Source organism: Polypterus senegalus, chromosome 8, assembly GCF_016835505.1.
Source record: "Polypterus senegalus isolate Bchr_013 chromosome 8, ASM1683550v1, whole genome shotgun sequence".
Taxonomy (NCBI): domain Eukaryota; kingdom Metazoa; phylum Chordata; class Cladistia; order Polypteriformes; family Polypteridae; genus Polypterus; species Polypterus senegalus.
This window is the reverse complement of record NC_053161.1, coordinates 177,777,456-177,884,351: the sequence shown is the minus strand read 5'-3', so window position 1 is coordinate 177,884,351 and position 106,896 is coordinate 177,777,456. Positions and strand designations below refer to the sequence as shown.

Sequence of the window (106,896 nt, the reverse complement as noted above, 5' to 3'; positions counted from 1 at the left end):
AAGTAAACTTTTTTCATGTTGTCATTATGGGGTGTTGTGTGTAGGGAAAAAATGAATTTAATCCATTTTGGAATAAGGCTGTAACATAACAAAATGTGGAAAAAGTGATGCGCTGTGAATACTTTCCGGATGCACTGTAAATATGTATATGGATGGCCGGGGTGCCTTAATAGTGGAAGGACTGGGGGAGTGAGCATAGCATATGCAGGGCATTACCTCCCTCAGAGTGCTAGTTGGCAGCCCCCCTGGATTGCAGCAGTGCCTTGGACTCCCACAGGGCTCCATGGAAGTTGGAGTTTGGAGCAGCCCTACTGGGTTCCATGGATGCCACCAGGGGGTGCTGCAGATACAAGCTGAACATTTGGTTGCCACACTTGGAAGTGCTGCCGGAAAATGGTCATGGAACAGCTGGATCACTTCCAGGTGCTCTATAAAAGGACCCAGTTGCTGCTAGTCTGGGATCCAGAGTCGGGAGGGGGAGAGGAGGACGAGAGAGAGAGAGAGAAGAGAAAGGACTCGGTAGTTCTTGTGCTTGTGCTGTGCTGCTGTGGAGAATGAGAGAAAGGCGCTTCCCCTGTGTATAATAAACGGGTGCTGTGTGGCAAATCTTTGTGTTCTGCGTCTGTGTCGGGCAGCTGGAGCGCCCTCTGCAGGCCACAATATGTATAGAGATAGAAAAAGTATAAAAAAAAAACTGTATTCAAGAAGAAGTATTGCTACTTAGGCAAACACTCGAGTAAAAGTAAAGGTAACTGACAAGGAAACTGCACAACTAATAGTAAAAAAAAAGCACATGTTGAAAAAAATGACTCAAGTAAAAGTACAATTTAGTGAAGCTTAGACACGTCCTCCATCATTCAGGTTTTTCCACATGCAGAAAACATAAAGTCCTGGCACATGAGATTTAAGGTGAAGTCTTTAGTCTCACTTGTTGGCCATTATATTGTTACACTGCGCTGTGCTGAGATGTATGCCTTGACACAGCCAGATAAAAATGCGCAGCCATTGTGTTATTAATTAAAAACACTAAACTGCACCCTACTTTCATGACCTACAACATACGTCAGTCGGCCATTTTCTTCAGTCATTTTCTAACCTGCTTAGTCCTGAACAGGGTCGCAGGGGTCTGCAGGAGCCTATCCCGGATAGCATATGGCGCAAGGCAGGAACAAACCGTGGAGAAAGTGCCAGTCCATCACATGGCGAACGCACACACAGGCCAACTTAGTGATGCCAATCTAAATATCTTGCATGTCTTTTGACTGTGGGAGAGAACCAGAGCACCCGGAGAAAATGCACGCAAACACTGCATGAACATGCAAACTCAACGCAAACCAACCCTCAGGTTTGCCACTGAGCCACCATACTTTAATTGTCCTTCCTTAATTTGTATTTTAAAAATCAGCAATTCATTGTACTTTGTAACAACCATGCTTTGAAAATGTAACAGGATAGCACAGTTACAAAATAATGTACTAATGTATTAATACTCACAGGTACAGGAACAAAAGGAAATGTAAGTTGTTAGTCTCCATCATTACTACTACTGCGTCACACTCCTACCTGTATGTGGAGTTCTTGTTTTCTAGGACTTGGCGTGGCTTCCATCATGATATTTACACACACACACACACACACACACATACAGTGAGGAACATACGAGAGTATTTGAACACCCTGCGATTTTGCAAGTTCTCCCACTTAGAAATCATGGAGGGGTCTGAAATTCATGTTGTAGGTGCATTCCCTCTGGGAGAAATCACTTTGTATGATTTGTACAGAATGTATTTGTATTGCACTGCTGCACATAAGTATTTGAACACCTGAGAAAAATCAGTGTTAATATTTGGTACAGAAGCCGTTGTTTGCAATTACAGAGGTCAAACGTTTCCGGTAGTTCTTGACCAGGTTTGCACACACTGCAACTGGGATTTTGGTCCACTCCTCCACACAGATCTCCTCTAGATCTGTCAGGTTCCGGGGCTCTTTCAGTTCCCTCCAAAGATTTTCGATTGGATTTAGGTCTGGAGACTGGCTAGGCCACTCCAGAACCTTGATATGCTTCTTACAGAGCCACTCCTTGGTTATCCTGGTTGTGTGCTTTGGGTCATTGTCATGTTGGAAGACCCAGCCACGACCTTCCCTCTGACTGAGGGAAGGAGGTTGTTGCTCAAAATCTAACAATACATGGCCCCATTCATCCTCTCCTTAATACAGTGCGGTCGTCCTGTCCCCTTCGCAGAAAAGCACCCCCAAAGCATGATGTTTGCACCCCCATGCTTCATAGTAGGGATGGTGTTCTTGGGATGCAACTCCTACTTCTTTTTCCTCCAAACACGGTGAGTGAAGTTTAGACCAAAAAGTTCTATTTTGGTCTCATCTGACCACATGACTTTCTCCCATGCCTCCTCTGGATCATCCAGATGGTCATTGGCAAACTTCAGACGGGCCTGGACATGTGATGACTTGAGCAGGAGAACCTTCCGTGCAATGCGTGATTTGAAGCCATGACGGCATAGTGTTCTACCGACAGTGACCTTTGAAACTGTGGTCCCAGCTCTCTTCATGTCATTGAGCAGCTCCTCCCGTGTAGTTCTGGGCTGATTCCTCACCTTTCTTATCATCTGTGATACGCCACGAGGTGAGATCTTGCATGGAGCCCCAGTCCGAGGGAGACTGACAGTCGTCTTTAGCCTCTTCTATTTTCTGACAGTTGCTCCAACAGTTGATCTCTTTTCACCACGCGGCTTGGCAATTGCCCCATAGCCCTTTCCAGCCTTGTGGAGGTCCACAATTTTGTCTCTGGTGTCTTTTGACAGCTCTGTGGTCATGCCCATGGTAGTAGTTGGAGTCTGACTGACTGTGGGGTGAACAGGAGTTTTTAAGGAGCTCAGAGAGGTGCTACTAATTAAGATTACTAAGTGGAGTAGAGGTGGACTTCTTAAAGGCAAAGCAACAGGTCTTTGAGAGCCAGAATTCTTGCTGATTGCCAGGTGTTCAAATCTTATGCGCAGCAGTGCAATATAAATAAATTCTGTACAAATCATACAATGGGATTTCCTGAATTTTTTTTTTTTACATTCTGTCTCTCACAGTGGGAATGCACCTACAATGTGAATTTCAGACCCCTCTGTGGACCTGTCCTGGACCAAAAATACCACCTATCTTACAAAAAGAGCCCAGCAGCGTCTCTACTTCCTGCGACGACTGAAGAAGGTGCACCTCCCCAAACCCATACTTACCATCTTCTACAGAGGCACCATAGACAGCGTCCTGACCAGCTGCATCACAGTCTGGTATGGAAACTGCCATGCCTCTGACCGCAAAGCCCTTCAGAGGATTGTGCGGACCGTTGAGCGCATTATTGGTAGTTCAATACCCAGTCTGCAGGAGATCTACACCTCACGCTGCCTTCATAAAGCCACTAGCATCATGGCTGATCCCCACCACCCCTCCCACCAACTGTTTACTCCTCTTCCATCTGGAAGACGACTCTGCAGCATCAGGAGCAGGTCTGCTAGATTATGCAATAGTTTCTTTCCTCAGACAGTCCGGCTCCTGAACACCATGCTGCCCTCCTCCACACTGGACTCTTTACTCCTTACCCTCTCTGGATTACATAGCACTACATAACACTGTATATTTCTTTTTATCATAGTTATATATATATATATATATATATATATATATATATATATATATATATATATATATATATATATATATATATATATTTATATATATATATATATATATATATATCTTGTGTATTGCACCTTTTGACTCTGGAGGATGATATTTCGTCCTACTGTGTACTGTTAGTATATTGTTAGGATGACAATAAAGCTCAACTTGACTTGACTTGATTTCTAAGTGGGAGAACTTGCAAAATTGCAGGGTGTTCAAATACTTATGTCCCTCACTGTATATATGTACTGAAGTGTAAAATAACCAAGCTTTTTCCTTACAGTAAGTACAATCTTCAGCTATTTTTATTTTTTTTGTGTAAATTTCATTGAAGGCTACTTTAACATTACCCACTACATTTTTAGGTACTTCCCCTTGGCAATATTTTTCGTAAAATATAAAATAAATTTTCACTGTTCTGCTGATGACACCCAGCTCTACCTTGCTAGTAAACCCACCTCTTCCTTTCCACCACCTTTACTTATTGACTGCATTGCTGAAATTTAAATCCTGGTTTACTTCGAATTTTCTTAAACAAAAACTGAGGTTCTCCTCATTGGTTCAAAATCATCACTATCCAAAGCCAATAATCTTTCTCTTATTACTGATAGCTTTGTTGTTTCCCCATCACCTCAGGTCAAGAGTCTGGGTGTCATCCTCGACAGTACTCTATCTTTCCAATCTCGCATTAATAACATCACCCTGTCTACTTACTTCCACCTACGTAATATTAATTGCATCCGCCCCTCCCTCACTCCCCATGCCACTGCCATTCTTGTTCATAGTCTTGCTAGTTCTCGGCTGGACTATTACAATTCACTCCTCTTTGGTCTCTCTAATAATTCTCTTCATAAGCTTCAGCTAGTCCAGAATTCTGAAGCTCGCATCATTACTCGAACCTCATCTGTTTACCATATTACTCCAGTCTTGCAGCAGCTCCATTGGCCCACGATTAAGTTTCGAATTGATTTTAAGATTCTGCTATTAACATTTAAGGCCATTCATAACCTTGCCCCTCCATATCTGTCTGACCTTCTTCATGTTGCCATTTCCTCCCGTAACCTTAGATCCTCTTCCTCCATCCATCTGACCGTCCCTCTCACCCGACAAACCACCATGGGGAGTGAAGCATTCAGCCATTCTGGAACTCACTACCATCTGAGCTTAGAAATATCAAATAATTTTGGCAACTTTCGATTGTAAACTTAAAACCCATCTGTTTAAAATGACTTTTTCCTCTATGATTACGGTGGCTTTGTTTGGTTTTAATTTTTATATTTTCTGTATTTTCCGATGTTTTAAGTTGTTTATAATGTCAGTCAGTCAGCCAATCATCATCCAACTCACTATATCCCAACACAGGGTCATGGGGGTCTGCTGGAGCCAATCCCAGCCAACACAGGGCACAAGGCAAGAAATAAATCCTTGTTCAGGGCGCCAGCCCACATCAGTGTTTATGATGTGTTTTTTTATTATTTATTTATTGTTTGTTCGGTGTCCTTGAGTTCTTAGAAAGGTGCCTTGTATAAATAAAATGTATTATTATTATTATTTTACTTGATTACATTTTCCAGCAAGTCCTTCTTATTTCTTGCATAGACCAAACTATTATAAATTCACTACAGAAACGTATTGCGTGTGTTGTCAACTGACATTATAGTTCAGTGGTGCTCAGAGGCTGCCAATAGAATGGTGAACATCGATCAAATATAAAAATGGCATAGAAAGCCTTTCTCTGTTCATTTGTTTCCTTGTTTCCCGCTCGCAGTTAAGACCTGGAAGCTCAATGCGCATGTTCCTCACGGTCCCATTTGGACACCTTGTTCAAGTCTGTGAAATGCAAAGGTGATGCGTATATAATGCGGCGCCTTCTCTGCTTGACGGCACTTAAAGAAATCTCTGCCTTCAACAATTTGCCTGGCCTGTACTGTGTTGTGTTGCATTTAAATTATGATACATTTCCACATGACAAAATAAGAATATTATTTCAAGCAACATTTAATTATGCATTTCGTGACATATTGCTTTTTTGTATTCTTCTTCTTCTTCTTCTTCTTCTTCTTCTTCTTCTTATTATTATTATTACTAGACATTAAGCCCATTACAATAACAGGCTCTAGAACAGTAGTGCATAAACATTAGTATGAACAGTCTATATTAAATGGCAAGGGACCTTGTATGTGGCTGTAATATGCGTCACTGTATTGTGTGCCTTTAATTTTCTCTCTCAGTAATACTGGTTTGTATTTCCGTGAAATGCCTGTAATTTTCTCTGACAGTAATACAGTGGAACATCAGTTCATGACCATAATTCGTTCCAAAACTCTGGTTGTAACCTAATTTGATCGTGAATCGAAGTAATTTCCCCCATAGGATTGTATGTAAATACAATTAATCCATTCCAGACCGTATGAACTGTATGTAAATATATATTTTTTTTAGGTTTTTAAGCACAAATATAGTTAACTATATCACTGAATGCACAGCGTAATAGTAAACTAAATGTAAAAACATTGACTAACACTAAGAAAACCTTGAACAACAGAGAAAACTAACACTGCAAGAATTTGTGCTATAGCTTTACGACCCGCTCGCTAAAAAACTCTTTTTAAATGAGTTTTAAGCACAGGGGAAAAAAATGAACATTTGAAAAATCTGTAATTTAATAAACAACCAAGAAAAGTAACATTGCAACAATGCATGTGTGTGTGTGTGTGTGTGTATCTCTCTCGCGGGCCTGCGTGCCTGCGCATGCATGTGTGTCTCGCGTGTGTGTGCGTGCCTGTGTGTGTGCGTGACTCGTGCACGCCTGTGTGTGTGTCTGTCTCTCACTCTGCACAGGGAATGCACAGGAAGAGACTGAACATGTGCTGTGTGGCCCCGCGCATGCGCACTTCACCAGAAGAGACACACACACAGACACCTGGACGCACACAAGGGTTTTATTGAAGAGGATTATTATTATATAGATAGATAGATAGATAGATAGATAGATAGATAGATAGATAGATAGATAGATAGATAGATAGATAGATAGATAGATAGATAGATAGATACTTTATTTATCCCAAGAGGAAATTCACATAATCCAGCAGCAGTATACCGATAAAGATAATATTAAATTAAATAGAATAAAAATGCAGGTATAACAAACAGACAATAATTTTGTATAATGTTAACGTTTACCAAAGGTGGAATTGAAGAGTCACATAGTTTGGAGAAGGAACGATCTCCTCAGTCTGTCAGTGGAGAAGGACGGTGACAGCAGTCTGTCACTGAAGCTGCTCCTCTGTCTGGAGATGATCCTGTTCAGTGGATGCAGTGGATTCTCCATGATTGACAGGAGTCTGCTCAGTGCCCGTCGCTCTGCCACTGATGTCAAACTGTCCAGCTCCATTACAATACAACTACAACTACAATAGAGCCTGCTATTCCTCACCAGTTTGTCCAGGCGTGAGGCGTCCCTCTTTTTTATGCTGCCTCCCCAGCACACCACTGTGTAGAAGAGGGCACTCGCCACAACCGTCTAGTAGAACATCTGCAGCATCTTATTGCAGATGTTGAAGGATGACAACCTTCTAAGAAAGTATAGTCATCTCTGTCCTCTCTTACACAGACCATCAGTATTGGCAGTCCAGTCCAATTTATCATTCAGCTGCACTCCCAGGTATTTATAGGTCTGTACCCTCTCCACACAGTCAACTCTGATGATCACAGGGTCTATGAGGGGTCTGGTCTTCCTAAAATCCACCACCAGCTCCTTGGTTTTCCTGGTGTTCAAGTGTAAGTGGTTTGAGTCGCACCATTTAACAAAGTCCTTGATTAGTTTTCTGTACTCCTCCTCCTGCCCGCTCCTGATGCAGCCCACGATAGCAGTTTCATCAGCGAACTTTTGCACGTGGCAGGACTCCGAGTCATATTGGAAGTCTGATGTATATAGATTGAACAGGACCGGAGAAAGTACAGTCCCCTGCGGCACTCCTGTGTTGCTGACCACAATGTCAGACCTGCAGTTCCCAAGAAGCACATACTGAGGTCTGTCTGTAAGATGGTTCACAATCCATGCTACCAGGTATGAATCTACTCCCATCTCTGTCAGCTTGTCCCTAAGGAGCAGAGGTTGGATGGTGTTGAAGGCGCTAGAGAAGTCCAGAAACATAATTCTTACAGCACCACTGCCTCTGTCCAAGTGGGAGAGGGATCGGTGTAGCATATAGATGATGGCATCCTCCGCTCCCACCTTCTCCTGGTATGTGAACTGCAGAAGGTCGAGGGAGTGGCAGACCTGTGGCCTCAGGTGGTGAAGCAGCAGCCGCTCTACGGTCTTCATCACATGTGACGTCAGAGCGACAGGCCGGAAGTCGTTCAGCTCACTAGGATGTGATACCTTTGGGACTGGGGTGATACAAGATATTTTCCAAAGCCTTGGGACTCTCCCCTGTTCCAGACTCAGGTTGAAGATGCGCTGTAGAGGACTCCCCAGTTCCAACGCACAGGCCTTCAGCAGTCATGGCGATACTCCATCTGGACCCGCTGCTTTGCTGGCACGGAGTCTCCTCAGCTCTTTGCTAACCTGGGCTGCTGTAATTGTGGGTGGGGATGTCTCTCCTATGCTGGTATCAGGAGAAGGATGGGTGGAGGGTGCAGTACTCTGAGGTGAGAGTGGGTTAGGGTGGTCAAACCTGTTAAAGAAGTTGTTCATTTGGTTTGCTTCCTCCAGGTCTATCTCGATGGTGGCACCCTGCTTTGAGCTGCAGCCAGTGATGATCTTCATCCCATCCCACACTTCCTTCATGCTGTTATTCTGCAACTTCTGCTTCATCTTTCTCCTGTACTGCTCCTTAACCGCCCTGAGCTGGACTCGGAGTTCCTTCTGCACGCGCTTGAGCTCATGCTGATCACCACCTTTAAAAGCCCTTTTCTTCTGGTTCAAAAGGCCCTTGATGTCACTTGTTAGCACAGCAGCGTACTGTTCTTACTGGAACTACAATGTCCATACAGAAGTTGATGTAATCAGTAGTGCAGTCATCAACCTCCTCAATGGTCTCACTATGTGATCCCTGTAGGATATCGCAGTCAGTAGTTCCAGTTTCTCAGAGCCTGCTCTGCCTCAGGGGACCACTTCCTGAATGTATTCACTGTTCTCTATGTTGAAGATGTGTCACATTGTTTTCAGTGCGTTTTGTTTAGAGAAAACTGAACATATTACATAGTGATTTATTATTTATTGTGGCTCATAACATCACAGCTTCTTGCAGGTTTAATAACAAAAATGTTACAAATAACACACCACGTAAATTAGAGAACTGACTCTACATATCCTGTCGAATTAACAATTTTAACAAAACAGTTATTGTGAAGGGTGGCACAGTGGCGCAGTGATAGCGCTGCTGCCACATAGTAAGTAGACCTGGGTTTGCTTCCCAGGCCCTCCCTGCATGGAGTTTGCATGTTCTCCCCGTGTCAGCGTTGGTTTTTTCCCACAGTCCAAAGACATGAAGGTTAGGTTCATTGGCGTTCCTAAATTGTGCCTAGCGTGTGCTTGGTCTGTGTGTGAGTGTCTGTGTGTGTGTGTGTGTGCCCTACGGTGGGCTGGCGCCCTGCCTGGAATTTGTTCCTGCCTTGCACCCTATGCTAGCTGGACCCCCGTGACCCTGTGTTAGGATATAGCAGGGTTAGGACTGACTGACTGACAATTGTTGTGAAAATCGGGTGAGAAAAAATAAAGTTACAAGTGATTTTAACATCAGAGCTCAGCAGCTTTTTTTACCTGCCTGTGAGTTTATAGGCGGATCTGACCGCTCCATTATGGCGGGCGCACAGACTTATGGCCGGTGACGGTGCGTCAGCGGGGAGTGGCTATATATGTTCACATGCGCGTATAGCGCTTTTCGTGTGACGTCATTAAAAGCGACGGACACTAAATCCCCAGTTCAATCCGTCACTGGGCAGTGAATGAGCGGAGAGGCAGTGGGCGAATTTAGAAAGAATCGTCGATATAAAGAAAGCAAGAAAGACTGACGGTAAGCGTTTGGGACGACAGTTTATTGTTGTTGTAATTTTCTTTCGCTCCACTCACACCTGAACTTTAATAAGAGGAGAGCAGCGCGTTCGTGCTTATGAACCCACCACCGGACCCCTCTCTTGTGACTTTTTATTTGCTGTTGTTTGCGGTTCACTTGTCGTTATCGAGTCCCATTTCTATTTAACGTTATCTAGACGCCTCCTATTTCTCATTCCTTTACGTGTATCCCTTCATTTATGACCCCAAACCGCCGAACTCGACTAGTCGCCTCCTCCGCACACACAGCGCCTTGATTTTTGCCTTTATTTTTTTTCCTCCATTCAGTCCGCGGTGTCCAGTTAGACCAGAGCGGAGTTGGTGACCGGGCAAAATTAAAAAAACCGTCAAGGAGTCAATCGGGCCATTCACGTCAGATTAGTAAAGAGAGAAACGAACTGGGGAAGAGTACGGAGCGGATAATACAAATAAAAAGAAGTAGAGAAAAGTGTCGTGCCGTAGTGTTGATCATCTTTAAACGGGTAGAGCTTTAAACTAAATAACCAACATGGCAGCTATTGTGTGTACAATGGTGCTTGAAAGTTCGTGAACCCTTCAGGATTTTCCATATTTCTAGCTAAATATGACTCAAAATATCAGATTTTCACACAAGTCCTAAAAAGTAGATATGGAGAACCCAGTAAACAAATGAGACAGAAGTTTCATCCAACCATTCTTTATCCAACCCGCTATATCCTAACCACAGGGTTATGGGGGTCTGCTAGTGGCAATCCCAGCCAATACAGGGTGCAAGGCAGGAAACAAACGCTGAGCAGGGCGCCAGCCCACTGCAGCAGACGTATCATACTTGGTCATTTATTTATTGAGGAAAATCACTCAGTGGGTGGGAAAAAATGTGAAGCTTACAGGTAATTTCAAGGTGAGGTGTTGTCAGTCGGTGTGAATGGACACCCTGTTTAGGGTTCTATCAAGGGCTTCCTCTTGAAACACCTCTGTGCAGTTTCAGCGTATCATGCCACATATAAAGGACATTTCAGAGGACGTCAGAAAAAGAATTGTTGATGCTCATCCTGCTGGGAAAGGCTACAAAACCGTCTCTAGAGTCTGGAATGCACCAATCCACAGTCGGACAGATTGTGTACAAATGGATGAAGTTTAAGACTGTTGTTACTCTGCCCGTGAGTGGTTGACCAACAAAGACCACTCCTAGAGCAAAGGAGCATGATTGTCCACGAGGTCACACAAGAATCCAGAGTAACTTCCAAGCAACTATAAACCTCTTTCACATGTAATGTTCATGAGTGCACCATCGGGAGAGCACTGAACAACCTTGGTGTGCATGTCAGGGTTGTGAGGAGAAAGCCACTGCTTTCCACAAAAAAACATTGGCTTCCCATCTGCAGTTTTCTGGAGAGCATGTGGACAAACCTGAAAGCCATTGCAGTAACGTTTTATGGACAGATGAGACCAAACTGAACATTTTTGGTTCAAGTAAGAAAGACAAATGCTGCATTCCAGCATGTGACCCTCATCCCATCTGTAGTGGTATCAAGCTTTGGGCATGTTTTTACTGTGTCTGGGTCAGGACAGCTTGCCATTGTGGAAGGGAACATAAATTTTAAATTATACCAGCAAATTCTAAAGGAATATGTCAGAAAATGGACTACATCTCAAGGGTAAACTGAGGAATGCAGCAACGCCAAGCATACAAGTGGTTCTACCAAAGAGTGTTTGAAGAAAAACAACTTTTGGAATGGCCAAGTCAAAGTGCTGACCTCAACCCAATAGACATGTTGTGGAAGGACCTGAAGCGTGCCATTCATTTGAGAAAACCCAGTTGAGGGCTAAAATTCCTCCGAGCCGATGTGCAGGACTAATCAAGACCTGCAGGAAACGTTTAGCTGCCGTTATTGCTGCCAAAAGGCGGTCACACCAAATCCTAAAAGCAAAGGTTCACATCCTTCTGCCACTCACAGATCTGTGACATTGGATCATTTTCCTCAAATAAATGACCAAGTATGATATCTTTGTCTTATTTGTTCAATTGTGTTCCCTTCACCTACTTTTAAGTTAAGTGTGTAAGTCTGATGATGTTCCAGGTCTCATTTATGAAGGAATATAATATAACCTGCTGTTAAGCATCACTGTATATTTATGAAGTTCTGCTGTCTAACGCAGTGGTTTCTTCAGGGCCCTCTTATCTCAAATCCCTCCTATTCGATTTAATCTCCGTGTAGGACTGGTGGCGTAACATCTGCGGGGGGTCGCTGGTTGTCTTAACTAAACTGATTATCTGCTTATGCTAATGAATGACGCGCCGGCCTAACATTCTGAAACCTGCTTTATCCAACGTAGACGGCATACACTTACATGCGTGGCTTGAATGGAAAGTTTTTAATTCTTTTAATCTTTGTCATATGGGATCAATCCTAGATTTCAGTGCTAAAGTCCAAGCCGGTCATGCCTGTTATGCATTAGAGAAGCGAGTAGAGATGTTTGCGATTAGTGTGACTGCCTCAGTGCTCCAGCAGACTGAACTTAACCCCCTGCATCTCTATGGTCTGTGCGGTGTTGTCATTCTCTCCTGGGCTGCGTTTTTCTCATTTTTTCTAAAGATGCACAGATTTCATGAACTGGCAAATAGAACTTGGCGTGCTGCTGTAGTGGACAAAAATGTGAGTGACCCTTCATTGGATCCTGCCTATACAGAGACTCTGGTTTCTTTCAGTATCCCATTTTTGCATTTGTTTTGTAGTGGAGGTGGAAGCTTAGTCCTTTATGGTGGGCTGTGTGGGTCACTCCTGTGTGCCACTTTCAGATGAACACCACTTCCAGGCCTGGCATCCCCTCCTCTGTACAGACTCCTGTCTGATTTAATTAGGATGTTCATCAGGGTCAGTTAGGGGGTTTGTTTGTCTGGCCCCTCCCCTTAGGGTTACCCACAACAGAGTGGTCAGTCAGGAGCACAAATCTCCAGACACGGGGGCTCAAAGAATAACTGAAGCACACAAGACCTCCTCCATGCTGTTGGGAGCTGCCAGTTTTTATCGGAACTTTATTATTTGGGTTAAATATCAAATTATTTATGAGCCTGTGTGCAATGTTTACTTCCAAAAGATTAAATCCGTGAATAGTAAAGCTTTGTTTTTTGAGTTGTTGAAAATGGCTGAAGTTCTGTTGTAGATACTTTAAAGTCTACTAACGTTTATTAAGGCTCACGCCGTTTAGCTGCTGTCCTTCATCACTAAGCGCCTTTGCTCATATTAGAAAAGAATTGGATTAGTGGAGTCGGAGAACATTCTGTTGGTCCTTCACCTTTAATGGTAAACTTTCCTTCATCTGCTAAGCTTGAATATAATACAGCACTAGGGGGCTCTGCCCCCTGCTCGCTTCGCTCACCCACCCCCGGGTTTTGTTTGCCGGATATACAATTAAAAAAGATTGTTAGTTTCATGGGAGTTGTTACATATGCATTATTTTCACTTTTATTTTAAAACATTTGTAAAAACAATACTTTATTTCCGGCCCTGGGCGTGGTTACATCTCTTTCTCGCAGGACGTATAGCGCTGCTCGCGCTGTGAAGGGGGTGCGGCTGAACGCACGCTAAGGAGATGACATCGGATCATCTGCTGGCTTTCTGCTGCTGGCGAGCTGCCTGTTCTGCTCAAGAGGTAACGCCTCGCTGCTATCAGTCTTCTGTGCTGTACTCCACCCTCCCTCAATTGGACCTAACAGTCACTTAAAACAAAAAAGGCTTCAAGCTGGCTGGGACGCTACAATACTTGAGAATTTTACTGCTTTAATATTCTTTACCTTTCTCTGCATGTGTATCGCACCATCGTTTGTTTGAGCCTTTCGAATTCCACTGCTTTCATAATCTATCTGCCTTTTTTTCCACTCCCAACGCTTTTGGGTCTCTTTTCTCTGCACTGCTCTTTCTTCTTTGCTTAGTCGTTGACGTTTCATCTAGAACGTATTGTCCTTATATGCTTTATATGTGCTGAGAGCACAGGATCTGTGTGTGCTACGTGCCTTTACACGACTGAGTGTTATTTGATATTGTTTACGTCTCACGGATCTTAAGTGTCTTGCGAGAACTTCCGAGAAGGTCACGTATCGTCACCCTGGTTTTCCTTTCCAGGATTTTTTTTTATAATAGAGAGATATTTAATTGATCTATCCATCTCTCTCTTATTTATATATCTATGTATGTATGTATGTAAATGTGTGTGTATGTGTGTATACAGTACACCCCCAAAATTTGCGGGCGTTATGTTCCTAGAGCACCCGCGAATGGTGAAAAACTGCGACTTTTGGATGTGGTTAAAAAATGCCTTTTAAATACCTATTTTTATGGTTTCAACCCTAAATACAGTATGCCACCAAAGCACTTTAATTTTGTTGCAAACTCATCTTAATACCTTAATACATTACCTAATAACAGAATGTAAAGGTAAACCCGTATAATGTACAATACTGTACTGCTATGTCTCCTGTGGTGCTAGAATGTAAAATACAGATGTCACCGCTATACATACTGTAATTCATGCAAGCATGTTTTCTTTGGTATGCGCTGTCATTTTCTTTGTTATAAGTAGAGTAAATACATAATAATTTAATTAAAATACAGTAAAATGTACAGGTACTCACCAGTGACGAATGGTGGTGATGATGAAGTAGTTGTGCAGTACGATGCACAGCATTTTAAAACTCCTCAGGGTGGCACCTCATCTTCAGGCGCTTCAGGAGGAGTCGTACCTTTTGGATGGGACTTCTTCTGGTGGGATTTCGTGCTGGCTTTTCTTTATAGGTTTCAGGAACATTGTGATGGGAAGTTGCTACATTGTCTCCTGTAGTGAACTTCTGGTACAATTTCCATGCTTTCTCACGGATGATGTTACCGTCCAAGAGGATGTTCTTCCTGCAGTCGGTGATCCACAATATCAAGGCAGATTCCATCCTAATGATATTTTTATTCCTTACGATCGTTACCTTTTTGGCACTATCACAGAAACTTACAGATACAGCACTCCAGATCGCTGCTTCGTTCTTCTTTATGTAGCGTGCGGTGCTTTCATTAATGCCATAGTGGCGTACTACTGCAGCATAACTTTTTAGTTCAGAGAGCAAATCCAGTAGTTCAACCTTCTCCTGGAGTTTTTTTAAACTTCTTCTGGCGCTTGGGCTCAGTACCAGAAACCTTAGAAGGTGCAGGGCGATTAGACAACATTGTGTGCGTTTAAAAATAACAAAGCAATAACAAAATGGAAAACTCGAGGACACTCAGCTGGAGACGCGTCACAAAGCAGCAGTCGATCATCAGCAAGGAAAATTTGAATAACGCTCTCGGATTGGCTACTTTCACCATCCCAAACCGCGTTTCCCTCAGCGGTTGCTTCCTGTTCTCTCTGCAGCACAGTATTGCCACGAAAAAAGCCATAAAAAATTGCGGACAATATTTCCACTTTCCACTAACAATTAATAGTTAGGTTCTAAGAAAAAAATCTGCGAATGACTGAGTCCACGAACCCGGAAACGCAACTTCGCTGGGGTTTACTGTGTGTGTTTGTTTGTTTATATATATATATATATATATATATATATAATTTACACACACTTAGTATACAGTCATATGAAAAAGTTTGGGAACCCCTCTTAATTCTTTGGATTTTTGTTTCTCATTGGCTGAGATTTCAAAGTAGCAACTTCCTTTTAATATCTGACATGCCTTATGGATTTCAGCAGTGACATTAAATTTATTCGATGAACAGAAAATATGCAATATGCATCCTAGCAAAATAAGAGAGGTGCAAAAATGTGGGCACCCAACAGAGACATGACATCAATACTTAGTTGAGCCTCCTTTTGCTCCTTTGACCCTCTCGACGCTGTCCTCCTATAGCCTGTGATGAGTGTCTGGATTCTGGATGGAGGTATTTCTGACCATTCTTCATACAAAATCTATCCAGTTCAGTTCAATTTGATGGACAGCCTGCTTCAAATCATCCCATAGATTTTCGATGATATTCATGTCAGGGGACTGTGACGGCCATTCCAGAACATTGTACTTCTCCCTCTGCAAGAATTGCTTTGTAGATTTTGAACTCTGTTTTGGGTCGTTGTCTTGTTGGAATATCCAACCCCTGCCTAACTTAAACTTTGTGACTGATTCTTGAACATTATCCTGAAGAATCTGTTGATATTGTGTTGAATTCATCCGACCCTCGACTTTAACAAGGGCCCCAGTCCATGAACTGGCCACACAGCCCCACAGCATGATGGCACCTCCACCAGATCTGACAGTAGGTAGCCGGTGTTTTTCTTGGCATGTTGTGTTCTTCTTCCGCCATGCAAAACACTTTTTGTTATGACCAAATAACTCCATTTTTGTGTCATCAGTCCAAAGCACTTTGTTCAAGCACTTTGAATCTGGCTTGTCTAAATGAGCATTGGCATACAACAAGCGACTCTGTTTGTGGCATGAGTGCAGAAAGGGCTTCTTTCTCATCACCCTGCCATACAGATGTTCTTTGTGCAAATTGCGCTGAATTGTAGAACGATGTACAGATACACCATCTGCAGCGAGATGTTCTTGCAGGTCTTTGGAGGTGATCTGTGGGTTGTCTGTACCCATTCTCACAATCCTGCGCATATGCCGCTCCTGTATTTTTCTTGGCCTGCCAGACCTGCTGTGTTGGTTTAACAGCAACTGTGCCTGTGGCCTTCCATTTCCTGATTCCATTCCTTACAGTTGAAACTGACAGTTTAAACCTCTGAGATGGCTTTTTGTAGCCTTCCCCTAAACCAGGAGATCAACAATCTTTGTGTTCTGATCTTTGGAGAGTTGATTAGAGGATCCCATGCTGTCTTTCACTCTTCAGAAGAGAGTCAAAGGGAAGGACAACTTGCAACTGACCACCTTAAATACCTTTTCTTGTGATTGGACACACCTGTCTATGAAGTTCAAGGCTTAACCAGCTAATCCAACCAATTTGGTGTTGCAAGTAATCAGCATTGAGCAGTGACAGGCATTCAATTCAGCAAAAGGGGACCCACATTTGTGCACAGCCAGTTTCTCACATTTGATTGAATTTCATACAACTGAATACTGCGTCACTAAAAATCTTTGTTCGGAAAACACCGCAGTACTCGGATGTTCCTAGGAAATGAAAAACATACCACTGGTATCTTTTTTTTTTTTTGTTTGTTCAAAGTAGAATCAATTATTATGCAGGCTGAGAGGGGATCCCAAACTTTTTCATATGACTGTATGTATAGATGTCTGTCTCTCTCTCGATAGATCGATCTCTCTCATATACCAACATTTATTTCTATTGCACGTTTTCATATAAAATAATGTAGCTCAAAGGGTTTTACAAGATGAAGGAAGAAAATATATAAAAATGAAAATTAGCCAATACTAATTAACAAAGAATAAAGTAAGGTCCGATGGCCAGGGAGGACAGAAAAACAAAAAAATACAATTTGCAGGGGTTCCGAGGCCACGAGACCACCCAGCCCCCTCTAGGCATTCTACCTCATATAAATGACCTCAATCAGTCCTCATGGTTTTCAGGCTTCACACTGTAGAACTTGATGATGATGATGATGATGGTCATGTGGACTTCTGGCCTTTAACCCATCAGTGTAGGGACATCATGGCGCTTTGATCAGGTGGTGGTGGTGGTGGTGGCGCAGATCACCACCACAGAAAACTGGAAAAAACAGCAGAAAAAGTAGGGGTGAGTACGGAATTTGGAGCCACGATAAAAATGATAATTCAATGCATATTCAGAGTATCAGGATTAAAGTGAAATGAAGCCAAGTTAAAGTAATGTGTGTTTAGCAGTTTTTTAAAGTGCTCCACCGTATCAGCCTGGCGAATTCCTATCGGCAGGCTATTTCATATTTTAGGTGCATAACGGCATCAGGCCGCCTCACCACTCCTTTTAAGTTTAGCTCTTGGGATTCTAAGCAGCCACTCATTTGAAGATCTAAGGTTACGATTTGGAGTGTAAGGTGAGAGACATTCTGAAATATAAGATGGAGCAGATTAATTTATATCTTCAGTTCCTCTCTTTTTTTTTTTTTTTCCTTTTTTTTTTTCGTGAACTGTTTGCTGTAAGTTTCACTAAGATCTTTAAAAACAAAGACACTTGGACTGTGGAGTATTTATTTATTCATTTATTTTTGAACAGTGAGTCATACTAGTGCTAGAATGCCTGTCCAGTAGCTGCCTTTGACCGGTTTTGAACCATTTGGAATCCTTTGTCAGACACAGCTACACTATAACTAATTATGATTCATTAAAAGTGCCTCATGGTGTTCTTTTACTGGGGATTTTACTAGTTTAGTTTTTCTGAAGGTTGTGCCTTTTAGCTTTGCTTTAAAATAGAGAGGGAATATTCCGAGATATGCAGTTTGTATTATTATGAAGTCCTTTTAAAAATGGCTGCAGTCGGTCTGTCCAGTGAGGCCGGACCCCCACAGTCTTAACGTTTGTGCTTAACAGCTCCGTTAAGCGCAGGCTGCTGTTTGTTCAGTAAACCTCATGTCTGATTACTCATGAGGGGACATGGGGATCCATCACAATGACATCAAACCCCTGTGTTAAGTCCTGGGTGAGCAGCCATGCAAGTTGCATATTGGCTTAAAACCCTTGAGCAGTCAAAATGTCCCCTGCTTATTTGATGTGCAAAACTCTTTGATGCTTTTTGTTGAAGTCTGTGAGGTAGGATTCCAACTGCTACTGATGTCTGACATTGCTACTTCTTCTTTCGGCTGCTCCCATTAGGGGTCGCCACAGCGGATCATCTTCTTTCCATATCTTTCTGTCCTCTCTATCTTGCTCTGTCACCCCCATCACCTCCATGTCTTTTCTCACCACATCCATAAACCTTCTCTTAGGCCTTCCTCTTCCCTGTCAGCTTTATCCTTTAACATCCTTCTCTCAGTATACCCAGCATCTCTCCTCTGCACACGTCCAAACCAATGCAATTTCGCCTCTCTGACTTTGTCTCCCAATTTGAGCCGACCCTCTAATGTCCTCATTTCTAATCCTGTCCATCCTCGTCGCACCCAATGCAAATCTTAGCATCTTTAACTTTGCCACCTCCAGCTGACATTACTATTATTTTCTTTTTGCTGCTTTGATTGTATTATCAGTTTGTAGCAAATCCTGGCTTCTGAGTGTGTGGACCACCAGGGGGCCGCACTGCCACCCAATCCCAACACAGACAGACGTGGGACACAAGTTCAGGGCCACACACTTTTCGCAGCACAAGTCCAAAACACAAAGCACACTTCCCTTCCTCCTTTTTCCTTCTCTCTTTTTCTTCATCTCCACTCCGTCTGGCAAGCTTCATTCACTTCCACCTGATTCTTGCTTCTGGAGTAGTGGCTGCCGGCTCCTTTTTTTAACGAGTCATTTCTTGATCCTCACGATCTCTGCTGCCCATCACGCTACTGTAGTCGACCACAGCACGAGGCTTCGTAACCTGCTTGTTGCCTTTTGCCTGTCCAGTGACTGGTAGCTCCATTACGTACAATGCTAAGAAGACAAACCTCTTTCTTGTCTTTCCATTTCAGCGTAATCACTTCACTCATCTGAGAGAGAGTGGGCACCATGGTGGCAGTACAAGTTCATCAGTAGACCCTTGTTGGGTGCACATGTGGTGAACGTTACCCTAATCTGGTAAGTTTCCATTGGGTCACCGTGACATAGCCTGGTAAGCCTCACTGTTTGTGCGAGGATTGAAGGAGCCCCCTAGGCATCCTTTGGGATTGGACTGGTGACATAAAACCGCTGTGTGGACGCTGTGGGTCGTCATTTGAGCCATTCCAAAGTTTGGAAGGGCATTTGAGGTATGGTGAGGATTGTGGGAAGGTGAGTTTGAGAGAACTTGCTATTTATTTGCAGAGTGTAGACAATCACAGGGTGAAGAACAGTAGTGAGTGCAAGGAGCCTGGTGCTTATGCATTTGCTGTACATGTTTCATTTTTCTTTGTCCTTTTTGCATCTTTATCCTTTTTGAACCTTTTGAATGAAGACACCTTTTTCTTTTTGGTGTCGCAGGATTTAAAAGTGGCCAACATATTTGTCCTTTGTCTGCCTCCTATTTTTTTGTAGTTTTTTGTCGTGTATGCAGGTTAGGTCGATTGCCGATTCGAAATTGTCCCTAGTGTGTGCTTGGTGTGTGTGTGTCCTGCGGTGGGTTGGCACCCTGCCCGGGATTGGTTCCTGCCTTGCACCCTGCATTGGCTGGGATTGGCTCCAGCGGACCCCCGTGACCCTGTGTTAGGATTCAACGGGTTAGAAAATGGATAGATGGATGCATTGCTGAGCATACTGGCTTGCATGACACTCTTTATTTTGCACTTTGTTTTGTAATAAGTCAGTTTGTCTGCACTTTTCTCGCATGTCTGTGTGAGATTTGCACCCTGTTAGGTTTCATTCACTTTCTGAACTGCTAGATACCCAAGGTCTCTGGTCATGCTAAGGTTAAGGAAGCATGGAGCATCACTTGGATTATATTACACACTAGCCGTCCCCACGGCTCTGCCCACATAGCGGTGAAACAGGACAAACTTTAAAAAGCAATGAACAAAAAGGTATCGCTAGCTAAGAGGAGGCAAGGTACACTCCAAAACGAAGAGGAAGACCGACTCCCCACTCCTGACGTCACGATTCCCCCTGCCCTCGGCCCGCAGCCTCTGTCTTGGATTAGCGCAAGTGTGTCGCGAACTAGGCTTCTAAGCACGATGAGAGAAGTCACAGAAGCAACCAGAATGTTCAAGCAAATTAGTGGAAAAAAAAAAACCAAAACAATCTAAATCCATGAAGTAGTTCTCTCGTTTGCTATCTAAGCGGAAGTAAGATACACCATGAGGATGGTGCGTTAGTGAGGAGGCCTGCTGCGTCTCTCTTGGATTTGCACAAATAAATCGGTACTGCAAGGTGAACTGTGATACATAGCACAATGAGAGAAGTCGCAAAATCAACCAGAATGTTCAAGCAAATTATAGAAGAAAAAAAACCGATCTAAATCCATTAAGTCGTTCTCTTGTGAAAAACAGACAGACTTATTTTATTTTTATATATTAAAAAAAATATATATAATGAGAGAGAGAGAGAGAGATTATTATCTCTTGGAGAGAACTTTCCTGTACTTGATATCTATTAGTATAAGCAAGTTAGGCCCATTGCATCACATCTCATTCTTGGTGTCTGATCTCTCTTTCTGATTCTCGTTTTTCCCTCATTTTTTTGGTCGCCTTATCATTTGTGTTCTCTGGTGCTGTCCTTTTTTTCCAATCTTCACTCCATGTTACCGTATTCTGGTTATTTTCTATTTGCACAATAATCCTTGAAAACACCAAAATGAGGGCTGTTTAACAGGGGCCCTAAAAGAAAGGATTCATGTAAAATGGACACGTTTTTGATTTCACACAGGAAGCTGTAAAGTTGGGACAAATGTTGTATATGTGTGTGTGTTTTGTTTAAAGGGCAGATTTGGTTAAATGAATGTCTCAGGAGTTTGTGACATTTGAGAGTTGAACTTACTCCTCCTTTAAATATTACTTTTTAATAATTTGAACCAGCTGATGATGCAAATCTACACTCCGTGGCCACTTTATTAGGTACGCCTGTTCAACTGCTTGTTAACACAGATCTCTAATCAGCCAATCACAGGGCAGCAACTCCATGCATTTCTGCCTGTAGACGTTGTCAAGACCACCTGCTGAAATTTAAACTGAGCATCAGAATGGGGAATAAAGGGGGCTGAAGTGACTTTGAACGTGGCCTGGTTGTTGCTGCTCTGAGTATTTCCTCCGCATAGCTGAAAACACGATTTTGGGACCCCAAAACAACTACAAGGGACCTCCCAAAAGTTTCCACACTTCTTTTATCTGTTAAGAATTTCAAAAACAAATGACGTCACTTTTCTACATAGTCCCGTTCTTTCGCGATGCAATTTTCCCAGCGTCGTACCGCCTTTTCAATGGAAATACGAGAGTACGGAAATTTTGAACGTCCCTTGTATATGAGATGGTCCTCGTGCACCTTCACTCCACTCCCAGGTTTGTTCTCCCATCTGATAATTTAGTACATAGAGTAGTAAGTTGCAGTTATCACCCTATGGCTTGACGTAAGCCTAAGAGGGTGTTGTAAAATGCAGCTGAAGTGTCTTTAGATCTTATGAAATCCTGTTGTTTTTTTTTTTTTCTTCTGCAGAGCGCTTCCATTACCTCTGTCTAGATGGATGTGAAAGAAGAGACTTGCGAGGCTGACATTAATTTCATAGAGCAGAGGATCATCAATATTAAGGAGGAGGAGGAGGACTGTGAATGGGACTTTGTCCATCCTATGCAAGAGAATCCCTGCATTAAGGATGAGGAATGTGAATGGTGGTCAATGGGCATCAAAGAAGAGGAGGAATCTGTCAGCATTGAGACTCGCATCCATAAAGATGTGGAGAGTGTCAAGGAAGAAGACGACCTTCATTATGGGTGCCAAGATGGCATGATGATTGGGATTGTCTCATCTCAAAGCAGAGGCCATTCGTCTACAGAGCCTTGTGTCAATGTGAAGTCTGAATCGTTACAGTCGGACACAAGGAGGACCGAGGACATTTTATCTGCTACACCTCTGGAAGATCAGCCACCACCACCCTTAAATACATCTGGAGAAAGTAAGTGTAAAATAAAAATGTCTACGGTTTTTTTAGGGTTGAGGTTTATGAACATGGAAAAGGGTCGTTGTGAGTGTCTAGTGAGAAGCTTAGAAATGGGGCAAGGTGGTGTGCATTTACTGTGCTTGAGAGTTCGTTTTAGTTTAATATTGTAAGGTTTAGGGTTTTGATCTTGCATTATACTCTTAATTCTGTCCTCAGTAAAGAATGTTGTACAAAAGTGTGGTTCTAAGAAAAGGATTGTGAAACCTTCTGCGGATTTCTGTATTGAAAATGCGGTCTGATCTTCAAGTGTCAAAAACGGACCTACACGAATGTCTTTCAAACAATAACAAGCAAAAAACGACTTCTTGTCAGTCCTGAACACATCGCATGAACGTTGACCGTCTGGTCTGTGACCACCGTTTTTTTTCCTAACTGATTGACCCTCCGTCACCAAACATTTCCTGCAGCTGCTGCTTTTTCTTCTTCTTCTTCTTCTCCTCCAACTTAAACAGCGCCGGAGTGTAAAACGGTTTGACCTTCACCAAACATTTCCTGAAGTTAGCCATGAATTTTAGCCTGTTCCCTTTCCGAAACCTGTTAATTTCCTTTATCTCCGGGATTTCTTTTCCCTTGATCGGCTCTCTTCATGTCTGGCCACAGCATTTTTTAGTTTTTGTTGAGCTCTGACTCAGAGTGGCCGTTCTGAAGCATTGCTTTCCTTCTGTTTAAGCCTTTTCCGTTGTTGATTTTCCTCCTGTGTTTGTCACGCTTCATCACTCAAGTCCCGTTAACCTTCCACTCTATACTGATGTTCTCCCACCAAATTTCTTGATTCCCTTGATGGGTATCCCTGAAGAAGCAAAGCAGCCCCATATCACGATGCACCCCACACCATACGGTTTTGGTACGGCCGTGCAGTGCTCCCTTTTTATTTTTAAAACCTTCAAATTCAGAGTCACACACTTCTGGCAAAGAGTTCAACTTTTGCTTCATTTGTCCACAAAACATGATCCATTGTGGAGCAACCAGGTGGTCTATTTTTGTAAGATTGTGACTGTGCAGTTTGAACACCATTCTTGTGTTGTCTTCCTAGTGACCAATGAGCACATTCTAGAGATTTCTTCAAGAGTCCCTCCTCACCTCTGCACTGGTGCTGTGATCTTGGCAGGACACCCTCTGCAGCACTGAATTTCCTCCATTTGTAGACCGTTTGTCGCTTAGTGAATTGATTAACACCCCAGCATTTTCAAAATACTTTGGTCACCATTGCTACCCTCTGAAATCTACACGGTCTGAGATCCTCGGCTTATTTCATTGTCCATATGAGCTGATCTTTCTTAAAATGAGGGGACTCGGTCAGTACCCCGATATTTTGTGGACTTCTTGTGGAGCAAGCGACACCTACTGGTTGAACTCTAGACTACAATGATCTGTTGGCCAGACGGTGACTTTATCAAAGATGTGTTCAACACTGACAATCCATCTGTTTGTTATTGTGACTTAGTTGAAGATGAGGCCACATGGTCACCACAGGAAGTCAGACAAATTAACAATTTTTAATTTATTTCTTTATACATTAAACCCCCCGAGGCGCAATTGTGTTTTCACATGATCTTTCGGGGTCACAGTGCTTCAGATTCTAATATATTCAAGTGTCCATCTTTATTAAATATGCCACTTTAGGTAATAAAATCCCAAAGTTCTTCTTAAGCTGGAGGATTTTTAAAATATGTAAAATTGCACCTGCCACGTTTAGCTGGAAGGTGGTGGCAAAGCAGACCATTAACCTGATGTCCTGTCGGTGAAGGAATCAACACCACCAAGACCAGGAGATGAGATAAAACATAAAGACTTCAATAGGTCTGCGGTGGGCGATTTGTTCCTGCCTTGCGCCCTGTGCTGGCTGCGATTGGCTCCAGCAGACCCCCGTGACCCCTGTGTTATGATATAGCTGGTTGGATGATGACTGACTTAAATAGGTCAGAGTCAGAACCAGAAGAACAAATTCAACAGGTTAGCAGAGTCCAATATGCAAACAAAGAAACTGAATTGAAGAAAAATGCTGCAGAGTCCCCGATGAGAGTTGAAATAGTTCAGGCACATGCAGCTTTGATTTGTATCCAGAAACTTTGGCATCACCATCTGGTATACATTTGGTGTGGCAACGTCAAACTTCAGAGGCCTTTACCTGCAACGGTACACCGGGAATGGCAATGCTTGTCGTCCGAAACAATATGGTGGAAAATATGAAATTAAGATTAAAATAATAATAATAATTTTGTTTCTGACTGTGTTCACCATGAAAATTTGTGCACACCTACCTAAATCTCGACATCAAGTTCAGTTCTGGAGGTCCACTGTTGACTGCAGGTGTTCATCCCACCAAACTCCAGTGAAATCCAGTGAAAAGTCAAGAGAAATGACCTCTTTTATTGGCCAACTCAAAAGATTACAATATGCAAGTTATAGAGGAATCTCGGGGCCCCTTCTTCAGGCGAGATGGAATTGATCTTGCTTGAAGCTTACACCTCGCCTGAAGAAGGGGCCGGAGTTGCCCCTATAGCTTTCATATTGTAATCTTTTGAGTTGGCCAATTAAAGAGTCATTTTGCTGGACTTTTCAAGCTCAGACTGACACATACAACCTGACTTAAAGACCCATATTGTATGTAAAAACTCATCAGAAACTTCTAAAGACATTGTTGGACCGTTATCTCATCCAAAGATCTTGACCATACATTGTTCTTCTCTCTTGTTAAATGAATCTTAGCCTGATGAGGTCTATTCATTTTTTACGTCTAAGATGTCCCACTTAAAGACTTACCAATGTTGTTACTTGTCCTAGTGCGTATTTAAACACAGGGAACTCCAGTTTCAGTATTACATCTTGCCTGACGAAGAGGCCTGAGTTGTCTCTATAGGTTGCATATTGTAATCTTTTCAGTTAGCCAATTAAAGGGGTCATTTTTCTTGACTTTTCACTGCATTTATAATGGCTAACACGGTACAACACCCTAGTACTAAATGTCTTTTATAAATGTAAAACTAATACTGATGTGTGTTTCTGAATGCAGAATAAGAGGAGAGTAAAAAAAGAGCAGCTAATGAAATGAGATGAGTTGTTACTGATTATTATCACAAATTGTGAGTCCGGTTGGAACAAAAACCTTCAGCCACAGTGGTCCCCAGGATTGAGTTTGGGAACCCCTGGTGTAGAGGATTCCATCCCAAGAATCTTTTTTTCAGAATCTCTACCCCTTCCACCCTTTCCATAGCAGTAAACTTTTATCAATCGAAAGAAAGTCAAACTTCCAGAAATGTTTAAACGCAGTGGTCAAAGAAAGACTTGATTTTATACATCTTTGGAGAAATCGGTCCAGCATCACTGTATGCTTCATTATCAAATAATGGGTAACACGCGTCTACTTGCTACACAAATCTCAAATAAGTAACCTAAAACACGGGCCAAACTACTAACTGAATCACCACTCGCAAAATAAGAGCGGGACTGTGAAGGGACACCGCCGAAAGAAAGACGTTCAGCCACTACAAGTAAATGCAAAACTAAATCCTTTTCCCTTAGAAGTGTGACTGAGGGCAAGTGAAAGAAAAAGTACCATTGTGAATGTCCCCTTGGGGATTAATAAAGTATCTCTGTCTGTCTGTCTATTGGTGCCTTTCACATCTCTGTCTGTCTCTCTCTCTCTCTCTCTCTCTGCTTTCACATCTGTCTGTCTGTCTGGTGCCTTTCACATCTCTCTCTGTCTGTCTGTCTCTGCCTTTCACATCTCTCTGTCTGTCTGTCTGTCTATTAGTGCCTTTCACATCTCTCTGTCTGTCTGTCTCTCTCTCTCTTCTTCTGTGTCTCTCTCTCTCTCTCTTCTGTCTGTCTATTGGTGCCTTTCACATCTCTCTTCTTCTGTCTGTCTGTGTCTCTCTCTCTCTCTGTCTGTCTATCTATTAGTGCCTTTCACATCTCTCTGTCTGTCTGTGTCTATTAGTGCTCTCTCTCTCTCTGTCTGTCTGTCTTTTAGTGCCTTTCACATCTCTCTCTCTCTGAGTGCCTTTCACATCTGTCTGTCTGTCTGTCTGTCTGTGTCTCTCTCTCTCTCTCTCTGTCTGTCTATTGGTGCCTTTCACATCTCTCTGTCTGTCTGTCTGTCTGTGTCTCTCTCTCTCTCTCTCTCTGTCTGTCTATTAGTGCCTTTCACATCTCTCTGTCTGTCTGTCTGTCTGTCTGTCTGTCTGTCTCTCTCTCTCTCTCTCTCTCTCTCTCTCTCTCTCTCTGTCTATTGGTGCCTTTCACATCTATCTATGGGTTCTTTGGTCTCAAAACTACCATACAACTTTCACCCAAGTAAAGGATGCCTACCTCTGCCACTAGGACCACCAAGTTCAAAATATAATGGCACTAGACGGCAAAACCATGCACAGCACAGATCCGAAGGAATTGCGTCCATAGACGCGTACCCCACGGAGGGAAAAAGTCTTTTTATTAAGCGCATCTATAGACGCTCTCCCCGATTCAGCGTCGTCTTCTGAGTGTATCTCCAGACGTGTTTCCCATCAACGAGGTTAACGGAAGACTCTAGATGTGACTGAAAGAGGCAAAGACATCAGCAGCTGTCAGTTTTATGGTGTAAAAGTGTCCAGGAAAGGCACTTTAACCTCGAAGGTTCTTTTTAATGTTGGTAGACAAGTTAATACTGGAAATGCCTAAACTGTGTTAGCCCTTGATTCACACACACGTCCTGTAGAGCTCACCTATTCAACATTCACTCCGCGCAGATGCAAAGCAAGAACATCAACGCTGGCCAAGGCCGGCTACCTCAACTTCGATAACTTAACTCTTTCAGGGCTAATTTTTCTTTTCTTCCAAGGCTGAATATTTTTCCAAAAACTAACTTTTTTTTAAAAAAGGAATACAAAGCAATGGTTAAGCACATGAACTCAACAAAAAATGCTTATTTTTGACAAATGTTACTGTCTTGCACCTTGTATGAGCCTGCATACTCTATGATTTTACATACATATCACATACATGTTACACAGCAAAGCAGCCGACTGCATGCATTGCCACGTTGAACTGCTTACAATCCGTGTTGCACTGGTGCCTCCTTTTCAGTTGTCTGTTGCTGCACACAACACACTCAGGTTTGTATTTTTTGTCCTCCTATGTTGCAGGAAAGTGGCACTGAGTCTGGCACTGTTCTTTGTGATGGCATAACCTGTCCAAAGCCACCAGGGGACAAAGCACGTTTGGACCAGTTCTCCCTGAAGTTATATCGCCAGTCTAGTCCCATCTCTATTTGTAATGCTGCCACAAAGCCCTTCATCTCGTCTTTTGTTGTGAGTTTCCACTTTGAAAAACGAAGATGCGATACAAGCGCAGCCCGCGATTCAAACAATTTCTCGGCCTACCTCTTTGTCTCGTCTGACAGTAGATGAAAAGCAGCATCAGGAGAGAGCAGCCTGAAGTAGTCCAGCGGCTGGTAATCTGTTGTATCCAACAGCAAGCCAATGCCGTCTTGTGAAGTCCGATCGCCAGTTTGGCTCCCGTGGATCAATGTCTGGGTATTCCTCCCACACGATCCTTGCTGTAGGTGCGTCGGCTGCGCTAATGCACTCAGCTGGGGCGGCATCAACTGGTGTCCTATCAACTTATGCCAGTTCCTCACTGTCTTGCTTGGTCTCCTCATCAAGTTCAACAAAGTCCCATTCAGCGATAATGCGCAAAACTTCATCAGCTGAGTATTTTCTTTTCTGCACTCGCTTTGCTCTCTCGTGAGATGTCGATGCCATCTTGCCTTTGTTTACATTTTGTAACTCACGCACACGCGAGGATTAGATGCCGAGTCAATGAGTCTTAACATTCCTCCAAGCAGAGAGGGATTTTCTGTGACGTAGCGATGAGTTTTGTCGCTATTAACAGCTGATTTTCGCCCTCTACCACTGGACGTCGACGTTTGTCGACTTGCGCCCTCAACCCCTCCTGTCCACAAAAGTCGACATCCGTCCTAAAAGAGTTAATGGGGTCTTGAAGCCACTCCTCTCACGTGGCCTTGCTGGGATTTGCTTACATGTTGATCCATCTTCAGATTGCTGTGCCTGAAAGGGCTACACGTCTGAATGCTCCAGCCAAGAGCTACTATTCTAGCTGGGTTTTTGTATCCCGGTGGCTGCATTTGAAAGAGCTTCACGGTCTAAGAGAAACCAAGAGCTAATCACTAACCCCGACAGTACAATACGTAAATGGACACCGTTCGTTTTATTAACAATCATCAGTAATTGCTGAATGTCGGTGTCTTTGGTTGTTGCAGTCTTTGGTTTGGAGGTGGAGGGCCGGTCTGTAGGTGGCAACATCTGAGTGAGTGGTCTTCTCTTTGGCGGTTGTTTCTCACTCTCTCTCCTCCAGTGCCTTTTTAGAATCCTTTAAATTTATGGGGTCTTGCTGGCAGCCCCTTTTCACAATCTGCCAAATGTAAGATATGGCATCAGTCAAAGTTTGGGTCAACTGATAAGTTCCCTGGGTTTGCCCGATTGTTGGTGGGACATAAAAGATGTTCATCTTAAAGTCCCAAGCCCCAGTTTCACATATTCGTACAAGCCTACCCACACTGGTCACTTTATCTAAGCTTCATTATATACACTCTAATAAACAGTGACACTCTTTAACAATTTATACCTCTTTTCCCAAAATTCATGTCTGTCTAGTTAGCACACTCCCCAGAATTGTATCTACTTCCAAAATTTGACGGACTTTGAGGAACTCCTTAATGAATATTGAGGTAACCAGGTCCTGTGGACCTGCCTGCCCTTTCAGTTACAGAATATGAGCTCTGAACCTGCAAATTTAAAGAGTCATTATCTAAAGAATTCTAAAATAAAAACGGACCAAAGTAAAACAAATATTACGAGTCTTATTTAGCACACTGTAACAACTCAATTTTCCAACTGCATCGCACCATCTATCTTTGATTAAAAAACACATCCAGAAAGACCGGATTACAGCAGATTGTGTAAATGGCAGAGTTAAGTACGTTTTGTTCATTTTTTCCTTAAAAATTTTCAAAGAACGTTTTTTTTTCCTTCTGTAGCGCTCTTCATTGAGTGCAGGCTGGGACATCATTAATTAGAAATTTATATATTGTGACATTTGAGTCCCTGTCTTGAACCCCAAAACACAAGGCTGAGTCTCAGTACTTTAGCAAAACCAGCTTTTTTCTGCTTGAAACGGGAACAGCATGGTTATTATTACAGCGGGATCTACTGCTCTCCTAATAGGGAGACACGGCAATCAGGGAGGGATGTGGCCAAGTAATACTGTTCCCTGCATTTATAATGATCCTTGAACATCACCCATCGACAACAGGTGCCTATAGTGCGGCCACAAGTGGCTCAGATTTGCTTCCACGGTGCTGCAGCGCTGCGAGCCTGCAGTTGCCCCGGCAAGGGATAAGCATTCTTCACAGATGTGGCAATTGCGCTTCGGGACATGTCATCCCATTGGGGTGGGGGTCTTAAAACAGTTAAACTTAACAATAAACTACTAAACAATACATTTTACATGTACATTTAGATTAAATATCAAATTATACTTTCAATACCATAAATTTCACCATTCACTTCTATTAATTCTCTAATATATAAAACAGAGTTGACGTATGTTTGTTTGTTTGTTTGTCTGCCATACAAATCTGCACCGAGTGTCCGATCGCCACCAAACTGGGCATGGAGATCCTTTATGACCAGGAGGAGGAGGTCATGGGGTATGTTTGGTTGGGAAAAATGTCCTTGGTGAAGCACAGGACACCTTTTGTCCGACACAATGTTCACCACACGTTAACGCCGGTGCCATCTAGCGGCACGTTTGGTCTCTGTGCATCCCTCTTTACCAATGTCTCTTTAAATTGCCAAGACATTGCGGAAGTGTCTCAAGTGTGAGAAAGCAGACTGCTTTCATCGCGTGAAGGGGAACTGCCGTATGGATGTAAAACGTGAATGACCCAGAAAGCGTGACTGGCTTTACGTATCACAGTAAGATTTCAGTCTTGGTCTTTCTGACTGACTGCTGCTATTTGTTTGCTTTCCGACGTATTGTAAATAACGTTCATTCATCTCACTAAATTTCCTGTTCGTTTGGATTTTGCTATGTGAATTACTAAGGCTGAAGGGTTATCACTCCAAGTTAAAAGCATCAATTTGGAAAATCCATGATTTTCACACGGACAACTGTACGTATCATGTTCTAGAGTGGCCAATACTCGTAATTAGTTCATTTTCACACCACAAGGCAAAACAAACAAAAAAAAAAAAACTGTATCCAAAGCCTCCAAAATGACCCCTTATATTACCTATTACAATAAAATGTCAATCAGAAAAATGTTTGTTCGAGTTCTATGTTTTGTTTCTTACATTTGGGAAATTCACCGATTTATAGATTCCCGGATGACTCCGGGTACTACTGCTAGTGTTATATATAATGGAATTGGTGTGTCACAAAGCTGATTTTGCCTGCTACTCTTCGTCCAGAGCAAACCCAAATAACGGCACTGATTCTCAGTTTTCTCGTCATCTTCTGATTTTTCTCCCTGACCACCTGTAGGTACGTGTGGTAGTGTGCCACTTTATTTCTCCTTTTTACTTTTGTCAGTTGAGTCTATCACATGGGATCTGTTTTAGTTTACTGTTTCAACTTCTTGGCTCCAGTGCTTGTGCTTGTGTGGTTAGTAATTAATTATGTTGAGAGTCTTTCCATGTGCAGCTTAAGCCTTGCTTAGGCTTTTAAATGTTCATCATTTTAAGCAGCATTTATTGAATCTTCTTAATGCAAATCATAGAACTGCCAATTGAAAATGACCTTTCCCTTGTTCACCTTTTGTACAGGAGACAAGCCTCACTGCTGTCCTGAATGTGGCAAACAATTCTTTCACAGGAGGAATCTAAAGAGACACATACAAATTCACACCGGAGAGAAGCCATATGGCTGTTCTGAGTGTGGTAAACAATTCTCACGAATGACCAGTCTACAGCGACACACAAAAGTTCACACAGAAGAGAAGCCGTTTTGCTGTTCTGAGTGTGGGAGACAGTTTTCAGAAAAAGCCACTCTTTCCAGCCACCAAAGGCTTCATATGGAAGAGAAGCCATATTGCTGTTTTGAATGTGGCAAACAGTTTTGTGACAAGAGTACCCTCCGGAAACATGCTAAAATTCACACTGGAGAGAAACCATATTGCTGTCTGGAATGTGGAAAAGGATTCTTACGAACCAACAGTCTTAAGGTCCACATAAGAATTCACACCGGAGAGAAGCCATATTTCTGCACGGAGTGTGGCCGACAATTCTGCGATAAGAGGAATCTTCAGAGCCACATTAGGGTGCACAGTGGAGAAAAGCCTCATTGCTGTTCTGAATGTGGCAAACAATTCTTGCGACTGTCCAATCTACAGACACACGCCCAAATTCACACTAGGGAGAGGATGTATTGCTGTTCTGAGTGTGGGAAACCGTTTAAACAAAGAAGCGCTCTCTTGAGCCACAAAAAAAATCATACGGGAGAGAAGCCATATTCCTGTTCTGAATGTGGAAGAGGATTTTCCCGTATGGTCCATCTGAAACGCCACATAAGAATTCACACTGGGGAGAAGCCATATTATTGTTCTGAATGTGGGAAAGGATTTTCTCAGATGAGCCATCTCCAAACTCACACACGAGTTCACAGTGGAGATGAATACTCCAAATGGAAAGGCAAAAAAATAACCAAGTATCAAGAATTGCAATCCGAGATGAGCCAGATGGGAAAGTAAACAAGATTGTGCCAGTGGTGTTGGGATCAAAAGGTGTTCTCAGGGGAAAAAAAAAAAAAATCCAGGCGTATCTGGATATCTTACTAATTACTGTAACTCCATGTGACCGGCAAATGAAGCATTATTAGGAACAATGCAGGAGCTATGCCAAACCCTTGCTGCAAACTTGAGGGAGCAAGAAATAAAGCAGTGCAGTCAGACTATCCTGAGTAAAGAATAAGGTTCATTCCTGTCTTGGCAGCTGCCAAGCCAATAAATTTAGTGAAATTTACCTCGAGAGAAGCCATATTGCTGTTCAGAATGTGGCATAGGATTCTCCTGAACCAACAGTGATAAGTGCCACCTCAGAATTCACTTGGGAGAAAAGCCATATTGCTGTTCAGAATGTAATCAGCAATTCACAAAAAGGAGCAGTCCTTGGAGACACAAACCAATTCATTACAGGAGAGAAACAGCATGGCTGTTCTTATTGTGGAAAACGTTTATCAGTAAATTGCCGTTGTCCGAACAACTAGAGGCTCATGTGGCAAAGAAGCCATTATTGCCATACTGAATATGGTAGAACATTATTGAAAAGGAGTAGTCCTGGTACACCCACAAATAATTCAGAACGGAGAGAATCCTTATTGCCGTTCTGTGTTTGGGAAACAATTTTCACATATGCTTTGGTCAGACTTCACAAGGGAGAAAGACGGGACAGAAGGAAAAAAAATATGAAGATCCTGCACGGAGAGGCTGCACTCATTTAAAGCTTTCATAGAAGGTGTAAGAACACAAAGTCCTAGAGAACATATAAAGGTTGAAATGGTAATATTGCATATTAACATATGAGGACATCGCCTTCAAAATAGCAAGCAATAAACTCAGAATTCTGTGAGGGGCACAAAAACTTTAAGAAGATAAACAGAAACACAAAGAAATGGCACAGAACAGGCAATTTAAGGAACATCCAAAAGGGTCCTATAGAATGTGAAGTAACTCTACCAGCAGACTTTCAGGAGCACACGCAGGTAACTCGAGTGATCAAGAGGACCGGGAGATGAGAAGATCACAGGACCCTAATGTAGTCAAGAGAGGTAAATATCGTAACCGGCAAGTCGAAATAATAATGAGAGCCAAGCTAAGCAGAGAAATGAAACAGCGTCTTGAAGTCAAACCCAAAATGAACCAGTCTGCTTGTTATATATACTTAAGCTAAGCTACTGCTAAATCATAAAAGATGCAATTCTTTATTCACTAAGGGAATAACTCAATGTGTTGATACCACCATATTTCTACCTTAGCAGTTACTACATCGTTGATGTAACAGGTCACATGACACCATTATTAAAAATAAACACTCTTTATATTAACTAAATCAAATTCTCAGCACCCCCTTCAGGCCACAGTACTTTCAGTGCCTTAAATTATTCTTTCACATCTTGGTATATTTCAGCCTTGTGCCAAAGTCATTTAAATTCATTTTTATTTAAACTCCTCAAGCAACACTCAATACCTCATAATGCCAATGTGAAAGCAGGACTTTATTTTATTTTTCCCCGTATCTGTTTAAAGTAAAGAACCATATTATCCCATTAATATTCAGACCTTTGACCCAGTTGTCGTCTTGGGTTTGACACAGTAAGTTTCACATGTCTGGATTTGAGGATTTTCTGCTGCTATTGTGTGCAGATCCGCTCAAGTTCTGTCAAGTTGGATGGAGACCCTCAGGTGACAGTTATTTTCAGGTCTCTTCAGAGATGTTCAAGTCTGGGTTCTTGTTGCGCCATTCAAGAATATTCCCAATCAGGATTGTCCCTAAGGCACCTCCTGTGTCGTCTGTCTTTGCTTTGACACTTTGGCCAGTCTGACATCTAGCGTGGGTTGTAGAAGGTTTTTCGTTAAGGATATCTCTGTACTTTACTCCATTCAGATTTCCCTTATCCCTCACTGTTCTCCCAGTCCTTGTCGCTGAAAGGAATTCTATAGTATGGTGATGGCACCACCATTCTTCACTGTTGGAATGGCATTTTACATTTGATAAATGGGGCCTTGTTTCCTCCAAATATGACCCAAATCTTGGTTTCAGCAAACCTTGTGGTGATGGCATGTATTGATATGCCATCCTGAAGGAGCTGGATTACCTGTGCCACCTGAATCAGCCACAGGTACCGCCTCATGGTGACAAGGGCACTAGCAAAACACAAAACTACAGAAGAATCAGTCAGGAAGAACAAGGAGAGAGCAACTGTCTGTGACCTCCATTCCCCTTTAGTGGGGTTGGCTTCCTGCTGCCATTCCAGGTCACCTGTTGGCACTTTCTTTTGCACCAAAGTAGGTGAAGTTGATTCACATTTGCTTATCCTTCCTAACTGGGCAGACTGATATCCCTGAAGCTTATGTGAGTTAAGTTTTGGAGCTTAAATGTTTCCTGAATTTTTTTTTTTGAGCAACATATTATCTAGTCACACATTTGCTTCTAGGGATAGTTTTCCTGGCTCTATTAACCATCTTGGTGTATATATGTAAAAGGCATTGCATTTTTTGACTTGAAAAATGTCATTTTTATTAAATCCAATCTTTCTACTGTGAAAAATGTAAAAAAGACAAAATCAGAAATATAATAATGATACAAATAATGAGAAATGGATAATAATAATTCAAATACTATATATACTGTCAAAGTCTTTTGTGTGGTACGTCTTTGAATGGGAAAACTGCTTACGTTCACGGTCATTTAGCTGACACTGTTCAGTATAAAAGTTCGTTTCAACAGCAGTTCTTTCAATCACATCGTCAAGAAATAACCAAGTAAGTGGATCTTGGCTGTCAATTTCTTCTTTCTGCTGCTCCCATTAGGGGTTGCCACAGCGGATCATCTTTTTCCATATCTTTCTGTCCTCTCCACCTTGCTCTGTTACCCCCATCACCTGCATGTCCTCTCTCACCACATCCATAAATCTTCTCTTAGGCCTTCCTCTTCCCTCGCAGCTCTATCCTTAACATCCTTCTCCCAATATACCCAGCATCTCTCCTCTGCACATGTCCAAACCAACGCAATCTCACCAACCGTCCAACCTGAGCTGACCCTCTAATGTCCTCATTTCTAATCCTGTCCCTCCTCGTCAAACCCAATGTAAATCTTAGCATCTTTAACTCTGCCACCTCCAGCTCTGTCTCCTGCTTTCTGGTCAGTGCCACCGTCTCCAACCCATATAACATAGCTGGTCTCACTACCGTCCTGTAGATCTTCCCTTTCCCTCTTGCTGATACCCGTCTGTCACAAATTACTCCTGACATTCTTTTCCACCCTGCCTGCACTCTCTTCTTCACCTCTCTTCCACAATCCCCATTACTCTGTACTGTTGATCCCAAGTATTTAAACTCATCCACCTTCACCAACTCTACTCCCTGCATCCTCACCATTCCACTGACCTCCCTCTCATTTACACAAATATATTCTGTCTTGTTCCTACTGACCTTCATTCCTCTCCTCTCTAAAGCATATCTCCACCTCTCCAGGGTCTCCTCAACTTGCTCCCTACTATCACTACAGATCACAATGTCATCAGCAAACATCACAGCCCACGGGGACTCCTGTCTAATCTCATCTGTCAACCTGTCCATCACCATTGCAAATAAGAAAGGGCTCAGAGCCGATCCGTGATGTAATCCCATCTCCACCTTGAATACAATACAATACAGTTTATTTTTGTATAGCCCAAAATCACACAGGAAGTGCCTCTTGACAGCCCCCCAGCCTTGACTCTGTAAGATGACAAGAAAAAACTCCCAAAGAAACCTTGTAGGGAAAAATGGAAGAAACCTTGGGAAAGGCAGTTCAAAGAGTGACCCCTTTCCAGGTAGGTTGGGCGTGCAGTGGGTGTCAAATGCATCCGTCTCTCCTACTGCAGACCTCACCACTGTCACACTTCCCTCGTACATATCCTGTACAACTCTTACGTACTTCTCTGCCACTCCCAACTTCCTCATACAATACCACAACTCCTCTCCTCACCCGGTCATATGCTCTCTCCAGGTCCACAAAGACACAATGCAACTCCTTCTGACCTTCTGTCTGCTTCTCCATCAACACCCTCAGAAACATTCATGTTTGTTCATTTATAATTAATTTGTATATTTATATTATTTATATGTTTATTCATGTTTATTATTTATTTAATGTTTATAAACATTAAAATAAATGTTTTTTAATGTTTATTCCAGGCTGCCTGGTCAACAGAAACACAAACGCGATCGGGCATCACTTTCGGATTCATCGGAATTGCTTTTGGTTTCACTGTCTGTTTCAGTTTCACTGCTTGAAGTCCGATTCACTATGTCATCACTTCTGATCGGAGGCTCCCCAACATCGCTGTTCATATCCCTGACAAAGCGTCTAACACCTGGGCTGCTGAAAAATGTTTCTTACAAGATGCTGTTATGAGGCTAGGAGAAATTGTATCTGCACCATTACCCGTGTAACACTCTGGTCTGACGCTTATGCAAGATGTGCGTCTACTTTACTGTACTGCCCGAGTAACGCTGTTGGCACTTTTACATTCCGGGTAAACCTGGGTCTAATGCGAGATGCGTCTTATACCATAACACGAGTGACACTCGGGGCTACGCTACGCCTGACGCTTACGTGAGACACATCTACACCATTGCCTGGGTAACGCTTGGCACCAACGCTGTTAGCACTTGTCCTGCTCGAGTAATCCTCGGCTCTAATGCTTACACTTGTCAGAGTTACCTTTAAGACTAAGCTTTTAAACTCTCTTTGCACAGCCCGAGCCACACTTGAGTCTAACACTAAGGAGGGGACAAGAAGGGGCACAATCACTAACTGTATCTTTTGTTTTGCTCACAGTTCCGAGATGATATCCAAGGATGATCCCTAACCCTGCCCACAATGCCCAGCGCGTGCGCCCTAACAGCAGACAGCGGCGGGAAGGTGGTGCCTTATTCTGACCAGACGTTCGCCAAGGACAGAAGTCCCGCATGATTTAAACCATTTGCTCCAGATGGCGAACCTTTTCATGTTGTGCTGTTGTTACCCAGCATTTTTATTGTGCCACAGTGCACTCTTTGTTTCTGCTTTCGTATTAAATATTCTATGGCTCCTTTATACCAACAGCAATACACCTCCATCATGCCTCAGCGTGATTGGGATGGCCGTGTCAGACGTTTTCTTTCTTTTTAGTAATTTTGGTGCATATTTATTTGCTTATTTATTTGAGTTTCTGGAAAAACTAAATTTCCCTGGGGGTTAAATAAAGTTCTGTCTGTCTATGTTTATAATAGATATATTTATATCTATCTCTATCTATCTCTTTCTATATATCTATATGTACAAGTACATATAATGCAAATTTGACGCAGTTTTTCCTGCTTATGTAAATGAATTTGACTGTATTGAACATCTACAGTAGGTCAGTATGTATCCAATAAGGAAAATCATTTTGATATATCAATATTTAGAGTTCACAGTAGAAAAAGTAAAAACCTAAAAATCTCAAAAAAATACTTTGGATTTGACGGAAATAGGTGACATTTTAGAAAATTAGCCAGGCCATATTTTATAGAGAGATGTTTTATTAATATTATACTGCCTTACATGATCTGCTATGCTGAAAGTGTGTTTCGTGTAAATGAAGGAGGCAGCAGAATTGATTGAAATGCCAGGCGAATAGCAACTCTGACCAATAGGGTGGAGGTATGGCGGAAAATGGGGCGGTGTCCTTGATTATTCATTTTAAATAACACATATTAGCAGTTTGTGATGATGGTGTTTATCAAACAAGTGCATAATGGGTAATAAAAGCTACTGCAGGTCATAGCAGCATGGTGTGCGAAAGACTCGCAGAGGCTGCTCTCTGGAAGCTTCTCTGCATTTCTTTAAACAGGCTTTGAGAAAGGCCGTTAGAAGATTAGATTAGATGAAAAGTGACTAAAACGTGGCTGCCCAAATTTAGTATTGCATTCTTTTCTGTTATCGGCTCCTAATAAGTAATTAATAGAAACTTGGTATGTCTATCTCCTTTTTGCCCTTTTCAAATGTAGTGTACCTGGATATATATATATTTTTTTTTTCAAGAAATCATCTCTCTCTCTCTCTCTCGGTGTGTATATATATATATATATATATATATATATATATATATATATATATATATATATATTATATTCGGAGGCTCTGCCCCCTGCTTGCTTCGCTCGCCAACCCCTGGGTTTGCTAATCTGGATATACAATTTAAAGAGGTTATTATTTTCATTTCATTCATTTTCCATTCATTTTTTTTTTTATTTCTTGATATTTGCCAGCAATAAAGCTGTGGTGAATGAGTTATCCCTCACCTGGGGCTGCTAGGGCAATGATCATTTAAAAGTGTGTACAGCAGCTGTCCTTTTATCTCACTTCTTTGTCTCACAGGACATTAAAGTGTCTCAGAGAATTTGTTCCTAACTAGGGCGTGTCGTGCAAGTAGTCTCGTGGGCCTTCAAAGCGTCTTCTGAGAAGATCATGTCTCGTCTTCCTCATCTCCCACCCAAGATTTTTTTAAATAGATATATAATGTGTATGTGTGTATTGGATGAGGATATACTTTAATAATCCCCAAGAGGAAATCATCTTTTAGCATGACCTGTGGGGGTCAGAGCTCAGGATCCGCCATCGTACAGTCCCGCTGGAGCAAATTTCAGATAAAGGACCTTGTTCAAGGGCTGAACGGAGTAGGATTCTTTCTGCTGATAAAAGGGAATTGAACCAGCAACCTTCCAGTTACCAGTGCAGATCCTTAGCCATAGAACCATAACTGTGCCCTGCATTTCTATTTGTGTGTATATAAAATAAATACACTTTGTGGTATATATATATATACTATATATGTGTCTCTCTCTCTCTCTCTCTCTCTATATATATATATATATATATACACACACACTCACTAGGGGGTTTCCCAAAGCCCACTTCACTCACTAACCCCTCCACCCGGCCTGCACTACATGCCAGCCACTTCGCATCTCTGCCACTCGCATTGTGAACATGGGGGCTGAACGCACCCCAAGGAGACACAGTCGCTCCTCCGATCCTCTTAAATGGTGATACAACCGGAAACAAATAGGTTTTTTTTTGTTTTTTTTTTACCTCCTCTTTGCTCGATCAGCTAAAGTTTGGGATGCTGTCTGCCCGCATTTGATGGATCTAAAATGAGCTTCACAAGTGCAGCCAGTGAGTGATAATGTTTGCCTGTAAAACTGGGAACACAATCTGGTCCTTTACTACTCATCACTCTCCAGAGTAGAAGCAGACTTTTTAAAATGATCTGATTGAATGACTAATTCAGTTCAGTTCTTGTTTTTGATTTCATTTTACATTGTAGTTTACAATTTTTTTTTTTTTTTTTGCTTTACAGCCTTAAATGAACACACACACAAAAATATTTCTCCCCGGCTTTACTTACTCAATGCAATCTGTAACATCCAAGTGAAAGATGTCACAGCTACAGTGCAGAAGAATTTTAAAAAATAAAAAAACAGGACCTACTGAGATGAACCCCAAAATGTCCTTTTGCTGAACCCCCTTGTGCTTTAATGACAGCCTTGAGTCTGTTGATTCTTCTCTATCAGCTTTGCACATCTCGATTGAGCCCACTCAATATTTGCCCCCCACTCTTCTTTACAGTTTAACTGTTCAAGTTCGGTCACATTGGATGGTGAGCGTTGGTGGTCTGCTATCTTCAGATCTTTACACAGATTTTCAGTGTTAGTTAGGTCTGAGCTCTGACTGGCCACACCAGGACATTCACTTTTTTCTCCTTCAGCCACTGTGTGGTCCATTTTGCTGTGTGCTTTGTGGTGTTGTCGTGTTGAAAGGTGAACATTCTGCCCATTAACTTTCTGACAGAGGGTAGCAGGTTTTTCTCCAGAATTTGAGGGTATTCTGCCCGATCCATTTTTCCTTCTACCCTAACGAGAGCCCCTGGACTCCAACAACCTGCCCCCTCCATGCTTTACTGTAGGTATGGTGTGTTGTGGATGATGAGCTGCATTGGTGGACTGTTTGGTGTTGAGGCCAAATAGTTTAATTTTGGTCTCATCTGACCATAAGACCTTCAAGGTGCATTCTGGCAAAGCTCAAACGAACCTTCATGGGGCCTTTCTTGAGAAGTGCGATTCTCCTGAACAAGCCACCATGGTGGAGCGCTTGTGAAATTGTTGTTACCTGCACACCATTAATAACCTCTCTTTGCCACCAAATCCTGCAACTCCTTCAAAATGGCCATTGGCCTCTCGGTAGCCTCTCTTACCAGTTTCCTCCTTGCTCTTCCATCCAATCTGGAGGGTCCTAGCAGTACCAAACACTCATCACTTCTTTATGATGGACTTTACTGGGCTCCTTGGGATTGATGAAGCCTTTGAGATGTTTATGTCTCCATCTCCTGCCTTATGTTGTCCTCAACTCTGTCCCCGAGATCTTTTGAAAGTGGCTGGCCACCCATAGTCAGTTGTTTGCTGTCAGTTGCTCTACCAAGTAAGGGGATGAAGGCTCCAGGAACAGCTTCACTAATCACACTCATTACAACTGAGCACAGGTGGGAGGAAGACAGTGACCGCGATGGAAACGGTGGGCACTGACACCTGATGGAGTTTAGGAGGAGGGGGGGGGGTCCTTTATTTATCTCAGGATATTTTTTATAATTCTTCTCAACTGTAGCTGTGATTTCTTTCACTTGGATGTTAGAGAGTGCATTGAGTAAGTAAAGCTGGAAAAAATATTAGTTTGTGTGTTTTCATTTAAAGCAAAAAAAGGGCAATATTTCAAAGGGGGGGGGATTCTTTTCTACATCCATTATGTGTTGATGGTTTCCTTTTAGCACTTTGTAATGTTATTCTTGATTGTGTTTTCATATTCTAATTTATAACTTTGTGTTTCATGGGTTAATTTATCGTTTAGTGTTTAATGTTCGCTAATAGTTTGTATCCTGATATTGATTTGATCCTTTTCTGTGTTTTTATTCCTTTGTGAAGTGCTTTGATAACAGGAAAGGCGCTATATAATTATTCACCATAATTAAAAGACACGCGTGCTTTTCTGTGTGTTCATCTGGTTGCCTGTTATGTGCTGTGCTACCTGTCGAACTCTGGTTGAAATCTAATTGATCGCCGTAGGCCTCCGCGTTAACATTTGAAGCACACCATGTGGTTGGTTTGTAATGCGTGTAGGAATAAAAGGCAAAGCGTTTGTCATTCCAACAGATGGCACTTCACAAACATTTTGTTAGTAATCGTACAATGCATTATAACAACTACTACAAATATTTATGTGCCATGTGTTGGAATGGCAAATGTCTCTGAGATATGCCAATTTATATATCATTTGTAAAAGCTGTGTTAATGTTTGTGATGTGCCATCTGTTGGAATGACAAGTGCAATGCATTTTATCGCTACACATGTTTGTGATGTGCCATCCATTGGCGTGACGGAGACATAGCAACTGAAACCTGCAGATCAGACAAGAAAAGAACTGCAGCTGAGAGCTCTTTGGTTTGGGTTTGCATTTTATTATTAGTTTGCACTTTCTGTTGCTAACATTACTTAGTTAAATTATGTAAATTTGATTCATACCAGAATATTTGTTTAAGATTCATTATCTGTTGTGTGTACATAAGTAATAATTTATTTTCAAGTCCTGATACAATGATGTGCTCTGTTTTATGTCCGTTGTGTTTATTTAGTTATTAGCATTATTATGTGACAAATGGTATTCTTTCACTGTGGTGGGCTGGCGCCCTGCCCGGGGTTTGTTCCTGCCTACCACCCTGTGCTGGCTGGGATTGGCTCCGGCAGACCCCCATGACCCTGTAGTTAGGATATAGCGGGTTGGACGATGACTGACTGGTTTTCTTTCATGGACATTAATACTAATGGGACTGGATGGGGGTGCATTTAAATGGCCTGCCCAAAGTTTGGAATGGACAATCATATTGGTCATTGTTATGTCATTAAAAATAATAATTATTATTATTATTAGCCATCGCTGTGTAACACTAGATAAAGTAATAACATACCAAAGAGCGCTTAAGATATTTCAAGTTTCTAGCGTTTTGGGCACAACAGTTAGTTGATGACATTTTGATCACAGCTTGGCAAATCCAAGGCATTCTGGACCTTCACTAAATGATAACATGGCCGTCACTCTTAATTCCGAGGGGTCCACTGTATTTGTCCTAAGTTTCCTCCCCCGAGCTTTGGAAGGTGGGCAACAGTTCCACATCTCCTGCCATCTCCCTTCTGTACACACTAAGCCATGAAGGTGCCCCTCTTACTACCTACGTCAGACCTGCTTGTGCTTCTTTCACTTTCCACGGTGGGAAATAAATGGTACAGAGTGGGGCTGTGGAGTTCAGGGGCTTTGCCGACTGCACCAGCATGGATACATTGGGCATACCCTTAAAAAAAAAAAGGGTTCAGACATCACAGCCATGCCAGTACTACAGTAGTCAGGCCCCCTGAGAGGGCAGCGACGGCTCAGGCCTTCATTTATGAAAGTGTGGCTCTGCCACACTCGTCTAATACTCAGCTTTTCAATAAAACAAAATTACTTATTTCAATTTTTGAGCAGGTCTTTTGTGATATTTTAATGCCTGGGTACTGACTGTGTTTCTGTTTATTTACTGGACACAAAACACAGATAAGATGTGTCCTATTTAGTTGAGTTTGAGATGAGCTGATTTGAGGCTCACTGTCTTCAATGAATAAGCCGCAGCACAGAATAAACCAGAGCAGGTCGAGAAACAGCATTGGGGTCTCTTCGGATATTTGGGCTCCTCAAAGAAAATACAAAGTCAGTATTAATTAATGAATTAAATCCTTCATTTCATAAAATGTAAAAATCACAACAGTACATCCGTCCATTATCCTAAGTACAGGGTCACAGGGGTCTGCCAGAGCCAATCCCAGCCAACACAGGGCGCAAGGCAGGAAACAAACCCCGGGCAGGGTGCCAGCCCACTGCAGGGCACACACACATTAGGGACAATTTAGGATCACCAATCCACCTAACCTGCATGTCTTTGGACTGTGGGAGGAAACCCATACAGACACGGGGAGGACCTGGGAAGCGAACTCGCAGGTCTGCTTACTGTGAGGCAACAGCGCTACCCACTGCGCCACCGTGCCGCCCTCACAACAGTGCAATATGTGCAAAATGGAGTCTTTTCCGTGTACTCGATGCTATTGCCTTTAAATGAAGGTTATTTTCCACATGGAGAAATCTGTATATTATTTCAAGCAGTTTACTTTATGTATTTTGTGACCTCCCTCTAGTTTATTATTATTATTATTATTATTTATTAATGTTGTGTACTCTTTATTAAATTTCCCTGTTCTCTATGGTGAAAGAGATATCACATTATCTGTACCATTTTTTTGAGAAAACTGAACATATTAGATATTTATTACTAAAACAGGTAATAGCAAATATTCTTTAATTATTTTATCTCTTTCGGGTGGTGCAGTGGTAGCGCTGCTGCCTCACAGTAAGCAGACCTGCGGGTTCGCTTCCCTGCGTGGAGTTTGCATGTTCTCCCCGTGTCTGCGTGGGTTTCCTCCCACAGTCCAAAGACATGCAGGTTAGGTGGATTGGCGATTCTAAGTTGTCCCTAATGTGTGGGGGTGTGTGTGTGTCCTGTGGTGGGTTGGCACCCTGCCCGGGATTTGTTCCTGCCTTGTGCCCTGTGCTGGCTGGGATTGGCTCCAGTGGACCCCCTGTGACCCTGTAGTTAGGATATAGCGGGTTGGAAAATGACTGACTGACTATATCTCTTTCCCTACATGCACTTTCAGCACCTTCCCTCGGTATCCGTGCTTGCGCATGTTCCTGTAAAGATACTTTTCAAATTAGTTTTGAGGTTTTATACCTTCCATCTTTAAAGGTGACTCTCTCAACATGCCTCCTGTAGCTTTACAAACATCTCTTCACCGACACTCATTCACTCGCGCGATTTCCTGTCATCAGGGCAGGATTAAGCATTAAGCCAAATAAGCAGGTGCTTAGGGTCTCAAGGGTTTGGCCTTACCGCATAATTTTTCAGTTGCTGGATTTTTTATGTACCAAATGGTGCAAAACTGCAAGTGGTTCAGTTGAACCGGGTTACCACAAAAAGGGGCTCTCATATTACATACATATATAATGATATAAAATAATGCTAGAGTTTAATGAATTTGAGGAGGTTGGGAGCATGCATTGATAGCGCTTTGTCACACATGAAAAACCCCCCAGGATTGGGATCCAAGTGTAGCAATTGATACCTCTGCACCACACTTTAACAGCAGTAGGTGTTTTACAGTGGCTGGAGTGCCAGTCATGCCACCAACCTGTAAGTAGGGTCACTTTCTGCCGTTTATGGGATTCCAATGGGCAAGCTTCCAATTGCCAGCACAGATCCCTAGCCTCAGAGCCACCACTGCACCCTTAATGAATTTGTTGCCCAAATATATATATATATATATATATATACTAGCAAAATACCCGCGCTTTGCAGTGGACAAGTAGTGTGTTAAAGAAATAAAGAAAAAGAAAAGGAAAAATCTTGAAAATAACGTAAAATGAACGTCAATGTAATTGTTTTGTCACTGTTATGAGTGTTTTGTCATATATATATATATATATACACACATACATACATACCTTATATATACAGTATATATATCTAACTATATATATACATATTTATATCTAATATCTATATATATATATCTATCTATATCTATATCTCTCTCTATATATACATATACATACTGTACATACATGCACACATACACACACATTATATCTATCTCTATATATATATATATATATATATATATATATATATATATATATATATATATATATATAAATACCGCTTTGCAGCAGCAAAGTACTGCCTTAAAAGTTTTATTAAGAAGTAAATTAAACCTTTTTAAACTGAGGGAGAATATGCCAATAATTATTTAAGGATCTCTTTGTATACCACATTGTGAGTTCGGCCCTCCGGTTGTAATGTGACCAAGCTGTGCACTGAGCTTACTCTTGAGCATGTAACGTACAGTTGGCCATGTGAACAGTAATCTTGTCTCAAATCTCACAGCTTGGATTGCTGCTGTCATAATCGGTTTGAGTTTCATGGTTTGTTTCAATTACGACAGTATTTGCAGGACTTGTGTTGAAGAGACATTCGGCATCTGTCAAGCGTTGTAAGCACACAACCGGTTTCATCGATAACTTCACATCCAGCTTTTGAGAGTTTAAACATTCATAAACATCAAAGTGTCCACTACTGAAATCGTCACCTGTCAATCTAAGATGTTTAAGAGGCATTGGCGGTTGTCGAAAGGTGTAAAATATTTGGCCATTTCGGTACACTTGAAAGCGACAACTGAACAATTCAGCGGCAGCCATCAACTCACATGCAGATGTATAGGTGAAGGGCTTAAGCATTTCACTCTTCTAGTGCTCCTGTGTAGTCTAATTATCTCCTGTACCGTCATCAGTCCACACCTTGAACCTGTCCCAGTCATTCAATACATAAGACACAATGTTCCTCCGGATATCAAGAGTGAGCCTGATATGGCCGTGCAATATGTAACAAAGAGAATGGAAAAGGTAGGTGCCATCTCCGGGCATGGAAACCACTCGGTAAGTGACAGTTCTTTGATCGATGGTGATCACCTCGATAGACATGTTAATGGGGTACGGTTGGAATGATAAAGGAAATGGGTACCTGAACAATGTAAAGTAAGTCTAAAATACCTACACAATAACTATAATCATAATAAACGAACAATAAAACAGTGGAGAAGCCGTGGATTAAATAAAAATGCTGTAGTTCTCAGCAGGGAGACGTGAATCTCGTGGCGAAGCAAGGAAGGGAATGTAGAGACTGGAGCGACGGACGGCCTTATATAGGCAGGCAGCCAACAGCGTGGGAGGCGTTGGGATGGGGACCCAACGCCGCACACGTGACCAAGGTGCAGGCTATGGGCGTATATATGTATGTAAGTAGGATTCAGTTAGCGTTGGGAACCCGCGTACCAAATTTCTTGAAGATGGGCCAATAAGTAACAAAGATTGTTGAAAAGTTCAATATGGCGGCTGACAGTGGCGCCATACCACCGAAATAAGTACGTACATTGGTTTTGGTTAGCGCAGGGAAGCCACCTACCACATTTCGTGAAAATGGGGCCATAAATAAGAAAGTTCAACATGGTGGACGTTGTTGACCGTTATGACCGTTACGCGTAGAATTTCGAAATGAAACCTGCTTAACTTTTGTAAGTAAGCTGTAAGGAATGAGCCTGCCAAATTTCAGCCTTCTACCTACACGGGAAGTTGGAGAATTAGTGATGAGTCAGTGAGTGAATGAGTGAGTGAGGGCTTTGCCTTTTATTAGTATATATATACTATATTATTTATTTATATATATATATATATATATATATATATATATATATATATATATATATATATATATATATGCATGCGCTTCCTCTTTCAATCACTCACCAAAGCCATGCACTTCAGTCATATTGCTATATGGGACAGGACACACACACAGTTCTTAGAGTTTAATTATGTAGTATATTTATAATTTATAGAGGCTCATGCCGTCACTGTTTATTGAATCTATTAAAAGCAAAGTTTCACAAATAATACAACAGGTAATTTGGAAAGTTGGCTAATACATGCTGATTTGTCTATCAATTATAATAAAATAAATCTTGTGAAATTGATCTCCATACAAGTCTACGAATTTTTAATCGGATCTGACCGCTCCAATATGGCGGGCACACAGACGTACTGCCGCTAACAGGAACCTCGACGGTCAATTTCGGCCGCTGTTAGTGGATCGTTATATGATAGACAACTTCAGACCGTTGATAATTGGACAGTGAATTTATGATTGATATGCGCTTTCCACCATCTGATTCGCGTATGTCGAATTTGATTGACAGTTATCCTGCCCTTAGACTTGCCCAGAATGCCTCCGGTCTGCGACACAGCCAGGCTCCGTCGTGTGACGTCATCTAATGCGACGGATACTGACGCCCGCCACTTAGCGGGGCACGAGAGTAGTGGAGAAGTGAGGCGTAAAGGCGTGCGGATAACTTAATTAAGAATCTGAACGCGAGGGTAAGTACACGGGATCTGGGGGTGACACTTTATGAATGTGTGAGTTTTCATTCGCTTCACTCATGGTTACTGCACATGACTTGAATGAGAGGCGAGTATTCTGTTCATGTCCGTTAGCCCACCGCCGGACTTCGCTCGAATGAAACCTTCTGTGGCCCCCCGAACGTCTTTGGTGTCTGCGGTTCAATTCACATCGTCCGTACACACCGCCTCATCTTCTTCATGACTTCCCGTTTACTTAATCAGCCGTGCCCTTCTCGAATCGCCGACCCCGCAGGAGTCGCCTCTTCCGCACGCACCCAGCACTTTGATTTCAGTCTTTATGCATTCACTCCGCGGTGTTCGGTTTAACTCTTTTAGGGCTGTTTTTTTTTGTTTCTTCTCTCCCAGGGCTCAATATTTCCCAAAAACTAACTTAAAAAAAAGAACACAAAACAATTGTTTAACATATCAAATCAGCAAAAATATTTACTTTTGACAAATGTTACTGTCTTGAATGTTGAATGAGCTTGCATACTCAATGATTTCACATACGTGTTATACAGCAAAGTCCTGCGCAGTCTGAGATCGCTCAAAGCAGCCAATTGCATGCATTGCCACATTGCACTCCTTACAATATGAGCTGCACTGGTGCTTCCTTTTCAATTGGCTGTTGCTGCAGTTTCTCACATATATTGTTAGTGTGTCTGTAGAGACAAGTCACCCGTTTGACATCATGCCATGCCACTGCCGCCAAGTATTCCGCCCGCATGAAAACTGTTATTGTCACCTCTTTTCATCTTCAGCCTGTGAAGGTCTGTGTTTCCTGTTCACCGTCACTGTGCCACAAGCTCCAATTCCCCTGCTCTGTAGCTCCATGAACAATTCTGGGCAGGTATTAAAATTGTCCAGATGTACACAACATGACCCAAATGTTCCTAGCCCTGAAGCAGCTCCAGCACAACCTGACTTGCCAAGGGACAGTTCTCTCTTTGAAAGAAATGCTTTCCTGTATATGTGATTACTTTCAGGTAGAAACGAGTGTTTGCTTCTGCCAGTACAAAATCCTTTATGCCATACTTTGTGGGCTTGTCTGGCATATATTTGCAGAAAAAAGGTGTCCCTTTTATCATGAATTCATGAACAGACAAATCACGGTCAGGCTGATAAAGCGGTTTCTATGTTGGTCCACAATGTCAAGCAGGGGCTGAACTTTATACATGGGGTTATAGCCTGGCTCACCCCTTGGGATTTGCTTCTGGTTATCACAGAAGTGAATAAAACTTTGCAGCAGCACGTACCTGTCATATGGCATGACCTGTCCAAAGACACCAGGGGACAAAGCACATTTGGATCAATGCTCCCTGAAGTTATAGCACCAGTCCAGTCCCATCTCAATTTGTAATGCTGCCACAGAGCCCTTCATCTCGCCTTTTGTTGTGGGTTTCCACTTTGAAAAACGAGAATGCGGTGCAAGCGCAGTTTGCGATTCAAAAAATTTCTCTGCCTACCTGTTTGTCTCGTCTGACGGTAGCTGAAAAGCGGCATCAGGAGAGAGCAGCCTGAAGTAGTCCAGCAGCTGGTAATCTGTTGTGTCCAACAGCAAGCCATGCTGTCTTGTCAAGTCCGGCAGCCAGTTTGGCTCCCACGGATCAATGTCTGGGTATTCCTTTCACATGAACCTTGCCATAGGTGCGTTGGCTGTGCGAATGCGCTCAGCTGGGGTGGCATTGGCTGGTGTCCGTTCAGCTGATGCCAGTTCCTCACTCTCTTTCTCGATCCCCTGATCACTGCCAACAGAATTAGATTCTGAATAATCGGAGTCCAACTCGGTGATAATGCGCAAAACATCATCTGCTGAATATTTTGTTTTCTGCACTTGCTTCACTCCCTCGTGAAATGTCGATGCCATCTTGCCTTTGTTTACATTTTGTAACTCTCACACACGCAAGGATTAGATGGCGAGTCAATGAGTCTCATTCCTCCAGGCAGAGAGGGAATGCCTGTGACGTAACGGTGAGTTTTGTCACCATTAACAGCTGATTGTCAACCTCTACCCCTGGATGTTCACTTTTTGTCAACATGCGCCCTCAACCCCTCCTGTCGGCAAAAGTCGACATCCGCCCTAAAAGAGTTAAAGACCAGAGCGGAGCTGGCGATCAGACGACAGTTAAAAGATCAACAAGGAGTCAGTCGGGCTTTACATTTCAGGGGTGCGTTTCCTGAAAGTTTCGTAACGCTAAATATTTCCAACTCACTTGTTATATTTAACATTGTTCTTTATTTGGACTTTGGACTGCCCTGCGATTCTGTCTTCAGACGTCTTAGGTAGATCACAAAAAACACTGATGCTCTTATTTAGACAACGAAATAACAAGAACAGCAATAATAACAGGTTGGTGTTGCGATACAATTATAACATGATACTGTGAGCTTTAGGTTATGTGAATTTCCCCTTGGGATTAATAAAGTATTTATCTTGGGATTAATAAAGTTGCTATCCTATCCATCCATCCATGAGCTCTCTGTAGTTCATAATCACTTAACTAATCAAACACACAATGTCATCAGTCACGTCCTTTAAAGTGTGAAGGTGAATCGCCCCTTAGTATCAGGAAGGACAATGGCAGTTGTTCTGAGAACTGAGCTACTCAACCAGACATCCTGCTTGGGGCAGTGCCATCCAAGAAGCCAAGTCACAAGTGCACTTTTGCTGGCTGAGGCTTAACCCCTTTGGACCATCTCAGTTATCAACAGCTATCGATATACAGTTTTTTCCAAGGGTGAAATAATAATAATCCTCCTTGTTCTGGTGCAGGCGGAATTTGCAAGGGGAACACATTGGAATTTTACCCACTATGTACCCGCTGATGCCTCTCTGTTTCTGTGCTGCCGATCTTCAGACAAGTGATGCACGTGGCCAGAGCAAGACTGATGGGTCCAAATCTGTGCATGTTTTGCACCATAAACACAGCAAAACTTGACATTGTGGGCTGAGATCCCACTACTGACACCATGTGACCATGAGCAGGTCACTTTGCCTGCCTGTGCTACCATTCAAAAAACAAAACAAATACAATCAATTCTGCGTCATGTATTGTAAGTCACCTTGGATAAAGACACCAGCCAAATAAATAAGAATTAGGAATACAATTCCTTGCATGACACTTAGATTCGTTTTCACACCATTACAGGAATACTTGGTATTGCAGGTGCAGTGGATAGACAGAACGCTCATCCCTATTCGTACTCCCAGCCTCGTAAATCTCATCCATACCTGTGGGGAAAAAAAGTCTTTTCAGCATTAAATGTCTAAGTGGACATTTTACAGACCTTCAACTTGTAGCCATGTTGACTAGGAGCACACATGATGCTTATATTTGACTAATCTCTGGAGTGTGTCAGATGGCTAGGGATGTCATGCTTGCTGCTGGCTGGTTTCTGCAATGACGTTACACACCAAAACACACACACACTGTTGCAGAGCACACTCTGGGCATTTGGAAGATTGTGTTTCCGGTGCCTGCACAAACACTCGGTGGGGGCTTCCACGATCCTTGGGAAACAACACGTCTTAATTTTTTTTCTACCAGCTGCTATATACAGTCATGTATCTTTGTCATTGGCTGAACTTCCTTTTAATATCTGACATGCTTTTTGGACACAGTAGTATTTCAGCAGTGACATTAAATTTATTGGATTAACAGAAAATATGCAATATGCCTGATAACAAAATTAGACAGGTGCATAAATGTGGGCACCTAAACAGAGATGTGACATCAATACTTAGTTGAGCCTCCTTTTGCTCCTTTGAGCCTCTAGACGCCTCCTATAACCTTTGATGAGTGTCTGGATTCTGGATGGAGGTATTTTTGACCATTCTTCATACAAAATCTCTCCAGTCCAGTTCAATTTGATGGCTGCCAAGCATGGACAGCCTGCTTCAAATCATCCCATAGATTTTCGATGATATTCAAGTCCGTGGACTGTGACGGCCACTCCAGAACATTGTGCTTCTCCCTCTGCATGAACGCCTTTGTAGATTTCCAACTGTGTTTCGGGTCATTGTCTTGTTGGAATATCCAACCCTTGTGTAACGTCCACTTTGTGACTGATGCTTGAACATTATGCTGAAGAATTTGTTGATATTGGGTTGAATTCATCTGACCCTCGACTTTAACAAGGGCCCCAGTCCCTGAACTGGCCACACAGCCCCTCAGCATGATGGGACCTCCACCAAATTTGACAGTAGGTAGCCGGTGTTTTTCTTGGAATGCGGTGTTGTTCTTCTGCCATGCAAAGCACTTTTTGTTCTGACCAAATAACTCAATTTTTGTCTCATCAGTCCAAAGCACTTTGTTCCAAAATTAATCTGGCTTGTCTAAATGAGCATTGACATACAACAAGCGACTCTGTTTGTGGCATGAGTGCAGAAAGGGCTTCTTTCTCATCACCCTGCCATACAGATGTTCTTTGTGCAAATTGCACTGAATTGTAGAACGATGTACAGATACACCATCTGCAGCGAGATGTTCTTGCAGGTCTTTGGAGGTGATCTGTGGGTTGTCTGTCACCATTCTCAAAATTCTGCTCATATACCGCTCCTGTATTTTTCTTGGCCTGCCAGACCTGCTGCGTTTAACAGCAACTGTGCCTGTGGCCTTCCATTTCCTGATCACATTCAGTTTAAACCTCTGCGATAGCTTTTTGTGTTCTTCCCCTAAACCATGAGAATGAACAATCTCTGTGTTCTGATCTTTTGAGAGTTGCTTAGAGGATCCCATGCTGTCTGTCACTCTTCAGAGGAGAGTCAAAGGGAAGGAAGCACAGCTTGCAACTGACCACCTTAAATACCTTTTCTCGTGATTGGACACACCTGTCTATGAAGTTCAAGGCTTAGTGAGCTCATCCAACCAATTTGGTGTTACAAATAATCAGCATTGAGCAGTGACAGGCATTCAAATCGGCAAAATTACATGGGGACCCACATTTGTGCACAGCCAGTCTTTCACCTCGCACCTCAGCTCAACGATTTCACTTGCATGTCCACAATCGACCAAACTGCCTGATTAACACGCAGACCAGCACGACGTCACTCGCTCAACTCCCTCGCGTTGTGTGAGCATCATGTCGATAAATGTGCACAAGAGAATCAGACCATACCCCCCAGAAGTGCAGAATCATCTGAGCTGGCATTACGTTTATAGTCTCTGGTGTCACAGAGTGAAGAGAACAGGAGATGGGCCTGCTGCTTGTGGCGCTCCAGTGTCACTCACATCCATGTCAGAGACACCGTCCTGGGGTGACTGGGAGACAGAGGACACCACAAATGTGGTCACCACAGGCTTTAAGAACTCGAGGACAGACTCCATCTGGTCCCAAGGCTTTTCCTGTGTGTGGCTTCCTAACTTGAGTCTTGTCTTGGTCATCAGTTATGGACACTCCATACTGATGGTCAGAGGTGGATTCATCGCTGTCTATTCCAGTTGACGTGGTGGGAGTTTTTGATGTAGTAGGGGTGGTGTGGGTAGACTGGTCATTGATAGAAGATGGCAGTGGGATTGACAGTCTCTTACAATTGGTTCAGGGGATTAGCTCTGCCCACATTTCCTTCTAGCACCCAAGTCCTTCACAGGCCTCTTTCATGTTATTCATTTCTTTCCTTTAGCACTCGCTGATCCTCCTTTCAGAGATCCCTTTTGAAGAAATTCAAACCTGTTCTTTCCACAGAGAGAAAAAGCTGCTGCTTAGTGTGCCATCTAGATGGAAGTGAAAAAAGAAATCTACGAGGCTGACATGAAGATCATGGAGCAAAGGGCCATAAAAGTTAAGGAGGAGGACTGTGAGTGGGAGCCCGTCCACCCGAACCAGGAGGATCTCTGCGTTAAGGTTGATGTCTGTGAAGTGGGCTCAGTGGGCATTAAAGAAGAGGCTGAAGAGAAGTCTGTCAGCATTAAAAGAGACAAACGTAAAAGAGTGGCGAGTGTCCAAGAAAACGACCTTTGCTATGGAGAAATGAGCAGGTTAGCCTCTTCTCGTTCATCGCCTTCTGTCAACGTGAAGTCTGAATCGCCACAGTCAGACACAAAGATGACTGAGGAAACGTCATCTGTTGAAGATCAGCCGCCACCTTCAGATCAGTCTGGAGAAAGTAAGTATAAAATGAAAGTAAGTGTACGTTTGAGGGTTGGGGGGTTACGGGCCTGGGAGAGGAGGAAGGACTTGGGCTTTTCATGAGAATCTTAGAAATGCAGTCACGTTGTTGTGTTTTATTGTGCACTTTAATGTAATGTGAGAGTTTGTCTCGTGTGAATGTTGTAAGGCTTAGTAGGTTTCTGTTCTTGCATTATGCAGTAGCTGGAAATTTGTGCAAACCCTTGTGATGGACAGCCAGGCATCAGCAAGCCCAAACCCCAACACAAACACACAAGCACACTCATGGGTTCAAATAAAGGTTAATTTATTAATCAGATCCTCTCACGTATGTCATCATAAGCCCAAAATACAAGTTTTCTCTCCAGAAATGTTTCTTCCTCCCGCACTGCCTTCCTCCACTCAAGCGTTGCTCCTCTACCTCCCAGCTCTGACGTGAGTGGATAAGGGAGTGTGGTCCCCTTTATGACAGACCAGGGCGTACTTCCGGTGCCAGGGTGATGTCCTGATGGAAGCTCTTCCGGGTCACACAGAAGTCCATCATAACAGGGAGCTTGTCTCCTTGCAACACCGTCTCATGGCCGCCAGTGACTCCAGCAGGTCTGCACTGCTGAACTACATCTCTCAGCATGCCTTGCTGGTTTCCTAGGGGGCACCGACATCCGGGGCTGCTGCCATCTTGTGTGCTGGGGGAATATAAAGTTTCTAGTTATGTCTTTCTTTTCTAGTGAGCTGTCCGTCCATCCCTTTTTGGTCCTCCCGTCCGGGAAAGGAACCATCCCCTCTCCTGGCCTGGGATGTCCATCCAGCCCATGTGGCATCTACACCCTCTGATTCTGTCCTCGGTAAAGAGTGCTGTGCAAAAGATGGAAGTCGAGATGTGTTTTGGACCACAGTGATTTTTCTCAGCGGTGTTCTTCCATTCTTGTGGTTTTCCTTCCTTGTAGACACATCAACGTCAAACAGCACCAACATTTATTTCTAGAGCACGTTTTCATCCAAATGATAGAACTCAAAGTGTTTTACAAGTTGAAGAAAGAAAAATATTAAAGTAAGATTAGGCAATACTAGGCCAGGAAGGCTGGAGGAAAAAAAAACAAAGTCTGCAGAGGTTCTGATGCCACGAGACCACCCAGCCAGCCCATACCCTCTTCCCCCACTGGGCATTCTACCTAACATAATGATCTCAATCAGTCCTCAGGTTTTCAGACTTCACATGGAAGAATAAGACAAACAGACTTTTTTTAAGTTCTAGAGATTTCTGCAGATCTTCAACTGCAGGGTGTCAACAAACACAAACAAACTGAAGTTCTTCTTGTCATTCCTGCACACGTTACTTAATCACTCACTCAGTCGTCCAGTCTGTCACTCCCCTGTCTTTACTAATCAGTTGACCTGCATTTGGCTCCATTGACCCTCACTAAATGTTTGCTGTATCTGCCTTGAGTCCCTTCTTTCCACACTTCTTTCAATGCAGAGATATTCCTAGGATTCCTTGCATGATCAGCTGCCATCAGGTTAGCCTGCCACATTTGCATTTTTGTTGAGCTCTGCACTCTGTTTCCTTCGGTTTAAGCCTTTCTACTGTTTTGACTTGTGGTCTTGTTTCGCCACGCAACTTCTACTAAGGTTCCACTGCCCTGACATTCTCTTGACAACATTTTGTATTCTGTCTTCTCTTGACTAATGGCAGTCTGTAAAGGCCCTGAAGATTCAAAGCAGCCACAAACCTTGGTGGACCCTCCACCCTGAGTTTTTAGTATTTCTTTGGACCTACAAATGCAGAGTTGCTGTGTTTTGTGCCAATTGAAATTTTGTCTCATTCAGCCATTCACTTGTCTACCGTGGAGCAGCCAGGTGGTCTTTTGCAGCAACATTTATTTTACAGAGCAGAGTTTACCTCGGTGTCGTTTTTCCATGAACACCATTTTTGTGGTTTCATTCCAGTGGACGGATGAACAGGAACTTTGTCAAGTTGTAAGAGATTTCTGAAGTTGCTTTACTCTTCTCCTTAGGGTCCTTTTTCTCTTATGCGCTGTAATCCCTGCAGGAAGCCCACTCCAGTACCGAATTTCCTCCCATTCGTCAACTGTTTGTCATCTGGTGAATTGATGAACACCTCACCATTTCATTGTTGTAGTCGTCCTCCAATATTTCATTGTCTCCCTATTGTAAAAGGAAATCCTGAGACTTTTTCCAAGTCCCGTGAGACGAGACATTGGCCATGAGATTTTTTCAAGTCCCACCCTCCTCTCAACCGTATTGAACCACACTCACGGCCCTCTCACCTTTCATTCGTGTCGATGCTTTTGTCAGACACAGTTCCTGCGCTCTCTAGCTCTTATAAATTTTTACAATTTCCTCATTTTAAGTTCCCAATTAAAGAAGACGTATTATGTCCAAATCTTATTGAAGAATTTCATGACAAAGGGTTATCAACAGAAGAAATGAGTACATGGGCAGTCCTATCACAGAGAAACGATGAAGTCAAACGAATTAACGCAAAAAATGTCGATTGTTTACATGGCAGATTGGTTAAATGCGTATCTATAAACTATGCTGAAACAGTTGGTGGTGATGGTGCGGAACATGAAAACATCAACTTACAATATCACAAAGAATATCTACAACCGTTAACACCGTCCAGTCTTCCACCGGCCGAATTACTGTTGAAAGAAGTATGTATCGTAATGTTATGGTGTAATTTATGTCTGAGTGATGGGCTACGCAGTGGGACAAGATTAGTTGTATTCAAAATTCAAAAAGAACAATTCTAACGTGAAATTTTAAGAGGCGACAAGAAAGGTAATGTAGTACATTTTCAGGGGATCACGAGAGACCAAAGGAGATCTTAAAAATGCCATTCGTGTTAAAATGTTTACAGTTTCCTGTTAGAATAGCTTTTGTAAAGGCAACTAACAAATCACAGAGACAAACATTCGAAAAAGTCCATTTATTTAATAGAGAAAAACAAATGATATTCACTCACGTTGTGTTGTCACAATGCAAGTCCAAACATGGAATCAGTAAATCAGTTTTATAGTAAAAGTGTAAGTTTAAAGACTATTTGCGTCTTAATTTCAAAACCAAAGGGGATGAAAACGTATAACTCAACGAATACCTCTAACGCAACATGAAACATAATTTACTTTCAAATTATTACATTTTACTATTTTTTACTATGGTTAATTACTCGCTGTAATGTAAAAAAAGTTAGTTCTATTATGCATATGTGACAATTCCAATGAAAATAACAATCTGTTTAAATTGTACATCCGCTTCCCCATACGTGAAGTGGCTAGTGCATAGTGGCCGCCCGGGGGCTGTGTCGATACGGGTTCTGCTCCGTGCTTCCATCTGCCTTTTGGGAGCTCTTGAACTGACACCGTCGGTAATGTCACCGATGAGCTGGACAGTGAGGCACAACTACGAAGCAAGGGGCTGGTGCAAAAAGTGCAAAGGGCTTTTATTAAAAATCAACAAAAACAAAGTGCAGTGCATCAAATAAAGCATTAAATAAATAATCCATAAAAACGAGTGATAGATGGAGTTTAAAATCCAATAGAAAAAAAAAATTCCTTTAAAAAAACGAGGTTAAAGTAGTGGCGGGAGGCAGTCTCTTTAAAAATCCGGTGCATCCTTCTTTAACCCGGCAACTCCCCTGCTTCTCCCTTCCGAGCCCTGTAACAGGTGTCAGGGATGCCAGGGGCCTTGACCCGGCCGGGACGCCATGAGGGACCGGATGTGGGTCTGTGCCCACCCTGGATCACGTGGGGGTCGCCTTCCTGGTTGCTTTGGGGGCCACGGGTACAGGGCATGGAAGCCCAGCCCTGTAGGGGCCCGTGGTCACTGCCAGGAGGCGCCCCAATGCCTTGGGGACCTGTTACCCCAGCACTTCCGCCACACCAGAAAGTGCTGGGGGGAAGAATTAGGACGGCGCCCGGATAGCTGCCGGGAGGACAGCCGGCACTTCCGCCACGCTGGGGCGTGGCCAGAAGAGAAATGCTGGGAACACCTGGGGCTCATCCGGGGTCTGTATAAAAGGGGCCGTCTCCCTTCATTCGAGGCTGGAGTCGGGAGGCGGAAGGACAAAGCTCAGGAGAGCTGTGGAGGCGGCCAAAGAAAAGGCATTGTGGCCAGGACTGTGTGTGATTGGGGTAATTGTGCACGTGACTGGGGTCTGAGTGACCAATGGACTGGGGTCTTTGTGACCAGTATTTGTAAATATAACTGTAAATAAACATGTGGTGGTGTTTTACCAATATGTCCGCCTGTCTGTGTCCGGGCCGGGTTCAAACAGGGTAGTTGCCTAATCAGCAAAATGCAGCTCCGTCCATTACTGGTCCGGTAGCCCTACGATCCCTGGCTACATCGGGCTCCAGCCGGACCAAGACTTGGGTTCCTTCCCCCAGCGGCCAGGGCACTCACACTGGGGCTCTACACACCCAAAGCCTCCACAACTGCCGCTGTCTTCTTGGTCTTACGCAGTGAGCCGTCCATGATTCTGGTCACTCCTGCTCCCCCATCCATTCCACCCTGAGTGTCGTCCAAACATTCCTTCAGAGCTCTCCTTCCAGCTGTCTGCCTCTGCTCAAGCAAGCCTGCTGTTGCTCGCTCGCTCACACCGGCACCCCACGTCTCCAGCCTTCTCCTCCCTTAACCTCCATTCATTTCTTTTCATTTTTTTCCCCTCCCCCCTAGCCGCCTTGCTCTTCTATTTATTACGGGGACGTGGATCAGATGTGGCAATTAGCAGCTCCTGGTACCAATTGCAGATGCGGATGACTCCTCACCTGTGCGCTTAAGTGAGGACCGTCCACATCATGAATTACGCTGGAACCACTCCAGCCACACATACCACTCCCCTCTCTAAGCCACAAGGGCGGCCATTATTTATTTTAAAAAGTGGCCTTTTTGACATGAGCTGTGGACCCGCTACACCACAGGGGCTGGCGAGCAAAGTGAGCGGGGTTGGAGCCCCTTAGTCCTTTTAAATAGGTCTTTCTTGAGAAAAGTTGACATGGCCATTACTCGTATCTTTCCTGCCTTTCTTGAAGTGCAGACCCCGCCTCTGGTCTGCTCTCATTGGTCATTAAATCTTACTGAGTCCAGATGGTGACGGCCTAATCGATATGAACAGTCTAATGGTTTGACTAAGGTGAGGCCACAGTGAAGAAGACTTTATGCAGAGTCGAACAATTGGTTTAGCAAAAAAGTTTTATCGCATCTGTAATTGTAAAGGAACACTCTTAACGTTGGAAGGAGAATCACCTGATGTGAACTGAAAATGGTGGCAGCCACTTGTCTTTGATTAATGAAAATGTACCAAAAGAGTGGAGTACAGACGCTTGTGTTGATGGTACAGTTAAGTACCGTATATCTTCCAATAGTAGCCCTGGCGTTTATTCAAAAAATTATTTGGACGGCCTGGCGTTTAAAAGAGACTGGCGGTTGTTGGAGACCGGCTATTGTTCGCCTCGCAGACGGAATGGTGATGGGTAAACGGGGTTCATTTGGCAGTTAAATACGGTAGGCAACAACACCGGATGAACATTTCAGGATTTAATGAAATTATCAGTACAGCAGTACGGTCTTATTAAAGCAGTATACAGTACGGTACTACCGTAAGCATGAAAAACAGATGCGGTAGATGTCAACTTTCTTGCCAATGATGCCACCAGCACTGGCCTGCACCAGTCAATTTCGCATCGCGCTCATCAGCCCAACAAGTCCCCTGCGGAACATAAGGAAATGCAATAAGCTTCAAACTCACGCATATACGTATACATTAGGACATGAGACTGGATAAGATATAATAAAGTACAGTACTTACCATCTACTCGTCGTCTGAATAGGTAATGATTGCTTCGTTATTTGAGAGTTCTTCATCTTCCTCTTCTTGTGATGGCAATACAGGTACTCCCTTTGCTTGTTGTCGCGCAGTAATCCATTTTATCAGGATTAACGTGTCGAAGATGACATTTTCATGTTCTTCCCGCCACCTCTGCCCTCTCTGTGGGGTTATGATTGACGTGGAGACGAAAGGGCAAAATGTACACAAAGAAATTTCTTTTTGACTTTCTCGCTTCCTCGATAGCATCCGACGACAAAACATTTTTGACACGAAAAGGTACTTGCCGTATGATTCACTGCAGGAGGGCGGTAGCCCAGGTGGTACGAAAAGAGGATTAGCGTACGAAAAGGCGGTGGGTCATTGGAGATCGGCGTTTACTACAGACCGGTGCTTAAAGGAGACCGGCTACTATTAGAGACCGGCGTCTATTTGTTGCGACATCTCTTCAAACCCGGCGTTTATTGGAAACGGGTGTCAATAAGAAGCCGGCCACTACTAGAAGATATACGGTAACTTTAGTTCATTTTCCCTTTCAAGTTCCATTTCATTTGTTTTTGTATTGTACTCTTCATTGAGTAGAGGTTTGGAGGACTTCCTGCTGAATGAACACACACATTAGATTCAATGTAGGACATGTCACTTATCTTGTCACTACCATTATGATATCACGCCACTACCATAAATACATCATAACTGTACACATCCATTAACATTACACTTATAAGTGGGGCTGGTGTGTCACAAAGCTGACCGGTTCTCATGTCTCTTGCCACTTCCCTTCAAAGCAGACACAAATAACTTCACCGATTCTCTGTTTTCTCATATTCTGATTTTCTCCCAGAGTACTGCAGCTCTGTGCATTAATCCATCACTTCATTTCTCTTGTTTTGCTTTGATGATTAACCTCCTCAGCATTACAAGAAAAAAAAAATTGCAGTTTTGGCATGGGAAATTCCATTTTTTGAAATCTCAGCTTTCTAATGTAAAACATACAAAACACTAAAAATGCAAAGTTAGACGTATACAAAGAATAATAATGACACAAATAATAATATGAACAAAACACTTGAGTGTCATTTTCAGGTTCCCAGAATCCCTTTCGGTTTCACTGACCGTTTCCATTTCACTTCGTCATCACTGCTGATGAGAGGCGTTTCTTACGAGACGCCATTATGAGGCTAGGAGAAGACGTGTCTGCACCGTTACCTTGGCAACGCTCTGGTCTGACGCTTACGCAAGATGTGCCTCTACTGTTGCCCGAGTAACGCTCGGCACTAACGCTGTTGGCACTTTTTCAACCCGGGTAAACTTTGGGTCTAATGCGAGATGCGTCTTATACCATAACCCGAGTGACACTCGTTTTTGCAGCCCAAGTGATGCTCAGTTCTAACACTAAGGCGGCTAAATGATCAATTTTGAAATGTGTAATCAAAATGTGATGGATCTTCTTATTAGTGTGGGTCTACCACACGTGTTCTGTTTAGTTTACTGTTTGAACGTCTTAGCTACTGTGATTGTCCTTAGGTGATGAGTAGTTAATTATTATGTTCAATGTCTTTCCTTGTGCTACTTAAATCTTATGACTGCTTATACTTCTTAAAGGCCCTTAACCTGAAAGTATTTACTCCAAAGTTTCTATACACTGACTGACTCTGTGCTCTGGCCCTCAAAGGTCATACAAAAAGAGAATTTCCACTTGGAGATTAACAAAATATGTGTGTGTGTATATACAGTGGGGAAAATAAGTATTGAACGCATCGTTTGTCTCAGTAAATCAATTTCTAATGGGGCCATCGACATGATATTTACACCAGATGTCAGTAACAACCCAAGTAATCCACACATACAAAGAAATCAAAACAAATAAATCTATAAATGAAGTTATGTGTAATAAAGTGGAATGATACAGGGAATAAGTATTGAACACGCTTACTGAAATGTATTGAATCCTTAGTAGAAAAGCCTTTGTTGGTAATGACCGCTTCAAGATGCCTCCTGTATGGAGAAACGAGTCGCATGCATTGCTCAGGTGGGATTTTGGCCCATTCTTAATTCCACATCAACTGTCTTCAAATCTTGAAGGGCCTCTTCTATGAACTCTGATCTTCAGTTCTTTCCATCGATTATCAATTGGATTCGGCCATTCTAGCAGCTTCTTTATTTTCTTTATTCTCTGAAACCAACTGAGAGTTTCCTTGGTTATGTGTTTTTCTTCATGTGCTCAATATTTTTTCCCTGGGTCATTCCACTTTATTACACAACTTCATTTATAGAGTTATTTGTTTTTAATTTCTTTGTATGTGTGGATTACTTGGGTTGTTACTGACGTCTGGTGTAAATTTCATGTCAATAGCCACATTAGAAATAGATTTACTGAGACAAACATTGACGCATTCAATACTTATTTTTCCCGCTGTATGTGTGAGTATATATTATGTTAGATATATATAGATAGAGAGAGATATACAGTTTTAGAGAGATTAAAAAAAAAAAGTTCTTCGTTTTATCCAAAATTTATTTTGTTGTGAGTTTTTATAATTAGTAGGGGAGAGGATTGGAAATAACGTTTTCTTTTTTCCTTTTAAACTTGACACAGGAGACAAACCTCACAGCTGTTCTGAATGTGGCAAACGTTTCTTTTACAAGTGTTATCTTTGGAGACACAAAATCATTCACACTGGAGAGAAGCCATATTGCTGTTCTGATTGTGGCGAGCAGTTCTCTCACAGGACTAATCTTTGGAGACACAAGAAGAAAATTCACACAGTGGATAAGCCATATTGTTGTTCCGAATGTGGCAAACAATTCTATGAGAAGTGGAATCTCAAGAACCATGTAAGAGTTCACACTGGAGAGAAGCCGTATTGCTGTTCTGAATGTGGGGGACAGTTTTCACGAAGAGGCAATCTTTTGAGCCACAAAAAAATTCATACGGAAGAGAAGCCATACTCCTGTTTGGAATGTGGCAGGCAATTTTGTGACAACACTACTCTTCAAAAACACAGTAAAATCCACACTGCAGAAAAGCCGTACTGGTGCTTGGAATGTGGGAAAGGATTCTTACGCTCTAACAGTCTTAAATGCCACATAAGAACTCACACTGGAGAGAAGCCATATTGCTGCTCAGAATGTGGCCGACAATTTTGTGACAGGAGGAATCTCCAGAGCCACATAAAAGTTCACAGTGGAGAAAAACCGTATTGCTGCTCTGAATGTGGCAAACAATTTTCACGAATGTCCAATCTGCAGACACATGCACAAATTCACACAGGAGAGAAGACGTATTGCTGTTCTGAATGTGGGAAACAGTTTTCCCAAAGAAGTGCTCTCTTGAGACACAAAAAAAATCATACAGGAGAGAAGCCGTATTGCTGTCCTGAATGTGGAAAAGTATTTTCCCGTATGGGCCATCTGCAGCGTCATGCAAGAATTCACACTGGGGAGAAACCATATTATTGTTCTGAATGTGGGAAAGGATTTTCTCAAATGAGTCATCTGCGGAGGCATATACGAATTCACACTGGAGAGAAATTCTCAACATAGAAAGGCAAAAAAGTATCAAGAAATGCAGTCTGAGATGAGCCAGATGTGGAATTGAACACAACATTAGGCGAGTTGTTCTAGAATCAACAGGTCCTATCAAAAACAAAATTGTAGGGCCACCTGGACGTCCTACCAATTATAATAACTCCATGAACTGCAAAAGTAGGCATTATTAGGAACAATGCAGGTGTTACACAGAGTCCTCACTTAAAACGGAAATTAAGAAATAGAGCAGTACAAAAGAACCATTCTGATTAAAGAATGAGGTTCACTCCTGTCTTTCTAGTGAGCAAATCATGAAATGTTTGAGAAATTAATCCTGACAGAAGCCATGTTGATGTTTGGAATGTGGTATAGGATTCTCATGAACCAACAGTCTTAAGTGGCACATAAAAATTCACATGGCAGAAAAGCCAAATTGCTGTTCAGATCGTGACAAACAATTCACAAAAAGGAACAGTCCTTGGGGACACAAATCAATTCATAGAAGAGAGAAATAGCATGGCTCTTCTTAATGTGGCAAACAGTTTTCAGAAAATATTCGGCACACAGAAATTCACCTGGCAGAAAAGCCGTATTGCTGTTCTGATTGTGGCTGGACATTTTTGAAAATGGAGCTATCTTTAGACCCACAAAAGCATTTGCACAACAGAAAATCCCTATTGCTGTTCTGAGTGTGGCAAACGATTTCTATGTATGCTTCACAAGGGAGAAAGCAGAAAGAGGGGGTAGAAGAGAAAAATGAAGATCCAGTGTAGAGTGATGGCACAAGAATGCACAATGTCCTAGCCAAAATACAACAGTTGAAATTGCAGGATGGCCTATTAACAAGTGAAGAGCTAAACTTCACGGTGGCAAACAGTAAACTCCAAAATCTGGCAGAGGAACAAAAGTTAAGAAGGTACAAGGAGAAGCATGAAGAAACGGTACAGAACCATATTTTAAGGATAATCTAAAAAGGTCTTATAGAATATTAAGTGGGTAGACTCTGAAAGTAAATGTACCACCAGACTTACCTTCTTCAAGGGGAATCGTTGTCCTCATGTCTGCGCACTTGCATCAGCCATCTTCTTAACTTTGCTAGGTCAGAGTAGGACTGTCCGACTTAAGCTGGGGCAATGATGGACTTGATTTTACAAAAAATATTGGAGCTGTGACATCCGATGAGAAATGCACACTGGATGCACGAGTGAACCGGATTGGACACCAGAATCTCCTGCCCGATAAGCTACGAGACCAGTAGCAAAATATGAATATAGTACACTCTTTTCATAGATGATCGAGAGAGCACACATGAACATAATAATGTGAAGAGTTGCAACGGATAGTTGAAACATATGTTTATCATAGCTGTTAAGTACATTCTATATATGTATTACTAGCTGTGTTACCCAAGGAAAATTTCCTAAGACAATAGGCCTCAGTTATAAGCCTATCAGTTAATTGGATGTGTTAGAAGAGCTGTGTAACTAAGCACTTTTCAGTATACAATATTTGTAGGGTATATTTTTACCAAAGGCTAATATTATTGGCTGGTAGTGCAGTATAGTGGTTAAGGACCTAGACTTCAAACGCTGAGGTTGTAGATTCATATCCTGCTCCAACACCATGTGACTATGTGAAAGTCACTTGATCTGCCTGTGCTCCAATCTGAGAAACCAACTGAAATGGAACCAATCGTAAATGTTTGTAGTAGTAGGGTGATGTGCCGTGTTAGCCATTGTGGATGCATTGTGAAGTTGAGCAAATGGACACCTTTGGTTGGCTAACTGAATCGATAACAATATTCAAGCTTTTCAGGCAGCTCTGGCTCCTTCTTCAGTCAAGTTGAGTCGGATAAAGACATTGGTACAATAAAAAGTAAGAATAGGTCAGTAGAGCTGCTTACTCTTGAGCGAGTAAAACATGAGTAAAACATTCCTACATTAGATTGAGTCTAGCTTTTCAAAGTGACTTTTGTTGATGGTCATTGTAAAAAAAAAATATATATATATATATATATTTTACAGGAAATTTTGAATTGAAACAGGTAATCAGTGTTGGAATAATGTGACATGTAAATATATATGATAATCCTCATTGGATGTTTACGATTTTCACTTGTTTACATCATTCACTCACGTTTTTCTGTTGTAGTTTTTCATCCGTTGTATGTTCAAGCTTGTTTCCCCCCACCCCACCCCACCCCACCCTGATCGACAGACAATAAGGTTCTAGCATCGAATGACATTTTAACTTTAGTTTATTACGAACAGCAATGACGTTAACAGGCCACACACTTTTAGTGGCCCATACAATGAATTGAATGTTTTTACTTTTACGGTTGTTTCCTCTAGTGCTTGAAGTTGACGACAATAATGATCAGTACAGTGTTTTGGGGCACAAGGCACAGACAATAACCCTAGCTGAACAGATGGAGCTGGAGGTGTTTGGCTCCCCTAACCCTAGCCTAAGTAGACCCAGGAGGCACATTAACTCTTTTAGGGCTAATTATTTTTACTTCCTTTTGTCCCAGGGCTGAATATTTTTCCAAAAAACTCATTTTTCTAAAAAGCACACAAAGCAATGTTTTCACAATTAAATCAACATAAAATACTTATTAACGGCAAATGTCACTCTATTTTATGTTCCAGGAGCCCCCATAGTAGGCATATGTACGTGTTTGCCCCACCACTCAAAAGCTGAAAGGCACTTTAAACAGCCTGAAGTAGTAGAGGGACAGCAACTCCGTGGTGCCCACCGGCAGGCCGCGTCGTTTGGTGAAGTCCAGTCCAGATCGATGTCTGTGTTGTCCTTCCAGGGCAAAATGTTTTCATTGGCACATCAGAGTGTCCATCACTATGATCAGCTGGCGACCAGTCAGCTGATGCAGGCCCCTGACTTTCATTTTTGATCTCCAGATCATTTGTTACAAAATCGGAGTTCGATGTGTCAGAGTCCGATTCCCCAATAATATGCAAAGAATAAGTAAATAATATGCACAGAGTATTTTACTTTGTGCATTTACTTCGCTCTCTCACCCGATGTCAATGCCATTCGAGATGTTGCTTACTCAACACCACCGACGCGCACTCAGGGTTTCAACATCAAGTCAACGAGTCTAACAGCCCTCCAAGCAAAGAGGGGTCTACCTATAACATAATGGTGAGTTTTAGCAACATTAACAGCTTTTTTTCACCCTCTGCCTCGGATATCCATTCTCAACCCATTGTGTCGACTAAAGTCGACCTCCGCCCTAAAAGAGTTAACACATTCAGAAAGAAAGTAGGTTGGCTTTTAGTACCAAAGGAGAAACGCCTTTTCATTGGAGACTCCAACTTGTCTCAAATTCCCGAGCACCGATTTGGGTAGGTGCAGATTGACAGTTACCCGGGTGCCAAATTCCTCAATGCAACATCGATATTGGAAAAACTGACACCGGATACAAAAGTCAAAATGGTGGTGCTCTCCTTCGGTATTAACAACAGACAGAATAAAGTGAGGGAAACAACCGCTAAACAAATGCAAAAGATGTGTAGGGCGGCAAAAGGGAGCCTTTCTGAATAGTGAGATTTACATCCCGATAGTTAATTACTCAAAAGGCTTAGACTCAATAGAACAGACAAACTTGGTAGACACGAATAAATTCATACAACATACAAAACTTCCCCTACATCCCTCTTCCGAACCAGGTGTCAGATTTCAAAACAAATAGAGACAAAATCCACTGGATGACAGAGATAGCCAAAAAAAAATCCTAAATCATTGGACACAGTATTAAACTAGTTGCCCCTGTGACCTCTTCATCTGCAGACGAGGTAATGAGGAATAACATTTTAAATCTGATGAGCGATGTCAGTCTAACGGTAAATCAAATAGCAGTGTTACAGAAAGGGTTAACCTTCGTACCCACCCCACCGGTTAAAATCCGGAGGGAGAATGTAAAAACTGAAATCTTTGATTACCACATAGATTAAAATTAGCCACTTCTTTTTGAGAAGAAGACAGATGTAGAGAGGATTACTTTCCGCTTGAAATCAGATTGGCAACTGAACATCAAACAAGTCCCAACGGAAGTAGTAGAGATAATCGAATGAGACATGAGGCAGGTTCAGGAAGTAGTTTGTGAAAATCATAACTCTCCGTACAGTTTGTCCAAAGCAGAGAGGGATACGCTGAGGGAATTACAGAATAAAACGGAGATAAAAAACCAGCAGATAAAGGTAGCACAATCGTGATTCAAAGTTGACAGAATTATATCTTTGAGGCGCTGGGATAACTAAGCAGTATGCAGCACAATCAAACATTAGGCAATCTGATCTTCCCAGAAACAACCCACATAACTGCACAAGTGATACAGGCAATGATTGAAAATGGACTTATTAGCAAAAAATAGGTGGAATGTCCAATGTACCCTCCAGAGAAAATTTTACCTACTACCTAAAATTCACAAGGACCTGAGCACATGGACAGTCCTGCACAAAATCCCACCGGGGAGACCGATAGTTTTGGACTGCGTCAGTGAATCATATAATGTGGCCCAACACACAGACTGCTTTCTCAACCCACTCTCGACCCGTCACCCGAGCTACGTAAAAGATACTTATGATTTCATCATAAATGTCAAATCGCTTAAAATCCCAGAAACATCATTTTTGTTCACAATAGACATCGATAGTCTGTACGCTAATCTTGAGACGCACGGGAGACTACAGGCAGTCCAGAAATGGTTTGAAAACAATACCCGGACCCCAACAAACCGGACAGGGACTGTATCCAGTAGAGAGCATTAGCTCCCTGGGAATGAGTTCTTTTGTAATTGTGGCGTGTTACATAACCCAGAACTATATAGATATAATATAAAAAGGCAATACCCCTCCTTTAGTGATACGCTGGTAAGAAATCACATAGGAGAAATAACTTAGCTTTGTTTAATGACGGCTTACACTGCATAACGGATGAACGAAGCAAATTGCAAGAACCCAGTCCCGGAGTGGTAGCCCGATGTGTAGAGTCTGCCATTTTCGCCATGCGGTGGAAGGATTTTCAGGATCAGATGACATGATCTCCCATCTGTCCGTCGGCTTCAAAAGTGTGCCGGTCAATGTTCTAAGGCTTTATACTCGTTCATCATGTGCAGGCCTCCATATTGGTGAATCATGCCATTCCAAACAAGGCAATACAGACTTTGACACACAAAAATAGTATACAATGGTCCACTCATTTCACAGTTGTCCCTGTCTTATATTATAATGCTTGCCTAGCAGTTCTTATATGGTGAACCCCTGTGCTAAATCCAGCTGTCTGTCAAGTGTACATGTGAGTAGAAAAAGGCAGACTTATAACAGATATTTGCACAGAGCACAGTGACATATTAAACTTTTACACGTATTAGAGGGACCTATCAGGCTTATTAGACCTGAGTTTAACTAGAAATGATTTTGAGTTCAATTCTGAACATTATCTACAAATTAAAGGCACCGCGATGGGTAATCACTTCACTCCATCCTACGCTAACATTTACATGGCAGAGTGGGAAGAGACTGTTTTTCCAAAATTTCCGATCTGACCCAGGATTTGCATCAGATACTTAGGCGACACCTGGGGGACATGGGAACACGACCTAGAATCTTTTGAGATGTTTATAGGGACCTTAAATACCCACCATCCGTCCATCAAAATCAAGTATGTGAAGGATGCCCAGAGTGTTAATTTCCTGAACAACCACGACCTACAAAGGTCCAGATTTTCCAGAAAATAATAACTTGGACATCAGGTGTATTTCAAAGAGACGGATACCCACACACTGTTACACAAGAGCAGCTACCAACCCCCATATACTTTCTGGGGACTGGTCAAGTCACGGCTGCTTCACTTCCACAGGACTTGTACTAGGATTTTAATACAGCCAGTAAAAATCTTATTCAAAGCTTTTAAGGAAAAGCGGTTATGCTAGATCATTTTTAAGACGTTGCTTTAGGACCTTCCTACAAAATAGACCGGATAATGACACGCAGGATATGTTAAACACCTATTCCCAGTTTAGCCAGAAGGTGAATTGAGCAATTATAAACCATCTCAACAGGCGGACACCAATTTTCTGACTAGATAAGGAGTAATCTCTGTGTTTAGTAAAAACTCCAATCTTAAAAACAAATTTGTCTCCAGTAAAATCAGAAACCTAAACAGAGTCCCGACCCATCCACAGAAATGCTGGATTAAAACCAAGACGATCCAGACTGTGCAATATGAAGATATCTCGCCCGACCCAACAGGGATTTAGCTTAAATACCAAAAGACTATGCCATTCAGTGCAAAAAATGCCGAATCATTTACATAGGGGAGACGGGGTGCTCTATTAGGACTAGACTCCATCAACACCTACACAACATCAGGTATCAGAAAGAACAGCACACACACTTAGTGCAGCATTTTCTGGCTCATGGTTTAGAGGCTCTCACAGTCACCATAGTAAAGCACAACCCTAAATGGCTGAGCAGGGAAAGAGGAAGTTTTGGATAAAGACACTCGGTACTCATTTCCCGACAGATTTGAACATGAGGGACCTCGGTGACAGCCCAGAACAATTAGTGTCGATGGCCCGTGCCTTCTGGGCAGCCATAGCCAACTTGGTAGCACTGCTGATGGAGCCTATGGGAACCCTGCTTTTCCCTAAAACCTACCCCTAAAAACCTCCCGACTCGAAAGGTCACAGTCACGTCAGACTTCATCTTCTGTCACCGACTGACCTTAGAATTTCAATCCTACCTGCGCTACTAGTCAAATATTTTAGAACACCTCTGCTTTTACAGTTTGAAATGCAACGAATGACCTAAAATGGTGAGAAGGTAAGCGGTAAAACTTCTAGAGGTTTAAATGTAAAGTTCAGCAAAACTTTAGCAAAAACTGGAAAAAAAAAAAGGAGGGTACTTTTCTATTATCGTGGCACACGGTTCAAAATCAGACAATCTACCCCGACCCAAATCCTAAACTTAACCTCACAAACCAGGCAGCAACAGTAACCTGGGTCTCTAATCTTAATAAAATTACCCTCCGGAACCTAACCCATAATATTAAAATTAGTCTCCAAAATTCTAAGACTGCAGACCCATGGCCCCTTTTAATTTAGAAAAGTACCAAAAGGAGATATCAAAATATTACAAAGGGGCCTTCTCCAGGAAACGACTAATAGGTTACAACCCTACAGATGTTCTGCAGTAATTCACGTACATGAAGGCTTGCAAACAATTTGCACAGGTGTCCCCACTTCTGAAGATTATTTAAAAAACCTCTCTGTCCGTTGGAAGTTGGAACCTTTTCACCATTTTAGGTCATTTGTTGTATTTCAACTGATTCAACTTGAAGAAAAAGTGAGGTGTTCTCAAACTTTTCACCGACCGTGTAAACTTGGCTGTGTTGCAGGTGCAGTCATGAAATTCCAAACATGTCAAGTCCTCCCTCCGCAGCTCTGGCACTTTTGCGTTTCAGGTGGGTACTTCGCGCTCTTCCTTGTAATACACGTACACAACTACTCGTATACTGCCTCCCGTTGATCTGTAGTTCGAGTGACTGCTGACTTAAATCTCCACACAGCATATTTGAGAGTGTGTAATATATGTGTGTGTGATACTCTGCAGCCTGGGGGGGGTCTTACTCCCATAATGCTATAAATTCATATTCTCAATTATGTAGATAGTACAGAAGAGTTGATTCTTGTCGTTTATTATGCCCCCACCTTTCCCTAATAACTGAATTAACCCAGCAGTCACCAAAGTGCATTAAACACCAAGTCAGAGGTGGGAGAGTATTAGTAGAGCACAGGCGCTACATAATACACATTGTGAGAGATCTCGGATCAGATAACCGGCAGAACACTCGCAAAGATAACCACAGGACACTCTGAAGAAATACAGAATTTAGGAAATGAGTAGCATGGTTGGTTTACAGAGAAACACACGAGTTTCTGATGGCAGTTTAGCCACGCAGGTTCAACTGCAGGCGCTGAGTTACTGTATGTTAGTTTCACCTGCCTGGCTGCCATTTCTATCATGTAGACAGTTCAGTATTAGCGTTGGCAGATGCCTGTACATTAATTTGATGTTAGGGAAGAGAAGACTGTCAGTCACACGAGTGAACTTTTACTACCTTTAGAATGTAGACTCGTATTTTTTTTTTTTTTGTCAAGTACAAGAATGACGTGTTTAAAAAGACTGTCAAAAACATTTCTTAAAATCTTAGAAGTGCCCACCTTTTATTTTACGAGTGATGTATGAGAAGCTTATTTTTTACTTTTTAGTACACTTTTTAACTTAATAGAAGCGTGGTTTTTAAAAAGTATTTTTATATATGTATATTATTAACCTCCTCTTTGCTCGATCAGCTGCTGGATTGCTGCTGCTGCTGTGCCGTGTGATCTGCTTTTCGCGTGGCCCTTCGAACATTTAAAAGCCTGTACAGCAGCTGACCTACTCTTTTTCTTTTATTTCCAGTTAAATCTGTTGGCACAAAGTCCCAACTCGTGGGACATGAGTTCTTGATATTTTTTAGTTTATAATTTAAAAACGGAGTAAGAATCTGAAAATCAACAACATCCCATTACAGTTCGACAAATTATGAAAAGAATGATGCCAAACATATATATGTAGGTTTTAAAATAAGCCTGATTTAAAACGTGACATAAAAAGTCACATAAAATCGTTGCACTTTTAGACTTAGGATTTTATATATATATATATATATATATATATATAATATAATAATAAAAGGCAAAGTCCTCACTCACTCACTCACTCACTCACTCACTCACTGACTCATCACTAATTCTCCAACTTCCTGTGTGGGTAGAAGGCTGAAATTTGGCAGGTTCATTCCTTACAGCTTACTTACAAAAGTTGGGCAGGTTTCATTTCAAAATTCTACGCGTAATGGTCATAACTGGAACCTACTTATGTTCATATATACTGGCCATAGCCTGCAGCTCGGTCGCCGTGTGAGGCGGAGTTGCGTCTCTCATCGTCACGCCTCCCACGTAATTTGGTGCCTGCCCATATAAGGCCGTCCGTCAGCGGCAATCCAATAGCAAACTGCCACGGGTAAATATTCACGGGTGAAGGACTGTGCTTATGGAGAGGAAGATGAGATGGTCAGGGTGGTGTTTGGCACAAACTCAGCGAAACTGCGAGAGAAAGTTTTAAGTGCCAGGACTAAGGTAACATTAAATACAGCCACAGACATAGCACGAGATGGCACCAGCACAGCTGGGAACCTTCGATGCAAGTACACCGAGTGGCTCACGTGAACTGATGCAGTGCACAGATAAAAAGCAACAGTTCCAAAGAGTGCTGAACAAAAACTGAATTACACAATTGAAAAGGCAGCAAAAAATATGAAGCGTGTGATACATACAAGCATATTCATAAGTGCAGCTACTGCGGAAACAAAGCACCGCGGTGGAAAAGTCAATGTCCCGCTAAAGGAAGACAGTGTAAAAAAAAAAACCCAGTGCATGCAGTGTGTCAGGTCTCAGATAAAGAAGAAGACGAGCTGTTTATTGATGCAGTAAGAAACGAATCGATGAATGAAACCTGTCATCTTTACAACGATTGACAAACACGGAATGTAACTTGAACACAACACATCCTACAAATACGAACCTGATTGAAAGAAATAATGATAATCAAATCCTTGATGACAGCAACACTCATAACAGTGACAACACAAATACTGTATATTGACAGTCATGTTACGTTATTTTTAAAATGTTTCCTTTTCTTTTCTAGCTTCTTTAACACACTACTTCTCCTTTCTGGCCTTGGTATTTTGCTATTATGTATAATATATATAATATAATATATATATAATATATATAATATAATATATATTATATATATATAATATATATTATATATAATAATATATATATATACAGTATAATATATATAATATATATTATATATATATATATATATATATACTAAAAATACCCACGCTTTGCAGTGCAGAAGTAGTGTGTTAAAGAAGTTATGAAAATGAAAAGCAAACATTTAAAAATAACGTAAGATGATTGTTAATGTAATTGTTTTGTCATTGATATGGTGTTGTTGTCATATCTATCTATTTATATATATATATATATATTATATATATCTGTATATATATATATATATATATATATATATATATATATATATATATATATATATATATATACCTATTGCATACCTGCGGCATTGGCAGAGTAAAAAGAAAAGGAAACATTTTAATAATAACGTAACATGATTGACAATGTAATTGTTTTGTCATTGTCATGAGTGTTCCTGGCATATATATATATATATATATATATACATCTATACACATATATATACACAGTTATATATATATACATATACACACATACATATATATACATACTGTATATACACATATACATATCTACATATATACTGTATATACACATATATATACAAGTCTACATATATATATCTACATATATATATTAGGGGTGGGACTCGATTAAAAAAATTTATCCAATTAATTAGAGGCTGTGTAAGAATTAATCTTGATTAATCGTATGTAATCGCACGTAAATTTGCCCCAAATCGCAAATGTTTTTTTTTAATTTAAAAGTGTTTTAGTGGGCGACAGAATCAAATAATAGACATGTACATGAATATTGTAAACTCAAGCTCTTTTAATTTCTGAAAAAAAAGCCTTTAAACTGCATTTGAATTCAAAACAGAAACAAAAATATCATCCCTGGTTAAAATTGGGCAGACTTAAAAATAAAGTGGTAGTTTAAGTACTTTAAGTACATTTTCAGAATAGTATTGTCTTTAAATAATAATAACCAAAATTTCAACATAAAGTGCAGTTTTTCTTCTGAAAAAAATAAGTCAGAAACATAAAAGGTAATTTGACCAACTTACTCTTTAAACTCTGAGTAACCTTAGCCAAAATTATTTTGTACATTAGGCTAAAACAGTGTGATCATTGAACATTTTGTAATTAGATGTAATTAGAATTACTAACGGTCACGGAAGTCCAATGATCCCCAGTAAGAGCCACAAAGTCCGCTTTCTGTAATGCATCTAATTTTGCTTGCTTTTCAGTGTGCACAAAACCATGCTTTTATCAAGGCTTCGATCGGGAAGTCGAAATGATCAGTCGTAGGAACGCGCTTTATTCCGACTCTAACATTTTTGTAGCTGTGATGTGTGCATCAGTGTAATGGATGTACCAGGAAATCATGCATTGACAAAAGTTCCGTTTGCTTGGAATTGAAAGTGTGATTAAATCGTTATTTTTAACGCGTTATGGAGTACATGCATCGAAGCTTCTCAGCTGTGCTTGTGCTAAGAAAGGAAAATTTTAAAAATAACGTAACATGATTCTGCGTTAACCTAATATTTTTCATACGTCCCAAACCAAGGAGATGCGAAGGTAAAATGAATCAGTAGCGCGCGTACAAAGTCAGTACACCCCCTCTCGGGAATCGAACCTCGAATGTCGGCATTAGAGGCGAAGACTCTACAATTGAGCCACAGCTTGTGACTTGTCTATGCGAGAGTATGTACTGTAGATAGGGGTATATATATACATTTATATATATACCCGTGTATCGCAGTGGAGAAGTAGAAGTTATGAAAAAGAAAAAGGAACATTTTAAAAATAGCGTAACATGATTGTCAATATACAGTAATTGTTTTGTGAGTGTTATTGAATGTTGCTGTCATCAAGGATTTGATTATCATTATTTCTTTCAATCAGGTTCGTATTTGTAGGATGTGTTGTGTTCAAGTTACATTCCGTGTTTGTCAATCGTTGTAAAGATGACAGGTTTCATTCATCGATTCGTTTCTTACTGCATCAATAAACAGCTCGTCTTCTTCTTTATCTGAGACCTGACACACTGCATGCACGGGTTTTTTACACTGTCTTCCTTTAGCGGGACATTGACTTTTTCCACCGTGTGCTTTGTTTCCACAGTAGCTGCATTTATGAATATGCTTATCAGACGCTTCATATTTTTGCTGCCTTTTCAATTGTGTAATTCGGTTTTGTTCAGCTCTTTGGAACTGTTGCTTTTTATCTGTGCACTGCGTCAGTTCACGTGAGCCACTCGGTGTACATGCATCGAAGGTTCCCAGCTGTGCTGGTGCCATCTCGTGCTATGTCCATGGCTTTATTTAATGTTACCTTAGTCCTGGCACTTAAAACTTTCTCTCGCAGTTTGGCTGAGTTTGTGTCAAACACCACCCTGACCATCTCATCTTCCTCTCCATAAGCACAGTCCTTCACCCGTGAATATTTACCCGTGGCAGTTTGCTATTGGATTGCCGCTGACGGACGGCCTTCTATGGGCAGGCACTAAATTACAAACGCCAGCGGCAGCCTGTCTATGAACTTAATTTAAAGTGTAGGTTTACATCGTGCTTTGTTTCCGAAGTAGCAGAACTCATGAATATGGTTGTATATGTCACTCGCTCGCTTCTTATTGTTTCGCTGCCTTCTCAATTATATAATGCATGTTTTCTTGAGCGCATTTTTGAGGTCTTCCTGGTTTTCTATGTACTGCGTGATTACGTGGGAGGCGTGATGATGTCACACGAAACTCCGCCCCACGGCGTTGAAGCTCATCTCCATTACAGTAAATGGAGAAAAACTGCTTCCAGTTATGACCATTACGCGTAGAATTTCGATATAAAACCTGCCCAACTTTTGTAAGGAAGCTGTAAGGAATCAACCTGCCAAATTTCAGCCTTCCACCCACACGGGAAGTTGGAGAATTAGTGATGAGTCAGTGAGTGAGTGAGTGAGTGAGGGCTTTGCCTTTTATTAGTATAGATATATAATATATAGAGAGAGAGTAGATAGATATGGTGACCAAAAGAGGGCGCCCCAGAGCCCCGACTCCAAACACCAGTGCCCAAGCACAGTTAACGGGACAAACAAAGTGTATTCATTTTTATTAAATACCATCCACAGGTGGCACTGAGGCTAGGTGTCTACACCAGCAATGTGAAGGCTGCCAGTTCAAATCCCGTAAGACGCCAGAAGTGACTCGACTCTGTTGGGCCCTTCACCTGTAATTGCTCCATCTTGGGTATAACGTTAATCTGACATCCACACCTGCAAGCGGGTTCGACCAGCTTGAGGGAAAACTTGGGGGTCGGTGGCAATTAAAAAAACAAAAAATTCCCAGTGTTCCATGGTGGTGCTGAGGTGTCGCCCCCTGCACTCGGGTCCCAATCCAGGTGGTTTGTCGTGTGGTGGGTGCGGCGACGTGCTATCAGCGCATGCTCACATCCTCTGCTTCCACAGGTGGTTCTTTCAAATTACAATCTCCATTTACTATAATAATTCCTGCTTCCTCTACCTCCCAACTCTTCGAGTGAGCCGGGATACCTCCTTTTACAGTATCTTGGCCCTGGGAGGACTTTCAGTGCCACAGCATTGCATGGCAGAAACACTTCCAGGTCACATGGATGTTGCCCATAACAGGAAGTTTCCCCTCCCCCACAGCACCCCCAGTCCCTTCTGCGCTACGAATCCCAGGCCACGTTGTTGGTGTCCAAACTGGAAACCGCCGAGTGGAGCTCAGCTCTGCCACCTCTTGTTCTTGGCGATGAACTGCTCTGCGTGAATGGGATAAAAAGGTAAGAACTTCGCAGTTGGGATGTGCCTCCATAATAATAATAATTAATAATACATTTTATTTCAAGGTGCCTTTCTAAACACCCAAGGACACCATACAGATAATAAAATCACAAGCCCAACAAAAACATGCCTGTCCAGTCTTGCTCTTTTGACTTTTATTGCCCACTGCCAAGTAGAATCACTTCCATGAATGCAGGTGGAACGTCAATCCACACCCTTCCACACTTTACAATATAACTAAAAATTGTCATGGATTGGCTAGAGTCCCAGCTGGGATGGATGGATGGATGGTGTTTCATTCCCTAGCTGAGAGGCCATGATAATGGACAATCCTAGGACCTGTAAGAGCATTCAAACGAAGGTGCTTGTCATTTTTTTAACAACCAGGGGGCTGGTGTGGACAGCTTGCACGCTACTCTCCTAACTAGTAAAGAGGACATATTAAGGGATGGAGGGGTGCCGTTTCCTGTTTAAACTGGAAGACAGCCTCCCAAAGACAGCTGTCCCCAGTATGAAAGGAGGCAGTGCTCCTCTGTTTTGACTGCCTGCAAGGCTGCATGGGAATTGTACTTTGGAAGGACAGCCCTTTTAGGTTCCTCCAGGTGGGCTCTGTGGGGAGAGGACTTTCACTTGTTTTGTGGTGGGTTCGCCTGATACAGAAGTGCGTCCAAGAAGTTGTGTTCTGGCCCTGGATGTTTTACTGGTCTGGCAAAAAAGCAGCCGCTCTTGCCTTGTTTGAAAATTCAGAAGAAGAAGAGAAGTGGGACAGATGTCACTTGGTGTAGGAGTGGATTGGAAAATTGACCTATTGTGATGGAAACCTGTGGATGAGAAGGAATTTTGTTAACATTAAAGGTCTTAAGAACCCAGGACTTGTGGGGAGTGAAGACGTTTCTGTGATTTGGGGTGTGAGACGCCCCCCAACAGGCCACAATATATGATCCTTTCAGTGAGTATTCAGACCCCTTCACTTTTTGCTAAAATTGTTTATATTCATTTTTCTTCTCACTTACCCTTAAGTAACAATGCCATTCTTTTTGCAAATCTGTTATAAATCTTCTTCTTTTGGCTGCTCCCGTTAGGGGTCGCCACAGTGGATCATCTTCTTCCATATCTTTCTGTCCTCTGCATCTTGCTCTGTTACACCCATCACCACACATCCATAAACCTTCTCTTAGGCCTTCCTCTTTTCATCTTCCCTGGCAGCTCTATCCTTAGCATCCTTCTCCTAATATACCCAACATCTCCCCTCTGCACATGAACAAACCAACACAATCTCGCCTCTCTAACTTTGTCACCCAACAGTCCAACTTGAGCAGACCCTCTAATGTCCTCATTTCTAATCCTGTCCATCCTCGTCACACCCAATGCAAATCTTAGCATCTTTATCTCTGCCACCTCCAGCTCTGTCTCCTGGTTTGTGGTCAGTGCCACCATCTCCAGTCCATACAACATAGCAGGTCTCACTACCATCCTGTAGACCTTCCCTTTCACTCTTGCTGATACCCGTCTGTTACAAATCACTCCTGACACTCTTCTCCACCCATTCCACCCTGCTAGCACTCTCTTTTTCACATCTCTTCCACAATCCCCATTACTCTGTACTGTTGATCCCAAGTATTTAAACTCATCTACCCTCACCAGCTCTACTCCCTTCATCCTCACCATTCCACTGACCTCCTTCTCATTCACACACACGTTTTCTGTCTTGGTGGTCCTACTGACCTTCATTCCTCTTCTCTCTAGAGCATATCTCCACCTCTCCAGGGTCTCCTCAACCTGCTCCCTACTATCGCTACAGATCACAATGTCATCAGCAAACATCACAGGCCACGGGGACTCCTGTCTAATCTCATCTGTCAACCTGTCCATCACCATTGCAAATAAGAAAGGGCTCAGAGCCGATCCCTGATGTAATCCCAACCTCAGTCACTCCTACTGCAGACCTCATCACTGTCACACTTCCCTCGTACATATCCTGTACAACTCTTACGTACTTCTCTGCCACTCCTGACTTCCTCATACAATACCACAACTCCTCTCGAGGCACCCTCTCATATGCTTTGTCCAGGTCCACAAAAACTCAATGCAGCTCCTTCTGGCCTTCTCTAAACTTCTCCATCAACACCTTCAGATTAAACATCATATCTGTGGTGCTCTTTCTTGACATGAAACCATACTGCTGCTCACTAATCATCACCTCACTTCTTAACATAGCTTCCACTACTCATTCCCATAACTTCATGCTGTGGCTCATCAGTTTTATTCCCCTGTAGTTACTTCAGTCCTGCATATCCCACTTATTCTTAAATATTGGCACCAGTACACTTCTTCTCCACTCCTCAGACATCCTCTCACTTTCCAAGATTCCATTAAACAATCTGGTTAAAAACTCCACTGCCATCTCTCCTAAACACCTCCATGTTTCCACAGGTATGTCATCTGGACCAACAGCCTTTCCATTTTTCATCCTCTTCATAGCTGTCCTTACTTCTTCTATGCTAATCCGTTGCACTTCCTGATTCACTATCTCCACATCATCCAACCTCTTCTCTCTCTCGTTCTCTTCATTCATCAACCTCTCAAAGTACTCTTTCCATCTGCTCAACACACTCTCCTTACTTGTGAGTATGTTTCCATCTTTATCCTTTATCACCCTAACCTGCTGCACATCTTTCCCAGCTCGGTCCCTCTGTCTAACCAATCAAAGCCCGGTCACAGGGGATGCACAAACCTGTGTGTTTCTTCGTGCCAGACCCAAGCCCAGAAAAAATGGGAGGGTTACATCAGGAAGGGCATCCGGTGTAAAATTTTGCCAGATCAACATGTGGACAACGATATAAATCTGTTTATAATAAAAAGTTGAAATATCCCACCGACAGAATTATTCAGACCATTTGGTGGTCATTCCAGCCTGGGGTCTTCTTTTGTTTAATGCAACAAGACTCACACTCCGGGATTTGGGGATTTCATGCTTTTCCTCTCTGCAGATCCTCTCAGATGCTGTCATATTAGATGGGCTGTCAATGGACACCTCAAGTTTATCCAGAGAAGTTTTCTCAGGTTCAGGTCTATGCTCAGAGTTGTCCCCAAGCCATTCCTGTGTTGTCTTCGCCTTTTCCGGTTCAAAGATGAATCTTCAGCCCAGTCTGAGGTCCGTAGTGCTGTGTGTAGATTTCATTAAAGATATTTCTGTACTTTGTTCTGTCCAGGTTTCTCTCAACCCAATCTACAGTAGTCTCCCAGCACCTGCTGCTGAAAAGTAACCTCACAGCATGCTGATGTGAAGTCTGTGCTTCACCATTGGAATGGCATTGCACTTGTGATGAGCGGGCCTGACATGACACCAATTTTGGTTTCATCAGACCAGAGATTCTTGTTTCTCACAATCTGACAGTCATTGGGGCCCCTTTTTGTAAACTCCAAGCTGCAGGCTTTCATGTTTCCTCTGTCCATTTTTCTTGCCCTTCTGGAAGTTTCTCCCATCACCACACAGGTTCTGAGGAGATTATCTAAAGTGACCATTGGGTTCTTGGTCACCTCTCTTACCAAGGCTCTTCTTCCCTAATTACTCAGTTTGGATTTGTGGTTCTTCCACACTTCTCCCATTTTTAGAATTCTGGAGGGCAGTGTGGTCTCAGGAACCTTCAGTGGTGCACCCTTCCCCAGGTCTGTGCCTTGACACAATCCCCTTGCTGATCTCTACAGGCAACGTTTTGGATCTCATGGCTTGGATTTTGCTCTTTGGGACCTTCTATAGACAGGTATGTGACTTTGCCAATCAGTTGAAGTAACTGAATTGGCCACAGGTGGACTCCAGACAAGGTGCAGAAACACCTTAATAGCAATCAATAGAGTGGGATGCAACTGAGTCAAAGCAAAAGCTCTGAATGCTGGTGTGATTATTATGATTCCTTAATGTTATATTTTTATTTGTAATAAATTTGCAAAAATGTCTGAAATGTAGTGTATTATATATTTGTTGTGGGGGAAAAATGAATTTAAATGATTTTAGCAGATCTGCTGTAACATAACAAAATGTGTATGATGGGGTCTGATTACTTCATTAAGGCTCTGTATGTGTATGTATATACTGTATGTGTGTGTGTGTGTGTGTGTGTACACCACGTGTCATATATATATAGTAGTGACGAGAAAAGTTGCAGGGTTGTCTTTGTAACACTCTAATGCTCAGGGTGACTTTAACACGTGCTGCGCTATCTTGTTTGTCATGCGCAGTAGATGCGCGGCTTAGTTGATCGTTCACAGACTTGCTGTCTGGCCGGACGCTGAAAGCGCCAGAGCAACGCCCTGTTAAGTAGCATCTATTTCACTAATTTCAATTTGTATGTGCTACTGAATACTTTTGGATACGGCGCAGTTACTTATTAAAAGCTAAAATATAAAGTTAAACCCACTTAGTATACTCAGAATGAATGAATGAATCAAACACGCACTGCACACACGTAGGCAATGACCGCCGACGTGTAAAAGAAATAATGAGGTGGTGGTGTAGGTGAGTTCAGAGTTGTTCGTCATACAAAGTTCATATAAAGCAAATAAATTGCAGACTTAACCAACTATGACGTTAGCAAATCATTTTGACGTGTTCTTTATGTTATTTTGAGTTTATTAGATCATATCTTGTCTGATGATTTTCTTATGTTTTTATTTAGCATCATCTGACCACTAAATGTCATTTTAATACAACTGTCGAGCATTTCCACAGAGGGAGTCTTCTATCCGAATCACGTGACTCATTTGTTTTCATTCCTCAAAGCCCCATTCTTGCTCTCGTATCTTTTATTGCGCATGCCCGGCTTTTTTAAACTGGCTGATCATACCATCACTTGTGTCTGTGGTGAGTGACGTCATCCAGAGCGACGGACGCTAAAGCTACGGTGCAGCCCAGCGCGCGCAGCGGCTTGAGAGCGGAGGCTGTGGTCAAGTGAGCCAGTCGGGCAGGCGTGTGGATGAGTTTACAAAGAATTCTCGAGAGGCAGACAGAAGGTAAGCCTCTTTTCTTTATGGATATGGGAGTTATCATTCGCTGTTACTGTACGCGACTTGAATGAGACCCGAGCAGCAGGTTCGTGACCATCAGCCCACCACAGGACCCCGTTCGAGCGAAGCCCACTGTAGTCTAGGAGCCCCGACTAACTGTAGGGCTGGAGCTGTGATAAAAGAAATAAAGTAATTAAATTCATCTTTGTTTACTATCGTTACTTCCCGGGTGTGCATGTCATTACCTGCAGGGATGGACTGGCCATTAGGACTAACGGGACAAAGCCCGACACTCGGTGCTAGCGGTTGTTTTAAACAATTACGGTGATAAATAAAATAAAAGGGAGAAGGCAGTGATGTTAGTGTCCCGCGTTGCCCGTCTGTTCAATCACGTAATCGCACTATACGTCGGCCACCCGCACCGATGGTAACAAGAAGAAAGGCATGAAGTTAACGAATTAGCGTGGGACTGCAGCGGGATCGACGTATACAAGTGGTCCGTGCAATCAGATTCGTTCTTACACGTCTCCTCATAACGGGCGACAAAAGTGCAACATATTTATGATATTGTCAGCCAGTCAGTCATTTTCCAACCCGCTATATCCTAGCACAGGGTCACGGGGGTCTGCTGGAGCCAATCCCAGTCAGCACAGGGTGCAAGACAGGAACAAACCCCAGGCAGGGCACACACTATGGACAATTTAGGATCGCCAATGCACCTAACTTGCATGTCTAGATATTAATTTATTAAAATCATCGACCGCAGTGCAGAAGGTAGATTGAAAGATTAGGGGTGTTTACAAGACGACATGCATTAATTTCCTGGACAGCAAGGTGACCGCAATCTACTATTGTCAAGTCCTTTCCCAAGAACTTCTAATTTGGTATAGTGGCTGCTATCGTGCTGAGTGTGACCAGCTCCACCCCATGCCATCAGACACCTTTGGGTGCACACCACGTGGCATCCCTCTTCTGGGTGGGGTTGGCTTTCATTCTGAGTATTCATGAAGGGTCAGTTATGGGTCATCCAGCCCCATTTTAGGGTTAGCCAGAGCAGATTGGTCCATCAAGAGCAAAAATCTCCAGAAAGTGGCGAAGTGAGGACGACGAGACCTCCATGGCACAAGGTCACAACGCTGGGATTTATTGGTGGTTTACTATCGTGCCAAGTATGAAATTATTTTGTGCATTATTCACTTACACAAGTTGAAATTGGTGATAAAGAGATGCCACTTTTTTGGAAAACCAAGATCTGAATATCTTCTAGTGATTTAAAGTCTGTAAACGTTCCTTGAGACGTACCATATGGCTGCTCTCCTCCGTCTCGAAGCACCTTGTTTTAATGTGTAAACGCTCCGCTTTCTCCTATTGCCCCCTGTTATACGTGACCCTCCATGAGTCTTCAGACTGGGAGTTTCCAGTAGCCGATATGGCTGAAGATATGAGCAGGACCCATTAAAAAAAAAAAAAAAAGATTTGCATTAAGGGGTCTGGAGAAACATTATGCTGCTTGTTTAAAAGTACACAATGGTGATGGTTTACGGAGTGTTTTACCACACACGTTTGCTAAGATTGTATATTTTAGTTCTCTTTGATTTCGGGGTGAAATGTTCCATTTTTATTATGAAGTCCTTTAAAAACAACTGCAGTCAGGCCGGACCCCCAGAGCCTTAACGTTTGTGTTGAGCAGCTCAGTTTAAAGCAGGCAGTGTAACTGATAGGAGACGTCAGGCTTCATCACAGGGGCAGCAGACCCTCGTGTAGTCCTGGGTGAGCAGCCATGTAAGGCGCATAAGAAGTCAGTCAGTCAGTCATCGTCCAACCCGCTATATCCTAACACAGGGTCACTGGGGGGTCTGCTGGAGCCAATCCCAGCCAGCACAGGGCGCAAGGCAGGAACAAACCCCGGGCAGGGCACCAGCCCACCGCAAGACACACACACCAAGCACAATTTAGGATCGCCAATGCACCTAACCGGCATGTCTTCAGATTGTGGGAGAGTTTAAGAAAAAGATTAAGAGGAGACCTGACTGAAGTGTTTAAAATGATGAAGGGAATCAGTCCAGTGGATCGAGACGGTGACTTTAAAATTAGTTCATCAAGAACACGGGGACACAGCTGGAAACTTGTTAAGGGTCAATGTCACACAAACATTAGGAAGTTTATCTTCAGAGGACTACAGACTCCTTGAATAAGCGACCAAGTAGTGTGGTAGTCAGTAAGACTTTAGGGACTTTCAAAAACTCGACTTGATGTTATTTGGAGGAATTAAGTGGATAGGACTGGCGAGCTTTGATGGGCTGAATGGCCTGCTGCTGTCTTGAGTGTTCTAATGTGCTAATAACAAAGTCCCACCAAGCCCATGAACTCCATTTACAGAAGCACAAGTAGCTGTCGTAGGTCAGTCGGTCCACGCAGTGTGTTTAGTGTCGTCTCCTAACGAGCACACTGTCTGCCACGCTCACCGATGAGAGTCGTGTCTTAGCCTGGCACACTCGCCCACTTGTAACCAAACTGCCCGATTAACAAGCGGACGAGCACAACATCGCTCATTAACTCGCTCAGGTGGTGTACGTTGTCCTCCGTAATGTTTGGGACAAAGAGCCTGTTTTCCTTGATTAAACCCAAAACAACAACACAACCCATGCTGCACAGTTAAAATTACAAATCATACACTTCAGACATTGTGATTAAAGTGCACACTACAGACTGTCATTTAAGGGTCTTTGCAGACATTTTGGTTACACAAACCCCCCCCATTTCAGGGCACCACAATGTTTGGCACACAGCAATGGCAGGTTTATTAAAGCCACCATCATATTTAGGACGTTGTCACATATCCCAGCATGCAATGACTGCTTGACGTATGCTGAGGGTCTTCTCTGGTGATGCTGTGCCAGGCCTCTAATGCAGCCATCTTCTGCTCCTGCTTGTCCCCTTCAGTTTTCTCTTCAGCATATGGAAGGCCTGCTCAGATGGATTAAAATCAGATGACTGGTTTGGCCATTCCAGTATTTGCCATTTTTTAGCTTAGGGTGTCACCTCCGCAATGTGTTTGGGTCATCGCCTTGTAGAGTGAAGCGCCTGTCCACTGAGTTTGGAGGCCTTTACTGGAACTCGAGCAGATCAGATGTCTCTATCCACCTCGGAATTCATTGTGCCATCAGCAGATCCATCATTAGTGAAGTGTGACATGGCAGCCATACCTGCCCAGGCCATAACACCCCCAGCACTGCCATGTTTAACAGATGAGGTGGTCTGATTTGCATCTTGGGCAGTTCCTTTTGGTCGCCACACTCCGCTCCGCTCTCACCATCACTCTGATCAGGTTCATCTTTGTCTCGTCTGCCCACAAGACCTTTTTCCAGAATTCTGCAGGTTCTTTTAAGCCCTTCTACACAAACTGTTACCTGGCCATCCTGTTTTTTGTGGTCTCCATCTTGCAGTGTATCCTCTGTGTTTCTGTTCATGAAGTCTTCTACTGATATTCATCTCTGACACGTCCATGTTGGCCCCCTGAAGACTGTGTATGTCCTGTCAGATAGGTGTTGGGGGCCTTTTCTTGACCTCAATGAGGACTCTTCTGTCCTCCGCAGTGGAGGTCTTCCTTGGCCTACCAGTCCATTTGTGATTACTGAGCCCACCAGTGTGTTCTTTCTTCTTCATGATATTCCAGACCGCTGATTTCAGTCATCCTAAGGTGTCGCTGATGTCTCCAATGGTTTTATTCTTGTTCTTCACCCTCACGATGGCTTCTTTGACTTTCATTGGCACAGCTGTTATCCTCATGTTGCACAATGGCAGCTACAGACTCCAAAGGGTAGAAGCAGGCCCCAAGGTATCTTATGAATCCCACCTGAGGAATCACAAACACCCATGACACCAATAGTCACAAACATTATGATGCCCTGAAATGGGGGGGCTGCGTAAAAAAAAAAAAAAGTGTTGTGTGACCAAAATGTGCAAATCCTCTGAAGTGACCGTCTGCAGTGTGCACTTTAATCACAAATCTGAGTTGTCATTTTAAACTGTGGAGCGGAGGGGGAAATCGAGGACAATGAGTCTTTGTTGTAAACATCTGTTGAGCAACTTAGCCGGCCTGTCCACTGGTACTGCGAGTGCTGTGCAGAGTGGAGGCAGGACCTCTGCGTTTTTCCCAGTTGATTCTGGGGTTCATCAGGGGTGTGTTCTGCTCCTACACTGCTCAATGCTTGTATGGACTGGGTGTTGGGCACAGTCGTGGGGTCCACCAGCTGGGGGGCTTCTGTTGGTGAAGAAAGATTCACTGATCTTGACATTGCCGACGATGCTGTGATCTTCATGGAGTCAATGGAGGCTCTGATCGAGGCGCTCGAGAGACTGAGCGAGGAGTCTGAGTGTCTGGGCTTGCGAGTGTCCTGATAAAAACCAAAGATCCAGGCCATTAATGACCTCATGGGCACGGCCATCGGCAGTGTGTCTGTCTGCAGAGAGAGTGTCGACCTCATCAAGAGATTTCCTTAACTGGCAGTGACATTCATGTCAACGGTGACTCTTCCTGAAGTCAGTAGACGGATTGGGAGAGCATGGGGGGGTCATGAAGTCACTGGAAAGGGGTGTGTGGCGCTTCTGATATCTGTGCAAAAGGATGAAGGACCAACATTTTAGAGACCTGGTGCTTCCTGTTTGTGAGACATGGACGTTATCCAGTGAGCTGAGATGAAGACTGGACTCCTGTGTCTCTTCTGAGAATCCTTGGGTACTGCTGGTTTGACTTTGTGTTGCTCAAGGAGTTCTGAATGAGGCACATTTCCTGCATCGATTACGACACTACGGCCATGTGGCGCGATTCCCCGAGGGTGGTTCGGTTCACAGGATCCTCATTGTTGGGGAACCGAGTGGCTGGACCAGGCCCATGCAACACCTGGCTTCGGCACATAGAGGGTCATTTCTGAAGAGTGGGATTGGACCACATGTCTTCCCTTGTAGCCAACCAGCATCCCAATCTATTTTGTCGTTTGGCGAGTGTGGCAACCTAACCTGAGCTGACTTGTCCTAAACATTGTGCAGGGTACTGTCTATGCCATACCCAACGCGGGCTCTTCTGAAGTTGCACACAAAACCCATTCAGAGCACACGTGTGCCATTAAACTCCAATAATCTAATTAAAATCACTATTTTAAAGGAACAATGTATTAAAACTATAAAAACAGGTCACAGATTAAACAAAAAATACACACAGAGCGGCGCTAATAATAATAATTTAGTTCCTATTCCAAATATCAATAACGCACATAGTACTCATCTCTGCACCTCCGAAACATTAAATATGGCACTACTGAATGTTAGAGCTTTAACTAACAAAACGTTTTTTATCAACGATCTTATTAGTGATAGAAAAATAGATCTTATTGCACTAAATGAAACATGGCTTAATTCAGATGCGGCAGTTTTAATCGAATCTGCCTCCGGATTACAGTTTTACTTGTGCAGACCGCCAGGGAAAAAGGGGGGGCGGATTGGCTAACATTTACTCGAGCAGATTAAAATGTAAAGATGTCAGTTTTGGTAAGTTCAAGTCCTTTGAGTATCTCCGTTGTTATTCATGGAGATTCTCAAGTTCTAGTACTATCCGTGTATAGACCTCCTAAATATAGCGCGTTTTTTGAGGAATTCTCTGACTTAATGTCAATTTTAATTACTAACTATGACACACTCCTAATAGTTGGCGACTTTAATTTTCATATAGATAATCAGTGTGATCTAAAAGTAAAAGAATTTATGAACCTCCTGGATTCTTTTGATTTGAGACAACTCATAAATCAGCCTACACATAAAGCAGGTCATACATTAGACTTAGTGATTACTAAAGGACTGAAAGTTGATATAAAACAGATCATTGATATTGGTCTATCAGACCATTTTCTTCTACTTTTAATATAGAAATAATGATAAAAACACTCATGAGAAGCATATTGTTAAAAACGCTTCTTTGATTCGCAGCAGCTTTAAAACTTACAAACATTTTAAGCAATCAGTCCGTTTATAGTGCCAGCTATAATAGCGAGGACAATGTAAATAGTAAGGTGGAAAGATTTAATTCTAAAGTGAGAGCTGCTGTTGACATAGTTGCACCTGAAAAGACAGTGAAAAAATCTTCTAGCATTGGTATACCATGGAAGACCCAAAGAGTGTCTGATTTAAAGAGAACATGCCGTAGAGCTGAGCGTCAATGGAGGAAGACTAAACTTACTATCCACCACGAAATATTAAAAGTCAAAATAACAGAATACAATAACACTGTCCGTCTTGAGAGACGCTGCTATTTCTCTAATATTATAAATAACAATGCTAGTAATCCTAGAGTCTTATTTTCAACAATTGATCACCTACTAAACCCAGGTAGCTCAAAGGAATGCCTCCTAAGTGCTTCCAGTGAAACCTGTGAGGCTGTCGCTGTATTCTTCAATCAAAAAATTAATGATATTAGAAATAACATAGTATATCTCCCCAACACTAAGGATCCTCCTAAACCCCAGCATCCTGTTATAAACAAATTAAACTCTTTCACTAGGATAGATTTACCTGATTTACAAAAATAATATCTCAATTAAAACCCTCCACCTCGTCCTTGACCCGATACCAACAAGGTTTTTCAAAGAAGTATCAGGCGTGCTAATTGATAATGTTCTTGACATAGTAAATTCGTCACTAGATACTGGGGTCTTCCCAGACTGTCTTAAGACTGCTGTAGTTAAACCCCTACTTAAGAAACATAATCTTGACCCCTCGCTCTTGAAAATTTTAGACCCATCTCTAACCTGCCTTCTTAAGTAAAGTTCTAGAGAAGGCAGTCATTATGCAGTTAAATGACCACCTAAATAAACATGCTATTCTTGATAAATTTCAGTCAGGTTTTAGAACAAATCACAGCACAGAAACTGCACTCGTTAAAGTAGTAAATGACTTGCGGGTAAATGCAGACAGAGGCCATTTATCTGTTCTCATCCTCTTAGATCTGAGTGCTGCATTTGACACCATTGATCACAACATTCTTAGAAATCGCCTTAGTCAATGGGTGGGCCTCTCTGGCAGTGTCTTAAATTGGTTTGAATCCTACCTGACAGGGAGAAAATTTTTGTTAGTTGTGGGAATTACAACTCGAAGACACATGATATCCAATATGGTGTTCCACAAGGCTCTATCCTGGGTCCGCTGTTATTCTCAATCTACATGCTTCCGTTAGGTCAGATTATCTCAGGGCACAACGTGAGCTACCACAGCTATGCTGATGACACACAGCTGTACTTATCAATAGCACCTGATGACCCTGATTCTATTGATTCACTAACACAATGTCTGACTAGTATCTCAGAATGGATGAATAGTAATTTTCTCAAGTTAAATAAAGAAAACTGAAATTTTAGTGATCAGCAATAATGGATACAATGAGGCTATTAGAAATAAACTGGATACATTAGGATTAAAAGTCAAGGCGGAGGTAAAAGCTTAGGGGTGATTGTTGACTGTAATCTGAATTTTAAATCACATATTAATCAGATCATTAGGACAGCATTTTTTCACTTAAGAAACATAAGTAAAGTTAGACCTCTTATATCACTGAAAGATGCTGAGAAATTAGTTCACGCGTTTGTTTTCAGTCGACTAGATTACTGTAACGCACTCCTCTCAGGACTACCCAAAAAGATATAAATCGTTTGCAACTAGTGCAGAATGCAGCTGCTAGAATCCTAACTAGGAAAAGAAAATCCGAACACATTTCCAATTTTGATGTCACTACACTGGTTACCTGTGTCATTCAGGACTGACTTTAAAATTCTGCTTATGGTTTATAAAGCCTTATATAATCTCGCCCCATCTTATATATCGGAATGTCTGACACCTTATATTCCAAATCGTAACCTCAGATCTTCAAATGAGTGTCTCCTTAGAATTCCAAGAACAAAACTTAAAAGAAGTGGTGAGGCGGCCTTCTGCTGTTATGCACCTAAAATCTGGAATAGCCTGCCAATAGGAATTCGCCAGGCTGATACAGTAGAGCACTTCAAAACACTGCTGAAAACACATTACTTTAACATGGCCTTTTTATAACTTCATTTTAATCGTAATTTAACTTAATCCTGATACTCTATATGTTCAATCTCCTCAAATTAACTATTCATGGTGGCTCTAAATACATGTGATGATTCATTATGAAGAGTGATGCATTACTATCAGCTGTCAAACTTAATGTAACCCTTGTAAAGTGCAATCAAAATGTCTTTAGATCTCAATAGTGCAGTTTTGATGGACTTTACATTTCATTCTTTCCACAGTTTACTCGGAACATCTGGATGGATGTGAAAGAGGAGACATGTGAGGCTGACATGAATTTCATGGAGCAAAAGTCCAAAAACATTAAGGAGGAGAACTGTGAGTGGGAGCCCATCCACCCTAAACAAGAGACTCTCTGCATTAAGGATGAGGACTGTGAACTGGGGCCAGTGGACATTAAAGAAGAAGACGAAGAGAAGTCTGTCAGCATTAAAATATACAAACGTGAAAGTGTAAAAGCCAACAGCCCTCATTCTGGGTGTCAAGATGGAGCGGCGACCAGGTTAGTCTCTTCTCCAAGTAGCCCCTCTTCATCCTTGCTGCCTTCTGTCAAGGTGAAGTTTGAACCTTTACAGTCTGACACAAGGAGGACTGAGGACCTTTCATCTGACAGAACTCTGGAAAATCAGTCTGGAGAAAGTAAGTGTGGAATAAAAATTATGAGTAAGTCTTGGGGGTTTATGGGCCTGAAAGGGGGGGTGGTCTTGTTCTTTTTGTGAGAAACGTAATGAAGCAAAATGGTGCCATTTATTGGCTAACTGAACAGATTAAAATGTGCAGGCGTACGAGGCAACTTGGGCCCCTTCTTTGGGCAAGTTATAGAAATGTCTGCTGTTTGTTCGATGACGTTTGACACTTCATGTTATGTGAAGGTGGTGAGGTTTAGCAGTGTTCAGTTCTTCTGTTCTAGTTGTGCATTTGTGCAAACACTCTAATCGTGTCCTCTGAAGAGGGAGCTTTCCAAAAAAAAATAGATTTGCATGAAGGAGTTTTTGTTAACCCTTTGGAGTTCTCCTGTCAGTTCCTTCTAACAGTGTGTTCTGGAACTTCAGCTAAGTCCATATAACGGACAAACACATTAGTCTTTAACCGGTCGATCGTTGAAACATTCAGAGCCCGGCCTGTCACCCACTGTCTTCACTAACGGGTTGACCCTCCTTCACTCCCAAGAAACTCCAACCAAACATTAACTGTAGCTCTGGATCAGCCCTTGAATTGTAGCCCATTCTTCCTTTCCAGATTTGTTTAACTCTTTGATAGCTGATCAGGGAAAGAATCCCACCGATCTCTTCAGGTCAGACCACGGCATCTCCACTTTTGTTGAGCTCTGGACTGTGTCAGACTTCCCCTTGCGGAATTCTTCCTTTGTTTTTACTTCTTGTCTCGTTTTATTGCCCAAACTCTATTATGCTTCCACTACCCTGGCATTATCCTGTCAGATTTCTTGATAACATTTTGTATTTGATGATGATGGTGATGATGATGATAGCAGGGTGTCCAGTTAAAGTCCAAACCATGAGTGGGAGACCGTATACCCTAACTAGGGGACTTTCTGCATTAAGGATAAGGACTGTGAACTGGGGCCAGTAGACATTAAAGAGGAGGCTGAAGAGAAGTCTTGTCAGCATTAAGACACACAAACGTGAAAGTGTAAAAGACGACCGCCCTCATGATGGGTGTCAAGATGGAGCGGTGATCAGTAAAACAGCCACAAACCAGGATGTTCCCCACACCATTAGGTTTTGGTATTGGCATGCAGTGCCACTTGTTTCTGCTAAAGAGTTCAACTTTTGTCTCCTTCATCGACAGAGCATTGTCCATTGTGCGTATCCTTTTGCAAGCTTGAAATAGGCAATGAATTTCTGTTTTTCTGTTCAGTGATTTCCTCTGTGTTGTCCTTCCATGAACACCGTTCTTGTGTCAACGTATCGAGGTCTAGACATTTCTGTAGGTCCTTTTTTGTGGTAGAAATAGATTAAATAAAGAAATCTTGTCCTAAAATAGAATAGTTAATCAAACCAAAGAACCAGGCAGGAGGAAGCCTATCCACTGCATCCTAATTTATCTCTAGCAAATCTTGAAGAGGCAGCGTCCCTGTTACAACCTCCTACTAGGGGACAACCCTGGGCAGAGGTTGTCTCAAAAAGATCAAAGAATATGAGCTGAGGGTTGATATTTACAAGTGACAGCAGATAAGAGTGCTGAATTGTTGCATACACCTTACCTGTCATGTACTCCGATTGGTTTGTTGGCAATTCTCTCCTCCCAGCAGCTCCGTCACACTCCCTCCCAACTCCGGCTCCTCTGTTGGGTCTCCACTAGTCCTTTATATAGATGGAGACTTGTACTTCTGTCCTTCCATCCCCATGACTTGGGAGTACTTCCAAGCTATATGGGAAATAAAAATCGGGGAAGTCGCCATCTAGCATCCTGGGTGTGTCGGCCGGGTTAATCTAGCGGCCGTCCATCACACAGCGTTTAAGAGGTGATTTAGGAATAGCAACCGCTGTCGATCAGCACAAGCAGCAAGCAGCCTGCTAGACTGCCTCTCGACAGAGCACAACTCGGCCAAAACGTTCTCTCAGCTCAAGCCTTGTTTTTCAGGGAGTGAAGTATTGAGCGAAGAGCTGTACAGTTTAAAAAAAATCTATCTTTATTTGAAACGCATGCATTTCATGTGTGTTCCATGTCTACCAAGATTTGAATAAGTGTAGGGTGACAGGAAATGCAAGAAATGCTGAACACGTGACTAAAACAAAGCAAAAAGTGGATGAGAAGCTTTGGTTTGAGCTGGGAGAACTTTCTGGCCGAGTTGAGCTAAGGCAGTGGGTGGGGGGTTGGGATAGCAGGCTGCTTGTGCTAACATTTTCAACACAAAAGACGCTGAATGGAGAGGTGCAAAGGGATTTAAGGTGAACCGGGGTTACAAGTTTTATTGTAGGCTTCAGGGATTCTAGTGTTAACCCTTTATACTACTTGTAAGGCAGATGCTATATTTTAATGTAGAAAGAACACCCAAACGCTTTATCTATACTAATAAAAGGCAAAGCCCTCACTGACTCACTCACTGACTCGTCACTAATTCTCCAACTTCCCGTGTAGGTAGAAGGCTGAAATTTGGCAGGCTCGTTCCTTACAGCTTACTTACAAAAGTTGGGCAGGCTTCATTTCGAAATTCTACGTGTAATGGTCATAACTGGAACCTATTTTTTCGTCCATATACTATAATAGACTTCTGGACGATGGCTGTGGGAGGCGGAGTTACGCCTCCCACGTAATTGAGTGCCTGCCCATATAAGGCCGTCCGTCAGCGGCAATCCAATAGAAACACTGCCACTTAATATTCACGGGTGAAGGACTGTGCTTATGCAGAGGAAGATGAGATGGTCAGGGTGGTGTTTGGCACAAACTCGGCAAAACTGCGAGAGAAACTTTTAAGTGCCGGGTCTTAGCTAACATTAAATACAGCCGTGGGGTGGAAATAGTCAATGTCCCGCTAAAGGAAGACAGTGTAAAAAAAAAAAACTTGCATGCAGTGTGTGGTATCTCCGATAAAGAAGACGACGAGCTGTTTATTGATGCAGTAAGAAATGAATCGATGAATGAAACCTGTTATCTTTACGACGATTGACAAACATGGAATGTAACTTGAACACAACACATCATACAAATATGAACCTGATTGAAAGAAATAATGAGAATCAAATCCTTGATGACAGCAACACTCAGTAACACTCACAAAACAATTACACTGTGTGCACAATTATTAGGCAAGTTGTATTTTTGAGGATTAATTTTAATATGGAACAAACACAGTGCTATCAGTCAATCCAAAATGTTAATAAACCTGAAACCTGAATGTTTCACAACGGAAATGTGAGTGTGAACATCATCAGGGAATACATATGTGCACAATTATTAGGCAACTATTAGTGTGCAGATTTATTATGCAACTAAAGGAAAAATGAAAATTTTCCCATCTCACTTGTTTATTTTCATCTGTTATAGTGAGAATAATAAACAAACACCTCAAAATTTACAAATAAACATCTCTGACATTTCAAAAAAAATCAATCAATCAATCAATGACCAATATAGCCACCCTTCTTTCCAATAACAGTCATAAGCCTTTCCATTCATGGAGTCTGTCAGTTTCTTGATCTGTTGACGATCAGCTTTTGTGGAGCAGTGACTACAGCCTCCCAGACACTCTTCAGAGAGGTGGATTGTTTTCTCCCCGTAAATCTAGCGTTTAAGAAGTGCCCACAAGTTCTCGATAGGGTTTAGGTCAGATGAGGAAGGGGGGCCATGTCATTATTCCTTCATCTTTAAGGCCTTTACTGGCTGGCCACGCAGTGGAGAACTTGATGCAAGTGATGGAGCATTGGCCTGCATAAAAATCATGGTCTTCTTCCTGTATCACTGTTTGAAAAAAGTGTCTTCGAAAACTGGCAGTAGGTTTGGGAGTTGATTTTGAGTTCATCTTCAATGCAAAAAGGTCCAACTAGCTCATCTTTAAAAATACCAGCTCATACCAGTACCCCACCTCCACGTTGGAGTGGAGCTCTGTGCCATTACTGATCCACAGGTCCATCCATCTGGTCCATCAAGAGTCACTCTCATCTCATCGGTCCATAAAACCTTTGAAAAAATCTGTCTTCAGATATTTCTTGGCCCAGTTTTGACATTTCAACTTATGTTTCTTGTTCAGTGGTGGTTGGGTTTCAGCCCTCCTTACCTTGGCCATGTCTTTGAGCACTGAACACCTTGTACTTCTGGGCACTCCAGGTAGGTTGCAGCTCTGGAATATGAAAGTACTGGAGGATAATGGGTTCCTGGTAGCTTCACGTTTGATTCTTCTCAAATCTTTGGCAGCTAATTTGCGTCTTTTGTTCTCAACACGTTTCTTGCGACCCTGTTGACTATTTGCAACAAAATGTTTGATGGTTCTGTGATCACACACCAATATCTTAGCAATTCCAAAAGTGCTGCATCCCTCTGAAAGACTTTTTACAATTTTTGACTTTTCAGAGTCAGTTAAATCTCTTTTTAGCCCATTTTGCCTGAGGAAAACTAGCTGCCTAATAATTCTGCACACCTTGATATAGGGTGTTGATCTCCTTAGGCCACACCCTCCGTCATTACACAAATACACATCACCTGACGTGCTTAAATCCAATAAGCATTCAAGTTAATACAGCTTGGAGTTGGAATATACGCATTGAAAATGATGATATGGTCAAAATACTCACTTGCCTAATAATTGTGCACACAGTGTACTGTACATTGACAATCATGTTACGTTATTTTCAAAATGTTTCCTTTTCTTTTTCATAGCTTGTTTAACACACTACTTCTCCGCTTTCTTGAAAGCGCGTATTTTACTAGTATATATATATATATATATATATATATATATATATATATATATATATATATATATATATATATATATATATATATATATATACTAGCAACCAGGCAAGCAATGAGAAGTAGTGTAAACAAGCTATAAAAAAAAAGGAAACATTTTGAAAATAACGTAAATATGATTGTCAATATTATTTTGTCACTGTTGTGAGTGATGAGTGTTGCTGTCATATATATATATATATATATATATATATATATATATATATATATATATATATATATATATATATATATATATATATATATATATATATATATATATATATATATATATATATATATATATATATATATATACACACACATATATAAACATATATATACATATACATACATATCTACATATATACACACACAGCTATTTCTTATCAGTGCAATACGCTGTTTGTTAAAACGGATGACACCCGCTCTTACGTGCAAGTCTGCGTGGATATTATGAACTATCGTATTTGTTCAAGTTCTATTTAAATTTTAAATAGAAGGAATTTTTATTTAGTCAACAGAAATATCTTTGGTAGGAATGGTAAAAACAGACAGGAATATTATTCGTGAATAAATCAACTCAAACCTTAAATAACTTAAAAGAACAAACATTCAAATTTCTTTACTCTTATGTAAATTTATATAAAAATAAACTTAGATTTTAAATATCCCAAAAGATTTTGCTCTCCATAAAAATATATCCTTTCAAAATTATACAAATTCAAATATGAACATGCTGCATAACAAAACCTGGAAATATAAATAAAATGTGTTCCTTTCAGCAATAACAAATCAAATCATTCAGTTGTCTTTGCTCATATGTCATTTTAGAGCTGGACGCCTGGCATCTTTTTTGGCAACAGGTTCGTTTCTGTTTGGTGTGAGGTTCTGTGTTGTGGAGATTCTCAGGATGGATTGCAGGTGCTCATCAGTGAGGCGACTCCTGTGTGCTGTTTTGTTAGTCTTTATCACTGAGAAGAGCTTCTCACACAGATATGTGCTACCAAACATGCACAAGGTTCGAGCCGCATGTAGACGGACTTTTTGTTCTTCAAAGTCACCAAAGCGCCGTGCAAACTCAGTGCGCTCAGTTTATCAGCAAAGTGCGTGTTTGGGAACACCGTAGTGACGACTTGGTTTAACATTACTTGGCAACAGGGAAAGTTGCACTGGTGCATTTGTGTCTCCCATAAAAGCAACTTCACTTGAAATCACTTTGTGATTTTGCACGGGTAAAAGCGTCCGCTGGTGTCAGATTCTTATTTAATTCTTCTGCTTTCTGTATCTTCTGCATTGCATTCAGGTCTTTCAGCCTCACTGATGAGCACCTGCAATCCATCCTGAGAATCTCCACAACACAGAACTCCCTGATGTTTTGTCTCATAGTGCCGTCTTAGATTAAATTCTGTAATTACAGCCACATTAGCTCCACAAATGAGACACACGGGTTCAGTAAACATATACTCAGCCTCCCATCGGTTTTTAAAGGCTCTATTTTCAGAATCAACTTTTCTCTTCAGCATCGTGTGAGCTAGCTTCGCAATAACTTGCAGCATCATAAGCTAGACTTGATTAACGCGTAAGTGTTGGCAAGGCAGCTGAAGCGCTGCATTATGGGATCTGTAGTTTATTGTGTTACCAGCGCTTCATATACCGGGCTTTAATAACAATAATACAGTATATAAAATGATCTCGGGCGGATATAATTACGCGCCGGGCGGATGTGGCCCGCCCTTGAGTTTGACACATATGGACTAAATAGAACTTGAAAAGATATATTTTTCAAATGTGATCGCGCAATTCAGATAGAGTTGGCCTACAGCCTGCATGCCTCAATAAGTCATCCTCCCTCGCTCTTACTTTTTACCGTTCATCTAATGAATACACTGAGTATGGCTTTACCAAAACAATCATTGATGGCGAATAAAGTATCCATTATTCGAGTATGTAGATCGGGATATATATATACATATATATATACCAGCGTATCATAGAGAAGTAGTGTGTTAAAAAGCTAGAAAAGAAAAGGGAACATTTTAAAAATAACGTAACATGACTGTCAATATACAGTATTTGTTTTGTGAGTGTTACTGAGTGTTGCTGTCATCAAGGATTTGATTATCATTATTTCTTTCAATCAGGTTCGTATTTGTAGGATGTGTTGTGTTCAAGTTACATTCCGTGTTTGTCAATCGTTGTAAAGATGACAGGTTTCATTCATCGATTAGTTTCTTACTGCATCAATAAACAGCTCGTCTTCTTCTTTATCTGAGACCTGACACACTGCATGCACGGGTTTTTTACACTGTCTTCCTTTAGCGGGACATTGACTTTTTCCACCGTGTGCTTTGTTTCCACAGTAGCTGCATTTATGAATATGCTGTATCAGGCGCTTCATATTTTTGCTGCCTTTTCAATTGTGTAATTCGGTTTTGTTCAGCTCTTTGGAACTGTTGCTTTTTATCTGTGCACTGCGTCAGTTCACGTGAGCCGCTCGGTGTACATGCATCGAAGGTTCCCAGCTGTGCTGGTGCCATCTCGTGCTATGTCCATGGCTGTATTTAATGTTACCTTAGTCCTGGCACTTAAAACTTTCTCTCGCAGTTTCAGCTGAGTTTGTGTCAAACACCACGCTGACCATCTCATCTTCCTCTCCATAAGCACAGTCCTTCACCCGTGAATATTTAGTGGCAGTTTGCTATTGGATTGCCGCTGACGGACGGCCTTATATGGGCAGGCACTAAATTACAAACGCCAGCGCAGCCTGTCTATGAACTTAATTTAAAGTGTAGGTTTACATCGTGCTTTGTTTCAAGTAGCAGAACTCATGAATATGGTTGTATATGTCACTCGCCGCTTCTTATTGTTTCGCTGCCTTCTCAATTATATAATGCATGTTTTCTTCAGCGCTTTTTTGAGGTCTTCCTGGTTTTCTATGTACTGCGTGATTACGTGGGAGGCGTGATGATGTCACACGAAACTCCGCCCCACGGCGTTGAAGCTCATCTCCATTACAGTAAATGGAGAAAACTGCTTCCAGTTATGACCATTACGCGTAGAATTTCGATATAAAACCTGCACAACTTTTGTAAGGAAGCTGTAAGGAATGAACCTGCCAAATTTCAGCCTTCCACCCACATGGGAAGTTGGAGAATTAGTGATGAGTCAGTCAGTGAGTGAGTGAGTGAGTGAGTGAGGGCTTTGCCTTTTATTAGTATAGATAGATATATATATATACCCCGATCTACATATTCTCAAATAGACAAGCCACATACCGTGGCGTAATGGTAGAGGCTTTGCCTCTAGCCTGGACATCCAAGGTTTGATTCCCGAGAGGGGATGCACTGAGTATGTATGTGCGCTTCCCGATTCATTTTACCCTCACATCCCCTTGGTTTGAGACGTATGAAAAAATATGCGGTTAACGCAGAAAGACATCACCAATTGAAGCTTTATGAATACTGGATACTTTATTCACCAATGATTGTTTTGGTAAAGCCATACTCGGTGTATTCATTAGATGAACGGTAAAAAAGTAAGAGTGAGGGGAGGATGATTTATTGAGGCACGCAGGCAAAACCACAATAGCACGCGGGTTCGAAGCGTCGGTGCGCGTCAACTCGATCTGAATTGTGCGATCACATTCGAAAAAATATATCTTTTCAAGTTCTATTTAGTCGACACAAATATCTTTGGTTGGAATGTAAGGCGAATTTACTCTTTACATTTGTATGGTGAAAAAAAAATTATGCAATGATGCCTACATTTAACTTACATTTAACTGACCAAAGATATTTCTGTCGACTAAATAAAAATTCGTTCTATTTAAATTTTAAATAGAACTTGAACAGATACGATAGTTCATAATATCCACGCAGACTTGCACGTAGGAGCGGGAGTCATCTGTTTTAACAAGCAGCGTATTGCACTGATACGAAATAGCCTGTCCATTTAATTATTTAGGAATGGATAAATAAATTAAGATTTTGTACAAATAATGTTTTTCATTTTTCTTCCTTGATGGATTCTGGCACCCCAGCAACAGCTGCTCGCACCCCAAAGAGTGTGTGTATATAATATATATATATATATATATTTGTGTGTGTCATGCACGTGCGAGTAGGAGGCCACGGACAGATCTTAACACACCTGGGAAGACACTCGCCGGCAGGGAATGGCGGGGTACTAACTTTCTCCCTCTGCTTTCTTACAGACAAAAAGCGGCTCCGCCACCATAAGCTGGGTTTGCCCGCAGTTCGTTACTTCCACCCTTCCTCCTCCATTTTCCCTGACGTCATCGATCCCATCTTCCCTCACGGTTCCTTCCCAGCATTCCTCCACTTCCGGGTCCTCCTTCATAAAATGGCCGCAGATGCCATGCATGAACGTCGTGCATATGTGAACTTTTTGTTTATGTATTTTGACCCTTTGTTTATTTTGTACTGTGGAGAATTTGACAGTATACGGGGCCGGAAACCCCAAACCTTTATGTTGTGTCCTGATTCGTCTTTTACTATATATATATATATATATATATATATATATATATATAATATATACATACACACTGCTCACAAAAATTAAAGGAACACTTTAAAGAAACACATTAGATACATCAGATCTCAATATGAATTTGGATATCTATACAAATAACGACAGGGCAATGTCTTAGGAACAAAAGGATGCCAAGTCTTTTAATGGAAATAAAAGTTTTCTGCCTACAGAGGGCTCAATTGTGTAGACACCCTAAAATCAGAGTGAAATGAAGATGTGGCAGGCTAGTCCATTTTTTCAAAAACTTCATTTCTGCTACTCAAAATGCTTTTCAGTATCTTGTGTGGCCCCACGAGCTTGTATGCATGCTTGACAACGTCGGGCATGCTCCTAATGAGACGACGGATGGTGTCTTGTGGCATTTCCTCCCAGATCTGTATGAGGGCATCCCTGAGCTGTTGTACAGTCTGAGGAGCAACCTGGCGGTGCCTAATGGACCAAAACATAATGTCCCACAGATGTTCTATTGGGTTTAAGTCAGGGGATCGTGAAGGCCATTCAATTGTTTCAATTCCTTCATCCTCCAGGTACTGCCTGCATACTCTTGCCACATGAGGCCGGGCATTGTCGTGCATTAGGAGGAAACCAGGACCTACTGCACCAGCGTAGGGTCTGACAATGGGTCAAAGGATTTCATACTGATACCTAATGGCAGTCAAGATGCCGCTGTCTAGCCTGTAGAGGTCTGTGAGTCGCTCCATGGATATGCCTCCAAGATCATCACTGACCCACCACCAAACCAGTCATGCTAAACGATGTTACAGGCAACATAATATTCTCCACGGCTTCTCCTGACTCTTTCACGTCTTTCACATATACTCAGGGTGAACCTGCTCTCATCTGTGAAAAGCACAGGACGCCAGTGGTGGACCTGCCAATTCTGGTATTCTATGGCAAATGCCAATTGAGCTCCCGGTGCTGTGCAGTGAGCACAGGGCGCAGTAGACATTTGGGCCCTCAGGCAACCCTCATGAAGTCTGTTTCTGATTGTTTGGTCAGAGACATTCACACCAGTGGCCTGCTGGAGGTCATTTTGTAGGGCTCTGGCAGTGCTCATCCTGTTCCTCCTTGCCCAAAGGAGCAGATACTGGTCCTGCTGATGGGTTATGGACCTTCTATGGCCCTCTCCAGCTCTCCTAGAGTAACTGCTTGTCTCCTAGAATCTCCTCCATGCCCTTGAGACTGTGCAGGGGGACACAGCAAACCTTCTGGCAATGACACGTATTGATGTGCCATCCTGGAGAAGTTGGACTACCTGTGCAACCTCTGTAGGGTCCAGGTATCACCTCATGCTACCAGTAGTGACACTGACTGTAGCCAAATGCAAAACTAGTGAAGAAACAGTCAGAAAAGATGAGGAGGGAAAAATGTCAGTGGCCTCCACCTGTTAAACCCTTCATTCCTGTTTTGGGGTCCATCTCATTGTTGCCCCTCTAGTGCATCTGTTGTTAATTTCATTAACACCACAGCAGCTGAAACTGATTAACAACCCCCTCTGCTACTTAACTGACCAGATTAATATCCCATAAGTTTCATTGACTTAATGCTATACTCTGATTAAAAAGTGTTCCTTTAATTCTTTTGAGCAGTATATATATATATATATATATATGTATATGTATATATATATATATATATATATATATATATATATATGTATATATATATATATATATATATATATATATATATATATATATATATGTGTGTATATATATATATATATATATATATATATATATATATATATATATATACACACACACATATATATATATATATGTGTGTGTGTGTATATATATGTGTGTGTGTGTATATATATATATATATATATGTGTACAGGTGTACACACACACACATACTGTGGGGTGCCAAACAGGCAAATAAATTGATTTTGTGAATATATAAAAGTCGGCGTCGGAATATATAAAGTCACTGTCGGAATATATAAAGTCAACATCGGAGTATATAAACTCACTCCTGAATATATAACGTGAAAGTCAAAATCTATTGATTGAAACGACTCTGAACTGAACTAAAGGAACAAAAACGTATTCAGAAAAATAAATAAAAAAAAACAGTGTTCGGTTAATGTTTTGAAAATGATGCATGTGCCCTGCCCAGGATTTTTTCCTGCCTTGCGCCCAGTGTTGGCTGGGATTGTCTCCAGCAGACCTCCGTGACCCTGTGGTCGGATTCAACGGGTTGGGAAATGGATGGATATCCATTGTCATGGTGATAGGAAAATCTTTTGATGCAAATAAAATGAAACAAAAAGTTGACAGCCTCCTGAAAACCCTACAGAAAGAGTGGGTCGTGTTAATAGTGGATTTAAGAAACTTTGGTCATTTTCCCTTATAATTCATTGGTGGTACAGGGCTCTTCCTTGAGTACTGGGTTGGAGTTCTACAAAACAAACTATTAAACAGACATCAAATCATAGTAAAACAGCAAATTCTACTTTGGCCACCATAAATATACCATGGCTGTACACATCTATTAACATTATAGTGGAAAATCTAAGTCAGGGCTCTTTTAATTACAAATTAATTTGGGCCGGATTTTCAAACCAAGAAATGTAGCCAGACATTTTCAGCAGCCGGTAAACAGCAGGTAAAGACACATTTGAAACCAACACAAATGAATGTATTAAAAAAAAAAGTCATGTTTATTGATTGTTTCCTTTTTAATTTTTGTCACATCTAAATCTGGCACATCAAAAAGTGCATTAACACTAGAATTACCAGAGTCTATGAAAAAACTCATAGATCCGTCCCACTTTATATCGTTTTGCACCTCTCCGTCAGCGTCTTTTGTTTTTTTAAATGTGTTGATAAGCATCAAGCCGCCTGCTATCACATCCCCCACCGGTGCACAGTTGTCTCAGCTCAAGTCTATGTGAAAACAGCAGTGTCAAATGCTGGCGGGTAGTTTGGTTGGGATCGTGAATGCAGCCGAGAGAATAAAACTGAATAACAAAAAAAAACAAAAACAAAGCTAACCTTTACAAGTATAATAAATTACTCTGGCTGTTACAGACTGGAATCAAATGTATGTTTTTATTGTAAAATAGTAAGAATAAGAGCAGCTCACTTCTCAAAACAGACTTGTCCGGGATCAAAACCGTGAAGTTTAGATTACCATTCAACAGTTGATACCGTTGCGCCACTGAAGCGATCGTATCAAATGCGTGTCAATGTCACACCCTAACGCAGCTTCTTTTTCTGCAGTTATATTTTGAATAAAAGCACACTTGTTCTGTTATATTTGTACCTTTTGTAGAAAGTGTTTCTTTGATATTTGGACTTCATGCTTCACACATTATACACTTCATGTCTACATTTTGTCAAATATTACTAAAACATGAAAAATGTTTCTGTTTTAATGGTGTGTTTATATAGATTGTTGTAGACATGGAACACACATTAAATGCAAGTGTTCCAAATAACAATATAGTACTTATAAAAGGTGTCATTTTGCTTGACTTCTCACTCTATACAACTCTAAGCAACTGACACGCAGGTAAACAGACTTGAGCTGAGAAAATTGTGTCTGGCGGTGGGGGATGTGATAGCAGGCTGCTTGAGGCTTATCAACACATTTACAGGACAAAAGACGCTGATGGAGAGGTGCGAAGCGATTTAAGGTGGGACGGATCTACAAGTTTTTTTCGTAGGCTCTGGTAATTCTAGTGTTAACAAAGCTATGTGTCAACCAAATCTGAGGTAGAAGAAATACTTTTTTTTCCACGTTATGAAATAGAAAATATCTAAACATTTTGGTCATATCTGACCCCAAGCACATCTCAAAGTGCATAAAAACAAAATAGTGTACAGTATTAGCAATAAAATGTGTTCATCCTTTTGAAATTATTTTGCTCATATAATAATTCTTTATAGTTGCATGGAGTTTTTCTCACTACATAAAACGCTTTGCGCCCCACGCTAGATGCGCACCCACTGTCTTTTTTTTTTGTTGCTGGACTGCAGCGATACGATTGCGTCACTGCACAGATGTGACTCAAGCACATCACAAAGTGCTGCACTCATGGTCTCTGCTACTGTAGGAATTTCTGTGAATTTTGTGAAATGTGTTTTTCTCTGCGTTTCTGGCGGGGCTGTGGACTGCCATTTGAATAAGCCAGTTATAAAGGATACCAGAATGTCCCAAAGCTGATTTCGGCTGACACTTTTCATCCAGATCAGACATAAATAACTGCAGTGATTCTGGGTTTTCCCATTTTCTGACGTTCCCCCAGACCACAGCAGCCCCCGTAGCTCTGTGCATTAATAAGTCGCTTTATTCATTTCAGTGTTTTGCATATACAAAATGTGACAGCTAGTTAATTTGGTCAATCACACGCAGTCTCTCTTTCAACTTCTTGGCTCCAGTCATTGTGCTCATGTGGTGAGGATTTAATTAACATGTTGAATGTTGTTCCACGTACAACTTACTCCTTACGCTTGCTTACGCTTTTAAAAGGTTGTTATAAAATTCCACCAGCCTTTACTTAATGTTGTTTAATGTCAATAATAAGACAGCAGATTAGAAATAACCCTTTATTTTTTCCCTTTTAACCTTTATTCAGGAAACAGACCTCATTGCTGTCCTGAATGTGGCAAACGATTCTATCACAGGAAGAATCTTAAGAGACATGCACAAATTCACACGGGAGAGAAGCCGTATTGCTGTGATGAATGTGGCAAACGATTCACACGAATCACCAGTCTACAGATGCACTCAAAAATTCACACGGGGGAGAAGCCGTATTGCTGTTCTGAATGTGGAAGACAGTTTTCAGAAAAAGCCACTCTTTGCAGGCACAAAAAAAATCACATGGAAAAGAAGCCGTATTGCTGTTTGGAATGTGGCAAACAATTTTCTGAGAAGAGCATCCTTTGGAAACACACTCGAATCCACACTGGAGAGAAGTCGTACTTCTGTTTGGAATGTGGCAAAGGATTTCAACGAACTAACAGTCTTAAATACCACATTAGAATTCACACTGGAGAGAAACCATATAGCTGTTCAGAATGTTGCAAGACATTCTCTCAGATGAGTCATCTTAGGAGACACGTAAGAGTTCACACAGGAGAGAAGCCGTATTGCTGTTCCAAATGTGGTAAACGGTTCTCACGAACTGCCAGTCTACAGCGACATAAAAAAATGCACATAGAAGAGAAGCCGTTTTGTTGTTCTGAATGTGGTAAACAATTCACGCGAATCACCAATCTACAGAGACATAAAAAAAGTCACACAGAAGAAAAGCCATATGGCTGTTCTGAATGTGGCAAACAGTTCACACGTAGTACTAGTCTTCTTAATCACAGAAAAATTCACACGGGAGAGAAGCCGTATTGTTGTTCTGAATGTGGCAAACAATTTTGTGACCGGAGTACTCTTCGAAGACACACTCGAATCCATACTGGAGAAAAGCCGTATAGCTGTTTGGAATGTGGCAAAGGATTCTCACGAACTAACAGCCTTAAACGCCACACTAGAACCCACACTGAGGAGAAGCCACACTGCTGTTCAGAATGTGGCAAACAATTCTCTCAGAGCAGTAATCTTAGGAGACACTTAAGAGTTCACACGGGAGAGAAGCTGCATTGCTGTCCTGAATGTGGCAAAGTATTTTTAGAAAATAGCCATCTTCAGAGGCATAAAGCAATTCACTTGTCAGAGAAGCCGTATTGCTGTTCTGAATGTGGCAAACAGTTCTGTGACAGAAGTAGTCTTAAGAGACACATTAGAATCCACACGGGAGAAAAGCCATATTGCTGTTTGGAATGTGGCAAACGATTCACACGAACTACCAGTCTTCAGTGTCACATAAAAACTCACACTGGAGAAAACTTGTATGGCTGTTCAGAATGTGGCAAAAAATTCACAAAAAGGTGCAGTATTTTGAGACACACAAAGATTCATACCCAAGAGAAGCTGCATTGCTGTTCTGAATGTGGCAGGACATTTTTAGAGAAGAGGTATCTTGAGATCCACAAGAGAATGCACACTGGAGACAATCCTTATGGGTGTTCCGAGTGTGGTAAACGATTTTCACGTATTTTTAGTCTTAACCGACACCGTAGACTTCACAAAGGAGAACCAAGGGAGGAGAGGAGAAGGAATGAAGATCCTGCATAGAAAGGTGACACTAATTAAAGCCTGCACAGATGAAGTGAGATAACAATGTCTTAGCTGAAATACAGCAGTTGAAATTGCAGTATTCAGAATTTTAACAGAAACACAAAAGGAAAGAAGATATGAACAGAAATGCAAAGGAGGAGTTCAGATCTGATCATCTGAGAGTACTTTAAAAGGTCCACTGAAAAAGTCCTAAAGTAAACTCCTTCCACCAGACTGTTTGGAACAGATGCAAGTACTCGAGCGCTACAGTGAGAGCAGAGATACCAGAAGATAAGAGCACAGGACCCCAAGTGGAGCCAGAGAGGTAAAGATCATAACTGGAAAATCAAAATAATACAGAGCACCAAGTTACGTGGAAAACCCAATACTAAAGTGCTTTGAAAAACGAGCCTCAACCCCAAACAAACAGGTCTACTTTTTATATAAACTAAGCAACCATTAAACTGCAAAAGTTTGTTTTATTTATCCACCGAAGTGATCATATGAGTGCCGATGCAAAGACCAAAACTATTACATTCAACTTTGGTAGGGCAAATTTTGAGCAGATATGGTGAACTCTAAGAGGAATAGACTGGGATACGCTTTTAAGTGTGTGGACAGTCGAGGAGCAGCGGAACAGGTTTAAAAATGTTTTACATGTAATGCAGGACAGATACATACCTAAAATTAGAATAAATACGAAATTAACATAAAAAACAAAACTCTACAATGGGTTAAAAGAGAAGCTGCAAAGGAAAAAAAAACAGATGAATAAGTTACAGGTTACGTACGAGATAGGGACTGTAGGTTTATACTTAAGTTGAATTTGTGTGTAAATCGGAACAGGTACATAAATTTAATAAATGCTATTGTTGACCGACTGTAACCAAGTGGTCTGCCAATGAATGATGGAGTTTCACCTCTCTGATCTTTTATTATCTCTACTTTATTTTCAATGGTGATTGTTTTTCTCTTTACTGTATCACCAGCACTTGCATCAGATTTGTGTTTCAGAGACATTCTTGAAGGGTGAAGACAAAAGGTTAAGGTGAGCTCTTCTGCACAGCACTGTACACGCTATCACAGCAGGAAGGCACCCGTCGTCAACACGTCTGATGTACTGAGAAGAGACAACTTCCTGCTATGTGCATAGCAGTACAAGCAGGCTTGCTATTGAGAATGA

The 106,896-nt window shown here is 41.9% G+C and overlaps 2 protein-coding genes across 3 annotated transcripts; both read left to right on the top strand.

Moving 5' to 3' along the window:
• Positions 1–9,603: 9,603 nt before the first annotated feature.
• Positions 9,604–37,313, top strand: LOC120533419 (zinc finger protein OZF-like). Of its 2 annotated transcripts, XM_039760297.1 has the most exons (5): positions 9,604–9,710; positions 19,299–19,404; positions 21,946–22,402; positions 31,273–33,271; positions 37,048–37,313. In XM_039760297.1, the coding sequence occupies exons 3-4, from the start codon at positions 21,970–21,972 to the stop codon at positions 32,193–32,195; spliced, it is 1,356 nt and encodes a 451-aa protein (XP_039616231.1). In that variant the 5' UTR covers positions 9,604–9,710; positions 19,299–19,404; positions 21,946–21,969; the 3' UTR covers positions 32,196–33,271; positions 37,048–37,313. The 2 variants fall into 2 exon arrangements, with proteins under 2 accessions (XP_039616231.1, XP_039616230.1); XM_039760296.1 differs by lacking the exon at positions 19,299–19,404.
• A 9,955-nt stretch (positions 37,314–47,268) lies between these two features.
• LOC120533471 (zinc finger protein 678-like) lies at positions 47,269–106,422 on the top strand. The gene is made up of 4 exons (XM_039760386.1): positions 47,269–47,353; positions 53,063–53,483; positions 61,936–62,842; positions 104,240–106,422. The coding sequence occupies exons 2-4, from the start codon at positions 53,096–53,098 to the stop codon at positions 105,729–105,731; spliced, it is 2,787 nt and encodes a 928-aa protein (XP_039616320.1). The 5' UTR covers positions 47,269–47,353; positions 53,063–53,095; the 3' UTR covers positions 105,732–106,422.
• The last annotated feature ends 474 nt before the right edge of the window (positions 106,423–106,896 follow it).

Excerpts from the sequence above, each read along its gene's own strand:
- LOC120533419 (XM_039760296.1), top strand. The coding sequence starts at position 21,970 with ATGGATGTGAAAGAAGAGACTTGCGAGGCTGACATTAATTTCATAGAG. Across the intron at positions 22,403-31,272 it reads CTTAAATACATCTGGAGAAA|GAGACAAGCCTCACTGCTGT; the intron begins GTAAGTGTAAAA and ends CCTTTTGTACAG.
- LOC120533471 (XM_039760386.1), top strand. The coding sequence starts at position 53,096 with ATGGAAGTGAAAAAAGAAATCTACGAGGCTGACATGAAGATCATGGAG. Across the intron at positions 53,484-61,935 it reads TTCAGATCAGTCTGGAGAAA|GAGACAAACCTCACAGCTGT; the intron begins GTAAGTATAAAA and ends AACTTGACACAG. Across the intron at positions 62,843-104,239 it reads CAAATGAGTCATCTGCGGAG|ACATGCACAAATTCACACGG; the intron begins GCATATACGAAT and ends GAATCTTAAGAG.